The 116,362-nt window shown below is 48.6% G+C and overlaps 7 protein-coding genes and 6 long non-coding RNA genes across 15 annotated transcripts; 9 read left to right on the plus strand and 4 right to left on the minus strand.

The window, feature by feature from the left end:
• Positions 1-2,967: 2,967 nt before the first annotated feature.
• On the plus strand, positions 2,968-4,453 carry LOC309876565. The gene is made up of 4 exons (XR_014317198.1): positions 2,968-3,098; positions 3,268-3,358; positions 3,672-3,783; positions 4,310-4,453. It is a non-coding gene; the product is annotated as an uncharacterized lncRNA (long non-coding RNA).
• Positions 4,454-9,255: 4,802 nt separating this feature from the next.
• Positions 9,256-10,913, plus strand: LOC309876566. The gene is made up of 4 exons (XR_014317199.1): positions 9,256-9,386; positions 9,556-9,646; positions 10,236-10,344; positions 10,666-10,913. It is a non-coding gene; the product is annotated as an uncharacterized lncRNA (long non-coding RNA).
• A 1,976-nt stretch (positions 10,914-12,889) lies between these two features.
• On the plus strand, positions 12,890-14,260 carry LOC309876567. Its single transcript, XR_014317200.1, has 4 exons — positions 12,890-12,934; positions 13,107-13,194; positions 13,511-13,619; positions 14,138-14,260. It is a non-coding gene; the product is annotated as an uncharacterized lncRNA (long non-coding RNA).
• A 7,802-nt stretch (positions 14,261-22,062) lies between these two features.
• LOC309876570 lies at positions 22,063-23,431 on the plus strand. Its single transcript, XR_014317203.1, has 4 exons — positions 22,063-22,105; positions 22,275-22,365; positions 22,675-22,783; positions 23,310-23,431. It is a non-coding gene; the product is annotated as an uncharacterized lncRNA (long non-coding RNA).
• Positions 23,432-25,197: 1,766 nt separating this feature from the next.
• Positions 25,198-26,838, plus strand: LOC309876568. Its single transcript, XR_014317201.1, has 4 exons — positions 25,198-25,237; positions 25,407-25,497; positions 26,079-26,187; positions 26,711-26,838. It is a non-coding gene; the product is annotated as an uncharacterized lncRNA (long non-coding RNA).
• Positions 26,839-37,550: 10,712 nt separating this feature from the next.
• Positions 37,551-41,032, minus strand: LOC309876559 (antimicrobial peptide THP2-like). The gene is made up of 4 exons (XM_082757008.1): positions 40,983-41,032; positions 39,714-39,792; positions 38,775-38,895; positions 37,551-38,074 (listed from the first exon to the last, which is right to left on the minus strand). The coding sequence occupies exons 2-4, from the start codon at positions 39,769-39,771 to the stop codon at positions 38,059-38,061; spliced, it is 195 nt and encodes a 64-aa protein (XP_082613134.1). The 5' UTR covers positions 39,772-39,792; positions 40,983-41,032; the 3' UTR covers positions 37,551-38,058.
• A 3,947-nt stretch (positions 41,033-44,979) lies between these two features.
• Positions 44,980-49,547, minus strand: LOC309876563 (gallinacin-7-like). The gene is made up of 4 exons (XM_082757012.1): positions 49,374-49,547; positions 45,888-45,973; positions 45,390-45,516; positions 44,980-45,116 (listed from the first exon to the last, which is right to left on the minus strand). The coding sequence occupies exons 2-4, from the start codon at positions 45,943-45,945 to the stop codon at positions 45,101-45,103; spliced, it is 201 nt and encodes a 66-aa protein (XP_082613138.1). The 5' UTR covers positions 45,946-45,973; positions 49,374-49,547; the 3' UTR covers positions 44,980-45,100.
• On the plus strand, positions 48,178-53,136 carry LOC309876564. Of its 3 annotated transcripts, XR_014317196.1 has the most exons (5): positions 48,210-48,284; positions 49,573-49,729; positions 51,021-51,108; positions 51,390-51,523; positions 52,549-53,136. It is a non-coding gene; the product is annotated as an uncharacterized lncRNA (long non-coding RNA). The 3 variants fall into 3 exon arrangements; XR_014317195.1 differs by lacking the exon at positions 49,573-49,729 and having other exon boundaries at positions 48,178-48,284; XR_014317197.1 differs by lacking the exon at positions 49,573-49,729 and having other exon boundaries at positions 48,218-48,284; positions 51,018-51,108.
• A 3,048-nt stretch (positions 53,137-56,184) lies between these two features.
• LOC309876560 (gallinacin-9) lies at positions 56,185-57,992 on the minus strand (the record flags this gene model as incomplete). The annotated part of the gene is made up of 2 exons (XM_082757009.1): positions 57,833-57,992; positions 56,185-56,318 (listed from the first exon to the last, which is right to left on the minus strand). The coding sequence occupies exons 1-2, from the start codon at positions 57,888-57,890 to the stop codon at positions 56,185-56,187; spliced, it is 192 nt and encodes a 63-aa protein (XP_082613135.1). The 5' UTR covers positions 57,891-57,992.
• A 2,986-nt stretch (positions 57,993-60,978) lies between these two features.
• Positions 60,979-97,301, plus strand: LOC309876556 (gallinacin-12-like). Its single transcript, XM_082757004.1, has 5 exons — positions 60,979-61,025; positions 93,408-93,527; positions 94,718-94,834; positions 94,920-95,053; positions 95,539-97,301. The coding sequence occupies exons 3-5, from the start codon at positions 94,749-94,751 to the stop codon at positions 95,685-95,687; spliced, it is 369 nt and encodes a 122-aa protein (XP_082613130.1). The 5' UTR covers positions 60,979-61,025; positions 93,408-93,527; positions 94,718-94,748; the 3' UTR covers positions 95,688-97,301.
• LOC309876558 (gallinacin-10-like) lies at positions 63,796-66,456 on the minus strand. Its single transcript, XM_082757007.1, has 3 exons — positions 66,300-66,456; positions 65,935-66,067; positions 63,796-64,178 (listed from the first exon to the last, which is right to left on the minus strand). Exons 1-3 carry the CDS (start codon positions 66,355-66,357, stop codon positions 64,163-64,165), a joined length of 207 nt encoding a protein of 68 aa, XP_082613133.1. The 5' UTR covers positions 66,358-66,456; the 3' UTR covers positions 63,796-64,162.
• LOC309876562 (gallinacin-11-like) lies at positions 86,398-90,589 on the plus strand. The gene is made up of 3 exons (XM_082757011.1): positions 86,398-87,002; positions 87,942-88,070; positions 88,829-90,589. The coding sequence occupies exons 1-3, from the start codon at positions 86,945-86,947 to the stop codon at positions 88,954-88,956; spliced, it is 315 nt and encodes a 104-aa protein (XP_082613137.1). The 5' UTR covers positions 86,398-86,944; the 3' UTR covers positions 88,957-90,589.
• A 3,287-nt stretch (positions 97,302-100,588) lies between the features above and the next one.
• On the plus strand, positions 100,589-102,635 carry DEFB125 (defensin beta 125). Its single transcript, XM_082757010.1, has 2 exons — positions 100,589-100,714; positions 101,751-102,635. The coding sequence occupies exons 1-2, from the start codon at positions 100,654-100,656 to the stop codon at positions 101,870-101,872; spliced, it is 183 nt and encodes a 60-aa protein (XP_082613136.1). The 5' UTR covers positions 100,589-100,653; the 3' UTR covers positions 101,873-102,635.
• Positions 102,636-116,362: the final 13,727 nt, after the last annotated feature.

Below are 116,362 nucleotides of genomic sequence, written 5' to 3' on the forward strand. Positions count from 1 at the left end.
GCGCGGCCTCTTCCCAGGCAATTTTCAAGCGAAGCATGGCGAGAGCACGCTTCACTTGAGGAGGGGAACACAGAGCTCCTTTGTGTTGGGAAAGCACATCGCTTGCCAGGGCCTAACAAACAGGGACGCAGTGTGTGTGTGTGTGTGTGTGTGTGTCCCAAGACGTGTCCAGCAAACCACAGCAGCCAACGCCTCTTTCACAAGGTGGGATGACACAAGCCCCGAGGCTGAAGGCCTGGGAATCCTCCTCAGAGCTGTCAGAGGCGGAAAACGATTTCTTGTCCTCTCTGGCAGGGGGAGAAGAGGAAAAAAAAATGCTTCTTGGCTGGGCAGCCTGAGGTGTCAGCAGTCCCAGGGGACGCTGCTTGCGTGGCAGAAGCTTTGCTGGGGAGGCTGAGGAAGCCGCTGGCCTTTGCCACGTGGTGGGACCAGCTGGGATCAAACTGCTGGAAGCAGAGAGGTGAGGAGGCTCCCCCAGCCAGCACCCAGCAGCATCTCCTCCCGGGTGGGCTGCCCCTGATCCTCGATCCTGTCCCTTTGCAGGTGCTGTGTGACCCACGGGGCAGGGGCTCTCCTTTTCCCTCTCTGCCCTGCTTCCTCTTCTCACAGGTCCGTGACCCTCGGGGCATCTCCCAGCCATGCGGATCCTGCCTCTCCTCCTCGCCGTCCTCCTCCTGATGCTCCAGGCAGCAGCAGGTAAGATACGCATGAAAAGGGACGGGGAGGATTTGTCCTTTGTAAGTATTTTGTGGGGAAAACGGAGAATTTGATGATCACGAATCGTGTGTCTTCTCCTGTTGCTGCAGAACCCCGCTGGGGTCCCTCACACCCCAGATCTTTAAGGGGAGGCTCCTGTGGCAGGTTCTGAAGCAGGGACCTTGCAACAAAGCTCTCACACCCCTGGGATGATTCTGCCACCTTCTCCGCACCCCCAGGGCACAGCAGCACTCCTGGAGAGGAGAAGAAAGGAAGCAGCTCCTGCTTCTCCCCGTGATGCCCTCCCTCGTGCCAGGAGGGAGCCAGCTCACGTGTTGGAGACCCTCTCCCCGAGGCTGCTGTGGGATGGTGGCAAGCGTCTCCCATCCAAATTCCAGAAACATCGCCCCATTTCCTTCTGCCTGGGTCTTCAGGGCAGGAGAGAGATGTGGTGGGCAAACGTTGGACACGCAGGGAGCAGGACTGTGCTGAGACGCTCTCTTCCTGCTCCCTGTAGGGCTGTCCTTTCCTCGAGGATCCCCCCAGGACTGTGAGCGGCGTGGGGGCTTCTGCTCCCACAGGTCGTGTCCTCCAGGGATCGGTCGCATTGGCCTCTGCTCCAAGGAGGACTTCTGCTGCCGGAGGTGAGGTCAGGGCTGCCCGTTGGTAGTTGGGGTTAGAGGTGATGCTGATGGAGAAAGGGGAGGATACACAGCCCAAGGGCATGGGTCCCCAAGCCTGGGAGATGCTGCTGGGGCTGCAGAGACCTGGTGTCCTCCAGCACTTCCCACCAGCACAGCCTGGCCACCACCCACGGAGTCTGCGGGGGCCCTTCCCTTGCTGCCGCCAGCCCTAGGATCACCGTTCAGCAATAACCCCAAAGGCAGACGGGCATTTCCCTTGAGAAATCCCCACAGAGTTGGGATTCTCACTGCCAGGCTTTTCCTCCTGCAGGCGATGGTATCCCTGATGGCCCTTGGGGCTCCCCACGCTCATCTCCACGCGGCACTTCGAAGCCACCTTGTGCCTTCGCAGCGCACCGGAGGCACCGGTGACCCTCGACAGCCAGACCATGGCCCCACGAGCACTTCTCTGCCCCCAATAAAAGGTGGTAGTCTGTAATCCCACTGCTGAGGAGTCTGTGTGTCCCGGGGAGCGGTGTGCTGCTGTGTCTCTTTTCTCCATCTCATTCCTCCCTGGGTGCACAACGCCACTGCATCGGAGCTGCTCACCCCCAGGGCATCTGAAGCCCCAAAAAGAATGAGTGGGGGGAAAAGGATAGCGGGGGACCTGCCCTTCTTCCTCGTGGCTGTTTTGCGTTGTTCTTGTGAAGCTGTTTCAAGGGACACGCCACTCTGGGGGCTGAGGTGGCCTTGGGTCCGTCCCTGGCTGTGGAGCCTGGATTTGTGCCACCAAGGCTGTGGGGGGTAGGGGGAAATCATCCTGCCCCAGAGGAAATAAGGACTGGTGGCCAGGCCAGAGGGTCACTCAGGAGATTGGGGCCAGGCTGTGGGGCAGCACAGTGGGCAAGCCTTGGGGCAGACCCATAGGGTTCATCTCAAGGGGGGCATGGGGGTGGCAACTGAACTGCCTTGGGGCTGTCCCTGTGGGAGCTGGTGGGGCAGAGGATAACCCTGTCCTGGGCCAGGGAGCAGGGCAGGGCAGGACGAGGCTGGGAACCAACCTCGAAACCCTTCATCTCTTCAGGATGAAAGTCCCAAAGCATTTGTACATCAGAGCACTGGGACAGCCCTCTTGGAACATGGAACTCAGCTCCATGGGAGAGCTGTGGACTCACCCATTGCTGTTCCTCTACTCACAACCTGTTAATCACAGCAGCCATCAGACAGATAGAGTCCTATTTGTCACACCCTGGCCTGGCAAACACAAAACTGTTCCTGTAAGGTTAACAATAGAGAAAAGAAAAATAAAATGCATGATTCAGTATGTCACTCACAAGTTGATTACTAAATAAAGTGAGACGAGAGGGAGAAAAAAAGATTTTATCCTTCTAAGGGATGCTTTGCTGCTGGGATCTCCCCCAGCCCATCTGCTGTGCCCATGGCGGGTGGTTCCTGCCCAGGCAGTGCAGGCTGCGTGCCTGCTGTGCCCCCGGGTGTCACAAGCTGTGTTGCGTGAGGATAACGGTGACGATTGCAACAGCCCCAGCAGGCACCTCAGCAGCCAGGAGGGACGAGGAGCAACCCCACCATGCCCATGGGTCACTGGCTGATTGGCCAAGGGCAGAGGCGGCAGCAGGAGGAAGCCCAGCTCCCACCCACCAGCAGCGGGATAAAACCCTCACGTTTAGGGCAAAGCAGCACTCTCTGGCCGCAGGGGCACGTGGACACGAGGGATTCCTCTTGGCTCTCTTTGTGCCTGAGCACCAGGACCTGCATCAGGTAGGTGCACACCTCAGAACTCTTCTGAAGAAAAATGCTGGGAAAATATCTTTTTCTTGAAGGCACAAGTAGCCACTACTGGGGTTCCCCAAAGCTGTGCCCAGGCTGCTGCAGCACCACCTGCGGCTGACCCCCAGGTCCTTGTCACCTTGGTTTGTCTTCTCTGCAGCAGCCCCGTGAAGACCTGCTCCGGGCACCAGTCATGAAGATCCTGTTCCTGCTCCTGTCCTTCTTCCTCCTCTTTCTCCAGGGTGATGCAGGTGAGAGGGGAAGGAGGGAGATGGGCTGAGGTGTGGACAGCAGCGTCCTTCAGAGGGACCTTTTGTCCTGTGCAGGGATGGGAGAGAGCCCAAGGAGGATGTTGGCTTGGTGCAGTGGCTGACACACAAAGTGGTTTTGTTTTGAACCCCAGCACAGTTTCCCAAAGCCTCCTTGTCTCAAGCCTTTCCATGTGACTTTCAAAGATCTCTAAGCAGGCTGACTCCAGAACCTCTCTAGAAAGCTGTGCCAGTGCTCTGACCCCTGTTGCAATCACCTTTACAATGGCTTGCCGTGCATGTCTTTCTATTGCAGCTGGAAATTCTTGGCTCTGCGTAAGAAGAGGGGGAACTTGTCGTTTTGGGAGGTGCCAGTTCGCTGAAAGACAGATTGGGAGATGCTCATCTTTCCAACCCTGCTGCAGCAGGTAAGGTCCATGGTTGACGAAACGGATTCCTCCTTTGTCCTTCGAAATAATTGTTACAGAACCCTTCCTACGCTACACCTAACCACCAGCATGTGCAGAATGTACTGTACAGGAGAAGCCAGGAAACGAAGGGGATTGTGGGTTTGGATGTGTGGGTTCAGCCCTGCATGGGGCTGAAGGACCCTAAGCTTAGCCAGCACCTCCCCATTCTGCTCAGCCCCCAAGGCTTGCCCAGCCTTTGCAGAGGACTCGCCCATGCTGGCAGAGGGTTAAGGTTGCCCCTTGGAGATGGTGAAGGACACAGTCCTGTTCTTGATGCTTCTGCAAAGACTCAGAGTCAGGGCTACCAGCACTAAGGAGGGCACAGTTCGAAGCCATCAGCAGTAAGGCCATGAGTTCGCCTCTGGGCATTTGACTCCTGAGTCTCAAGACTTGTTTGTCCTTGGAGAGGAGGTGAGAGAGAGTGGGAGAGAGACAAAAGTGAGAGGTTTCAAGCTGGTGCCATCCTTCTGCTTTCTCTGTACAGGACATGGGGTTGATGCCCTGAATGCTGTGAGCAGGATGTCTCCCTCGCTTCTCGCTCCTGGAAACAGCTCCTGACATCCTGTTCCATGGGCCTGCTGTGGTTTGGCCAGAGGCTGCTTTTCCCTGCTCAAATAAAGGCGTGCAGTTTGGCATTGCAGCTGGTGGGAAGCGTGAGCGTGTCCTTGTGCCAGAGGGTGCCCAGGGCTGCTGTTCCCCCCAAGCGCCGTGGCGAAGCCGGGGCTGGCAGTCCCTGTGGGGCCAGGCTGTTTGCTGCGGGTGAGGAAGGTGCTGTGTATCCCGGGCAGCCATGGGCGCCAGCACAAAGGTAGAAAGGCATCCACAAGGACCAATGAGTCCAAATCCTGGCTCCATAGAGCAGCACCCAAAACCAATCCCAATGTATGAGAGCATTGTACAAACGGTTCTTCAACTCCAGCACCTTGGTGCCCTGATCACTGCCCTGGGGAGCCTGTGCCAGTGCCCGACCACCTCTGGGTGCAGAAATTTTCCCTCACCCCCTGACCCTGCCCTGTCCCAGCTCCATGCCGTCCCCTCGGGTCCTGTCGCTGTCCCCAGAGAGCAGAGCTCAGCGCCTGCCCCTCCGCTCCCCTCCTGAGGGAGCTGCAGGCCGCCATGAGGCCTCCCCTCGGCCTGCTCTGCTCTGGGCTGAACAAACCAAGGAACCTCAGCTGCTCCTCACATGCCTTCCCCTTCAGACTCTTTGCCACGTTCATAGCACTCCTTTGGGCACTCCTCATTAGATTTATGCCCTTCTGACACAGAGGAGCCCCAAACTGTCTCCAGTGCCCGAGGTGAGGCAGCAGCAGGCAGAGCAGAGCAGGACAGTCCCTTCCCTCGACTGGCATGCAGTGCCGGGCCTCATGTTCCCTCATGGCATTTGCAAAACAGTTCCTGGTTGGAACGGCTGAGGGCACTGGGGGTGTTTGGGCTGGGGAAGAGTAAGCTCAGGGCAGACCTTATTGCTGTCTGCAACTGCCTGAAAGGAAGGGGTGGGGAGCTGGGGGTCAGCCTCTTTTCACAGGGAACCAGTGATAGCACCAGAGGGAATGGCCTCAAGTTGTGCCAGGGGAGGTTCAGGTTGGAAATGAGGAGACATTTCTGCTCAGAAAGGGCAGTCAGGCGTTGGGACGGGTTGCCCAGGGAGGTGGTGGAGTCACTGTCCCTGGGGGTGTTCAAGGAGAGGTTGGACGTGCTGCTTGGGGACATGGTTCAGTGGTGATAATGGTGGTAATGGGATGGTTGGACCAGGTGATCTTGGAGGGCTTTTCCAACCTTAATGATTCTGTCATTCTATAGTTTAATGGTGGATTTGGCAGTTATCATTTCTGGGTTGGACTTGATGATATCCGAGGTCTTTTCCAACAGAGGTCTTTTCCAACCCAAATGATTCAACGATTCCCTGTCATGACGGAGGCACAACCAGTGTCGCTCATTAGCTCAGCTCTAGCCACCAGCAGGTCCCTTTTGGAGTTGGCTGGAGCTGGCTTTTGACTGAATTGGGGCAGCTGCGGGGCTCTTCTCTCAGAGCCCAGTCCTGCATCCCCCCACTTCCAAGCCCTTGCCACAGGACACCAACATGTCATATCACCAAGAATATGTGAGGACGCCTGAGGGAAGCCTTCTGTGCTGTGCCCCCGGGTGTCACAAGCTGTGTTGCGTGAGGATAACGGTGACGATTGCAACAGCCCCAGCAGGCACCTCAGCAGCCAGGAGGGACGAGGAGCAACCCCACCATGCCCGTGGGTCACTGGCTGATTGGCCAAGGGCAGAGGCGGCAGCAGGAGGAAGCCCAGCTCCCACCCACCAGCAGCGGGATAAAACCCTCACGTTTAGGGCAAAGCAGCACTCTCTGGCCGCAGGGGCACGTGGACACGAGGGATTCCTCTTGGCTCTCTTTGTGCCTGAGCACCAGGACCTGCATCAGGTAGGTGCACACCTCAGAACTCTTCCAAAGAAAAAGACTGAGAAAATATTTTTTTCTTGTAGGCGCAGGTAGCCCCTAATGGGGTTCCCCAAAGTTGTGCCCAGGCTGCTGCAGCACCACCTGCGGCTGACCCCCAGGTCCTTGTCACCTTGGTTTGTCTTCTCTGCAGCAGCCCCGTGAAGACCTGCTCCGGGCACCAGTCATGAAGATCCTGTTCCTGCTCCTCTCCTTCTTCCTCCTCTTTCTCCAGGGCACTGCAGGTGAGAGGGGAAGGAGGGAGATGGGCTGAGGTGTGGACAGCAGCGTCCTTCAGAGGGACCTTTTGTCCTGTGCAGGGATAGGAGAGAGCCCAAGGAGGATGTTGGCTTGGTGCAGTGGCTGACACACAAAGTGGTTTTGTTTTGAACCCCAGCACAGTTTCCCAAAGCCTCCTTGTCTCAAGCCTTTCCATGTGACTTTCAAAGATCTCTAAGCAGGCTGACTCCAGAACCTCTCTAGAAAGCTGTGCCAGTGCTCTGACCCCTGTTGCAATCACCTTTACAATGGCTTGCCGTGCATGTCTTTCTATTGCAGCTGGAAATTCTTGGCTCTGCGTAAGAAGACGGGGAACTTGTCGTTTTGGGAGGTGCCAGTTCGGTCAAAGACAGATTGGGAGATGCTCATCTGTCCAACCCTGCTGCAGCAGGTAAGGTCCATGGTTGACGGAACGGATCCCTCCTTTGTCCTTTGAAATAATTGTTACAGAACCCTTCCTACGCTACACCTAACCACCAGCATGTGCAGAATGTACTGTACAGGAGAAGCCAGGAAACGAAGGGGATTGTGGGTTTGGATGTGTGGGTGCAGCCCTGTGTGGGGCTGAAGGACCCTAAGCTTAGCCAGCACCTCCCCATTCTGCTCAGCCCCACAAGGCTTGCCCAGCCTTTGCAGAGGACTCTCCCATGCTGGTAAAGGGTTATGGTTCCCCATGGAGATGGTGAAGGACACGGTCCTGTTCTTGATGCTTCTGCAAAGACTCAGAGTCAGGGCTACCAGCACTAAGGAGGGCACAGTTCGAAGCCATCAGCAGTAAGGCCATGAGTTCGCCTCTGGGCATTTGACTCTTTTGTGTCTCAAGACTCGTTTGTCCTTGGAGGGGAGGTGGGAAAGAGACAAAAGTGAGAGGTTTCAAGCAGGTGCCATGCTTGACTGCTTTCTCTGTACAGGACATGGGGTTGATGCCCTGAATGCTGTGAGCAGGATGTCTCCCTCGCTTCTCGCTCCTGGAAACAGCTCCTGACATCCTGTTCCATGGGCCTGCTGTGGTTTGGCCAGAGGCTGCTTTTCCCTGCTCAAATAAAGGCGTGCAGTTTGGCATTGCAGCTGGTGGGAAGCGTGAGCGTGTCCTTGTGCCAGAGGGTGCCCAGGGCTGCTGTTCCCCACAAGCGCCGTGGCGAAGCCGGGGCTGGCAGTCCCTGCGGGGCCAGGCTGTTTGCTGCGGGTGAGGCAGGTGCTGTGTATCCCGGGCAGCCATGGGCGCCAGCACAAAGGTAGAAAGGCATCCACAAGGACCAATGAGTCCAAATCCTGGCTCCATAGAGCAGCACCCAAAACCAATCCCAATGTATGAGAGCATTGTACAAACGGTTCTTCAACTCCAGCACCTTGGTGCCCTGATCACTGCCCTGGGGAGCCTGTGCCAGTGCCCGACCACCTCTGGGTGCAGAAATTTTCCCTCACCCCCTGACCCTGCCCTGTCCCAGCTCCATGCCGTCCCCTCGGGTCCTGTCGCTGTCCCCAGAGAGCAGAGCTCAGCGCCTGCCCCTCCGCTCCCCTCCTGAGGGAGCTGCAGGCCGCCATGAGGCCTCCCCTCAGCCTGCTCTGCTCTGGGCTGAACAAACCAAGGAACCTCAGCTGCTCCTCACACGCCTTCCCCTCCAGACTCTTTGCCACGTTCATAGAACTCCTTTGGGCACTCCTCATTAGAATTATGCCCTTCTGACACAGAGGAGCCCCAAACTGCCTCCAGTGCCCGAGGTGAGGCAGCAGCAGGCAGAGCAGAGCAGGACAGTCCCTTCCCTCGACTGGCATGCAGTGCCGGGCCTCACGTTCCCTCATGGCATTTGCAAAACAGTTCCTGGTTGGAACGGCTGAGGGCACTGGGGGTGTTTGGGCTGGGGAAGAGTAAGCTCAGGGCAGACCTTATTGCTGTCTGCAACTGCCTGAAAGGAAGGGGTGGGGAGCTGGGGGTCAGCCTCTTTTCACAGGGAACCAGTGATAGCACCAGAGGGAATGGCCTCAAGTTGTGCCAGGGGAGGTTCAGGTTGGAAATGAGGAGACATTTCTGCTCAGAAAGGGCAGTCAGGCGTTGGGACGGGTTGCCCAGGGAGGTGGTGGAGTCACCGTCCCTGGGGGTGTTCAAGGAGAGCTTGAACGTGGTGCTTAGGGACAGGGTTCAGTGGTGATAATGGTGGTAAGGGGATGGTTGGACCAGATGATCTTGGAGGGCTTTTCCAACCTTAATGATTCTGTCATTCTATGGTTTAATGGTGGATTTGGCAGTGCTCATTTCTGGGTTGGACTTGATGATATCAGAGGTCTTTTCCAACCCAAATGATTCAATGATTCCCTGTTATGATGGAGGCACAACCAGTGTCGCTCATTTCCTCAGCTCTGGCCACCAGCAGGTCCCTTTTGGAGTCGGCTGGAGTTGGCTCTTGGCCGACATGGGGCAGCTGCGGGGCTCTTCTCTCAGAGCCCAGCCCTGCATCCCCCCACTTCCAAGCCCTTGCCACAGGACACCAACATGTCATATCACCAACAATATGTGAGGACGCCTGAGGGAAGCGTTCTGTGCTTTGCCCCCGGGTGTCACAAGCTGTGTTGCGTGAGGATAACGGTGACGATTGCAACAGCCCCAGCAGGCACCTCAGCAGCCAGGAGGGACGAGGAGCAACCCCACCATGCCCGTGGGTCACTGGCTGATTGGCCAAGGGCAGAGGCGGCAGCAGGAGGAAGCCCAGCTCCCACCCACCAGCAGCGGGATAAAACCCTCACGTTTAGGGCAAAGCAGCACTCTCTGGCCGCAGGGGCACGTGGACACGAGGGATTCCTCTTGGCTCTCTTTGTGCCTGAGCACCAGGACCTGCATCAGGTAGGTGCACACCTCAGAACTCTTCTGAAGAAAAATGCTGAGAAAATATCTTTTTCCTGTAGCTGGATGTAGTTCCTATTTGGTTTCCCTAAAGTTGTGCCCAGGCTGCTGCAGCACCACCTGGGCTTCTCCCCCAGGTCCTTGTCACCTTGGTTTGTCTTCTCTGCAGCAGCCCCGTGAAGACCTGCTCTGGGCATCAGCCATGAAGATCCTGTTCCTGCTCTTCCCCTTCTTCCTCCTCTTTCTCCAGGGCGCTGCAGGTGAGAGGGGAAGGAGGGAGATGGGCTGAGGTGTGGACAGCAGCGTCCTTCAGAGGGACCTTTTGTCCTGTGCAGGGATGGGAAAGAGCCCAAGGGGGATGTTGGCTTGGTGCAATGGCGGGCACACAAAGTGGTTTTGTTTTGACCCCCAGTACAGTTTCCCTAAGCCCCCTTCTTTCGAGCCATGACACCTTTGAGGACTGGGTAAGGACTTTCCATCTGAGGTCCCTCAAGCTCATGGAGCAGCAGGGATTGGGCTGTGGGCTGTGATGAGTGCCCCACTTGCCAGATCCAGTGGTCCAGGCAGAGCTGGACATGCAGCTGGGCAGCCAGCACGCCTCTCCCTTGGTCTTCTTGCTGGTCCTCCTCCCTCTCTGCTCTTGTGTGCACCTGTAGGGGTGTGAAAGAGCCCTTCTGGGTGAGACACCTTGTGTTGGAAGACCTACATACGCCAAGCTTAAAGATGATGAGCCCAGATGCTGGCCTGGAGTGCATGGAGAGTGTCAGTGCACACACTCTGCAAGCACTCACAACTCACCCAAATCATCACCTCAACTGTTTTTGTGTCTGTGATTCTCCCTGGCTCCAGGAAGCCACCAAGCATGCAGACGAAGAGGGGGAATCTGTACCTTTGGGAGATGCCGCTTCCCCACGAGACCTGTTGGGAGATGTTCAACTCTAGCTCCCTGCTGCAGGAGGTAAGGTCTGGGTTCCTGGCTGAGGAAAGGAATTCCTCCTTTTTCCATTGAAATGGTTGTTATAGAACTCTTTCTAGTCAATACCTGGTAAAAACTCTGCTGCATTTATGCTCTGTGGGAGAGTCCCAGGAAGGGAGGGAAGAGTTCTCATATATTTTAAACTATCTTTTTGGGGGTTGAAAAAGTTCCAGCTCCCAAGACCGATGTGTCATTCTTTTGCACCATGCATTTAGCTTTCATAACAGAGGAGGTGGGAGCAACTGGGAGCACGGGAGAAGGAAATTGCAAACCAGTGTCATGCTTTCTGCTTCCTTCTTACAGTACATGGGGTTGATGCCCTGAATGCTGTGAGCAGGATGTCCCCCTCGCCTCTCGCTCCTGGAAACGGCTCCTGATGTCCTCTTCCCATTCCCATCCCCACAGTCTCCCCGTGCAGTGCCTGTGAGAGTCACAGCACTGCTCCTGCTGGCTGCAATGGCACCCGTGTGCTGGAGACATCCTGCCCCAGGCCTGCTGTGGTTTGGCCAGAGGCTGCTTTTCCCCGCTCAAATAAAGACGTGCAGTTTGGCATTGCAGCTGCTGGGAAGCGTGAGCGTGTCCTTGTGCCAGAGGGTGCCCAGGGCTGCTGTTCCCCACCAGCGCAGTGGGGACGCCGGGGCTGGCAGTCCCTGCAGGGCCAGGCTGTTTGCTGGGGGTGAGGAACAGGAGGGCGAGCGGGAGCCCTGAGCTGGTGCTGCTGGGCACAGAAGTTGCTTGTCCCGGGCAGTCATGGGTGACAGCAGTGCTGGCTATGTGCAGAGGGCTGTGCCTTGTTGAGCATGGCCAGGGCTGCCCACCCAACCTGTTCTGGTGGCCCCGTGTTCCTCCTTATCCTGCCACAGCACCCTGGAGCCCTGCCTGCTAGGGGCTGTGCTGGGAGCTGGGCTGTGCTCTCCCAGTGCTGTGAGTTAGAGCTCTTCTGACACTGTAGAAATGAGAAAGAAAATGATGAATATTGACCATGATCACAGAATCCCTGAATATCCTGAGTAAAAAGGGACCAACAAGGACCATTGAGTCCAAATACTGGCTACACAGAGCAACACCCAAAACCAATCCCAATGTATGAGAGCATTGTCCCAAGACTTCTTGGACTCTATTAGGCTTGGCAACCGCAGGATCCTGTGCCAGTGTCGAAACACCTCTGGGTGCAGAACCTTTCCCTCTACCCCAGCCTGACCCTGCCCTGTCCCAGCTCCATGCCGTCCCCTCGGGTCCTGTCGCTGTCCCCAGAGAGCAGAGCTCAGCGCCTGCCCCTCCGCTCCCCTCCTGAGGGAGCTGCAGGCCGCCATGAGGCCTCCCCTCGGCCTGCTCTGCTCTGGGCTGAACAAACCAAGGGGCCTCAGCTGCTCCTCACATGCCTTCCCCTCCAGACTCTTTGCCACGTTCATAGCACTCCTTTGGGCACTCTCCAATAGATTTATGCCCTTCTGACACAGAGGAGCCCCAAACAGCCCCCAGTGCCCAAGGTGGGGTGGCAGCAGGCAGAGCAGAGCAGGACAATCCCTTCCCTCGACTGGCTACAGTGCCGGGCCTCACGTTCCCTCATGGCATCTGCAACAAAAGTCCTGTGAAGAGCGGCCGAGGGCATAGGGCTGTTTGGTCTGGGGAAGAGGAGGCTCAGGGCAGACCTTATTGCTCTCTGCAACTGCCTGAAAGGAAGGGGTGGGGAGCTGGGGTTCGGCCTCTTCTCACAGGTAACCAGAGATAGGACCGGAGGGAATGGCCTCAAGTTGTGCCAGGGGAGGTTCAGGTTGGAAATGAGGAGACATTTCTGCTCAGAAAGAGCAGTCAGGCGTTGGGACGGGTTGCGCAGGGTTGTGGCGGAGTCACCGTCCCTGGGGGTGTTCAAGGAGAGCTTGGATGTGGTGCTTGGGGACATGGTTCAGTGAGTGACATTGGTGGTTGGGGACATGGTTGGACCAGATGATCTTGAAGGGTTTTTCCAACCTAAATGATTCAACAATTCCATGTCATAATGGAGGCACAACCAGTGTCACTCATTACCTCAGCTCTGGCCACCAGCAGGTCCCTTTTGGAATCGGCTGGAGCCGGCTCTTGGTTGACATGGGGCAGCTCTGGGAATCGTCTCTCAGAGCCCAGTCCTGCATCCCCATCCCCCCCAGCCCTTGCCACAGGATCTGAAGAAGTCGTATCACCAGGAATATCAGAGAACGCCTGAGGGAAGCCCTCTTCTCCTTGCAAGGTGCCCGTGCTGCCATTGCCCTCCGGACACCGCAGGCTGCATGCCTGCTCTGCCCCCGGGTGTCACAAGCTGTGTTGCGTGAGGATAACGTTAACAATTGCAACAGCCCCAGCAGGCACCCCAACAGCCAGGAGGGACGAGGAGCAACCCCACCATGCCCATGGGTCACTGGCTGATTGGCCAAGGGCAGAGGCGGCAGCAGGAGGAAGCCCAGCTCCCACCCACCAGCAGCAGGATAAAACCCTCATGCTTAGGGCAAAGAAGCACTTTCTGGCCACAGGGGCACGTGGACACGAGGGATTCCTCTTGGCTCTCTTTGTGCCTGAGCACCAGGACCTGCATCAGGTAGGTGCACACCTCAGAACTCTTCTGAAGAAAAATGCTGAGAAAACATCTTTTTCCTGTAGCTGGATGTAGTTCCTCTTTGTTTTCCCCAAAGTTGTGCCCAGGCTGCTGCAGCACCACCTGGGCTTCTCCCCCAGGTCCTTGTCACCTTGGTTTGTCTTCTCTGCTGCAGCCCCGTGAAGACCTGCTCCGGGCACCAGCCATGAAGATCCTGTTCCTGCTCTTCCCCTTCTTCCTCCTCTTTCTCCAGGGCACTGCAGGTGAGAGGGGAAGGAGGGAGATGGGCTGAGGTGTGGACAGCAGCGTCCTTCAGAGGGACCTTTTGTCCTGTGCAGGGATGGGAGAGAGCCCAAGGGGGATGTTGGCTTGGTGCAATGGCTGGCACACAAAGTGGTTTTGTTTTGAACCCCCCCACAGTTTCCCAAAGCCTCCTTGTCTCGAGCCTTTCCATGTGACTTTTGAAGATCTCTAAGCAGGCTGACTCCAGAACCTCTCTGGGAAGCTGTGCCAGTGCTCTGACCCCTGTTGGAATCATCTTTACAATGGCTTGCCGTGCATGTCTTTCTATTGGAACAGGAAATTCTCTCATCTGCAGAACAAGAGGGGGAATTTGTCGTTTTAGAAGGTGCCAGTTCGGTGAAAGACATATTGGGAGATGCTCATCTTTCCAAGCCTGCTGCAGCAGGTAAGGTCCATGGTTGACGGAACGGATTCCTCCTTTGTCCTTTGAAATAACTGTTACAGAACCCTTCCTACTCTACACCTAACCATCAGCATGTGCAGAATGTACTGTGCAGGAGAAGCCAGGAAACGAAGGGGATTGTGGGTTTGGATGTGTGGGTGCAGCCCTGTGTGTGGCTGAAGGACCCTAAGCTTAGCCAGCACCTCCCCATTCTGCTCAGACCCACAAGGCTTGCCCAGACTTTGCAGAGGACTCTTCCATGCTGGCAAAGGGTTAAGGTTGCCCCTTGGAGATGGTGAAGGACACGGTCCTGTTCTTGATGCTTCTGCAAAGACTCAGAGTCAGGGCTACCAGCACTAAGGAGGGCACAGTTCGAAGCCATCAGCAGTAAGGCCATGAGTTCGCCTCTGGGCATTTGACTCTCGAGTCTCAAGACTCGTTTGTCCTTGGAGGGGAGGTGGGAAAAAGACACAAGGGAGAAGTTTCAAGGAGGTGATAAGCTTTCTGCTTTCTCTGTACAGGATATTTGGTTGATGCCCTGAATGCTGTGAGCAGGATGTCTCCCTCGCTTTTCGCTCCTGGAAACAGCTCCTGACATCCTGTTCCATGGGCCTGCTGTGGTTTGGCCAGAGGCTGCTTTTCCCCGCTCGAATAAAGACGTGCAGTTTGGCATAGTAGCTGGTGGAAAGCGTGAGCATGTCCTTGTGCCAGACGGTGCCCAGGGCTGCTGTTCCCCACCAGCGCCGTGGGGAAGCCAGGGCTGGCAGTCCCTGTGGGGCCAGGCTGTTTGCTGCGGGTGAGGAAGGGGAGGGTGAGCGGGAGCCCTGTGCTGGTGCTGCTGGGCACTGGTGTCCCTTGTCCCAGGCAGCCATGGGTGACAGCACAAAGGTAGAAAGGCACCTGCAAGGACCATTGAGTCCAAATACTGGCTACACAGACCAACACCCAAAACCAATCCCGATGTCTGAGAGTATTGTCCCAAGACAATGGACTCTATTCTTGGAATCTAGTAGGCTTGGCAACCGCGGGATCCTGTGCCAGTGTCGAACCAACTCTGGGTGCAGATCCTTTCCCTCACCCCCTGCCTGACCCTGCCCTGTCCCAGCTCCATGCCGTCCCCTCGGGTCCTGTCGCTGTCCCCAGAGAGCAGAGCTCAGCGCCTGGCCCTCCGCTCCCCTCCTGAGGGAGCTGCAAGCGGCCATGAGGCCTCCCCTCGGCCTGCTCTGCTCTGGGCTGAACAAACCAAGGGGCCTCAGCTGATCCTCAAACGCCTTCCCCTCCAGACCCTTCACCACCTTCATGGCTCTCGTTTGGACACTCTCCAATAGGTTTGTGCCCTTCTGAGCCTGATACACCCCAAACTGCCCCCAGTGCTCGAGATGTAACAGCCACAGAAAGAGTAGCGCAGGACAATCCCTTCCGTCGACCGACTGCAGTGCTGTGCCTCATGTACCCCAAGTTATTTGGAACACAATTCCTGTGAGGAGTGGCTGAGGGCACTGGGGGTGTTTGGTCTGGGGAAGAGGAGGCTCAGGGCAGACCTTATTGCTCTCTGCAACTGCCTGAAAGGAAGGGGTGGGGAGTTGGGGGTTGGCCTCTTCTCACAAGTAACCAGTGATAGGACCAGAGGGAATGGCCACCAGCAGGTCCCTTTTGGCGTCGGCTGGAGCTGGCTCCTGGCTGACATGGGGCAGCTGAGTGGCTCTTCTCTCAGAGCCCAGCCCTGCATCCTCCTACTTCCAAATACTTACCACAGAATCCTACGACGTCCTCTTTACCAAGAATATGCGAGGACGCCTGAGGGAAGCCTTCTGTGCTGTGCCCCCGGGTGTCACAAGCTGTGTTGCGTGAGGATAATGGTGACGATTGCAACAGCCCCAGGAGGCACCTCAGCAGCCAGGAGGGATGAGGAGCAACCCCACCATGCCCATGGGTCACTGGCTGATTGGCCAAGGGCAGAGGCGGCAGCAGGAGGAAGCCCAGCTCCCACCCACCAGCAGCGGGATAAAACCCTCATGCTTAGGGCAAAGCAGCACTCTCTGGCCGCAGGGGCACGTGGACACGAGGGATTCCTCTTGGCTCTCTTTGTGCCTGAGCACCAGGACCTGCATCAGGTAGGTGCACACCTCAGAACTCTTCCAAAGAAAAAGACTGAGAAAATATTTTTTTCTTGTAGGCGCAGGTAGCCCCTAATGGGGTTCCCCAAAGTTGTGCCCAGGCTGCTGCAGCACCACCTGGGCTTCTCCCCGAGGTCCTTGTCACCTTGGTTTGTCTTCTCTGCAGCAGCCCCGTGAAGACCTGCTCTGGGCATCAGCCATGAAGATCCTGTTCCTGCTCCTGTCCTTCTTCCTCCTCTTTCTCCAGGGCACTGCAGGTGAGAGGGGAAGGAGGGAGATGGGCTGAGGTGTAGACCTGTGTCAATGTGGTCTTCCATGTCCGGGGGAGCAATGCCTTTTGTTGGAGTGATGCGAAGGTTAGCAGGGACTGATGAAAATAAGCCTTCTGAGTGTCTCTGCAAGAGGACATGGAAGTGGGGTGCAGAAAGATCTGAGGAAGAAAGGCCTGGCTTATTGTGTGGTCAGGAAGGGGTTTGGGTGCAGGTTGCAAGCCTGTGTCCATCTGCTCCTCTGATCTTGTCACTGCAAGAGCTCTCACCAGCACGGCTGAGCTTGGCACAGGCGCGTCTTTCAGAGGGATCTTCTGGCCTTTGGGAGAAAGCCCAAGGGGGATGTTGGCTTGGTGGAATGGCTGGTCCTGAAGGTGGTTTCATATTTGATCACAGCACAGTGTCCCAAAGACTCCTTGTCTAGAGCCTCTCCGTGTGCCTTTTGATGTTCTCTAAGCCTGTTGACTCCAGAACCCCTCTTGACAAGCCATCCCAGTGCTTTGAACTTTCTTGCAATTATCTCTAGAATGGCTTCTCTTTGCATGTCTTTCTATTGCAACAGGAAATGATATCCGATGCAGAATAGAAGGGGGACGTTGTCGTTATGGGGGCTGCCAGTTCGCTGAAAAACAGATTGGGAAATGTTTTCGTATCGTACCCTGTTGCAGCAGGTAAAGTCCATGGTTGACGAAACAAATTCCTGCTTTGTCCTTTGAAATAACTGTTACAGAACTCTTCCTACTCTACACCTAACCATCAGCATGTGCAGAATGTACTGTACAGGAGAAGCTAGGAAAGGAAGGGGATTGTGGGTTTGGATGTGTGGGTGCAGCCCTGTGTGGGGCTGAAGGACCCTAAGCTTAGCCAGCACCTCCCCATTCTGCTCAGCCCCACAAGGCTTGCCCAGACTTTGCAGAGGACTCTCCCATGCTGGCAAAGGGTTAAGGTTGCCCCTTGGAGATGGTGAAGGACACCGTCCTGTTCCTCATTCTTCTGCAAAGACTCAGAGTCAGGGCTACCAGCACTAAGGAGGGCACAGTTTGAAGCCATCAGCAGTAAGGCCATGAGTTCGCCTCTGGGCATTTGACTCTTGAGTCTCAAGACTTGTTTGTCCTTGGAGAGGAGGTGGGAGAGAGTGGGAGAGGGACAAAAGGGAGAAGTTTCAAGGAGGTGATAAGCTTTCTGTTTTCTCTGTACAGGATATGGGGTTGATGCCCTGAATGCTGTGAGCAGGATGTCCCCCTTGCTTCTCCCTCCTGGAAACAGCTCCTGATGTCCTGTTCCATGGGCCTGCTGTGGTTTGGCCAGAGGCTGCTTTTCCCTGCTCGAATAAAGGCGTGCAGTTTGGCATTGCAGCTGGTGGGAAGCGTGAGCGTGTCCTTGTGCCAGAGGGTGCCCAGGGCTGCTGTTCCCCACCAGCGCCGTGGGGACGCCGGGGCTGGCAGTCCCTGTGGGGCCAGGCTGTTTGCTGCGGGTTTGGATGGTGCTTTGTTTCCTGGGCAGCCATGGTCGCCAGCACAAAGGTAGAAAGGCATCCACAGAATCACAGAATTTCTAGGTTGGAAGAGACCTCAAGGTCATCGAGTCCAACCTCCAACCTAACGCTAACAGCCCTCCACTAAACCATATCCCTAAGCTCTACATCTAAACGTCTTTTAAAGACTTCCAGGGATGGTGACTCCACCACTTCCCTGGGCAGCCTGTTCCAGTGCCTCACAACCCTTTCAGTGAAGAAGTTCTTCCTAACATCTAACCTAAAACTCCCCTGGCTCAACTTAAGCCCATTCCCCCTCGTCCTGTCACCAGGCACGTGGGAGAACAGGCCAACCCCCACCTCGCTACAGCCTCCCTTGAGGTACCTATAGAGAGCGATAAGGTCGCCCCTGAGCCTCCTCTTCTCCAGGCTGAACAAGCCCAGCTCCCTCAGCCGCTCCTCGTAGGACTTCTTCTCCAGGCCCCTCACCAGCTTCGTCGCCCTTCTCTGAACCCGCTCAAGCACCTCGATGTCCTTCTTGTAGCGAGGGGCCCAAAACTGAACACAGTACTCGAGGTGCGGCCTCACCAGAGCTGAGTACAGGGGGACGATCACCTCCCTAGCCCTGCTGGTCACGCTGTTCCTGATACAAGCCAGGATGCCGTTGGCCTTCTTGGCCACCTGAGCACACTGCTGGCTCATATTCAGCCGACTATCAACCATCACTCCCAGGTCCTTCTCTGCCTGGCAGCTTTCCAACCATTCCTCTCCCAGCCTGTAGCTCTGCTTGGGGTTATTGCGCCCCAGGTGGAGGACCCAGCACTTGGCCTTGTTGAACTTCATGCAGTTGACCTCAGCCCATCAGTGCAGCCTATCCAGATCCTCCTGCAGAGCTTTCCTACCCTCAAGCAGATCGACACACGCACCTAACTTGGTGTCATCTGCGAACTTACTGAGGGTGCACTCGATGCCCTCGTCCAGATCATCGATGAAGATATTAAAGAGGACCGGCCCCAGCACCGAGCCCTGGGGGACGCCACTAGTGACTGGCCTCCAACTGGACTTGGCTCCATTCACCACGACTCTTTGGGCCCGGCTATCCAGCCAGTTTCTAACCCAACGAAGCGTGCGCCAGTCCAAGCCAAGAGCAGCCAGTTTCTTGAGGAGAATGCTGTGGGAGACGGTGTCAAAAGCCTTGCTGAAGTCAAGGTAGACCACATCCACAGCCTTTCCCTCATCCACCCAGCGCGTCACTCTGTCATAGAAGGAGATCAGGTTCGTCAGGCATGACCTGCCTTTCATAAAGCCATGCTGACTGGGCCTGATCGCCTGCTTCCCCTGCAAGTGCTGCATGATGGCTCTCAGGAGGATCTGCTCCATGAGCTTTCCTGGCACTGAGGTCAAACTGACAGGCCTGTAGTTTCCCGGGTCTGCCCTCCGGCCCTTCTTGTAGATGGGCGTCACGTTTGCTAGCCACCAGTCGATTGGGACCTCCCCTGATAGCCAGGACTGTTGATAAATGATGGATAGTGGCTTGGCCAGCTCCTCTGCCAGTTCCCTCAGTACCCTTGGGTGGATCCCATCCGGCCCCATCGACTTGTGCACATCTAAGTGCCGTAGCAGGTCACCAACCAGTTCTTCATGGATAATGAGGGCCACATCCTGCTCCCCATCCCCTTCCACCAGCTCAGGGTACTGAGTATCCAGAGAACAACCGGTATTGCCGCTAAAGACTGAGGCAAAGAAGGCATTGAGCACCTCCGCCTTTTCCTCATCTCTTGTAACTAAGTTTCCCCCCGCATCCAGTAAAGGATGGAGATTCTCCTTAGTCCTCCTTTTTGTGTTGATGTATTTATAGAAACGTTTTTTGTTATCTTTAACGGCAGTAGCCAGATTGAGCTCCAGATGAGCTTTGGCCTTCCTAATTTTGTCCCTGCACAGCCTCGCTACTTCTTTAAAGTCCTCCTTAGTGGCCTGCCCACTTTTCCAAAGCTTATAAACCCTCTTTTTCCTCCTAAGATCAAGCCACAATTCTCTGTTGAGCCAGGCCGGTCTTCTTCCCCGCCAGCTCGTCTTTGGGCACGTGGGGACAGACCGTTCCTGCGCCATTAAGACTTCCCTCTTGAAGAGCGCCCAGCCTTCCTGGACCCCTCTGCCCTTCAGAACCACCTCCCAAGGGACTCCACCAATTAGTGTCCTGAGCAGCTCAAAGTCAGCCCTTCGAAAGTCCAATACAGCGGTTTTACTGGTCCCCTTCCTGGCCTCGCCAAGAATAGTGAACTCCACCATTGCGTGGTCACTCTGCCCAAGACAGCTCCCGACGATCACGTCCTCCACCAGTCCTTCTCTGTTTGTGAAGAGAAGGTCTAGCGGGGCACCACCCCTGGTAGGTTCACTAACCAGCTGCGTCAGGAAGCTATCTTCCACGCTCTCCAGAAACCTCCTAGACTGCTTTCTCAGGGCTGTGTTGTGCTTCCAGGATATGTCAGGGAAGTTGAAGTCCCCCACGAGTACAAGAGCTGATGATTTTGCAACCTCTGTCAGCTGCCTGTAGAATTCCTCATCCGTCTTCTCATCCTGGTTCGGCGGTCTATAGCAGACCCCGACCAGGACACTAGCCTTGTTGTCCCTGCCGATCCTAACCCAAAGGGACTCGACCTTGTCATTCCCAACCTCGAGTTCTACAACCTCGAAAGACTCTCTAATATAGAGAGCCACACCACCACCCCTTCTATGCTGCCTGTCCCTTCTATAGAGCTTATAGCCAGGCATTGCAGCACTCCAGTCATGAGACTGGTCCCACCACGTCTCCGTGATGGCAACCAAGTCGTAGCCTGCCTGCCGCACGATGGCTTCCAGCTCCTCCTGTTTGTTACCCATGCTGCGTGCATTGGTGTAGATGCACTTCAGCTGGGCCATTGCCTTATCCTCCGGCCTTGCCATTGTTCCCCCTGGCACAGCCCCAACAATCCTAGCCTCAGCCCCATCCCCCTTCCTACCTAGTTTAAAGCCCTCTCAATGAGCCCTGCCAGTTCCTGGCCCAGGATCCTTTTTCCCCTAAAAGATAGGGACCCCTAAAAGATAGGACCATTGAGTCCAAATACTGGCTACACAGAGCAACACCCAAAACCAATCCCAATGTATGACAGCATTGTCCCAAGACTTCTTGGACTCTATTAGGCTTGGCAACCGTGGGATCCTGTGCCAGTGTCGAACCACCTCTGGGTGCAGAACCTTTCTCTCACCCCCAGCCTGACCCTGCCCTGTCCCAGCTCCATGCCGTCCCCTCGGGTCCTGTCGCTGTCCCCAGAGAGCAGAGCTCAGCGCCTGCCCCTCCGCTCCCCTCCTGAGGGAGCTGCAGGCCGCCATGAGGCCTCCCCTCGGCCTGCTCTGCTCTGGGCTGAACAAACCAAGGGGCCTCAGCTGCTCCTCACATGCCTTCCCCTCCAGACTCTTTGCCACGTTCATAGCACTCCTTTGGGCACTCTCCAATAGATTTATGCCCTTCTGACACAGAGGATCCACAAAATGTCTCCAGTGCCCAAGGTGAGGCAGCAGCAGGAAGAGCAGAGCAGGACAATCCCTTCCCTCAACTGGCATGCAGTGCCGGGCCTCACGTTCCCTCATGGCATTTGCAAAACAGTTCCTGGTTGGAACGGCTGAGGGCACTGGGGGTATTTGGGCTGGGGAAGAGTAAGCTCAGGGCAGACCTTATTGCTCTGTGCAACTGCCTGAAAGGAAGGTGCAGGGAGCTGGGGTTCGGCCTTTTCTCACAGGTAACCAGTGATAGCACCAGAGGGAATGGCCTCAAGTTGTGCCAGGGGAGGTTCAGGTTGGAAATGAGGAGACATTTCTGCTCAGAAAGAGCAGTCAGGCGTTGGGACGGGTTGCCCAGGGAGGTGGTGGATTCACCGTCCCTGGGGGTGTTCAAGAAGAGCTTGGACGTGGTGCTTGGGGACAGGGTTCAGTGAGTGACATTGGTGGTACAGGATGGATGGACCAGGTGATCTTGAAGGTCTTTTCCAACCCAAATGATTCAGTGATTCCCTGTTATGATGGAGGCACAACCAGTGTTGCTCGTCACCTCAGCTCTGGCCACCAGCAGGTCCCTTTTGGAGTCGGCTGGAGCTGGCTCTTGGCTGATGTGGGGCAGCTCTGGGAATCATCTCTCAGAGCCCAGCCGTTGCATCCCCATCCTTCCAAGCCCTTGCCACAGGATCTGAAGAAGTCGTATCACCAGGAATATCAGAGGACACCTGAGGGAAGCCCTCTTCTCCTTGCAGGGTGCCCATGCTGCTATTGCCCTCCAGACACGGCAGGCTGCATGCCTGCTCTGCCCCCGGGTGTCACAAGCTGTGTTGCGTGAGGATAACGGTGACGATTGCAACAGCCCCAGCAGGCACCCCAACAGCCAGGAGGGACGAGGAGCAACCCCACCATGCCCATGGGTCACTGGCTGATTGGCCAAGGGCAGAGGCGGCAGCAGGAGGAAGCCCAGCTCCCACCCACCAGCAGCGGGATAAAACCCTCACGTGTAGGGCAAAACAGCACTCTCTGGCTGCAGGGGCATGTGGACACGAGGGATTCCTCTTGGCTCTCATTGTGCCTGAGCACCAGGACCTGCATCAGGTAGGTGCAAACCTCAGAACTCTTCTGAAGGAAAACACTGAGAAAATATCTTTTTCCTGTAGCTGGATGTAGTTCCTCTTTGGTTTCCCCAGAGTTGTGCCCAGGCTTCTGCAGCACCACCTGGGGCACTCCCCCAGGTCCTTGTCACCTTGGTTTGTCTTCTCTGCAGCAGCCCCGTGAAGACCTGCTCTGGGCATCAGCCATGAAGATCCTGTTCCTGCTCTTCCCCTTCTTCCTCCTCTTTCTCCAAGGCACTGCAGGTGAGAGGGGAAGGAGGGAGATGGGCTGAGGTGTGGACATGTCGTCCTTCAGAGGGACCTTTTGTCCTGTGCAGGGATGGGAGAGAGCCCAAGGGGGATGTTGGCTTTATGGAATGGCTCGCACAGAAATTGTTTTGATACCCAGCACAGTGTCCCAAAGTCACCTTGTTTGAAGACTCTGCATGTGACTTTCAAAGATCTCTAAGCAGGCTGATTCTAGAACCTGTCTGGGAAGCTGTGCCAGTTCTCTGACCTGTGCTGCAATCATCTTTACAATGGCTTACCATGCATGTCTTTCTATTGGAAAAGGAAATTCTGTCCTCTGCAGAATAAGAGGGGGAAGGTGTCATGTGGGGAGCTGCCACTTCCCTGAAAGACATATTGGGAGATGTTCGGGTTTCCAAGCCTGCTGCATCAGGTAAGGTACCAGCTGAGGAAAGGGATTCCTCCTTCGTCCACTCAAAAGATTGTTACAGAACTCTTCCTAGGCCACACCTAACCATCAGCATCTGCCTAATGTAATGTGCAGGAGAGGCCCAGAAAGGATGGGCATTGTGGGTTTGGATGTGTGGGTGCAGCCCTGTGTGGGGCTGAAGGACCCTAAGCTTAGCCAGCACCGCCCCATTCTGCTCAGCCCCACAAGGCTTGCCCAGCCTTTGCAGAGGACTCTTCCATGCTGGCAAAGGGTTAAGGTTGCCCCTTGGACATGGTGAAGGACACAGTCCTGTTCTTGATGCTTCTGCAAAGACTCAGAGTCAGGGCTACCAGCACTAAGGAGGGCACAGTTCGAAGCCATCAGCAGTAAGGCCATGAGTTCGCCTCTGGGCATTTGACTCCCAAGTCTCAAGACTCATTTGTCCTTGGAGGGGAGGTGAGAGAGAGTGGGAGAGAGACAAAAGGCAGAAGTTTCAAGCTGGTGCCATTCTTCTGCTTTCTCTGTACAGGACATGGGGTTGATGCCCTGAATGCTGTGAGCAGGATGTCCCCCTCGCTTCTCGCTCCTGGAAACAGCTCCTGACATCCTGTTCCATGGGCCTGCTGTGGTTTGGCCAGAGGCTGCTTTTCCCTGCTCAAATAAAGGCGTGCAGTTTGGCATTGCAACTGGTGGGAAGCGTGAGCGTGTCCTTGTGCCAGAGGGTGCCCAGGGCTGCTGTTCCCCACAAGCGCAGTGGGGACGCCAGGACTGGCAGTCCCTGTGGGGCCAGGCTGTTTGCTGCGGGTGAGGAAGGTGCTGTGTATCCCGGGCAGCCATGGGCGCCAGCACAAAGGTAGAAAGGCATCCACAAGGACCACTGAGTCCAAATCCTGGCTCCATAGAGCAGCACCCAAAACGAATCCCTATGTCTGCGAGCATTGTACAAACGGTTCTTCAACTACAGCAGCTTGGAGCTGTGACCACTGCCCTGGGGAGCCTGTTCCAGCATCCGATCACCTATGGGTGCAGAAACTTTCTCTCACCCCCAGCCTCACCCTGCTCTGTCCCAGCTCCATGCCATCCCCTCGGGTCCTGTCGCTGTCCCCAGAGAGCAGAGCTCAGCGCCTGCCCCTCTGCTCCCCTCGTGAGGGAGCTGCAGGCTGCCATGAGGCCTCCCCTCGGCCTGCTCTGCTCTGGGCTGAACAAACCAAGGGGCCTCAGCTGCTCCTCACACGCCTTCCCCTCCAGACCCTTCACCACCGTCATAGCCCTCCTTTGGACACTCTCCAATAGGTTTGTGCCCTTCTGAGCCTGATACACCCCAAACTGCCGCCAGTGCTATAGATGTAACAGCCACAGGTAGAGCAGCGCAGGACAATCCCTTCCCTCGACCGGCTGCCGTGCCGGGCCTCATGTACCCCAAGTTATTTGGAGCACAAGTCCTGTGAGGAGTGGCCGAGGGCACTGGGAGTGTTTCCTCTCAAGAAGGGGAGGCTCAGGGCAGACCTTATTGCTCTCTGAACTGCCTGAAAGGAAGGGGTGGGGAGCTGGGGGTCGGCCTCTTCTCACAGGTAACCAGAGATAGGACCAGAGGGAATGGCCTCAAGTTGTGCCAGGGGAGGTTCACGTTGGAAATGAGGAGACATTTCTGCTCAGAAAGAGCAGTCAGGTGTTGGGACGGGTTGCCCAGGGAGGTGGTGGAGTCACTGTCCCTGGGGGTGTTCAAGCAAAGGTTTGATGTTTTGCTTGGGGACATGGTTCAGTGGTGATGATGGTGGTAGGGGGATAGTTGGACCAGATGATCTTGGAGGGCTTTTCCAACCTTAATGATTCTGTCATTCTATGGTTTAATGGTGGATTTGGCAGTGCTCATTTCTGGGTTGCACTTGATGATATCAGAGGTCTTTTCCAACCCAAATGATTCAACGATTCCCTGTTATGACGGAGGCACAACCAGTGTCGCTCATTTCCTCAGCTCTGGCCACCAGCAGGTCCCTTTTGGAGTCGGCTGGAGCTGGCTCTTGGCCGACATGGGGCAGCTGAGGGGCTCTTCTCTCAGAGCCCAGCCCTGCATCCCCCCACTTCCAAGCCCTTGCCACAGGACACCAACATGTCATATCACCAACAATATGTGAGGACGCCTGAGGGAAGCCTTCTGTGCTGTGCCCCCGGGTGTCACAAGCTGTGTTGCGTGAGGATAACGGTGATGATTGCAACAGCCCCAGCAGGCACCCCAACAGCCAGGAGGGACGAGGAGCAACCCCACCATGCCCATGGGTCACTGGCTGATTGGCCAAGGGCAGAGGCAGCAGCAGGAGGAAGGCAAGCTCCCACCCACCAGCAGCGGATAAAACCCTCACGTGTAGGGCAAAGCAGCACTCTCTGGCCGCATGGGCACGTGGACACGAGGGATTCCCCTTGGCTCTCATTGTGCCTGAGCACCAGGACCTGCATCAGGTAGGTGCACACCTCAGAACTCTTCTGAAGAAAAACAGTGAGAAAACATCTTTTTCCTGTAGCTGGATGTAGTTCCTATTTGGTTTCCCCAGAGTTGTGCCCAGGCTGCTGCAGCACCACCTGGGCTTCTCCCCCAGGTCCTTGTCACCTTGGTTTGTCTTCTCTGCAGCAGCCCTGTGAAGACCTGCTCCGGGCATCAGCCATGAAGATCCTGTTCCTGCTCTTCCCCTTCTTCCTCCTCTTTCTCCAGGGCACTGCAGGTGAGAGGGGAAGGAGGGAGATGGGCTGAGGTGTTGACCTGTGGCAGTGTGGTCCTCTGTGTCCAGGGAAGCAATGCCACTTGTTGGAGTGATGCAAAGGTTAGGAGGGACTTTTGAAAGGAAGCTTTCTGAGTGTCTTTGCAAGAGGACATGGAAGTGGGGTGCAGAAAGAGCTGAGGAAGAAAGGCCCGGCTTATTGTGTGGTCAGGATGGGGTTTGGATGCAGGCTCCAAGCCTGTGTCCAGCTGCTGCTCTGCGCTTGTCTCTGGAAGAGCTCCCATCAACAAGGCAGAGGTTAGCACGGCTCTGCCCTTCAAAGGGATCTTTTTGCCTTTGGAGAGAGCCAAAGGGGGATGTTGGCTTGGTGGAATGGTTGGCACAGAAAATGGTCCCTTGTTGAAGCCTGGTGTCTCAGCTTTATTTCCCAAAACCTCCTTGTGTCGAGTCTCTCCAAGTGGCTTTTGAAGTTTTTCAAGCAGGTTGACTCCAGAACCACTTGGGGCAAGGTGTGCCAGTGCTCTGCTCTGTGTTGCAATTACCTTTACAATAGCTTCTCTGTGCACGTCTTTCTATTGCAACAGGGAATTCTGCCCTCTGCAGCATCAGAGGTGGGGTCTGTCGTCCAGGGGGCTGCCGCTTCCCTGAAAGACGTAATGGGAGATGTTCACTTATCGTTCCTTGCTGCAGCAGGTAAGGATCTGGCTGTAGAAATGGATTCCTCCTTTGTCTGTTTAAATGATTCTTATGGTACTTTTCCTGTTCCACACATACCCATTAGCATCAGAATGTGCTCCGCAGGAGAGGCCCAGAAAGGATGGGCATTGTGGATTTGGATGTGTGGGTGCAGCCCTGTGTGGGGCTGAAGGACCCTAAGCTTAGCCAGCACCGCCCCATTCTGCTCAGCCCCACAAGGCTTGCCCAGCCTTTGCAGAGGACTCTCCCATGCTGGTAAAGGGTTATGGTTGCCCCTTGGAGATGGTGAAGGACACAGTCCTGTTCCTCATGCTTCTGCAAAGACTCAGAGTCAGGGCTACCAGCACTAAGGAGGGCACAGTTTGAAGCCATCAGCAGTAAGGCCATGAGTTCGCCTCTGGGCATTTGACTCCTGAGTCTCAAGACTCGTTTGTCCTTGGAGAGGAGGTGAGAGAGAGTGGGAGAGAGACAAAAGGGAGAAGTTTCAAGCTGGTGCCATCCTTCTGCTTTCTCTGTACAGGACATGGGGTTGATGCCCTGAATGCTGTGAGCAGGATGTCTCCCTCACTTCTTGCTCCTGGAAACAGCTCCTGACGTCCTGTTCCATGGGCCTGCTGTGGTTTGGCCAGAGGCTGCTTTTCCCTGCTCAAATAAAGGCGTGCAGTTTGGCATTGCAGCTGGTGGGAAGCGTGAGCGTGTCCTTGTGCCAGAGGGTGCCCAGGGCTGCTGTTCCCCACCAGCGCCGTGAGGACGCCAGGGCTGGCAGTCCCTGTGGGTCCAGGCTGTTTGCTGCGGGTGAGGAAGGGGAAGGTGAGCAGGAGCCCTGTGCTGGTACTGCTGAACATGGGTGTCCCTTGTCCCAGGCAGCCACGGGCACCAACAGTACTGGCTGCAAGCAGAATTGGGCAGTGTACTTCCACCTCAGTCCCTTTCTGTGGTGGGCAGTAGTTTCTTCATTGGATGAGTGCTCAACCCATGTTTCCACGAGTGCCAAGGACTCACAGTCCTGCTGCTTGGTGCTAAAGTGATCTTGTATGCTATGGTGGTGCTGTCTCTGCCCAAGGGGATGTGGACTGTGCTCCAAGAGGATGGATCTGACTGCACATTCGTGTTTGCCCATGTATGTGTGAGCTCTGAAAATTCACCCTCAACCTTATTGGTGCTGATTTGGAGGCTTCCACCCCCCTTTCAGTGGCCTGGGTGTTCCCATGCCCTGGGGCTGCCTGTCCTCCCCTTTCTTCAATAGCCAAGGGAAATTTTCCAATGGGAATCTGGGGGCAATGTTCATGGCACCTGGCTGGGAGATACTCACCACCATCCCACAGCAGCCTGCGGGAGAGGCTGCTAGCACCTCAGGATGTCTGGCCAAGGAGTACTTTTTTCTCCCCCTGCCAGAGAGGACAAGGAATCGCTTTCCTCCTCTGACAGCTTTGAGGAGGATTCCCAGGCCTTCAGCCCTGGGGCTTGTGTCATCCCACCTTGTGAAAGAGGCTGCTGTGGTTTGCTGGACACATCTTTGGACACACACACTGCGTCCTTTGTCTTTGGAAACTGGCACCAAACTGCTGCCATACCACAAAAAGGAACTTAATCTACTATTTAGGAAGCTGTCCTAGCAAAACTGTGTCTTCTGGGTCTTCTGATGGACATGGCCCCTCTGCCCATCCAGAACCTGCCTAGACCCCTAATCTGCTTCACGGGTAATCTACTCACCCGCTTATGCCAGGACCCTGCTGGCTCTAGCAGCTGGCACCAAAGTAACCTCAGGGCCTGCACGAGCAGCCTGACTCCAGCAGCCAGCTCTAAGTTCACTTATGCACACCCTCTAGGTCTCAGACTGTCGTGGTTCCGCTCGAGTGGGCAGCCGAGCTCCACCACAGCCGCTCTCTCACTCCCCCTCCTCAAAGAGGAATGGGGAGAAAATATGTGAAAAGGGCTCAAGGATTGAGATAAGGACGAGAAAATCACGCAATAATTATTGTAACGGGCAAAACAGACTCGGCATAAGGAGATAGTAAGATTTATTGCCTACAACTAACAAGTGAGAGAAGTGAGAAAACAAAGGAAAAAAAAAACAAAAGCACCTTCCCCCCCCCATCCACCCTCTTCCACCTCCTCCCCCCGAGCGGCGCAGGGGAACGGGGAATGGGGGTTATGGTCAGTCTACAGCACTTCTTCTCTGCCGCTCCTTCTCGGTCACTCTCGTCCCCTGTACTGTGGGGTCCCACCCACGGGATGCAGTCCTTGATGAACTGATCCGGCATGGGCTTCCCACAGGCAGCAGCTCTTCCAGAACTGCTCCAGATATGGGTCCGTACCACGGGGTCCATCCCTCAGGAGAAAACTGCTCCAACCTGGCTCCCCTACGGGCAGCAGCTCCTGCCAGATCACCTGCTCCTGCGTGGGCTCCTCTCCACGGGCTACAGGTCCGGCCCGGAATCTGCTCCGGCAGGGGTCTTCCACAGGCGGCAGCCTCCGTCGGTGCAGGGCCACCTGCTCCACCGTGGTCTCCTCCACGGGCTGCAGCGTGGAACCCTGCTCCACCGTGGTACTCCATGGGCTGCAGGGGGACATCCTGCTTCACCATGGTCCTCACCACAGGCCGCAGGGGACTTCTGCTCCGGCGCCTGGAGCACCTCTCCCCCTCCTTCTACACTGACCTTGGTGCAAGGCTGTTCTCTCACTCCCTTGACTCTCCCGGCTGCTGTGTGGCGCAGCGTTTTTTCCCTGTCTTAAATATGCTCTCACAGAGGCGCAAAACAACATCGCTTATTGGCTCGGATCTGGAAAACAATGGGGCCCTTCCCAAACATGGGGCAGCTTCTAGATCTTTCTCACAGAAACCACCCCTATGGCTCCCTGCTACCAAAACCTTGCCACGTAAACCCACTACACAGACGTAGCTCCTCACGCAGTCCTTCAGCACACACACACACATGGGAGAGGCAGTGCAAATAAGCAGACAGTTAATAAAAGATTTAATGAGGAAATATAAGATTGGACAGAGTGTGGTTATCAGGAGCAGGGTTAGGCCAGACAAGCGCATTGACCGGACCCATTTTACACATAACCGGCCCTTTTACATGTATACCCTTTTCTCCATATCCTCCCTTTGTTCCTCCTGCTCCCCCTTCCCTTGCACACCCCATGGCTTTGCAGAGCTCTGTGGTTTCTGCACTGGAGGTCCTGGAACTTTTGAGGCCCTGGAGCATGTCCATAGCAGGGCTATGGAGCTGGGGAAGGGCCTGGAGCACAAGTCCTGTGAGGAGCAGATCAGGGCACTGGGGGTGTTTGGGCTGGAGAAGAGGAGGCTCAGGGCAGACCTTATTGCTCTCTGCAACTGCCTGAAAGGAAGGGGTGGGGAGCTGGGGGTCGGCCTCTTCTCACAGGTAACCAGTGACAGGACCAGAGGGAATGGCCTCAAGTTGTGCCAGGGGAGGTTCAGGTTGGAAATGAGGAGACATTTCTGCTGAGAAAGAGCAGTCAGGCGTTGGGACAGGTTGCCCAGGGAGGTGGTGGAGTCACTGTCCCTGGGGGTGTTCAAGGAGAGGTTGGACGTGGTGCTTGGGGAAATGGGTTAGTGGTGACATTGGTGGTAGGGGGACATTTCACAGAATCACAGAATCACAGAATCACAGAATCACAGAATTTCTAGGTTGGAAGAGACCTCAAGATCTTCGAGTCCAACCTCTGACCTAACACTAACAGTCCCCACTAAACCATATCCCTAAGCTCTACATCTAAACGTCTTTTAAAGACTTCCAGGGATGGTGACTCCACCACTTCCCTGGGCAGCCTGTTCCAATGTCTAACAACCCTTTCAGTAAAGAAGTTCTTCCTAACATCTAACCTAAAACTCCCCTGGTGCAACTTAAGCACCATTTCCCCTCGTCCTGTCACCAGGCACATGGGAGAACAGTCCAACCCCCACCTCGCTACAGCCTCCTTTAAGGTATCTGTAGAGAGCGATAAGGTCGCCCCTGAGCCTCCTTTTCTCCAGGCTGAACAAGCCCAGCTCCCTCAGCCGCTCCTCGTAGGACTTGTTCTCCAGGCCCCTCACCAGCTTCGTCGCCCTTCTCTGGTCCTGCTCAAGCACCTCGATGTCCTTCTTGTAGCGAGGGTCCCAAAACTGAACACAGTACTCGAGGTGCGGCCTCACCAGAGCCGAGTACAGGAGGATGATCACCTCCCTAGCCCTGCTGGTCACACTGTTTCTTATGCAAGCCAGGATGCTGTTGGCCTTCTTGGCCACCTGAGCACACTGCTGGCTCATATTCAGCCGACTATCAACCATCACTCCCAGGTCCTTCTCTGCCTGGCAGCTCTCCAACCACTCATCTCCCAGCCTGTAGCTCTGCTTGGGGTTATTGCACCCCAGGTGGAGGACCCGGCACTTGGCCTTGTTGAACTTCATGCAGTTGACCTCAGCCCATCGGTGCAGCCTATCCAGATCCTTCTGCAGAGCCTTCCTACCCTCAAGCAGATCGACACACGCACATAGCTTGGTGTCATCTGCGAACTTACTGAGGGTGCACTCGATGCCCTCGTCCAGATCATCGATGAAAATATTTAAGAGGACCGGCCCCAGCACCAAGCCCTTTGGAGCAGATGATCTTGGAGGTCTCTTCCAACCTTAATGATTCTGTGATTCTACACTCTCCCTTGCCCAGGGACCCTTGGCTCACACCTTATCAGCAATAAGGTTCAGCCTTTCTGGAAGTGGTGCCTGTAGCTCATTAGCCCACCAATTAGTGTGGCTGGGAGGGTTGTTTCTGGTGATTGCCCCTCAGCTTAGAAGTCCTCCATCAGATAACTCCGCTGGAATGAATGTTCCCACATTCTCAGCACCAGAGAGACCTAGGAATAACAAAGCATGTTCAATGGACGACCACCAAGTTGCTGCCATGCCCAGAGGCCCCGTGCTGTGAGGAGAGGCTGCGAGAGCTGGGGCTGCTGGGCCTGGAGCAGAGGAGGCTCCGGGGGAGCTCCCCCATGGCCGTCAGTACCCGCAGGGAGGTGCGGAGAGGCCGGAGCCGGGCTCTGCTCAGCGGTGCCCACGGCCAGGCCCAGAGGCCCCGGGCCCAGCCTGGCGCCCCGGTGGCTCCCCCTGCCCCTCAGGCAGCACTGCTGGGCCCAGGGGTGCCGGAGCCCTGGCACAGGCTGTCCCATAAGGGGCCAGGGGCTGCTCCTGGGAGAGCTCCCGGAGCCCAGAGCTGTGGGGCTGGGCACCCTGTTTAGGGGGAGGGCTGCTGTAGCAGAAAGGAACCTCCAGAGGTTTCTCCCAACCTCAACCGCAACTGTAACCAACTGCCTCCCTTTCTTATTATCCCTTGTTGCATTGGAAAAGGCCTCGATGATTACCCATGGAGGAACTGACACTCCCCTCTGTACACCCTTACAGTTATTCTGCCTCTATGACTTGGCATCTCTGTGGTGTGCAAAGAGAAAAGACCCAGAGACCAACCTCTCCCACCAAAACTCCCAACAGGTATACCCTTGGACTCAGGAGACCAGAAAAGCTCTTCCAAACACCTTGAGAGGCAATCACTGAGTTGAACATGCAGCACAGCTCCCTCCTTCCGTGCAAGGACTGCCACTTGTCCCATGGTGTGGCTGCAGAAGCCATGGCTATATCAGTGGTTTATTCACCAGGAATGGGCTAGGAACAGATGCAGATGGATGGGGTTGATCAGTTTACTGACCTTATCACATATCCTGGTGTAACTCTCTATTTGAATAGTAACTAGACAGAAAGTTTGGCACGTCAGGTGCACAGACATCTTGTCACAGATGAAAGTGTTCTTGCAATGCCTGCAGGTGAGAGGATTTTCAATAGTCTGCATGTTCTTGCACATCACATACAAGCTGATGTGTTTAAGCAGATGGAAGGAGGCAAAGAAGGATTTTTTTCTTCTGGGATCAGACTGCTGCTTGCTGTCTGCACCAACCAATTGCTTTGTACATCCTGAAAAAAAATCAACAAACCACTACAGCCCATGTGTCTGCTGTGCACCGGAGTGTCACAAGAGGTGTTGCATGAGGATAACGGTGAAGATTGCTGTTGCAATGTTGATTGCCCCCAGCAGGCACCTTAGCAGTAGGGAGGGATGAGGAACGATCCCACCATGCCCACGGTTTAACTGGCTGATTGGCCAAGGACAGAGGCAGCAGCAGAAAAAAGCCCAACTCCCATCTGGTATAAAACCAGGGGGTCTGGGACAAAGCAGTACTCCTTGGATGCATGTAATTCCTGGTGAACCAAACCCATCATCAGGTAAGTAATTCCAGGGCCTCTTTCAGGAAAGATGCCATTCAGCCTCTCTGTGCAAATCCATCTTCCTGGAAGCATCTAAATTGCAAACTGTTGGAAGAATCTGTGAATATAAATGAGAACTGGTGGAGGCTGGGAAGGAAAATAAACAGTCATATGAGTATTGGAGCCCAGAGCATGTGGAAGCTGGAGCTGGGGTTTCCTAACTGAAAGGGAGACTGGTAAGGTGCCTTGATGCTGGAGGAGACACCCAACACCTTCTGTTCTGGAGCAGGGACTTTACTGGAAAAAGTTCAGGTAGCAAAATATATTTTCCATCCTTTCAGGCTTCAGTCAGCTCAAAAGATTGAATGGTGTTACTGTGTCGGTCATCAAGAATTTCCTGCCTTCTTGCTCCTCCCTGGGGCTCGGCTGCAGAGAGCAATAGCAGTAAATATGAGGCTGGGGAGTCTTCTTATTGCTGAGAAACCTGGGAATGAACATGAGTTGAAGTTTTGCAGTCCCTAACTGAGCTGGGATGATCTTCCTGAGCCTGGGGAAGCAGAGGTGATAGGGCAGGGTGGTTTCAGTGGCCAGCTTTGGACTGCTTGAGGTGTATAGCACCAACTAGCCCTTCATATAGCGTGGCATCTCCAGGTGCAAACTTTTCTCTGAGTTCCAGAGCCTGGATTTTTTATTGACCCAACTACAGGAATTGCATTGACAATTGACACAAGCATCTCCTGATGTGCAAACCATCTTTGCTTTGGCATTTGTTTAAGAAGAGACAGAAGTGAGAGAAGAAATGCACTAGTGGTACTTCTGACCTGCTGACTGTGCTAGAAAGTGTATTTCATGTCACACTTTGATTCTGTACTGCAGGAAAATTGTTTAATTCTGCTCAGGAGACAAACATGCCCTGTGAAAGTCCTGAGGGACTATAGATATTAAAAGTAATTTTTCTTTCCTTATAATCTGAGTTTCAGTAGATGCTGTTTTGAATAAAATATCATCAATTAAACATAAGTCTTCTAGTCTGTGTTTTGGGGAAGACACCAGGAAGAACTGTGAGGAATCGTAGAATCACAGAATGGGTTGGAAGGGACCTTAAAGATCTTCTAATTCCAAGCCCCCTTCTCCATGCCCTTTCTTAGTTGCCTTGGTGTCTCCCCTCTGCAGCTCTGTGAAGACCTGGGACAGGCACAAACCATGCGGATCCTGTACCTGCTCTGACCTTTAATCCTCCTCTTGGTCCAAGGTGCTGCAGGTGAGAAGAGGGCAGTTGGGGTGAGGTGTGAACTCGCATGAATGGGGTTCTCTGTGTCCTTGGGAAGTGATTTGCCAGAGATGGGTAAAGATTAGGAGGGGATGGTTCTGATGAATGGCTGGGATTTGGGGTTTGGTGCTTTGTGCACATGGTTGGCTGAGATCCATGGGCAGTATCAGCCCCTCTAGAGCCACACACAATTTTTATAGGTATCTCATGCTCATTTTCTTTAACTTTTGCTCTGTGCAGGATCCTCCTTGGCTCCACGAAACAAGGAGCAATGTCATCGAGAAAAGGGCTTCTGTGGATTTCTGAAGTGCTCTTTCCCCTTTATTATCTCAGGAAAATGTTCAAGATTTTTCTTTTGCTGCAAAAAGTAAGCTTTGGGATTGGAGATGAAGTTGGGCTGCAACTGTGATAGCAGAAATAGCTGCTGTTGTGTTTAAGCCCCAAGCCTCGCTACTGGCTTTGTGCTATACACACTCCAGGGCAGAAGCCAGGGGAGGTGGAAGGATCTAGGAAAGGAGAAGGTGCCCTGTGAGGAGCAGGAGGAACCATAGGTCAGACAGCACCTTCCCCATTCCCCTCAGCTCCATGGGGCTGCCTGACTTGGGGGCTTTCAGAAAGAAATGAAAGAAAAGAATGAAGGCTGTCCAATTGGTAGCATGATGCACAGGACCTGATGTCTCTGCAAATCCTTGTAAACAAGGTTGCAAACGAGCCATCTGCCATACAAACTGATTATCTCCATTGGGATTAGTCTTGAAACGTCATTGTCATTGTTATCCAGAAGTGATACGCACTGGGAGATTAAAAAAAAAAGACGGGAAACAAAAAAGCAGATGACTTCAAAGTGTGTTTTCTTTCTGCAGACTGTTCGGTTGAACAGCTGGACTTTCAAAGCAGGATGTCCCCCTTGCTTCTCACTCCTGGAAACAGCTCCTGATGTCCTCTCCCCTTCCCATCCCTGCAGTCTGTGTGAGGCTGAAGGACCCTAAGCTTAGCCAGCACCTCCCCATTCTGCTCAGCCCCACAAGGCTTGCCCAGCCTTTGCAGAGGACTCTTCCATGCTGGTAAAGGGTTAAGGTTGCCCCTTGGGGATGGTGAAGGACACGGTCCAGTTCTTGATGCTTCTGCAAAGACTCAGAGTCAGGGCTACCAGCACTAAGGAGGGCACAGTTCGAAGCCATCAGCAGTAAGGCCATGAGTTCGCCTCTGGGCATTTGACTCCTGAGTCTCAAGACTTGTTTGTCCTTGGAGAGAAGGTGGGAGAGAGTGGGAGAGAGACAAAAGGGAAAAGTTTCAAGGAGGTGATAAGCTTTCTGCTTTCTCTGTACAGGATATGGGGTTGATGCCCTGAATGCTGTGAGCAGGATGTCTCCCTCGCTTCTCGCTCCTGGAAACAGCTCCTGACATCCTGTTCCATGGGCCTGCTGTGGTTTGGCCAGAGGCTGCTTTTCCGCGCTCGAATAAAGGCGTGCAGTTTGGCATTGCAGCTGGTGGGAAGCGTGAGCGTGTCCTTGTGCCAGAGGGTGCCCAGGGCTGCTGTTCCCCACCAGCGCCGTGGGGACGCCGGGGCTGGCAGTCCCTGTGGGGCCAGGCTGTTTGCTGCGAGTGAGGAAGGGGAAGGTGAGCGGGAGCCCTGTGCTGGTGCTGCTGGGCACGGGTGTCCCCATGCTTCTCTCAACCCATCCTTCTCTCAACCCCACATCCCTTCCGGAGAGGTCTGATCCTCCAGGCAGCCCACAAGGTGTCCTTTATTGTTCTTGGAGGGAATATCATACAATCATAGAATCTTAGAATGGCTGGGGTTGAAAGGGACCTTAAAGATCAGCCAGATCCAACCCCCTGCCATAGACAGGGACACCACACACTCAATCAGGTTGCTCACAGCCTCACCTAACCTGGCCTCAAACACCTCCAGGGATGGGGCATCCACAACCTCTCTGGGCAACCTGTGCCAGTGCCTCACCACCCCCTGAGTGAAGGATTTCCTCCTCACCCTTAATGTAAATCTCCTGTCAAGCAAGGGACGAAGCAAAGGGCTCAAGCTTAAAAGAATTTCTCCAGTGGTGTTTGAGACGGTCCTGCTTATCACAGCTGCTTCTCATGCAGCAGTGTGATTCAATGCCAGGTAGCAGCTCCATGTGAATCCTGGCTTTGAAAACAGACAGCTGAACCTCATAAAGGGTTGAGATCATTACCTGCATTTTTCCTGAGATGGCAATCCTGCACTTGGGGGCACTAGGGTTTGGGACTTTCCCTAGGAGGGACTTTCGGTCTCGTCAGGACGGGAAACAACTGCATCTATATGTTGTTCTTAATGATATGTCTGCATTCCTACCACACTCAAAAAGCAGACTTGTGTCAAGGTGGAGGTTGAGGCTTGAAAAGTCACCAAAAAGAAGTTTCTGCTTGAATTGAACTTAAGGGAAACCTTGACAGCTAGTGCCTGGCTGCCCACCAACTTCTCCTGTGTTGTGAAATAACCACAATTCTTGTCCTTCATGTTCATGGTGTGTGCTTCGTCCACAGACCTAACCACAGAAGGTTACCTTGTGGAGTGGTGCTGCTCGAGGGAATGTAAGCATTTAAATAAGCATTATTCTGCTTATCTGCTGGTTAAATAGTAAAAACCGTTTTTTGTTTGTTTGTTTTTAGTTAGATAATTCTTTTCCACTCTTGCATTTCCCAGCAAAACTTATGAGTTATCCTGAAATCACCCTGATACTTTTAGACACAGTTTCATGGCTTTCTCTCTGTTCCGGCATCTTTTCGCTATGTTAATTCAGAGTGCTGGGCTTGCTTTCAACCCCAGGGCTGCTATATTTTACTCTTTTCTCTTAATTATGTCATGAGCTGGCACCGTGTGCTCACAGCACACCACACCACCCACCCCTGGGCTGCAGCAGTGTGGCCAGCAGGGCGACGGAGGGGATTCTCCCCCTCTGCTCTGCTCTCGTGGAATATTTTATTTTATTTTATTTTATTTTATTTTATTTTATTTTATTTTATTTTATTTTATGATATTTTATTTTATTTTATGATATTTTATGATATTTTTTGAGGGGTGTTGCTTCTTTTCACTTCCCATACTTGCTTCCTAGCATGTGTCACAAGGCCAATGGGGAAAAAGGAGAAAGGAATCCTTGTCCTATTTAAGAGTTGCCCTAGTCACCATGCTACCCGAATTTGGCATGACAGCCCCAGCCTTTGGCTACAATACAGAAATGATGGGGAAAAAATCCAAACAGGATATGAGTTTTTATATCACTACATAAGAAATTATACCACAGAGGATTAGAAGTCGGATGGGACGCCTGAGGATATGATTGTTCCCACCTAAGAAGTGCAAAGAAACTCATGGGACATATAAGTGCTGTGATTTTGGCACACAAACAAAATCATCTCCCAAGCAGCGTGTCAGAAATGTGTGTATCCCAACTGAGAACTGGAGGCAGTGTGTCATGGGGTGGCAGAGGAAATAATGAAGAGAGACAGGAAAAAGCTATAACTTTCCAGCTATTGGCTTTTATGCATCTTCTCAGAGGGACAGGTGAAAAATAAAAGGCAAAACTTACACCTTTTGCTGTGAAAATGCAAGACAAACAACTTCTGGAGAGCAAAGAAGTGTCTGAACCTGTTGTATTATTAAATAAAAAATAAAAAAATAGCCCTACATCTTTCTAGGGATGCTCACAGGCAGCTTCCAGCAGCCACAGCACTGAGTCCCATGTGCTGACGTTTTAATACATGATGGATGTCTCTTGTTGTTTTTTTTTTAGTTATTTCTATTCCTCTTTCCCAAAAGAAAAGAAAGGGTTTCTGCATGTTTTTGTTGGTTTTGTTTTGCTTTATTTTGTTTGTTTTGAAGAATTTTGGCTTCTGAGTACCTTCCCACAAAGGGAAGCTGAGTTCTTCCAGCCAGTTTCTCTCTCTACTTAAGCCTAAAGAATTCAGTCTGTCCGTCTGGCCCTTGACAGCTACATTCCTCAGAAAAAAATACAAAAAATAATAATAAAAAAAATAAGGAGCAGTTGGCATACTGTAAATTGCTAACCTTTGGGGTTTGTGTATCAAAAACCAGGTACAGTTGTCACCCTCAGCGCATGCAACAGACACCCACTTTTCAGCAATGTGAATGCTACGCAATGGCAATTTATTCAAAAGGAGGCAAGGCAATGCAGAATACCTTTGGATTTGCTCTATATCATAAAGCTTTTTGCATTAAAAACAAGAAGTGCTCGAGACTTTGTTGTAGCAGGATCCACTGGTTGTAGCAGGAAGGGGATTCAGAGAAAGTTCCTGGAAGAAATTTTCATAGCTCTTGAATGAACAGTCCACAAAGTTTCTATACATCCCATGGCCTGCACAAAGAGAGAAAAAAAAATGTATTTGCATTCCTTCCTTACTTAATCGCAGTCCGTGCATATTTTCCTCCTGGGTATATACATTCCCAAATACCTAATGCCAGGTGCAAGTCAGGCTGGGGCAGCCTTGTGCTCTCACACCTGTGAGTGGGAGCGGTGCTTTCCTATTGCTCCAGGAAAAGCAGGGAATTAAATTGCTGTCCCTTGATATTGGGGTGAACGCGTTCATTCCCGAGTGAAAAAAGAATATATCTTTTGTCTGAGATTTTCTTTTTATGACATAGTTGCATTTTTTTCTGCACACATCTGATAACACTCAGATCTCTGTTCACCCTGCAGTAAAACTGAATTCCTATTTGTTCCCCAAGCACCACAACAACCCAGCTCTGAAAATATTAAACCCTGATATTTTGCTCCATCATAGGAGCTATAAAGGGGTCAAAGCAAGCTGGGGCAGCACGTGGTTGACATCTCTGACTATACTTTGCCCTTCTTGCTGAGGCACATCATGGAGCACATCTCAGGAGAAAGAGCACCACAGAGCTCTGTTAGAAACCTACTTCAAGACCAGACGGTCCTCATGACATATTATTTTTTTTCTTATGTCCAAACTGAACATTCAATGGCACTTTGGGTTTAAAGACATGGGCAACATGTTTGTCTGCTTTGGATGAACCTCACTGGACGTCAAACTCACGATTTGCAGCAGGAGCGGAACCCAAAGCAGCTTCCAACTCTGGTCAGGTGGAAGGGACATCTTCCGAAGTGGCAGGAGCCTTTCCTACACAGAAACATGTCCCGCTGGGGCAAAGACAATCCTGCAACAACAAGAACAAAGTTACTTCCCTCCAATTCTGCAGGGCAGGGCGAATGCAGTCTTGGTGCCAGCAGGACTTCCCATTCTTTGAGCTGCTTTCACCAATAACTGCCCTTAAGGACAGATGCCCAGATTTGGCTGTGTGGAAAGGACAGGTAAGAGCTCTCAAAGCAGATTTACAAATCCTTCCCCATGTCCTTCCATGTGTCCATTTTTACATGGACTCTTCTGCATTCCAGTGACAGCATTTTAAGGAAGGAGGTCATACTGACAAATGCCTATGTGGCATTGCTGAACACTCAGGGGTAGGTCTCCCACAGTCCCAGCCCTGTATCTTGGTCATGGAGGCAGATATTCCAGCATTAAAGCACAGGCTGGGAAAGACACAGACCTCCTGGCTCCTTGTCCTTTGCCTTAGGGAACAGAGACATGCCTCAGAGGCTTCACTACCGATTCCTATCCAAAAATAGATGGCCAGTCTTCATTTTTGCCCACATATGCACCACTTTGTTGTTCAAAAACCATGGCCAGCACAGAATATCAAGTGTCTAACTCCAGAACATTTAGCACAAACATTTTAGGAAGACACCAGCAAGAAGGAATTGTTATTGTTGTTTTTGTCAGCAATCATCATTTCTCAAACCTGGAAAGAGTTTTCAGAGGGGATGTGGACAGCACAGGCACGAAGCTGAGTATTTGATTAACTCCTGTTGGGTTTCTAGTAATTTTAACTAATAGTGCTTAAAATGCACCAGGGAGCTTGCTTCAGGTGCACAAAAATCCCTTCCTAGCATCCTTTTTTTTCCTTTTTCATCTTACCTGGAGAAACCTGGAGCACCAGGAAAAGGAGAGAGAAGAGCAGGTAAAGGATCCTCATGGCTGCAGATCTGCTGAGCCACTATAAGGAAGAGGACCGAGAAAGGTGTGACAGACAGCCCTCAAACCTACTGTCCTCTGAACTGCACAAACATTGTATTAATCAAAATGGCACTTATATTACTTTTTCTTCAAACTTTCAAACATACCCAGTAATATCTATGTGGCCTCAAGTCTCCTGTGTGAGCATTTCTGGGAAAAGGAAAGATGTGTGGGGCAACATGCTTTTGGGATATGTGATTATTTAATTATTATAATTCAGATTTCCTCTCAAATTTTGCAAATAGTCCTTAGCCAAAATGCAGACGTGACCTTAGGTTTGGTTAAATGTTTTATCTAATAAATAAACAACGCTGAGCAGAAAGAGGTGATCCTACAGACAAGCTTAAAAATTACAAGAAGAAACATTCATTTTGCAACTTTAAAACTTATCAAGAAATAGCAGCTAAAAGCTATTTGCTCAAAATCACCAGTTTTATTCTAGAATGACTGAAACTTTAAAAAAACAAACATGCAAAGATTTCATTAAAACAGTCAATGATTAATGTAACCAATATTTGTAAAATGGGATAAGTTAGCCTAGAAGGGGCTTCTGGATAGGAAGGAGGTATTTAATCATATATCTTGGCATTCTGATCCAGCACAAATTATTTTCTCTTAAGCAAGGCAGGGAAATGAGGTTGTGATGGAATATTGTATTTCTGCAAACAGAATGGCAGAGAGTAGCCCACAGGGGATTTGCAATTAGTATCAGAAGTCCACTCCAAATTCTGAATATTTGAAAATATCAGGAGAAATAAATAAAGTTAACTTAATTCTGAAAATGAAATAAAGTTCTTAAAATAGATACTGAATATATTCTGGTTTATGCCTAAGCGGTCAGCAACTTCTCTGGCCCACAGAACTCTTTAAAACAACTTGACCTAGACCCATTTTTTCCTAGAAGTTAATAAGCAGAGTATCTTTATTAAAGCCTAGTAGATATTAGCTCACATTTGAACTGCTTACTCAACCTGTGTAACTGTGTAGATTAACATTTTTAGTAACTTAAAAATTTAGGTTAATAAATTTAGGTTAATAAAGCAGAGTTTTGTTTGTAAAAATGAACAAACAAACAAACAAAACCAAAAACAAACACAACAACAAAGCAAAAAAAAAACACATAACAACAGAAGATATTAAAAGAAAGACTGAAAAGAACTGAGAACTTACCAGGTACTAGATGACCCCAAAGGCCAAACAAAAGCTCTTCTTGGTCCCTTCCCTCCACGGGGCTTTAGTTGGGGGATGAAAGCCTCTTTTATAACATATCTGCTATAGGTAGTGACGATTGCTTCTTCTTTCCACCAAGTGTACATCGAGCCAATCAAAATGGGACTCATCTTTTTGGTGACTTCTAATCCAACCAGAAACGAGTTGCTTCTCGCTTCCCAGTCAAAAAGCAGGGTTTGCATCTGAGCCTGCTGACGATTTGCTCCTGGAAAATCCCAGGTTCTGCATGCAACACTTCTTGTGACACTCCGGTTTGTGTAAGATGCGTTAAACCACAGTGGTATGTGTCAAACATCTTGGGACATATGTCGAACCATTCCTGGTTGGGAGCAACAGAAGGCACTGCAATACAGAGCATCTGTGTGCTCTCCCCGTTAGTTTATTTTCTGTTCCACAAATACAGAATATAAGAACATAGAGCCTTTGGGAATAGTCTAGCTACAATCACATACAATAACCAAAATATATCTTGGATTTGTATAGTGCTTAATTGTGTTTATTCCTTTGTTTCCACATCTTCATTTATATATATATATTTTTAAGTTCCTAACATCTGTCTTGCTTGTTTATTCACAGGTGAACACTGACATTCCTAGAGAAGCAGCCACAGTGAAGTTTTCATTTGCATTAGTATAGTTTTGAAGTAATACCCTGATGGTCCTCTGTGATATTATACTGGGTCAGGTTGCACAGTGGTTTTCATGCAAGCAAATTATATTCCCTAGGAGGAAAGTGAACAAGATGTTTTACTTTAAAGGTACTCCAAAGGTACTCTAAAGGTACTGCAGTGCCTAGTGTGGGCTACACCACCACCAGGTTGCATCCAATATTTCTTTCTCTTTTAAACCTGGAAAATTTGTACTGGGGGATCAGCACTATGAGGAGAGGCTGAGGGACCCATCTGTGTTCAGCTTGGAGAAAAAGTTAAAGGGGAATCTAATTTTTTTCATAACTACCTAATGGTAGCTATGGAGAAGATGGAGCCACACTCTTATCTGAGGTTCACAGTGAGGAGAGGTAACAGACACAAATTGTATCTGGGGAAATTCCAGTTAGATGTAAAGTTAAAAACCTGTCAAAATGAGGATTGTCAAATACTTGAATGCGGTCCCAGCAAATTTATAGTATCGTGTTACCTGTGGATATTCAAACTCAATTAGGCAAGGCCATAAGTAATCCTATCAATCTTTGAAATTGGCCCTGTTCTGAAAGTGCAGCTGGGCCTCCAAGCACCCATTCAAATTTACTTTCATTTATTGTTCTATTCAAAAGCAAAATCCAATCCAAACTCAATCTGTCAATCCATACAACAGACTTGAGGAGCATCAGCCATTTCTAAGGTGTGTGGATCGTTTCCTATTTACTAATCTTCCACCACACCAAGTCACTTGTTGACTTTGGCGTACCCAGCAGCTATCTAAAGACACCAATACTAAATATTTTTTCATATCATATTTCAATTTGCACCTCCATTCAGTCAACAAAACATTGTTTATGTATCATTTTAATATGACACCTGCATTATATCATAATAGGTTATGATACATTTGCTATTTTGAATGACAGGTATATCTAATAGACCAAAATCCATCTGCAAATGGCACTATGGATGATAGATCCTTTATTCTCAAAACTGAAATATTTAACTTATTATTGAGTCCTCAGTTTAGTTATGAATATGGTCATTTTTTCAATACTTTGATATCTATTTTTTAAGTGTACATAAATACACATATGTGCATAGAGATACACATGAAAATATGCCTACAAATGATTTCCCTGAAATTCATATCCTGATATGAATGAGGTAGCTTTTTATTTTCTACATATTTTTGAAAATGAACTGTTTTTTTTTGTTTTGTTTTGTTTTGTTTTGTTTTGTTTTTCAGCATAAAAAAACGATAGTTCAATTCCCGGTGTGTCTATGAGCTTCTGACCATAAAGCAAGAAAATGGAGGGAAAGAAAATGGCATAACATGTAGTTGCTTCACAACTTGCCAAGACTTTGTGGTTAGCTTGCCTACCAACCGTAACTGTTACTCAACCTGAAGCAGTTAGGAGTAAAATGAAGGGATAATTCCAAACTTGGCTCCTAATAGTTTTCTGGTGAAAAAAAAAAAAAAAAAAAAAAAAGTAGAAAATATTAAGGAGGCTTTTTATAGCATCAATTTTAATTAATTTACTTAATGAAATCATTAATAAATTATTTAATGAAATATTATTATTATTAAAAATATTAAAATATTTTATAAACCTCATTTCAAACGCTGCTACACCAATACCTGACTGCTGTTCCACCCCTCACCTCCAGAGGACAGTTTGTGCATTGCAATGAAGGCTCCAGGCATCTTGAGGTCATTGTATTCAGGTACAGGCAAAGCAATATTCCTCAGTTGTGTGGTGATGGCATCCCTTAACCTCCTTCATGTGTGTTGAACTGGATTCTTGCCATAAGGCATAACCATTGCATAGGAGGGGAATGCATTTTGATGCAATTGTGGAGTGTACCTTAAAGAAATTCAGATTCCTCTAGATTAGCTGAAAAAGCTGTTACCAGCTGTTGTACTACCAAAGGAGATCCACCCAGTGGAGGATAGCCAGTATTTAGGTGGTGTTTTGTATTTATAAGTGCATCTGTAATGGGTGTACTGCATTATAGCTAACAGATAAAGCTTTGAGACAAGTTTAGATCATCTCAGCAACAATTATGTATGTGGTTATAAGGTTTGATCAGTGCACTAAAACTATCTAACCAAGACAATGAATTTAATGATCCTGTAGTTATCTTGATTAACCAGGGAGAAATCATAATATGAGGTTAAAATCTCCATGGACAGATCCCACTCCATCTTCTCTTTGATTTGACAGCTAAAGGTATCAAGCTAGGAGCAGAGTCCAGCCCTTTGGTGCTACTGTGCCAGCAGTAAGGACCACACAGTGGGAATGTGTTTGCTAGTGTCCTTGTCCCCTCTTTGTACCTCTTTTCTAATTTGTGTCCTGTCAGGGGTCTGATGTCATCCAAAATGTTGCTGGATTTCACTTCCATGAGGTCTCCTCAGGAACAAAATGTCTCAAATGCCTCCAGGCTCAGTGAAGAAAGTAGCTGGAGATACCTTGGCATTTTCTACAGTGGTAGGCAACGATGACAGAGAAAAACAGACAGAAAGAACGAAACATGTTTCTGACAGGTTTCTGTCCAAAATAGTAAAATGCCTTGAAAAAGCAGCTTTGAAACTACTGGAATGTGTACTTATTGTACACTAGCACCCAGCACAGAGAGAAATTAGGTTTCTTTCCTGACCATGGTCACTGCAGGAGTCTTCTAGGGATGTGGCCACTGGGGGGCAGAGGATAAAATGTCCTCACTTTTCCCCCAGGTGTGGAAGGACATAAGTGTTAGATCATAGAATCATTAAGGCTGGAAAACACCCTAAAGATCTTTAAGTCCAACCATCACCCACCACCACCAGGTCCACCACTAACGCATGTTCCTAAACACTACATCCCCATGTCTCCTAAATGCCTCCAGGGATGGGGGCATCTCCACTTCCCTGGGCAGCCTGTTCCAGTGCCTAAACCCTCCTTCTGTGAAGAAATTCTTCCTGATATCTAATCCAAACCTCCCCTGACACAATTTGAAGCTGATTTCCTCATGCCCTTGTCACCGACCTCACTACAGCCTCCTTTCATGTAGTCGTAGAGAGTGATGTTTCACCTCAGCCTCTTTTCCGCAGACTCTACAAGCCACCAGCCCACCTGTGTGTTACTGCTTGTAGCCCACGCGTTCCTAGGAAAAATCCCCTCCTTTCCCACCAAACACAGCCAAAGTTCAACCATATGAATGCCATCAGAAGTAATTTTATTAAAGGGAGGAAAGAAACGGTTTCAGTGGTGAGGCCTGGTCCAACTTTATGTTTTCGCAGATGCTGTTGTTTGCTTCAGTGCAAAGGAAAGTTGTGGGAGCAAGATCTGGTGCCACTAGGAGTGATGGGGTCAGTGTGATTGAGAGGCCACTAGGTAGATGCGGAAAGGATTTCCAAGGAGAATCCAGGTGGTCATCAGTGCCTCCATCCCCTGCATGGAGAAAAAGAGACAGTCTCAGGTTACCCACCAGGAGGTTTTCTGCAATGTTATTTTAGGAGGATCTCTCTGCTTTATGTCACTGCACCACAAGATCAGCTGCCATGGCATGTGAATGCCCCCCGAGGACCCTCTGTGCCAGCAAAGCTGGTGTCAGAGAAGTGAGAGAAGATGGTGTCAGCAGCTGTGCCTCTCAGATGTCACTCAGGAGAAAATACCAGGAGGATCTCAGTCACTGCTGAGGGGATGCCTTGCACTTTCACGTACTTCACACAGCAGGAACCTCCATTACTGCACGTTCCAATCCAGTAATATGGCCGCCGACATATCCCCGGGAAGCAGAGTCCATTTTGGAGTACACAAGGGTCGGTTGGCCTAGGGAAGAAGTGCTGACCTGCACGGCAAAAAAAAAGAATAGTTGCTTACCTCACAGGTGAGCAGAAGTGGATGCACTTTCCTCTCTAATTCCTCTTCACATCTCAGAATTACAGAATTGCAGCATGGCTGGGGCTGGGGGCACCCTTGGGTGCCCCGGTTCCCCCCTTCCCCAGCAGGGTGCCCAGCCCCATGTCCTTGGGCTCGGGGAGATCTCCAAGGAGTCTCCCCAGGTCCATTTCTGCAGAGCTACTTTGGGCTGGGTGCCCTTGGCTTGTCCTGGTGCTGGGCCTGTTCCTCCTCAAGGGACAGGACTTTGGGCTTCTCCTTGGTGGACCTCTTGGCACTCCTGTAGGCCCAGCTCTCCAGCCTGCCAAGGTCACAGCTTACCTGCCACCCCTTGCAGCACCATGAAGAGGACAGCCAGGAGCTGGTAAAGGATCCTCATGGCCGCTGCTGAGCTGTGAAGTCCTTATCTGCAAGGAACAGAGACCACAAGACCAAAATTCACCACATGGCCTGCTCCCTCCTGACTGGGGGAGTTCTTAAAACATGCCATGCATGACAAAACCCAGAGGCTTATAAAATACAGTGAAGTTGAATGAAGAATGCAGTGGAAACTGCATCCGTGGAGACATATAAAACCTTCCTAAATGGACCTCTAACCCAACCTAACCACATCTTCTTTGAGCAGGGATTCAGACAAGAAGTCCCCACAGTCCCTTTCAACTTAAATTGTCCTGGTATTCTGTCTTTGTTAGAGGTATTGGTCTTCTTGCACTGATAAGTGATACTCCAGATCTGTACGGCACAGGACAGATTACTCTGAAACAATCACAGACCCATGAATTATTCACTTTCAACCCTGCTGTAGTTCACAAAGTGTTCAGAGACTGGATCTACTACCATCATCCTTCTGAAAGTCAGAAAAGGACTTATTTATCTCTTGAACTCAGCCCAAAAGGGACTGAAAATTGGGCAAGATATGTAGCTCAAGAGGCAATGCCTACAGTGGATGTTTCTGGGTCTCTCTCCACTCCCTTTGGAGGTCAGCAAAGACAGGTACCTCCTGCAATCCCTGCAAGCCACCCATGGTCCTGCAGGACACACACACATTGCCACACTCACTGCAGTAATGAGATGGGAGGGCTTAATGAGTGCTGAATACTCATTAGATTGAAGAGGAATGAAAGCAAAATAAGTGGAAAAGGAGAAGGAGGTGATGGTGCCTGTCTAGGACAAGGCACAGGAGGAGGTACCAGCAGAGGAGGTGCAGGATCACTCACCACTGCCTTCTGTCTCTCTTCTCCAGCAGATGCCCTAGACCCAAACATGCCTCTTTATATAAAATTTGGGGTTGCTGCCAGAGCAGGCACGGGCCAATGAACCAAGCCTTTCCCAGCTGGCTTTGTTCTGCACTTCGGTGTCTTCCAATGAGACAGGAGGCACTGCTTTGGAACTGCTTTGACCACAAATCCCCTGATCTTGGTGCAATCCATCTTAGAGCATTTCACTTTTTGTAAGAGACGTTAAGCCACAGGGTTATGTGAAATACCTGGGAACACGCAATGACTGCTGCCTAGGTCCTGCAGGGTCTTTGTTCTGCCTTCAGCGTGCAACTTAATTGTCTAGCTTGCAACAGCAGCATGGCCATCGTGTGCCTCCGTAATACTTTGTCCTTTTCATCTTTCCTGGTTGTCTTTTGTCCATGTCAATAAAAGAATGAGCACTGCTTTCTTTTCGGCTTCTTAGTTGTATAGTTAACAGTTTATTGCATAGTAGTATATGAAATTTTAACTTAAATGCATACAACCTTTCATACACCATCATAATGGATCACATTTCCATTTCTACTGATGCTTCTTAGCTGTTTCAGTGTCCTTCCTGATACAAACGTTCACTTAATCTTTCTCAGGTTGTCCAGACTCTGGCAGGATAACCAGCATGCCTGCCAGCCTCGTATTTATTTCTCAGGTTATCTGGTCCTTGTTTCTTTGGGAACCTTCCCAGTCCCTCATGCTACCCCATCTCCTCTGGATGTGCCCTTGCTTATCCTACTCTCTGCTCTAGAAGTTCCCACCCCTAAAAAAATGACAAACAAATCATTGTACGTGAGCCAGCAACTTAAAAAAAATCAAGCCATGCTTGATAACTTTCAGACTTGATAGCCCATGCCTTGAGAAGTTTGTTTCTGTAGTTCAAGGATGGTGGGAAGACCCAGATGCATGCAGCAGCTGTCAGCTTGGCAGTCAGACTGTGCTGTGCTGTGTCCCACCAGGCAAGAGGTCTGATCCTTGCCAGCTATAAAGCTATCAGATTTAGAGTTGCTTGAGTTGACCAAAAGGAAAGGCAGCTCAGATGCCCACCTTCAGGTTATTTAATCTATGTTTTGGCCCCATCTCCATGGGTAAAATCTTGGTGAAGCCTGGCCTTGTAATAAAACCTGAAGCACAGACAAATATTAGTGCTGCTCATGCAGTGCTGTGGCAGAATACACCAGGCAGCAGAGGTGATTTCCAGGCAGCTTTTGGCCAAGTCAGGTCTGGGCAGGTTTCCACGGTGCCGGCCAAGGCCACCGAACAGGCAGCAGGACATTTCCCCAGCTGGATTTCATGATATTCTTGCTAATTGTGGACGTGCCGTAAGGACAAGCGTTGGGCAATCGTACCAAAGGTCTGTTATCCCTTCCTGTCATTTGCACAGAGCACACGGGGAGAAGAGGATGGCAAAGAGAGGGTGGAAGATCCTTTTGGCCTGAAGCTGTCTGAGGACTCCTCAACATCAGAGGTAAGCCACAGCAGGATAGAAATGATAAATAGACACAAGGGGCTTAATTCAGTGGCCTTCACTCTAACACCCAGAGGAATTTGCAGTTCTCTACGTGAGATGGGGCTCGCAGACAAAGTTCAGGAGAGAGAAGACCAAGCCTTGGTGGAGCAGCCTGGCTGGCCAGGAGGGACACAAGGACATCCCAAGTGGCACTTGCCTAAGAGTGAGCAAACGAATCGATCCCTGAATGTTCACAGAGCACAGGAGTCTGTAGCATTTTGGTGATACAAAGATCTGCTTTAAGCCAGCTGGGATTTAGAAGAATATTATGTATATATAGCATTTATATCTAAAACTTTGTTAGCATGACCATGTGGAAGGACTCTTCTTCTAAATACCAGCTGGCTTAAAGCACACACACACACACATATACATACATATTAGTGTGAATGTCCTAGGAGGACTGTAGAGAAATGAGAGGGTAAGAAATACCATCATTATAAGAATATGTGTAATTTTAAACAAGGAATTACTTAGTATCCTGGCTGTTATTGACTAAATCATAGATTGGGATATCTGAATTTTTTTTTTCTATTTGTATGTTATTTAGCTAAGATAAAATATAAAGCAGGTTAGAAAAATCAGTCTTTATTTGCTAGAATACGTATATATTATGAAATAAATATACTCAGACTTTATATATATAATATAATAACAATGCTATGATTTTATGGTTCTATAATTTTATGGTTCTCTGATATATATGTGCCTGCATGTGGTCATTAAAAGAAGAACACAATTTAAATGCTGCAATATCCCTTGAAGCATCACAGAGAGAGAAAAGTAAATTAGAAATACAACTGTCAAGGTATATCTGGTATACAATATTAATGCTTGGATTATGTATATTTAATTACTAAGGTACAGGTTGGGCTTAATTAGTAAGATATAGGTTAAATACTGATACTTTTTATGATCCTGAGTAGCCAAACTGATATTTAAAGTCAATAACAATATACAGGAGTTAAAATAGCAGATAGTTTAATCACTATATTTAAGAAATTTAAAGTAAATTTGCCAACAAGTATAACAACAGATACAGGTTACCCAGGGAGGTTTTGGAGTCTCCCTCCTTGGAGATTTTCAAAAGCCACCTGGACATAGCCCATGCTGGACATGGCCTCCAACCTCAGCCACTCCACGATTCTGTGTGCTTCTGTGAATTCATGAGCTGAAGGTTTTGTCCCAGTGTTGGCAGCACAGGGGAACACTTTGGCCTAAACATATTTGGCTTGTTGGCTTCTAGGAAGTGATGTTTCAGCTGCTGGGAAATGCCATGAGAAGCCCAAGTCATTGGCTGGCCAGTCTGTGGCAGCTTTGTCATCAGCAGGAATATATAAACCCCGTTGTTTTGGGGCAAGGCATCACCCTGTGAAGCTGAGCACCCCACTAAGAAGAACCAGGTAGGACAGACCAGCCAGAGTGCCCCCTCTCCACATGTTACCTACTGATGTGCCTCAAGTCCTCTAGGATGAGCTGAAGACAATTGATAAAGAGAAAAAATACATATATATATATTTTTAAATATCCTTTGCTTATTAACATGAAATTTGTCATTCCAAGGTGTCTGCTTCTGCAGCTTAATTATAAGCTTATGGACAATGAAAAGTATGATACTTGGTATTTGATCAATGCATTTGAATTATTATTGTAGTCAATAATGGTGATTCTGTATGATTATAGTGGTTTGTATCATTTGCAAAATTTAATTAGAGCCTGCAGGAAGGACTGATGCTGGGGAGATGCTTTGAGGCTTTCAGCTGGCGTATGTTATAGAGGTGTTACGGAGAGAAGGGATAGATATCAGCTTTTTCTGTTAAAATATTTTCAAGGACTTGCTACTGCTTTGTAAGCTACAAAAATTATTATTATTTCTACAATTAAAGTTTATGAGTGTTCATTATCCAGAGAAATTAGAATGGTTTAAGTCATTATCTACACATCCCTGAATGAAAATTTGTGATAGTTAAATAAAACGGGCACTTTTGTCATTAATCATCTTGCCACAAGCATGCAGCACCATACCATATAGGCTCTCATGTAGAAAGTTAATTCTGTCCCAGCCAGACCCAAAACAGTTGCTCAAAAAGAAGGAAAAAAAAAAAAAAAAAAAAAGAGAGAGAATAAAACTGTAAATAGAAGTATTGATGCTTTTGTTTATGTGGCAATGTTATATATAAGTTATAAAAGACACCTAGAAAAAATTGCTTAATAAGACTTGGAAGATTTTTATTTTATTTTATTTTATTTTATTTTATTTTATTTTATTTTATTTTATTTTATTTTATTTTATTTTATTTTATTTTATTTTATATCTTATGTAAGTTATAACATTCAGGATCTATGAAATACGAATGTAGGAGGCAGTGATGTTGGCTGTCTTTGCATGCAATGGAGAGAAAATCACTATATTCATTTTATTCTTTTAAGTTTTAAGAGAGTAAAATATATTTCCTTCATCTTATGAACTGAACTTTAAAAGTATATCTTTAAAATATATTTAACTTTAAACTTTAAAATGAACTTTAAAATATATCTTTCTTCAGAAAGTGGTATTTCAATAGATTGATTCTAGAACACTTACTCAATTGCATAAATGTCAACTTTTATTTACAAATTGTGGCTTATATGTCATACATAATATTGGGGTCAAGTAATGGCCAACACACCTTTTCCTGTGCTTTTTCCTAGTAGCTGTTGTACCTTGTGCCACTGCATTCGGACATGAAGATCATTTACCTTTTCTTTGCTGTGCTCCTCCTAGTGCTCCAGAGCTCTTTAGGTAAGAGATCCATAAAGGCAGAGGAAACCCTGAGGGGATTTGGTGAGTACGGAAAGGGTAAAGTAGAAATAGAAATAAAATGGGTTTAAATCTTGGGATACTTCTGTAGTAGTCAAACACTCCATGTGTGATTGTTGACCCTCTTTTGGACATGAAGAGAATTTAACGGTGTGAACGTGGCCAGACCACAGGCAGACTGGAATATTATTGTCATGATACAGCCCTGACTTGTACTTAGTCTTCTTTGGGAAGGAAAATCAAGACTCAGCTTCTTTTCACAGGTTTCATGCGAGCACCTAACAACGCCGTGCAATGCAAGCAGGCTGGGGGTACCTGTTCCACAGACCACTGCCCCCCACCCAATACAAGAGCCTTTGGACGGTGCCAGCAAGGGATCCCTTGCTGTCGGACTGTGGTGAGTGGAGGATTTGATGAAGACTGGGTGTTTCATGGGGGAATGGGTTCATTACTCACTTTAACACATCCAGTCTGCCCTTGGATGTGAAAGCTCCCAAGGGAGCAGAGACTCTCTACATTCAGAGGATTTCCTAAAGTTTTACTCGCTTGCTCCCTGTGTAACACACAGGGTCAATAACAATGCAGCTCAAGTGCCTTGTAGGAAAGATAATTCACAGTCAAAACTCTTTGGAAGAGATAAATAATTAGCAGAAAATTAACTCATCTCTGCAGTTCCTATTACCTGGTCCAGATGCCTCGTGACATACAATATTGGCTTTGGAGGACATATTTCTCTATAGGATGTGCATGTTGTCTGGAGTCCTGGAATGTTTGGATCAGGTTCATAGGAAACCTGCATGTTTTATATAGTAAAGTCTACCAGGACTTGCTCATGTTCAGAATAAAAATCTGAAAGTCATGTTGTCTATAATTGTCCCCTTGCTAGAGAAAAAAAAAATCTAATTCCTTACCAGAATTTCCAAGTTGTCCGGCATATTTATTCCAATACAAAACAGAAAAAAATGCAAATGTACACTCTGCTTCTACTGTTTCTAATACTTAATTTTCTGCTTCTTCCTGCTGCAAGATGATGTAGCTAGTCGTGGTTTTGAACACTCACTTAAACTTTGTTCAATAGTAATGGCAGAGACATTAAAAATAAAGAGGGAGCAGCAGATTTATATAGAGAAATTCCATATCTCCATATCAGAGACTTCAAGATGCAAAAGAAGCTTCAGGTAAAGAAGCTTCCTTGCATTTCATTATTAAGTAAAATAGAAAGGTTTTCTATTACGTTATTAAAAACATGGTTACAATTTAGCAGCAGAAAGACTTTAGAGATCCTGCTAAGAATTCCTGAGTTATCCAGGAACATTTTTGCTCTCAGTGCTTGGTGCTGTCAGTTCCTTTTTTTTTTTTTTTTTTTTTTTTTAATTATTACTATTTATAACATAATCTGAAAGTTTCTTTTCTCTTTTGCAGTATGACTAGTGTTTTCCAGTATCTTAGACCAGCTAAGCAGATCTTCTGGCAATGAGAGATATCATCCCTTTAGAAAATCTGGAATTTGGGGCTGAAAATATGGTTTTCACACACACACACACACACACACACACACACACACACACACACACAAGCAAACACACACAAACCCCAAAACACAAACAACAGAAGAATGACAACAAACACCTCAGCAAACAAACTGAATGGCCTGAAGAGACTCTGAAAGTGATCCTTGGACCACCCAGAAAAGACTCTTTTTTTTTTTTTTCTAAAATAAAATAGTTTCTTAACAAAACTGCACTGCATCCAGAGCACAGATTATCGGCATGCAGAAGTCTGTCCCCATGAGAGGACACAGAACAGGTTCTCACCTTGGCCTTCAGAACAGATGCTTGTGTTTTTTCTTTTATATTTAAAAGTAGCAATAATGGGATCGGCACTGAAAGATAAAGTCTCTGGGAGAGACTGAATGCACAGCTGAGGTTTTCAAATTTCATGGTCTACATATCTCTACAAATTTTAATAAACTTGCTCCAGAAGACTTGCATCTGGTCCTTATACCTGCAAGGAATTGTCTTGGTTTGTGCTTTTTCTGGAAGATCTGGCTCCCATCTCAGCCAGGATTAGTGTGATATGGGGTAAAGTTCTCCAGGAAACCAAACCCATATACAGACAGGAGCATGGCCTCTTCCTTATCAGAATAACTAGCAACAGTCAGGGATAATTTCCCCAAACACACTGGGATTAGGCTAGTAAAATGCTGGAACAAAAGGTCCATGTTCGGGGCACATGGGAGTCCAAAATATAAATATATTAAAATATAAAATTTTATAATAATTTTAAAATTTTAAAATAATAAAATTTTATATTATATATAAAATATTTTATATATTATATATATTATATAATATATATAAAATATATTTATATAAATTTTTATATATTTATATATATTTATATATAAATATATAAAATATTTTATATTACATATAAAATGCTCATAGCAGCTGATGGGATGGAAAGCACGGATTCCTTTAGCCCTCCCTCATCTCAAATCCTTTTGCCCTCTGTTCAAGGATGCTGGGGATGGGAAGGGGAAGCAAGGCACACTTCTATACCTCATAACAGCAAGTGGTGAGGCTCAGGATGACGGACATGCATCCAGACAGCACAGCACTGTGGTAAATAGTTTGGCTTTTTAGGATCCCACTAATGTGATGCTTGTCTAGACCAAATAAACGTAACAGGAGCAGAATCATAGAATCATAGAATATCCTGAGTTGGAAGGGACCCTTAAGGATCATCAAGTCCAACTCTTGACATCGCACAGGTCTACCCAAAAGTTCAGACCATGTGACTAAGTGCACAGTCCAATCTCTTCTTAAATTCAGACAGGCTGTGGCGAGGCAGTTTTAAGACCTAAAGAAGCTGGCCTTCTGCCATGCTAGGGTTTCTCTGCATTGCTGTTTCCAGCTCTTCTCGCTGGGTTGGCAGGTGATGGAGAACTGGATAACTTCTGAACCCCACCTTGGTTTATGATTTACTGACATATGTGTTGCCACACACAGACTGCTGCAACCCAGACACTCTGCAGGATGATTTAACAGGACTCAATGACACATGCACTTGAATTAACTTAATTTAGTTAAATAAGTTTCATTTACAAGTTGATTTTTTTTATAGACAATAGCAACAACAAAAACCACCCTGACATACACGAGCAAATGTCAGCAATGTGGTTTCACAGTGTCTTGCTTTTATTAGAATTGAAGCTGCAAATCTCTATCATGGCTACAAGAACTCCTCCTCAGATCTTCTCGTGCTCCCAGGAGTCTTCACCCCATGGGAAAGGCTCCTCGGGTTTGCACCAAGGCTGGGATCCATTGATATCAGAAGACTGGAGATGTCTCAGGTTCCCAGAGCTCTTGTCTGCCTGGTCAGTGAGGTGTCAGTTTTAGGAACTGGGTGTCCTGCAAAAAGAAATGAAGTGCTTCGCTATTCTGCCTGTCTCTGTCCAAACAAGTAAATAATAATTTCCCCTCTCAGGTTGGTGTAGAAATGTGGTAACATGTGTGGTTAGACAACAGGAGATCCTTGGGATCTGGAACTCTGCTCTGTGCTCACAGAATCACAGTGTGGCTGAGCCTGGGTGCACCCCTGGGTGCTCCTGTCCCCTCTCGGGGCACCCCTGGGCCCAGCAGTGCTGCCTGAGGGGCAGGGGCAGCCGCCGGGGCTCCAGGCTGGGCCCGGGGCCTCTGGGCCTGGCCCTGGGCACCGCTGAGCAGAGCCCGGCTCCGGCCTCTCTGCACCTCCCTGCGGGTACTGATGGCCATGGGGGAGCTCCCCCGGAGCCTCCTCTGCTCCAGGCCCAGCAACCCCAGCTCTCACAGCCTCTTCTCACAGCATGGGGGCTCTGAGCACGGCAGCACCCTGGGGGTACCCCACTGGGCCCAGGTCTCTTGGTGCTGGGGGCCCAGGACTGGTCCCAGCACTCCAGGTGCTGCCTCCCCAGAGCTGAGTAGAAGGGCCGTAAGGACAACCAGATAAAATGGAGGGTGTGGATGTTCCCACTCAGCACACACCACAGTTTGCTGGCTGCAGCTGCTGCTGACCCAAAATGCCTGACATATGTCTTAAGAATAAAACTAAGTTAGGAATAAAGAGAGGTTGATCCTCTCCCTTTCTTCCATGACCTCAGAAGGGTGACAAGGCCTCTCACTTCTGTTGTATCCTTCAACAAGATGTTTCACAGAAAGCCAATTCAATTAAATATAAAGGCAAATAATTAAAAATAAACTTAATTAAACAAAGCAAAAACTACAGCAATGGCAGTTTTATAATATCCAGAAGCTCCTTTGATATGAAATGCCACCAACTGCAGAGTTGGACCATGACTTATTACAGCATCGTTCCATATGGCACAGCTCCTATAGGTGCAGAAGCTTTCTAAAGGTGCAGAGGAAAAAATATTGTACTTCTACAGGGTGGAAGATCTCCTACAGTCTAATTTCATCTAATACCTGGCCCTTTGACCCAATAAAGCAAAAAACTCAGGGAGAAAACAGCCCTCTTGCTGCAAAGACAGCCAGCTCTGGCAAACTCCAGCTCCTTCCCTGCTCATCACCAAATTCTCCCTGTGGCTTTTTCGGAGAAAGCAGACTGGTATTTTTCTTTGCTGCTTCTCTAGCTACCTACAGGAAATGTAACATTCACTTTGGTTATGTTTTATTTCATCTCTGAAACATGAAGCCGTTTGGTGCACCAGAGACCGAATAATATAGAATGCCCAGTGGCTTCAAAGATGAAGGAGGCAGGACAGGACATTCCTTTGAAACTAAATTTCCTAAGGGTTGAGAAAGGCTAATTCAGTATCAGCTCCACGGATCTATGTGCTGCCTGAACAGCAAATATTCTGTTTAATTCCACAAAGCTCCATTTTTCTGTTATCAGCCAAAAGCCCAGCAATTAGAGTTGTTTTTTGTTTGTTTGTTTGTTTGTTTTTAACTTTTTTTGGAGGACATAAGAAGCAGGAGAAGGTGTCCTGCATGCCAAAGAGAATGAAAGCCCAGTAAATCTATTTGTACTTGCATGAGCATTGCACTGGAGGAATTCATCTTACCATTTGCAGCATTTCAGCTTCCCACCACGGCAGGTTCCAATGTCAACCAGAGGACCAGAGCATGCAATAAAAGAGCAGGAGCCACGGTTTTGCCGGCATGCTACGGTGTCTTCAGCTTCTTGGCTGTAAGCTGAAAAAAAATCAAGGGAAAATTGATGTTCATTTGTCAAGTCTCAGGATAAGGAGAGTTGCAGCATCAAATTAACCAGGCATAGTATGTGATATCATGACATAGCGCTTGGCATGCAGGTTTGTGATTGGAGTAACTGAGGTCTTTACATCCATATAAAATGCAAACTAGCTAGAACAGTGGGCTGTAATGTCTGGAGAGACAGTCTACTTGATTAGCAATGACAGATAACTTCTAGCTTCCTTAGCATTTCTCCTGGAGACATGTGCTTGTCTTTCCAGTTACACACAGGAATACTACAGTATGTGAAAAAAACATAGGAAACACAGAAAGAAAATAAAAACAAAAACAAAACAAACAAAAAAACAACCTTGAAATGAATCTCATATTACCCCCAAAATGTGATGTTATTCAAATTAAAATGTCTTAACTTGACCTTTTCAGACTTTTTCAGCAAATGCAAAGCATATTTATGATTCATTATCATTATCTGCTGCTTTCAATAGCTTTCTGCATGCTCACAGGAAAGCTGTGCACTGTGTTGCCAAGTAAGATATGGTAAGACTAAAACAGTTGGCAAAAAAAAAGTCATAAAAGGTAAATCTTAATCACAGCCAAACCAGTGGGACTAGAATTCCCAACTAGATTTTTTGATACTGCTCTGTATGTAATATAAACTAAAGCCAGTGACTATTGTCACTAGTGTTGTGTATGGTTTTAGCTAGGTGTTATGCTGATTTTACCATGCTCGATATGTTCAGAACTGAAGAACCAAATGCCCAGGTAATGCCAAACTCTTCAGCTCCATCTTCATCTGGTCAACTGCCTGGGCTTATCCCAGATAAAGTGCTAGCCCCAAGTGTGAGTTCAGAGAGTTTTCAGGTTAAACATTACTTGTTCCAGATTGGATGTTCAGGCAGAAATTCAGTTTCTGTTCTTTTTATATTCTTTAAACAGATCTCCTACAAGTGCCTGCTCTTGGTCTAAGCAATTCTACATCCCTTCACTGAGTAGACTGGCACTTGCTGGTCTAGGAAAGTAAGCACAAATTTGAGTCTACTGTAAACAGTGGGGAAAGATTAAATTTCTCTGAAGATCCCATAACAGTCTGAAATGATGCATATGCTCCAAACCCATTTAATGCACATGGACAATAGAGTTCAGGCAAAACCCCACAGTCTCAACTTTTTTTTTTTTTTTTTTTTTTTTTTTTTTTTTTCCAAAAGTACAGGGCTGCTAATCTAGAACACATACTGAGAAGGAGCAGGTGTGAATGTGAGAAGAGAAAACTCTCACATTACAGTGTGAGACACATTGCTGGGTCTTAAGCTCTACAGAGCTGCCTGAATACACAAGAGGAACATCTTTTTGCTATCATGCCATCAGACAGCTGGACACGGGATAGATAGGGCTAGAAAGAGAACACCAGCAAGTTAAAGATTAGAGCTACAACTGGGGAAGTGGACTCTGCAAGTCCACTCAGAGCCCAAGAGCAGAGCTTTTTTGTCTCTTACCTGGAGCAGCCTGGAAGATGAAGAAGAGAAGAGCGACAAGGAAGAAAAGGATTCTCATGATTGCCAGCTGGGGATAGTCTTTGCAGGCGTGAAGATACCTGAGGATGGACGGAAGCTGATGAATGAGGCAGAAGATGGTTACTGCCCGTACTTATAAAGGCTCTGGGATTGAGCAGCGCAGACAATTAGGGGGTGGCGGAGTGGTTGTCCGTAGAACAGAGAGTTCATTGCCCTATCACTATAGAGATTGGTGATGTATGAAGATGTTGCAACCCGACACATTCGAAGATGCCTGACCTGAACGATGACCAAACCATGTTAGCTGACCTGAGGAGCCAAAACACCCTGTGCTTGCCTGGCTGGTGCCAGCTGGTGGGCTGCACCCGGGCAGGACACAGGATTGGAGGAGGAGAGAGGTGGGTTTCCGTGACCCACAACACTGTAAACCATGCAGATTTGCTGATGCCCTGTGGCTCTTGGCCATGGTGTTGTGACAGACTGTCCTCTCCCCAGCCCCAAGGCACTGCTAGCGTAGCAAGGCTGCACGGAACTGGGAGGCAATGGACCCTCCTCTTTTTATGGAGGAGTGGGTCAGAGCTTCTGTCCTCACTGGAATGGGAATTGTAGGGCTGCAACTGGAGAAACTGGGATTGAAAGGATTGTGGACATTCCCCCTCGCTGCCCATAAAATCTGCAGCACGGTAATACCTCTGTCCTCCCAGATTTTCTCCTTGCATGGTTCAAAGCTCAATTATTATCTACATCTTATAATTCAGACCTTTGCCATGAATTTTTAAAAAGCCTGGAAGATGAAGTCACTAGATGGAACTAGAAGGAAGACCACTGTGCATTGTGCCACCTTATTATGGGAGACTGCATCCCAAATCCCTTTCAGCACCCAACTGTGTCTTGAAAACAGTGAGGTTGTGTGCTCACTGCTGCTACCAGCACTGAATTCCTGAACCCCACTGATGGTTTCAGCTTTCTTCCAGTGCCTCTATGGAGACCTCAGACCTACTCATTCTCTGCCCCAAATGACTTCATTTTAATAACATTTTCATTTGCAGTTAGTCACCTTCCTGATGTGGTTATAAACAGAATCACATCTCCCTGTTTTAAGATTCAGCATATCAGGTCTGCTTGTGTCTAATTGTGTGTGATGTCTTCACATCTCTTATCACTTCGTAACATTTTTCTATATCTGAAAATAAATAAATCTCATCTTTTTTTTTTTTCTTCTTTTTTTTTTTTTTTTTTTCTTTTTTTTCTCATGCACGTGGTGGACCAGTCATCTATAGGATGGACCAGAGGAAGTTTCACCAGAGCTTTGTACAGCACTCTTAATATTTGTGCTTGTCTCCCAGAATTGCCACTCCTGAGGCATATGAGAACTGCACGTGTGGGTTTTTTTTTTGCAAACAACATAAGCCAAGAATCATTAATGAAATCAAGTCAGGAGGGTGCTTAATTTTTTACTGCTTCTGTGCGAGCAGCAAGCTGAAACAATGGGGAATAAGCAGCAGGAATTCAGCGATGTCTGAGCACAGAGGGCATGGACTTCTGTGTCTGGCAAACCAGCTGCCAGAAATTGGCTGTCAGGCATGCAGTGCGTGCTTCAGCTTGTGAAAAAAACGCATTGGTTTGCTATGTCAGGAGTGGGATTTTAGAAACAAGCAAAGCTCTTCTTTACAGTGGAAGGCAGATGAGGAGATTGAGGAGAAAAACAAAGAGGCAAGTGGCAAAGTGGACAAATTCCCTTCATTGCTTCACGAGCTGTTGTTCCTGCCCAAGAGACTGGGAAATTATGTAATGCTGGTGGGACAGGTAGGACTGACAGCACTGCCATGACCCCGTGAGGTCCAAGGGAAGGAAAGGGAGTCTCAAATCTTCCTGTCTCATGTACTGGGCAAAGCATCAAGAAGATGCTTGGGCTATCAAGCCTACATTTCCTTCCCTTCACATCCCCTGGACATACAGTGGTGGGTTGACCCAATATGTTGCTGTAGTGATGTTTTTGGGAAACACGATGAGAAAACAGAGTTCCAGACCTCTTCCAGGGAGCTCTGAGAATTGGGGTGGGCAGTGGTGGTCTATGGAAAGGGCACGTATGTCTGCACACACTGCCCAGAGCTGTGGCTGAGGCAGAGGCACAGGTTCCTAAATAGGCTGCAGCCTTCACAGCTGGTTCTTCACAGTCCCATCCATGGAGATGAGAGGTACATAAGGTGAAATTATGCCCCTACCCCTCTGCATTGCCTCCTTTTTTTTTTTTTTTTTTTTTTTTTTTGATTCAGGAAGGAAATCAGGAAGGAATCCTCTGTTATTTCTCCACTGTTTTCCTCCAAGTTGGTCTTTTACGTTAAAACACTCACACGCTATGTCTTGAAATAGTTTTTTTTTTAAGCAAGCACTGACCAGCCCTCTGATATCTGCTCTGTGAGCTAGGGTATGAATGCAGCCCCACAAAACAAAATACTCTGTGCACCTGCTTAAAGTTTCACACACACACACAGCTTCATCTCTGATAGCAGAGCATCAGACAGAGGGAAAGAAAGGGGCAGTCCGTGTTCATAGAACACGGCATGCAAAAAACAAGACCCCAAGGGTGAAGGTGCTTGCCATCACGTTGCAAAAACACGAGGCTTAATGGAGAAGGAAAATGCACTTGTGTTCTCCTTGAATAAATTTTCTCCTACCTTTTCCAGGGGTGTTGGTTTTGGGGGAGTGAGACTGCTGAGCAAACCCTGATGGGGTCGGCATGTTAGACGCTATTCAATGCTTTTTGGACCCAAAAAAACAACACATCAGGAGAGGGAAGGAAAGGGGGAACAGCTCCATCTTCCTCACCACTGGCTCCTCCACTGGGAGGTAGGTACACCAGGGCCATAACAGCCCCCCAAAAAGTGGCTTGGGACAGGGAAAGGGATTTTGGGTGAGGTGCCTCGCTTCTTCCTTCTCCTTGGCACCAGGGGAAGCTGCTGGCAAGCAGCCCCCAGCACAAAGGGAAGGCAGTGGGGCTGCTACTGATGGGAAGCCGTCGTTCCCGAGGTGTGCATTAGGGTTAATATTTGACCTGGTAGTGAAGGAGCAGGCGGGGGAGTATACACAGGACCTGCCCTTGTGAAAAAAGGCAAAATCATCACCCAGAAAAAGTAACCTCATCCTTTCGACTCACCATTCCTTCAGGAACTTGGTAGGTTTGTTGTTTTTATTTTTATCTTGGGAATTTTCCACTTTTAGTCTGTTTTCTGAGAGGTAGGACAAGGGAGTGCAAATGTCTCCAGACCTGAAATAGCCTCTGCTTTTAATCACAACTGATGGGCAACTAATCTACCAGAGCAGACGGGCAAAATCAGTTTAGACAAAATCCTTTGCAGCCTAGGAGTAAATAAAAAGCAGTCAGCAAGCTGAGTTTCCCCATCCCAAAGCAAGGGGCAAGGAAGAAATGTCAGCAGGAGGCACGGACACAGGCAGGCACAGAGGAGGTGGCCGTGGGCAGAAGGTACAGGGTGTTCGTTCCCCTTCATGGAGCACTCAGTAGAGGCTGCTCATGCATGAAACCAGGTCTCAGTGGGGGTATCCAGGCCACTGCCCCAAGTGCCTGCCCAAGATCAGCCACGGGAGCATCTCCGACCATGGAAGAGAGCTGTGAGTGGGAGAAGTCACTCATCAGCAGATTTTGGGGAAGTCCCTATGACAATCATTATTTTGAAAACCAGTCCTTCATTCAGGTGGTCAAACAAAAGGTTTTCTGAGGTCCTGTGTAGCAGCTCAGAAGACTTTGTAATTTCTTTATACAATCTTATCTAAAAATAGAGATGAGTCTGTTCTGGGGAAAAATAATAATAATAAAGTTGTCTGAAGATTGTTTGGATATTCTGTAAGGTTATTCCAACCAGAAAAAGTACTTGAGGTGAATTCAAACATGGGATACTGCTATGTTCTTAAGCTTTTTCTGTTTGATAAACCATAGAAATAGGTGGAATATGTAGCCCTGTGGTGTCATTTAGCACTGACAGAGCACAGTCCTGTTGCTGATGTTAATTCAGAAGGGGTCTAACCTCATGTGACATATCCAGAGCGGGGGAAATCAAGAGGTTGTTTTTATTTCAATTATTTGTTTATTTTCCTGAATAAGAAGTCTCATACAGTATCTTTGCAAAGTAATGGGGAAAAGTTGGACGTCCTGTCCTCTTCAGGCTAACAAGACAGGATTGTTTGATGGGGAAGTTAAGACAAGAGGAAGGAAATACACAGCCACACAGCCTCCGTGTTAATTTGACCTCTTCTGATTTCTGCATTTCCTTTGTGTTTCTGATTGGGGTTCTTTTTAAAGTGATTATATCCTCCCCTACCCACCCACCCACCCACCATCAACCCACCTCAACCCCCCAAAAAAGGCTACAGCTGTGGGTAAAGAACAATCTCTTTAGCTAACTAATGACCCAGATTCAGAGATCAAGTAAATTGCCTAAAAGTAGGCTCCAGTGCCTGGAAAATCCTATTTATTTTATTTTTTTCTAATGCGCCTGGGTGAAATCAGCCTTGTCTTGCCCCATCCTCCTTTAAGGACATAAGAAATTGACTCCAAAATAATTGACTTCTTGCTTCCATGACTAGACGTGGGGGGAGAAAAGAAGTTTATTGTGAGTCTGTAACTGTAGGAGGATGCAATGAAAAAAAAAACTAGGGTTTGTACTCTAGCACTGTAGATCTTGTGGTTAAATCTGCATTTTCCAAAACACAGAGAAACCATATCCAAAATATCTACTGGGGATAGTCTGACATATCCTTGAATTATGTATGGGAATTGCTGCTGGGGACTGTGCTAAAAAAAAAAAAAAAAAAAAAAAAAAAAAAAAAAACCATCAGTTTTGCATGCACAAAGCCTTTTGCAGTGATTCTCTTTTTGTGTGTATGTGTGTGTTGGGGGGACAGAGCTCCTTGTGAGTATTTCTTTAAAGTCTCTCCTACATTTTATACCTCCTTCTCCCTGTGTGGGAAAAGGCATGGGACAACTCTCCACTTGTAACATTCTCCAAGCCACATTTCTTCTTCCAGAAGAGTCTTTTTTAGAAGAAGGAATCTTTCCTGCCATGTTATCTGTCAGAGATTTGCTTTTCTGACTGATGGGGTGCTTTATCACTTTTTACTCTGTTTAATCATGTTTCCTACAGGATACAATCACAGGATGGTTTGGGCTGGCAGGGACCTTAAAGCCCAAGGCAGGATTTCTTCCCAATGTCTGATCTAAACCTCCCCTCTTTTATTTTGAAGCCATTCCCCCATATCCTACCACTATCAGTCTGTGTAAACACTATTCTCCATCTTTTTTACAAGTCCCCTGTAAGTACTGAAAGGCTGCAGTGAGGTCTGGCTAGACCTAATGCAAACTATATTAGATGGAGAAACCTGATTTTCATGAAAATCATCATTTATTGATACACCATGTGTTTATACATGGCATCATTATAATAAGTGATTTTATTCCTATTACTCTTCTTAGAGTAATTTTCCTTTAATATCCTTTAATTTTCTTTTATGACCACTAATGAATACAGGTCTGATGTTTTTGAAAATAATTTATATATCATCCAAAACCTCATTTCTGTGTAGAGATAGTTCAGACCCCATCACTGTGTTTGTGCAGTCATATTTCATGTTTGCAACAGTGTAAGACCTTCTTGATTGTCATTTTGTCATCCACCCACTATCAAGAGATGCCTGTACAGTTCTTCACACTCAGCTTTCAGTCTTGTCCTCCCAACAACTTTGGTCCCATTATCAAAGCTGACTTCTGTTTTAGCTCTCACCTTTTCCAATCCACTTCAGAATATGTGAAAGTTCATAGGCTGATCTGTTTAAAGACATTGCTAGACTCTACAAGCCTTGATTAAAAGAAAAACAAAACAAAACAAAACAAAACAAAAAAAGTTGCTGCTAGCAACAATAAGAGATCATAGTTATTGGTTTAAGAAGACATTTATTTTTGTGTGTGAATAAAATAATAATATATTTTTTGCTTCACATGCTCCAAGAGCTGCAGGAACCTGAACAGATTGAACAACCAAACATCCCTGTGAGGTAGGCTGGAATAGGTGGCCAAGGTGCCAAAGTGGCTTGTGTATTAATTAAAAGCAAAAAAAAGGGAGTGACTTCAGCAAAGAAACACCTGGATCTCCAGAAGCAGTGTGCTAACAGGACGTGCCCTCTGGAAGCTTCTTGGAATGCTCATTTGCAGGTTTAGATGGAGGAGGAATCCATCAAAATCACCTCCTCAAGGCAGTGGAGACGTTGCTGGTACGAGGGTGCTGACCCAGCCCTCTCTTCTTACTCTGCCAAAATCCTGTAAGGGTACAAAGGCTCTTGTTGTTTTGCTGAAGTGGAATCGAAGCATAATCTCTAAAAGACTCTAAAGTTGCTAATTACAATTACCTTTCAGAATAAATGTATTGGGTGGGTTCGGTCATGTGCTATATCAGCCAGACCTATAAATGTGCTTTAAATACTCCAGGGCATCTCAAATGCCATTAAACACCACAATTTAGTCTACTGAGTCAAACCTGTATTTCAAATATTTGTTTTTAAGTAGGTTCAACCCTCAGCTAGAAAAAAAATAATGATGTTGTATATCAGAATATCCTGTTGGCCACTGTAGTGAATCAACCCAACTGTAAATCTAACAGCATGATAGATCTTTAATAGATATTAAAGACATTAATTAATATTAAGATATTTAATCCTGAACATTAGCATCCATTGATATCACAGATGGGATGTTCTTCCCAGAAAGAGAATTTCTGCAGAAAAATTACAGCTGAAACCAAACTCAGAAGGTCTTGTTCCTTTCCCAGCCCCAATTCTCCTTGGAGCAGGCCTAACAGATGTTCTTACAGATATTCAGGGTTGGAAATCCCCCATCTGCTCTTAGAAGTCTGTTTGATATCAGTAGAAAATGTTTCCTAAAGGGAACAAGCTTTCATGGAGACAAGAGGAATCAAATCATTCCTTTGTAAAACCAACTACTAGTTGGTTGCATCTGCACCATTTATTCTCCCAAATTCCTAAGTGAATTCCTTCCTTATCACTGATGTCACGGCAGCGAACACATCCTAATATTGGTGTGACTTGGGTTCCTTGAAACCACTGAGCCTGTCATCTGAGCAGGCTTGTGCTAACCTAACAACTGAGGACCTCCATCTGCTGGGCAAATACTATGAAGCTCTTCCCTGGAGCCATCTCATCGCACTCTCCTCAGTTGCTGGGAACATTTAAACCCTGACAAGTCTGTAAATAACAGAATAAGGAACCCTGGAAATCTCAGGAAAATAAGGATCTGAGTCCCTAACTGTTTATTTTCTCAAAAGACACGGGAACCTTTCCTAATTTGCCACCGAATTCAGTCTGTGGGATAATTGCTGCAGTGGACAATGATCATCACATGGCAATGAATTAAACAAAACTGCTGTAAGAACTAAAATGCCCAAGGAGTATGTTTTATCCTAAGCTAAACTGCACTCCCCAAATGCATATTTAAAAGGATTTAAATCAGGGAAGCTCCAGACATTATTAGAAACTGGTCTCCAAAGTAAGAAGTGAAATATCCATGCAATTTTTCTCCACCTACCCACAAATTCACTGATCTTCACCTAAGAGGTGCAAAATTATGGGAAGAAGGAGAGATGGTTTTCTTATTTCAAATTAAATTTCTAGGTCTTTTTGTATATGAAAAGAACAGAGGGATGGAGGACACATTTTTCCCTCTGATAAGTGGAAGTACTGTGAGATATTTTCCTAATAAGCTCCTTTAAAAAGTATTTTTTTCCCATTAAAATTCAAAATAAAAGAATGAATAAAAATAAAGTAAAAAATACTGAGTTATGGGAAATATTGGCTCTCCTGCACTTTTACCCTCATAAATATTTTCCATTAAAATTAACTATCTCCTTAAACACACATATATGTGGCCCCCCTAACTCCAAATTTCTCTCAAACAACTGCCCTGCAAGACCCACAGAAACTCGCATCCTGCTCAAGGAAACAGGAGGAGAAATGGCAGGAGGAAAATGCCCCCCGACACCCCTCAGCCCTGCAGCACATACTTGGAACAGCATTTCAGCAGCCCCCCGTGGCATGATCCCGAGGCAGCGAATGTGGGTGGGCATGCCCCGGCACGGCAGAAATTCCCCTGGCTCCTGCATGCCGCCGTGTCCGCAAAAGGTGCATCAGCAGAACCTGTGAGAAGAGGAGGATGTTAAGATCTCAGGTTTTTGTTTAAAACGTTAAGGATAAATACGCAATAAATCATTCATTTTAAGGAGGAGAGCTCTGATGAGCACAGATGTTCTTGGGATGCTGGGCACCAGCCCAACAGCATCACATTTTGCCCATCGTTGCTTTTTCTTCTACGCACACTTTTCTGCTTGCATCCCCTTTCATTCTTGGTGGGATTTAGCTTGCATCTCACCTGGAGCAGCCTGGAAGAGGAGGAAGAGAACAGCAAAGAGCAGGTAAAGGATCCTCATGGCTCGGCTGTGGATTGCGTGCCCGTGCGAAGCTCCTCAAAGACCGACAAGGGATGAAGTTTGTCTGAGGAAGAGGCGAGGGAATGCAGCCGGTATTTATAGGGCCCGTGAAGAGGCTGTGAAATGTTGATGGCTGAGCCCTTCGTCAATCAGTAACTTCGCCCAGCCTCCTGGCAAGCAGTTTGGCTATCCCCCTTATCGCAGGCTGCAGTGAAATGTGCAGCAAAAATGTCGCAACCTGCAGCAGTGAATTTCCACTGCCCGTGTTGGCCGCTTGTGTAATGGGACCACCAACCAAGCCCCAGCAGGCTGCACCAATTCACTCGGCTTTTGCAAACCTGTTTGCACCAAGGGCACGGGGATGAGTCGTGCAGTGTCTTGGGAGCCAGGCACTGCCAGAGCCCAGCCCCAGCACTGGCTCTGGGTCTGTCATTTGCTGGCTAGTCACAGAGCATTTTGTCTCCCCAACCCTGTAACTGGAAGAAAGCACAGGGAAATATTTGAGTTTTGATGTGGTTTTGCTTTTTTACAAGTTCCAAGGTGTCTGCAGAGAGCTGACACAAAGGTCTCTACCTCCTCTAGTTCCCACTCATATCCCACCTTGAGTGCCTTGCATTTTTACCAGATTTTGATGTCCTTTTTTGTTTCCCCTCTAATTGCCCCAAAATGTTGGGAGAATGGGCTGGATTCATAAGAGCTTCATGGCTGATACAGATGGGCTGGCTCTCCTTGGACTGAAGGGAAGGTGATTTCCAGATTCAAAGAGAAAAGGTAGCAGCAGATGGAGCCAGTGACTGATTCTGAGTTCCTGGAGGGCCTTTCAGGGTCTACCTTTAGCCCTGGCAAAGCTGAGTTTGCCGTATGAGAGGTGCAGATCTGACACTGACTTTTAAAATGCTGAGTTTTGGTGAAATGGGCAGACAGAAAACTCAGACGTGAAAGATCTTGGGCTTCACTTCAGAGCCTGATCCCAGGGGCTGTGAATTTTTTGAGAAACATCATTTAGGGGATCAAAGCACTGAAGCTTCTTCATGAAATCCTGGGTTTGTAGATGCCAAACTACTGCAGCAGCTTTGCAGCCACAGCCCCTACCCTTTGTCCATACACTGCCATGCATGAATAGATTAATCCCCATCAACGCCCAGGCGTTCCTTCAGTTCCTACTTCTGGCATTCTGCTTCAGTGGTTTGCTTCCTTATTGCTTCATTTATTAGATTTAAGTGGAAGTTAATGGCACATTTGTTCTAAGAAGGATCAGCATGTTGAATACATTACTGATGCCTACGTTTAACCTACGTGCTAACTAGCAAGCTAAGAAGGTAGCAGCAAGGTGAGTTACCTGCAAACACAGAGAAGAACAATAAGATAAACACTGATTTTGCTCTTTCAGCCATCAAATCTAATCACCAGGAACTGCCAAATACCCCAGAATGTTCTTTTTGCATACCACTGCCTTGGATATTAGCCCTTTTTGGCCAGCAACCCTCCAGCTTTCCACGTTTCTACTGGAGAGGAGAGCAGGGGTCTGAGCTTTGCCACTCCTGTCTTTTCTCTTCCAGCGAGCTGTCAGTGGGTGAAGGACACCCTGTGATAACAGCTGAGAGGCAGACACCTTGCCTGCAACATAAACACGAAGAAACCAGCAAAATCCCACCCCCACTTTTATTTTTATTTATTTATATATATATTTTTAATGGGGAAGACCTGTTGAAATGTGGGTTTTCCCCCGTCTGTCTTGCATTTGGAGGGGCTGACAGCGTTGTGAGGTTTATGTTAGGGATGGGGGTTCATGTTAGGGATGAGTCAAGTTCCCCACAGACAAAATCAGAACGTGGCAGTGGGGAAGGTGGTGACAACTCTGCTGCCATGTGCAGCATTTGAACACGCTCCTCTTGCTTTCAGGGCTGCACCATTTCCCACCTGTGGAACAAGCTAAATCTATTACAGAGTCAAATGCTTAAAATCTCAGGGGTGCAAATTGCCAGAGTATTCATGGAGCTAGCCGAAAATCCTTATTTCTTGCAGAAGGAAAGCAGCACTCCAGGAAAGCGAGCACCATTTTAAGCCTCGCCAGCACAGGCACAGCCTGCGAATGTCATTCAGGAGGAAAATTCCACCACTTTTGGCACCTAGCAAAAACAAAGACAGGTGCAAGCTGGTTGCTTAAAACCAGGCCAAACCTGTATAAAACGCCCGAAGAGCAGAACCATTTGTGCAGCAGGGACCTGGGGCTGGGACACGATGCTGTGAGAGCAGAGCTATGCCCTGAGGCAGTCAGGGCCAGGAAGGAGCCCCACAGAGATCTCTGTTGAACTTTAACTTCCCAACAGGAGCTGGGAACTCCAGGAGGTGCCTGCCCCAGAGGAATCAGCCTAGGCAAATAGTTCAAAGGGACTTCACTTAAAATCTTACAAAGGAATAATGCAATGCAAGTAGGACATGAAGAATTTGATGAAAATATTGGTAGCTAATGAGAGACAGGGAAGAAATGCAATACTCTAAAGACATTTAGTTTTGCCTTTGAGATCAGCAAAATGGTCAGATTAACCCAGCAGAAGTTCCTTCACCTCTGCTCCAGCAGTTAAGTGAAAAGGACTTGGTGCATCCTCAGATGGAGATCTCTGGATGCTCATTAAGGGAGCAATATCTCAGAAGGGTGCTCTCTCTATTTTGCTCCATTTACATATAGGTTTAAGTTTGTAAATCCATAAGGTATGGATGGATATTTAGGTTCAATCCAATTTTGTTGAATTTTGCCCTGGCAGCACAGCTTTTCAGAGACATCATTGCAAGTAAAATCGGAATTGTTGGGTGGGAACAGCCCTTGCAAACACCATCTTGTCCTGATAAAGGCTCGCACAGAGTGACTGAGTAGATTTTCCCCCCTTCTGCAAGGCAGGTATTTTTCTCCTCTTCTTCCTTCCTTGGTTGACAAACTACCTCCAGCTAAACGTCATTCATAACAAGCACTGTATACAGCGTTGGTTGCTTTTTTCATCAACGTTTCCTCTCAAGCACAGCTTAGAAGCTAATGACTAGTAAAATGTTGGGATGGGGGTTTTTTAGGGTCTAAGAACCATTGTGCTTTTGGGAGAGGTTATTGATAAAGAGGTACCTGTATTTGGGCAATGATAAGTCTTGATTTTGCCAATTTAACTATGAGTATGTATTTAAAACCACGCAGGCATGTGATTATTTAGAAAAGCATATATTTGCGTCCCACTAACACCAAGCTTATGCTAACACACACTTCAGTATTCTCCTTACATTCCTAATTACAGCACAAACCCTTACAGTACATGCAGAGTGATTTACGTTTGTAGTGCTTCATAGTCCATTGGTCAAAAGTGAAGTAAATTAATGCATTTTGATAATGCTTTGTTCTTTTTGACCTTTGAAGCTTCCAAGACTTAGAAAAAATGATAAAAGAACATCGACTGAGATCCTGTGTTCCTCTCATCACCATTGCTATGTGCACATAGGGCAATTTCAACCAACACACCAAGTTTTCCCTACTTCTATAGCTGATTGTTCTACTTTTACAGTTTTCCGTTTCTACTTTTACAGTTTTTCAGGACGTTATTGTCAATCAAATTGACAGCTCTCTTCCTGGCAGTGTAGGTGACCTCAGGTGCAGGGTGGTGAGAGATTTTCACTCTGCATCTCTACCTGGATCCCTTTACAGGGATCTAAATCCCTTCACACGTAGGCATATAACACATAGATAGGGGAAGGAGTAGCTCACACCGACCAGCCTGCAAATCCATGTATCATTATGACCACTGCCATGTCCATTTATTAACTTCCCATCCCGTGAGGTGCCTTCTGGGACCATCTTGCTAAGGGAATGATGAGAATGAGGACATGAGGTCTGGTGTAGCTTCATCCATATTAGTATAAACACTCTGCTCGATACACTTTGCTCTTGAGCAAAATACTCCCACATATAACTTATCAGTAGAGTATTTTATGCCACTTCACGTGGATAGATGGGTGCATATTCCTCATCCCCATCCCTGGCAGTGCCCAAGGCCAGGCTGGATGGGGCTGGGGGCAGCCTGGGCTGGGGGCAGGGGTCGTGCCCATGGCAGGGGACTGGAACAAGGTAGGGTTTAAGGTCCCTGCCAGCCCAAATCATTCTATGATTTTATAATTCTGTAAGGCTCAGAGCAAAGACCCTGGGAATGGTCCTCTGTTAGAGAAATTCCTTAAACTTTCTAGAGGAAGAAAAGCATAGCGAAGAGAAAATAAAGAATCCTGATGGGTGAGAGACTTCCTAGCATCATCAAAAAGGCACAGATCTGAGGTGGGCAGAAGAGGCTGGAAGCCACCTGTGCATGTAAGGTTCAAGGACGCTGATGTGCTGAGGTCTGGGAACCTGGTCAATTATTATCTATTAGCAGCCTGGCTGCCCTTGTTTGCTTTGATCCCCGTTGCATACATCCTCATGTTGCAACTCCTACAGTGAGTCAGTCAAATAGACATGTACACGTTGGTGCTGAAAATTGGCATGGTGAATGCAGTGTCCTCTGCGCTTCTAAAGTCTGTGCAAAAGGGAGATTCCTGGAGGCGCTAAGGATCCTGTGTGGATGGTATCTTAAGAAGTAGCCCAAAAATATGAATGTTAAGAATTAGTGTGCATTTGACTAGAAAATGAAACACCAGAAGCATTTTCATTAGGCAGTGAGTGGTGTCTAAATTCTTCTCTCCATGCAGCACCACAGGACTGCTCCCCTGGTCTACCAGGAGGATTTCTGCTCATTTTTGCACCATTGTCATCAAAAAGAAAATCCATAGGATCTCTAGTTAGGGAGGAAGCTGCTAATGCTGTAGCCACAAGAATCAGAGTCACGTATATCAGATAGGTCAGCATGGCATCGACCTTCACCTGTACGTGTGGTTATTTTGGTGGGTAATAGACAAGCCTGTTGTGTCTGCCATGTCCAAAACCTCATTATAATCTGCTGAGGTGTGGCTAATACAGTCAGTGGAGCCTGGACAGTGATTCAGCTGACCTGTCTGTGTCTGCACTATCAGATTAAATAGTGTCAGGACATGAGCACTGAAACCTGATCATCCGTAATATTAAATTATTGGAACAGCCCTGACAGTTTTGACCTCTGCTAGCTCTCTGCCAAAAATTCCTGGGCTGTTTCAGTGATAGGTCTGGGCTAGGAGCCGTTCCAGCAGGCAGTCTGATGTGGTAACCTTGTTTTGGCAGCTAAGGCAGGTGCACGATACTATGGCCACACCACACCATAGGATCTCAGGACCTAGAAAAAGGTTCTGCTTACCTGTATAAGTAGTTTTCCAATCTGTATGTGCTACTAATTATATTTTGTGCTACTAATTATATTGACTCTTTATTTATATATATATATATTATCTACCAGTTGCAGAGTTTTAACAAGCTGCTCCAGCAGCCACTTCCCTTCTACCTACCCATAGCTCAGCTGTCTGCAACACCTCTTCGTTTAGCTGCTAGAAGTCTTCCCTGTGCTTTATTTGGGATTAATTAACTATCTTTCACGCAGATTGGCATCCTGATTAAATTATGCAGTTGCGCACCCTCTCCGTGCCTGTCTCTGCTTGGGTGCCACTGTCATGAAAGAAAAAAAAAAAAAAAAAAGCACCTGATGAGGTGCTTGTGAGAGGCATCTAAATCCCATGCTGGAAGTCAAGTGTCTCAGGTCTCTGCCTCCCTTCTTTGGCACTGTGAAGGATCATTACCAATCTAACAGACAACAAATCCATGGATTTAGAAAAGCTGCCTTGAAGTATTATCCTTCAAGGAACAACGAAAACAAGCCACATGAAGGACTTCCTTAGATGAAGTATCTATGCACTTCACTTTACCTGGTTACTTCATTTCTAGCCCCCTGGAAAGCAGCTCCCATCTCCTGAGGTCAATGTCAGAGGCAAACCGTGGTTATGCAACCCATGACGTGATCAGGTGCATAATCAATGTCCAATTAACAAATCAGTGCATTGCACAAGGTGCACGGGGGCTGGATGCAGCGTTAGCTTTCCCCTCTCCAGGGGCCTGCATCTGCTGGGGACAGGAACAGAAAGGGGAACACCTGCCTGGAGACCAAGCCCTCCATCCTTGTGCCTTCATCACCAAAACGTGTGCTTCTCAAATGCTGTCTTAAGATCTTTCTGTGCAAAGCGGTAGCCCAGGTGAAGCAAAGAGGGATTTTACCCCTGCTGCTGGTTGCATTATGCCTCTACGTGCTCTGGAAGTGCAGAGATGGACACATGGTGATGGCTGTGGTCAGGGGATAAGCAGCGAGTGCTGACTTGGGGAGGGTTTTCTGGCACTGCAGCTAGTTTCAGTCACTTTCTTGCTGGAAATGTACACTTTGTGGGTTGAAAATAGCTCAGTACAGGACTATGCTATTTCTTAGAGGTTGGGAACAGGACCCTAACCATTTCCTTGATATCTGCTGTCTCTGTCCCTTACATATCTCCTGGAGATAGACACAGATCAGCATCTATCAGCCTCTGGGAGTGCCATGGAAATCTGCTCTCTGCCTCCTTCCTTCCTTCATCTCCCCATCCACGGATGCTGCTTCCCCACCACTTTGCCCTTTCTTTTTCTCCCTGCTCCTGCTTCCTCCCATAGGCCAAACCAACCTGACTTTCATCTCCTGAAGTTGGCAAAATACTCGAGACCATTTGCAGGGACTCAGCCCCATCACCAGGGTAGCTAAGAGGGGCACTTCCAGCCACATAAAGGTCTCTGCAGAGCCACCCAAAGCCCTGAGCATGACACACTCCCCTGAGCATGACTTTGCTGAGAAACCAAGCCTTCAGCAGCACCTCAACCCCCCGCCTAGGACGGGATTCCTCCTGGGTAATGAGCCCAGACGCCAGCAGGCGATGGATGACCTTTGGAAGGCCAGGGTTTGCTAGCAGCAGGCAGGGCTGCATTGCTCAAGAGCCCCCCTGTGCAGTTTGCACGCCCACATCTTTGCTAGGGGTGTACGGCACGGTTTCACCCACCCTCATCTCTGCCCCTTCAGAGGGGCACTGCACACAGCTTCGTGGGCGTTGGTACAAAGAGCACGCGTAGGTGTTTGGCTCTGGTATGGAATTACAGGAAAATTAATGCAAAAAAACCCTGTCTCTTACAGAAAAAAAAAATAAAATGCAATGCCTCTTCACAGCCCCATGGATCACTGCTCCTCAGGTAGGACCTGCAAGGCAAAGTCCTCTGAGCTGCCTTTGCTCTCACTCAGATCTGGATCTACCATGTGCATCATCTTTCCTCCTGTTTACTTTAATGCTTCACTGATGATGGCTCTGATATCGTCTGTTCCCTACCGAGTACACTGGCAAAGGTGGTAAGGAAGTATCTGGATAGTCTTCTGCTTTCCTTCACACATTGGTGAGGTCCATGGACATCTCCATCGTGCCAGCTGAATGAAGGCTGCTTGCTCCTGAGCTGGTAATTCTGAATTTGTTTTCTGAATGCCTCTTAAAGGTGAGCATAATAATGCAAGAAAGAGCACCTGAGAAAATAATAAATAGAAAGCTTCTGAAATTAAAAAGAATTGCTTTGTCATTTTGGCTGGTCATTTTGGAAATCCACGGAAAACAAGGCAGGTATTTCTGAGCAGCTAGAGCTGCAAAATCATCACGAATCCAGAAATTCAGCTGAATGCAGCATCCCTATGACCAGTGGTGGTTGGGTGAATGTTATGTTGAATGCTTTGGGCTGTGGCTCTTCCAATAACTCATCGTGGAAACAGGAGTCCTTGTGAATATGCCTGTTATCAAATGGGCAGAGAAACTTGGAAATCTTGGGGCACTGTGAGCAGGGGACAAACAAAAACATACAGGAAAGGATTATTTGGAACATCTTCATCCCCAGAGCTGAATGTGGCAACCAGCTCTTCCCCTTTGCAACTGAGCTTACTGTAAAGCATGAGACTTAAACCAGTATTTTATTTGGCCTGTTCAGGGAAAACAAGAGACCCAAAGCCTGGGATTTGGATCACTCCTCCATTGCTTCTCCATCAGTATTCAGATGCTAAGGAAAGAAGAGGCTTTAGAAGCTTTTAGTGACACTGTTCCCAGAAGTTGGCCTCCATCCAAAATCAGGAGGATCTTTGTCCTTGAAGAGGTCCAGCACAACAAAATTGACCAGACCTTGACCACTAACAGGGAGATTTGACCTTGCCCTCAACTCAAACGTGTGTCTTCAGTCAACAGAGCAGAGGGAAATGAAAATGAAACTTCAGCTTCCAGTGCAGTTATGGGGTCGTGATGGAAGTGAGCATAGCCCCGTGACAAAAAAGTGGCACAGATACTTATACAGGTGTAAAAAATCCTTGCTGCCTGACAATATATTTCAAGTTTCTACGCTATCATTTTCGCCAGACAAAGAAAATCCAGAGCTGAACCCAATCTAGTACTGGGAGCAGGGGTCCCAAGTCAGGAAAGTTGGACTCAGGCTTCACATACAACTCCAGCCAAGCTCGTTGAATATCAATATTTAAAGCAAACTGTTTTGTAATAGCAGACTTCAGTAGGAATGATCATGACTTTCTGAGAACTGGATTTGCATTGGAAAATGAAGATTTAACCTGAAACAGCATTTGGTATAAGGGTTTACATTTTTATAGAATATTTGTAAGCTTTTTCACCTCGCACCTTCCCATCAAATACTACCTCAAAGATTTCCTTGTTCATGCAAGCCGGAGAGCTTTAGCTAGAAAAATTCAAAGAGCCTTAATATTATTTAATAATTAAGTTATTAAGTAACCAATAATTCCTTTTCTTGCATGGGATACCTCAAGTTCTACTGCCTGATAAACTATCCCCTTGATTAAGCCTCATCACCAACCAACTCTTGCCTAAATAGTGACTCAGATCACTTTTATTTTTTAAACAAAGACTTTAAAAAGTCTTAAAAGCAGCCAGAATGTACAGGGTTTTGCATGTACAGGTTCCAGCTCTGCCACTCTCTCTATGGCATAGCTATATGCAGACCATCCACAGCTAGGTGCCATCTCCGCAGCCTTTGTGTGTTTTCCTTGCTCATTTGTTGTTGGAAGACCCAAGGTCATAAACAGCAGTGAGGTAGCGACATCTGGAGGACAGCCACTGAGGAATTCTCACCCAACCCATCAGTGATGCATCGATAGCTTTGGGACATGGAGCAGGGGCCTTCAGGTCCAGGTTCATAAGAAAAATGAGAATGGGAGTCACAGGAGGGTGCATACTCCAGATTTTTGGCACAGGAATAGGAACAGTGAGACACTCAGAAGGAGTTTGCCATCCTTGTTTCATCAGATTCATGTGTCTTTTGCCTGTGGATGGGATTCCCAAATAATGTCAGTGCAGCCCCAGGGCTCTCTAGAGCTGTGATGCTGAGATGTGGGGTGGTCTAAGCCATAGGACTTTCTATTTTCCCTTCTGCCTCCATCCCCCAAGTCACCAAACAGAGTTTGCACAGCCCCAAAGCCTCACATTGTCCCCCTCTAAGAATAGATCTGGTGTTCACAAGAGGTTGGGAGGGGACACAACCAGGTAGAGGACCGAAACTAACCAAAGAGGCTTTCCATGCCATATAACATCATGCTCAGCAATAAAATTGGAAAAGATGGGCCTTAGGGGATAGCCATCTTTTACTCAGGAACTAGCTGGGCATCAGTCTACAGCAATGAGTGATTGTCTTGCTTCATTCCATTGTCTTTCTCTCTTCTTCCACTCTTTATTCAATTATTAAACATTTTTTGTCTCAATCCACATTTTTTCTTGTTTTTACTCTTTCTTTCCTCTTCTTCCACCCTTTGGGGGCAGTAGGGAAGTGAGTGAGTGGCTGTGCAGTGCTGCACTGCCTACCAGGGCTAACTCTTAATGCCTTTTTGGGACACCCCATCTGCCAGATTGCCTTGGATGGTCTTTCTCCCTGACTAAAAGGCATTTTGGTGTCTACACAAACTTTTGAAGATGTTAGTCCAGTATTACGTTCTGTCCAAAACACCAGGAACATTCCTGAGTTCATTAGGGATGTGAGCTCAAGACTGCTTTGTTAGGTGAATCCTACACTTGTGCTGTTCCCAGAGACCTTGGGGTCAATGTTCTTCTCTGTGTGCAGGACACAAAACTGTCAGACTTCGCTTCCTGCTATATGCCTGATCCTGGCACAGACAGAGCAGCCTGGACCTGCTGTGGATGCTGGGGAAATTACTGTTTTCATTTTCTCTCTACCCTTTGTTTTCTGTCTCAGGGCTCCTTTGTTTCTTTTCTTTGTGTTCCCTGTTTATGCCTTTAAAAGTTCACTTTTAATGAGCCATTAAAAGACTTCAGCTGTTTTTAATGAATTATAACTATGGGCGTGTTTTCCAACAGCTTCATGTCTTCTTTTTTTCCAGCCCTCTATCCAGGGCTTTTTTTCCAGCCCTTTGTCCACCTCATCAAGAAGTGCATGGGGGACCAGGAGGAGAGTAAGCAGAGATTTGCCCTTCCTGATGACTAGTCCCAAATAGCTAGGTTTTGTTTCTTCACAGCCAAATGTTTCAACAGAGTCAACAGAAAGACACAATCAGAAGAAAAACACAGTGGAGCAAGTCCAGTGACAGCCACCAAGGTGGTGGGGGACTTGGACACCTTACATACAGGGTGAAACAGGGAGAGTTGGGTTTGTTCACTGAAAAGATGGGAGGCAAAAAATACAAATTGCAGCCACAAGTCAGATTCCCATAAGGTGTCAAGGCCACAAATGCCAGTGCTGCAATGTTAACATGTCCTGCTAAGGATCAGGAGTCTGCATGCTGGGCTTGGGGGTGTTCAAGGAAAGGTTGGATGTGGTGCTTAGGGACATGGTTTAGTGGGTGACATTCGTGGTATGGGATGGTTGGACCAGGTGATCTTGGAGGGCTTTTCCAACCTTAATGATTCTGTGATTTTGTAATTCTTTTTGTAAATGCCCTCATCTGGAGGCAAATGCACTTGTCCTTGTGGAGGGTTATCAGGGCCAGGAGAAGCAGTGCCAAGACACGGCACCATGGCTGGGATGTCCAACAAATATAGGGCGAGGGAAGGCTGAAGCTACCCAAATACTTCCTAACACCTGGCCAGCAAGGACAGACTTCTGCCACAGCTCATTTGCTGCCCTCCACCAGGGCTGTGGGATATGGACCAGGAGGGCAAAACAAGCTGTCTGTGGGATGCCCAACCCAAATCACCACCCCACCGTGGTGGGACAGGCTGACCCCGGTGTGATTTGAACACACAGCCTTCTGATCTGGAGTCAGACGCGCTACCATTGCGCCACGAGGTCAGGGATGAGGGGTGTCCCCCTCAAACCTCATCCCATGCCTCTGGTTTTGTGGCCAAAGGATGCTCCTTTAGGGAAGGGGATTTTTGATCTGATGAAGGAGTGGGAGCATCATTGTCAGCTGATCTGTTAAACCTGGAAGGAGGGCTTTAAATGAGAAAGGAGATGAGAATATGACACGATCACTGCCCAGAGCATCCCTGTAGGGCCTCTCCCAGGAGAAATGTGGTGTCTCCTGCAGACCCAGTGGGGTAGCTCTGCTGCCGCCCCAATAAAGGCTGTCCCAGACCAACTGATCAGCAAGACAGGATCTTGTAACACCAACTTCTCTTCTCGCATACACCAAATAGGGTGAATGATGGCATCAAAGCCAGGTGACCCTGGACTCAGCCTACCCCGCAGCTCCTGGGAGCTCTGTATACAGCCACCCAGCTCAGAGCCCTCACTTTTATTCCCATGCAAACTTCCTCCAGCAATTGGGGTTTCTCAGGACAGTGCAAGACCTATCAGAGAGGTAGGGGCAGCTTTTCAGAGGGATGTACGGGCACCCTGCCCATGGTCACCTCAGGGAGGACACCGGCACCACCCCAACCTCATGATGAGCCAGGGAGCCCCAGCCCAGCACCCTGACCTCGTGGCGCAAGGGCAGCGCGTCTGACTCCAGATCAGAAGGTTGTGTGTTCGAATCACATCGGGGTCAGCCCTGGGCAATGCTCCTCACCCTCTCTATTGCCTCCGCTTTTAGGGATTCCTGCTTGGCCCGGGGGACGTCTCCCCTAACTCCTGGGCAACCCATGCTGGCCTGGCAGAGCAGCGTGGGGCAGCACTGACAGGGCCGGGCACTTCTGAGGGGCTGAGGGCACTGTCCACAAGGAGGGCAGTGGGGAGAAGTGGTTTTATCCCAGTGCCTCCTCTTCACCAGGATTAAGGGGGAGGATGTGGGGACCTCTAGGCTTTACCTCAGAGACTCCATGAACAGCGTGGGGTCCCAAAAACTGTGTCCACACGCAGTAAGGGTGTAAAGACAGCTACAAAGAGTCCACAAGAATTTCCCAAGGGCAGATCTATCCTGGACAACGTGGCAGGTTTCTTTGAGAGGTGACTTCTGCAGCAGACAGGAGGGGACAGGGGAACCTCGATTCTCTTCACCTCGCACAGGATGGCCCCACAACGGCACAGCCTTGAAGCAGAACCATGAGGTGTCCAGACAGGGTCATGGACAGCAGCTGGGAGGCCAGCAGACATTCTTCCCTGCTTGGGATGATGCTGAGGGACTTGGTGATGGGCACTGAGGGGGTTTTACACCATGAGGGACACTGGTGGCCCAGAGGGGGCACAGGGCTGGCAAAGGGCTGGGGCCAGTGGCGCAATGGACAACGCGCCTGACTACGGATCAGGAGACTGCAGGTTCGACTCCTGCCTGGCTCGGCACTTTTACTCTGCTCGTGGTCCCCCTGCTCCATCCATCAGGGTCTTCCTCCTGCTGCCTCTCCTCCAGCCTCATAGGCTTCTTCTCTGCAGGGTATTGTTAATCCCTGTGATAGGGGCTTCGAAAAGCAGTTGTTAGGGGAAAGTTCAAAGAGGTGCAGAAAAATAGAGGAATGCATGAAGCTAGACTTGATCTCTGTTGTCTGTGCCTTGGACTGTGGAGGCTGGTGTTGGATGCAATGCCCCAGAATGGTCTCAGAACTGCTGGAAGGGATCAATAACACCTCATCTTGAGCTGGGGGCACTGCCCCATCTTAACTGCCCAACCCAGCATGGATTTGCCCTTCAGAGATGAAGGGACACGCTGCTGGCTCCTGTCCAAGTGGTTCTTCACCAGGACCCCGCATGTCCAGGGTTTTCGGACAGTCACCCAGCCTGCAGTACTGCATGGCATTGTCCCATCCCAGGTTCAGGACATCACATTTGCCTTTGTTGAACTCCTTCTCCCTGTCCAGGTCACTGTGAATGACAGTCGTCCCTGTTGGTGTCAGTCATGAGATCATCCCACCCCATTCCTGAGTATGTCAGTGAAGATGTTCAGCGGCATCAGTGTCAGCATCCCACACTCCCAGAAAGTCACCTTTCCAGGCCTGAAGTGCCCTGAGGAGTGGTGGCTCTTGAAGCAGGTCACACACTCGCAGCTTTGACACGATAAGTTACAAGATGATGCTCCCATGGTACCGATGCCAGAGAGATGGGCAAAAAGCCTGAAGGACCTCAGGAGCAGAGCTGCCCCATTGCACCTCCAGGACAGCCAGGCCTTCTCAGGGCGAGCCAGGCAGGAGTCGAACCTGCAGTCTCCTGATCCGTAGTCAGGCGCGTTGTCCATTGCGCCACTGGCCCTTGCCCCCAGCCCAAATTGGACCCCCACCGTGCTTTCTGCACCACCTGGGTGTGTTGGTGGTGGGTGGAGGGAATTGGGGTCACTGCTCTTAACATCCCATTCCAGCATGGAGTTGGCCTTCAGAGGTGAAAGGACACACTGCTGGCTCCTGTCCAAGTTGTTCTCCAGGGCCCTGTATGTCTGGGGATTTCAGTCACCCAGCCTGCAGTACTGCATGGCATTGTCCCATCTCAGTCCCTGACCATAACCCCTCAAACACAATGTCTCACCCTGTTTTCCAGACTCCTCTTGCCCACAGTTACTCATCAGCCTTCAGCTAGCTTTCACTCAGCAGTGCTCCATAGGGGCCAACTGGCTCTCCCTGAGCCCCATCCCTTCCCCAGCCCTCTGCAGATCCCCTGCAGGAATGGGGGTCCCAGGACCCCAGGAGGACCAGGGCCAGTGGCGCAATGGATAACGCGCCTGACTACGGATCAGGAGACTGCAGGTTCGACTCCTGCCTGGCTCGGCATTTTCCTTTTCTCTGTATCCTGGCCGTGATGATGGTGGCACGCACTGCTTTCTCCTTTGTGGTCTGCCTTCTCCTGGCTTTTCTCTCTTTTCTCTGGGCTTCTCCCCCACCACAAGAACAAGGGTAGAAAATGCAATGAAAATAAAAGGTTCGTGGGTTGAGATAAATAGAGGGAGATCACTTACCGATTACCATCCCAGGCAAAACAGATTCAGCACAAGGGAGATTAATGTAATTTAGTACTTACTGCTAACAGACTGGAGCAGTGAGAACTAAAAGCAAACTTTTAGGAGGACTCAGCACAGACACCACAACAGGATGGATGCTGCCCTCACCCTCAGAGGTGGGTAAGGCAAGGCCGTCGTGAGTGGGGATGGAAGTAGCCAGGAGGTGAGGTCTTCCCAATTCCCTCCACCCACCAACAGGCGGTGCAGAAAACGCGGTGGGGGTCCAATTTGGGCTGGCAAAGGGCCAGTGGCGCAATGGACAACGCGCCTGACTACGGATCAGGAGACTGCAGGTTCGACTCCTGCCTGGCTCGCCCTGAGAAGGCCTGGCTGTCCTGGAGGTGCAAGGGGGCAGCTCTGCTCCTGAGATCCTTCAGGCTTTTTGCCCATCTCTCTGGTGTTGGTACCATGGGAGCATCATCTTGTAACTTATCATGTCAAAGCTGTAAGTGCCATGTGCTTCAAGAGCCACCACTCCTCGGGGCGCTTTAGGCCTGGCAAAGTGATTTGCTGGTACTGTGGGCTGACAGAGTTTCTGCTGAGGTCTCTGAGGCTCTGTTTTCATCATGAGCTCCACTTTCCCACTGAGCACTGCTGAGCAAAAACTAGCTGAAGGCTAACGAGTAACTGTGGGCAAGGGATGAGGGCTCTGATATGCTTGGGTGCTTGCATCCAGACCTGGTGGTGCAAGGGCAGCACACTGGCACCCAGGTGAGGCTGGTGGCTAAGTCACACCAGGGTTGGACTTGGGGTGTCCCTGTGGGCAGGTGGCCTCCCCGTGCTCCCTGCGGGTCCCATCTGTGCTGCAGGCAGGACTTGGCAAGGCGCTGACAAATGCAGCAAGCTCGAGGTGAGCCAGAAAGGCAGATGGGGCCTGGAGCATGTCATCTACCAGAACAAAGTGTGTGCTGTGTCAGTTCAGCCTGAAGGGGAAGAGTTAAGGAGGGATCTTCATTTTACTGTGGGATTTGTTGTGGTGTCCCTTGGGCCCAGCCCTTTTGGGATGCCCAGCTCTGCCATAAGGGCCTGCAGGGCAGAAGGCTACCATGTATCTCTTACCCTGCAGAGAAGAAGCCTATGAGGCTGGAGGAGAGGCAGCAGGAGGAAGACCCTGATGGATGGAGCAGGGGGACCACGAGCAGAGTAAAAGTGCCGAGCCAGGCAGGAGTCGAACCTGCAGTCTCCTGATCCGTAGTCAGGCGCGTTGTCCATTGCGCCACTGGCCCCAGCCCTTTGCCAGCCCTGTGCCCCCTCTGGGCCACCAGTGTCCCTCATGGTGTAAAACCCCCTCAGTGCCCATCACCAAGTCCCTCAGCATCATCCCAAGCAGGGAAGAATGTCTGCTGGGCACCCAGCTGCTGTCCATGACCCTGTCTGGACACCTCATGGTTCTGCTTCAAGGCTGTGCCGTTGTGGGGCCATCCTGTGCGAGGTGAAGAGAATCGAGGTTCTCCTGTCCCCCCCTGTCTGCTGCAGAAATCACCTCTCAAAGAAACCTGCCACGTTGTCCAGGATGGGTCTGCCCTTGGGAGATCCTTGTGGACTCTTCGTAGCTGTCTTTACACCCTTACTGCGTGTGGACACAGTTTTTGGGACCCCACGCTGTTCATGGAGTCTCTGAGGTAAAGCCTAGAGGTCCCCACATCCTCCCCCTTAATCCTGGTGAAGAGGAAGCACTGGGATAAAACCACTTCTCCCCACTGCCCTGATCCTCCTTGTGGACAGTGCCCTCAGGCCCTCAGAAGTGCCCGGCCCTGCTGGTGCTGCCCCACGTTGCTCTGCCAGGCCAGCACGGGTTGCCCAGGAGTTAGGGGCCAAGCAGGTGTCCCTAAAAGCGGAGGCAATAGAGAGGGTGAGGAGCATTGCCCAGGGCTGACCCCGATGTGATTCGAACACACAACCTTCTGATCTGGAGTCAGACGCGCTGCCCTTGCGCCACGAGGTCAGGGTGCTGGGCTGGGGCTCCCTGGCTCATCATGAGGTCGGGGTGGTGCCAGTGTCCTTCCTGAGGTGACCATGGGCAGAGTGATCTGGTGGTGCCATGGACAACACCTGGCTGGGATCAGGAGACTGCAAGGCTGACTCTTGCCTGTTTCGACTTAATATTGTGCCCACAACCTTGCCATGGTGGAAATGGTGGGGATCCAGCTGTCCTGGTGTTCCTCTGGAAGTGGTGGGGAACCCAAACTGGACTCTACCTCACTCCCTTTCTTTGTCATGCCTTCTGCCAACAATATGACCTTTTTCTATCAGAAAGCCATCAGGCATTTTTCTCAAAAATAGCAAGTGCAACATCCTTTTCACATGTCCTGTTTAATCTGAACCTCCTTCGGGACTGGATAGAGGCAGGGCAGCAGCACCTCTGTCTTTCCCAGCCCTGTACCTTTCCTCTTTCAAAGTGTGGTGTTTCCTGTTCAACCCATCTTTGTTTTGCACCACTTTCACCATTTCCCATCACTCTGCCTTCAGCCTAATGTCACAAATTCTGACATGTTTGCAGTCAGTTCTTACTTTCCAAGAACTCATGCTAACACCATTCAAACGAAATCTCTGACACAGCTACTAGTATTTATTTTTCTTTCTAAAGAAAATAAACCATTTGAGTGTAAAAGTTTTGATGCACTGCAGTATTTATCAGAGCTATTAAGAATGACCCATTTCAGTAAATCCTTGGTGAATGAGGATAAAATAATGAGAGAAAGGTCATAAAAGCAAATAAAAATGAATCCCAAATTTACTGGAATGTTATAAGTGATAGTTTAATAGACACATAAATTTTCTGCAATGGATATAGTTCTCTAACTATGCTTAAAGCAGTTTGCTTGACTTATACAGTCCATGAGCTTCTTGTCCACAGTGTGTATGTACTGTGTATAAATGCAGTAGACAAAGAATATTATTTTGGGGGAAAAGACCACTGTTGAATTTTATTGTATTTCTATTAGCAAGTAATCGTGGGGGAACAAATCCTAGCATTCTCATCTGGGCTAATCCTAGAATAATTAGGGTTGGAAAAGACCTCCAAGATCTAGTCCAAATGGTAGGGTACAAGTCTACATGGAAATGCTCTTATATAAAAAAATAAATAAATCTGAGCAAAACGCTGTCTGAAACCCTTCCTATCCAAGTTTTTGAAAATGAGATTTGTTTTTAAATGAAGTAACTGGCATCATGTGGTGACCATTTCCAACTGTGAAAGGTGTCATTGATTGGCAAGGCACAAAGTGCTAGGGGAACATCTGCTGGGGTGGGATTCTGCCTTAGACACCTGAATGTGCCTGCAAGGAAGGTGTCTACCTGTGCACTGAGCAGCATATCTCCCATTATTACTGTAGTTACATGGTTTTATGAAATTGTATGCTATATAAAGTTATATAAAGCTATAACGAGTTCAGATTCTAGTTGTATATTTGTCCTGAACGTGGGGAACTCACTCCATCAAGCTCGGTGTTTGAAACCAAACCTCTTCCCTGCTCTCCAGACCTATTATCAGATGTTTCCTCTAAATTAGCAACGCAGAAGGCAGAGAAAGGAGGCGTGGAGCTGCCCGTCAGCCTGAGCAAGCACTACCCAGGACCTTTTCCATCCCTTCCCACTCAAGCCTCCCACAAGAGGGAGCCATGAGCTAGCTCATGGACTGCACTAGCCACAGAGCCAGGCAGGAGATGCTTTTTGCTCAGTGAACGAGCATCCTTCCCCAGGCCAGGCTGGAAATTCAGCTTATTTTTCCAAATATTTTACCAAAATTAATTTAGTAACAAATCCAAAGAGGATTTTTTTTTTTTTTCCCCCAGGATAAAAATTATGGTCATAATTTGAAGGGGATCATGATTGTACAAAAGCTTATAGCCTGAGAGTGAGCACATTCACATGCAATGGGTAGATGTGATAGGGAAGGATTTTGAATGTTAGAAAAGCACTCCTCTTCCAGCAGGTGATTAACACACTTGAGGTATTGTATCTCTCCTTCATGTCCCATGGGAAAAAAATAAAGTAAAACAATAATAAAATAAAATAAAATAAAATAAAATAAAATAAAATAAAATAAAATAAAATAAAATAAAATAAAATAAAATAAAATAAAATAAAATAAAATAAAGGTAAATGCTTCTATTCCTTAATTAAGCAGAACATTGACTTTTTTTTTTTTTTTTTTTTTCCAATTTAAAAAAAAATTTGCAAACTGGAAGTCTGTATTCCAGTTCCAGCCTGATGAAATACAATGTTGGATCTTGTCTGAGAGCTGAGATGTTCCCTTCCACTAGAATCCAAGACAGCTGACATTTCCCCATCAGTGCCTTGTTTCATCCATTTCTCTCTGCAAGGGACCCAGACAGACCTCCTGCCACATGGCTGCCCGGGAGACCCAATGGCGCCTGCAAATCGGAACTGAAAAGCTAAGAAAGAAGCCAGAAAGGCAGAGAACAATGCATGTTAACGGAGGGGAAGGCTGCTATTGTTGACATCGAGGCTGCTGGGTCAGAACAACATCCATAAATATCACGTACAGGCTCAAGTAGGTGGCACTGTTTTATAAAATAAACCAAACTAAACCAAACCAAACCAAAATAAAACAAAACAAAACAAAACACACATTTCATTTGTCAACAGAAAAAAGACAAAGCATTTCCTCAGGGCACCTTAGAGCAGTCAGTGGGCAAACAGCCTGGCATATGGGCATCCCTAAAACACTAGGTGCTGGGGAAGGGACCAGCACAAGCATGCTGGGTTGAACAGCTTCAGCAATAGCTACAGCATCCTGTGGTGCTGACCACTTCCAACACATCAAGATTTTGCTTTGGACTTGAGGAAGCAATGCCTGAGAGAACAGTGGTACACGCTGACTCCTCCCTGGGAAGACTTTTTGCCATTTTCTGCATGATTTCACCTAAATGCATCATAAAACCAAACGGGCTTTGCCGAGAAAGGCTGCTGCATTCTGACTGACACGTTTTCCATATGATGCTCAACACTTCCAGGTTGAATCCAAGTGTAAACCCCCGAACCTTAACTAATCTGCAGCTTTCCTTACCGACCTGCTGCTCTACCTCTGAGGTGTAAGTTCTTCTCAGTTCTTCTACATTCTGCTGGAGTTTAAGTGCCTGCTCCAAGTGAAATAAGAGTGGAGATGGAAAATGCCCTGTGATGTGTGCTAGCTTGACCTGGATAGGTTAACTCACCATCTGGGTGTTTTGCAAGGTGTCTGAGAGCAAAACGAGCAAGCACCGGATCCAGGAGACATCATTATCTGTCAAGATCTTCACTTTCTTGTGCATTTCACCATTTTTCACATCTTCAGATTGCTCTGCTCATCTTGATTTTCCAGGATTTCCAAGATAAACCAGGGAGGGTGCAAGGCAACCACTGTTGTTTCAAGGAAAGGGTCCAAGATGTCCTGAATGAGTTAGGAGCCTAGGAGAAGCTTATTATTAAATAATGCTTACTCAACTCTATGTAGGTGCTTATATCTCGGTGTCTGAATCTATCAGGCATTTGGCCACACAAATCTTAGGCAGTATGAATGGCATCCAGTTGCCCCATAGTCATATGTAGACTGTCCCAGAGGTTCTGTGTCTTAGCTGGTAGTCCCATGAGAAGTCTTGAAACCCTAGAGCAGCCCAAAGGAGCTAGGCCTATGCATCTGGGCAAGGGAATTGAGTCCAGATTGTCAAGCCAACTAATATTTTCAGCAAGAAAATTGGTTATTTAGTTGGTTCAAATTTTAATTACAGGCTAGGCTAATTACATACAAAATTAGTTATTGATGAAAGGGGACTGCAAACACTGCAGCAGCATCTTGGGTCCTCTCCTATAGCCAATATCATCATTAATCTCCTGTTATTCCCGGGTGTGTCCTCTCACACCAAAACGATGAGGTGTTTTCTCCAGGTGGTCCATTCCCAACCACCTTGATCTTTGAGGTTAACAAATAATGAACGTCCCTGAGCGGGCTGATATTGAGAAGCAGCCTTCTTGGTGGCTTGGTAAGGAGGTGTAGCTACTTCTCAGTTTGCTTTTGTGCCCCTCTGCCATTGTTCGGGTTTAGCAGCGTGCAGCGGTCAAGCTGTACTTGTGGCTCCGTGGCCCGCCTTCTACCCTCACCACTGCCAAGGTCCCTGGACAGCCAGCTCTGTTCCCACAGCCCTATAAAGCAGGAGTGCTCCCTCCTGCCCTGCTCCACATTTCTGGTGCTGTGGTCCTGTCCCCTGCAGCTGGGACCTTCTACCATGAAGCTCTTCTCCTGCCTCGTGGCTGTTCTCCTCTTCCTCTTCCAGGCTGCTCCAGGTAAGGGGCAAGACTCAGGTGGGGTTTGCATTTACGAGGTCAGAGTCTTGTTGCTGCTCCTTTTAGAGATGTTCCCTATTTCTTAGTCCTGGAACTGAAGGGAAAGATGAAGCCAAAGTGACCAGATACCAAACCAGAATTTTCTGATGGAAGGCACGGGTTAAACCACAACGGGGTTGCTGGCTTTTCAAAACTTCTTGAAGTTTCTTTATGGCGTTTGGTGGAACAGCTGAAAGAAGGCATCATGGAAATGATCTGTCTCTTCATAACCCAGGGTCACAAGTCCTCTCCTTTATGTACCGTAGGAAAGGGATAGAAGCATTATCTTGTATTACTCAGGTTGAACTACACCAGAGAAGTTTGTGTTGGCTCTGTGAATATGCTGGCTCCCCTTCCTCAGCCCTTCTGTTGCACCAATTCATTTACTGATTGTGCTTTTAGCCTAACTTCTTCTCATATTGAAGGAAATTCCCCCTTCTTGGGGTAAAGCTTTCAAAAAAAAAAGGAAGGAACTGGGCAAATCTGCTGTCCCTTGTAACTGGACCAGATCCCAACACTGGGTGTTGTGTAAGGTGTAGGTACATCTCAGGGCATACAAGCACCTTGCTGTCCCTTCCATGATCAACCTGCAGCACTGCAGTCCCAGAACTAAGGGGCATCTGAAGGCTGAGCTGTCCCTACTCACTACAGGGATAGGATATGATCAAGGTCAGGATATGATCAGAAACGACAGCTATCTTTTTCTCTGGTTGTACAAAGGCCTTCCTTGGAGTCCTGTGAGGTCCACGAGGCTTCTCAGAAATTTTAGAGAATCTGTCTTGTGTTTTTGGGGTATTTGTATCAGACCCCTAATAGGGGTCCATGGGGTTTCAGCAGGAGGAAGACCATGGGAAATGGCCTGATCCTGCAGCACAACCGGGAATGCCGTTCTTCCCGTAGGTCTCGGCTTGCCCAAAGACACCTTACGTTGTGTTCGCTACCATGGTTTCTGCTTCCAACCAAAAGCCTGCCCACCGCCGTTTGCTGCATTTGGAACTTGCTCTCAACGTCAGAAAACCTGCTGCATAGGTAGGTGTGGAAACCCTGCCTGGGCAGGCAGCATTTGGAGAGGAAATTAGCTGGGGGCCATCTGACTGCATCCACACAGCTGGGTTTAACAGGCCCCAGCTGACCTCTTCTGTGTAATTTTCTCTAATCCTTTCTGGACTTGCTTATTTTGGAGCCCCTCGTTAGTCAATGAATATCATTACGTCTATACATGCTTTATATCCAGCTGTGCTGGTCTGACCTAAAGTTCATCCAGCATCCTGTATCTGACCATGGCCAGAGGTGGATGCTCCTCTACAGTTAGTTTGTGTGGCTGCAAAATGAGAATAATGAGCACCACAAGGGTATAATTACACTTTCCCATTCTTTCTCCTGTCTTTTGTGAATTTGCAGCTCAGGACTTTTAGATCTAGGCACCCTCATGTTTAGAAGTCCTTACTGGATTTCTTCTCTTAAATTACAAATTTCTTCTGTATGTTCTAAAACCTCTTCCTTCCTGATTTTATTCTGTACCACAAATGGAACAAATAGTCATTCTGCAGCCATCTTCTTCATAAGTTTTTAATATCCCTCCTTCAGTTGTTTCTATTCCCAGTTGGTAGATCACAGATTCCTCTTCTTTCAGACGTGCTCTGATTAACCCCATAGTCCTTTGTGTCTTTACGTTTGAAGACACAGGAACGAGAACCTCGTGATTCTCTCCATATATGAGTGTGCCAGTTGTTCACATAGTGATGCAATTATGTTTTCTGTTTTGACTTAAATCCTTTTCATTCCAGACACTACATCAAACCTCCATACTTGTCAAGAAGAAGGGGGCCATTGCGTACCTCCGAAAATCAAATGTCTGCGAGGGCAACTGGGACTTTGCCCTCGCAAAGGATGGAAGTGCTGCAAAGAGATGTAATAAAGACCTCACAGAACTGCAGAAAACCACAGAAATGCATGGACAAGAAAACAAACAAGCTTTCTTCCTGGTGTTATAGAAAAGCTGTCTGGCTTTCTCAACATATGAAGTGTATAATTACTTACAGGCAACGTGTTTTTTTAATCTATATAACGAAGGCAATAAATATTAAACAAAGAGTGTAACAGTCACATAAATGCTCAGAAAGAGGCAGAACATCTCTGCCTTACACCCACGCAGAGAAATCCACAGAAGCATAGCCGTTATGCCCTTGGAAACCACATCCCCTCGTAATCTAGTTTCGACCTCCCTCCTTTTTCTGTCCTGCCCTGCAGCTTGCAGCGCGGCACTTGGGCTCCCTGCCTGCTTGGACTTCGCAGCTTTCTGGAAGGCATCTGCCATCATTCTGCCTGCAAAGCCCCTGGCACGTTGAGGTTTCCTGAGGCTGCTGTTCTGAGTTTCAGCACCGAGGGTGATCCCTGCTCAGTAGCTCCAGGGATCCCAGGCTAGGCATTGTCTCTGGAGCGGGCTGTGGTGGGAAAACCCAGCTCTGTTGTGGTTGGAAGCCTTTGGTTGGCCTCTTCCTCCAAGATGCACTCTTTGGTCTCATTCCTTGGATGCAGTTAGACAGTTCTTGGGAAATACTGAATGTGCTCAGCTCTTTTCCAGCCTTTTGTTGGGAAAGAGGGTTTTTGGGAGCTCAGCACCTCTCAGGATGCAACCTATGTCTGCAGAGCAAAAAGCCCACACGTTCTGGGTCATTACAGTCATTTGTGCAGAACTGTGCTGGCAGATGCAAACTTGATTTAATTGGCCTTTTTTAGAGAGCTATTCTTCAGAAAATGTTATAGGATCATCCCGTCTTTGCTCCAGACAAAGCCTCCTTGCATAATTCTGTATCAGGAATAAGACAACCATTTGTGACGATGAAATCTTTTCCTTCTGTTAAAGAAGTAGGAACAGTGACTTTTCTGTGACTGCCTCACACTGGTGTTGCTATTGCAATAACTACTTTTTTTTTTTTTTTTTTTTTTTTGGCTCTGTAGTTTGATTTAGGGGCCTAAACCTCTTTGCACAGGGCTTAATGGAAATATATAATCTGTGTAAAAAGGAAACCGTGTAAGTTTGCCTAAACAGACATAGGAATACCACACATAGAGGCTTGGTAGAAGAGAACTGTGATTTTGTTGAATGCTGTCCATTTTCTACTTAATACAGATATATTTTGTGGGTTGCTTCACCTGCTGGGAATATTTCAAATCCATTCCATACTGTTCATATGGTACGCCCTTCCTGATTACCTGAGAGCTCAAGTATTTGTGGTTTATTGTCAAATAAAAATGTATTTTTGAAGAAATCTTTGAACAAACACTCTTGAAATTCATGCCGTGTGAATGCTTCTGAAACTCAGTCACAGCAATATTTCTTACAAGGAAGTACTGAAAAGAAAACTGTGTATGCACTGATTACAAATGTAGAAATTAATACAATGTTCTTTATTCTTATAAGTTTTTTTTCTTTTTTTTTTTTTTTTTTTTCACTGTGCTTTATCCCTATATACGAAAACTCCTGCTTCTCTGCCAAAAAAATGCCACTTGATTGTGCTTGTGTATTGGTCCCAAATGTTAATATGACTGGTATTTCTTTCCTGCCAAAGCTTTCTGAAGACATAGACAGACAGGTAAGTGAGGAAGATGTAAATCAAGATAAATTTTAAGTCTCATGGGTGCATACAGATGCCAGTCTCCAAAGCTGAATCAGTCCAGTGAGCTGGACACAAGCCATATGCATATATCTCCTCTCCAAGAAGTGTCCCACAGGTAATATGCCCTTATATGTAATAATAAATTGGAAATTTATGGCCTTTCTCAGCCCAAATCAGTGTCTCATTACTATCCAGAGACCCATGGCATCCTCCTAAAAACATGGTGTCCCATGTGTCCACCCTACAAACACCCTTCTTGCATTGGTGCCCAGAGAAAGCTTCCAGCTGGTGTAAGGGTTTAATCAATTCAAATTAAATCAATTTAATTGATTTTCTCATTTAATTGTTTTCCTCAAGGAATTCTTTTCACTCTTTTAATACCTCTGAGGGTGTTTTCTGCCAAGTCTATTGCTGGCAGCTCAAGATGTGTTTTATATTATATTATATATTATATATATATATTCCCCGAGATTGTGCCATGAATCAGGCAGATGTGTGTGTATTGCAGCTGGAAAGAGTGGAACCTTTCCCAAAGCCACAATTTTTTTAATCTAGGATGGATTAGTAACGGGGAAGAAAGATTTAGAAATTATTCAGCATTTTTTTAAGGAGTTGGGCTGCCCTTTTTATTTTTGGCTAAACAAGGAGAGCAATTAATACAGCTACACAGAGAGGAAAAAAAATCCCTCAAGAGAAAAAAAAAAAAAGCCACAAATATATAAGTATTATGTAGGAGACGTCAGAACAAGCTTATGTTCTGCCTGCACCAGTTGATTTGAGTTATATTAGGAGCTTTAAATGTCAGCAGCTCTTCCTGGAGGAGTCTTGGAAGAAGAAGAAGCAAGAGCAAGAAGCAAGGCTGCAGATGGCTTGTCTGCTTCAGAAGTGGGCAGGAGGAGCCTCTTTTCTTTCAGTTCACAAGAAACTGAGGTTTTTGAGGAAAGTGTGTCAGTGAGTACGTCTGAGGCACTGTCGGAAGCTGCTGTCCCTGGCTGCCTGCCTCTCACCAGGCAGTGTCTCTAAAACCCCGTGCAAGCTGAGAAAACCCTTTGCTGACAGATACTTGATGGTCTGTGGAAACCAGGCAGTTCTGTGAGCCAGGAACCTCCTCTCTACTGACTCAGACAATCAGATAACCACCAGAGCCATGAATTTTAGCTCTCAGGCCCAGCTTTGGAAGGTGTTTTTTGCCTTTCCCCTAAGACTGGGAGGTGGTGTGATGAAGTATTTCCTTTTTTTTTTTTTTTTATTTTTTTTATTTTTTTTTTTTTATTTTGGACTGCAACCAATTGTTTGTACACGTTTACACTTGTGCCTGGTTTGGACTGTTGCCTGGTTCTGCCTGCTTAGATACGTCCCTCATCACACAACACACCAGCCACAAACACTGCCAACTTATTAGTTACTTATTAGAGTTACATGACTTTTCTAAGGCAGGAGGATTAAAGCAATGCTGAATCAATCAATAGTAGTGGCTCTGAGAGCCCTGCTGAGCTGTTTGCAGGCCACAACACCAAGCAGGAGAGCAGGTCCAGAATCTTGATGGGTCACCTGTTGGAAAGTCATCCTGAGACATTGGTTTGGGTTTGAGAAACCATTGCAGTTCTGCTTTCACTGAAGAAAAAAAAATCCTGCTAGAAGGGTTTTGGGACATTGAGCTCCTTCTGCTTTGTGCCTCTGATCCCTTTCTCATTTCTTCTCCTTAGTTCCACTGTTGGAAGCATGCACATCCCAGCATGGTGCAGGTGTATGGAGACAGGATGGGGTCACCAAGGTCCCCACCATGTCCCACCACCCATGGTTAGTAAGAACATGGCTGAGACACCAAACGAGGTCCACAAAAGCACTGAGGGATGAGAACACCCAGCTCTTCTCCAGGGGAATCAGCTGTCCTACAAGGACTTTGGCTTGTGGGTTGAGGTGTTGTTCTTTCCACGTACATTATGGAGCATGGTGTGGAGGGAAATCCCACTGCTAGTTTGGGATTTGGGGCAGTGTATCCACAATGACAGGGAATGGGTGGCCTAGGGACACAAGTTAATGAGTCCAGAGGGATTCCTTGCATGGAAGAGGTGGGCACACTGTCAGGACTGTGCAGCTGGGGTGTTATTGGTGAAGTTTCTGTGCCATGCTCCAGTGTTTTTCATCTATGATCCTTCCTTTCTGGGGAGGGTGCTCTGGAGGGGAGGGGATTGATGAATGTGTTTTGTGTCAAACTGGAGATGGAAAGGAAGATAGTGGGGAGATCATTTGCAAATCAAACCCTGAAGCACAAATAACCAGAGGATAGAAGTACCTTTGGGCAAACAGTTGTGCCCTGCTTCAGCAAAGCTTTTGAGCACGCATGGAGCATGGAGCACGCATGGAGTTCCTGTGTTTTCCTGATGACTTGAGAGCCCTAGAGGTTAAAAGAAAAGAAGTGCGGGAGTTATTTTTGAGAAGGCTGCAATTTTTCTTTCCCCTTCCATGTCAACCCTTGGCCCGACATTCAGCCACAAGAGATGCTCAGATGTGTACCCTCTTCTCCTGCACATGGATAAAGAAAATGAGGGGTGTTCTAGCACTTGACTGTCTTGTATCAGCCTTTGAACAAGGTGTTTTAACCCATTTGACCTTAGAAGATTCGATAAAATTTGTCTTTTGTCCTTCTTGGCTTTTGTTGCCCCCACCTAGGCACTGGTGCCACTTGAATTGTCCCAGGCCATCATGCTGGGCTTTCAGTGTCCTGTCTGCCACTGCCTTGCAGAAATCCCCGGAATTTGGGCATCTCCAGTGACATAAATCAGGCTCCTTGTGGCTACCAATCCAGGACAGCACGCTTGGACTCTTCTGAGTGCATCTGAACTACATTTTTTTGATGGAAAAGGTAATTTTTAACCTGGATCCTTCAGCTCTCTGTTTTAGGATGCATTCACAGGAACAATTACATGAACAAAGCTGAAGGAACAGTACAGGCACAGGGTAACTGGAGTATTGCATGCTGATTTTACAGCCAGAGCTACATATCTGTCACATAATTCCCATCAAGTGGAGCACTGATGAGCTAACTGGCCACCACCTCACCTCCACCAGCGCTGTGTGGTCAACACACTCAGGAACAAAGCCTCCCAAATTCCTCGGAAGCCAGAGCTGGGGTGGCCTTTTTGGCAGGAAAATCATGGCCAGGTTTCAGTTAGAGAAAATATTCACATGGGCTCAGATCAAAAGGAATCGCTCCTAGGCTCTCCTCCCTGCAGCTCCTCAGCAGCCTGTCCCAGGAGGCTGCTGCCACCCAGCCCAGCACCTCCCCGGGCACTTCACTGGCTGCTGGCAAAGGACAGAAGAAACCCTGCATATTTTTTTAATATATTTTATGGTATTTTATTTTATTGCATTTTGTTTTGTTTATTTTTATTTAGTTAGTTAGTTTAGTTTAGTTATTTTTCTTCTCTCTTCTCTTCTCTTCTCTTCTCTTCTCTTCTCTTCTCTTCTCTTCTCTTCTCTTCTCTTCTCTTCTCTTCTCTTCTCTTCTCTTCTCTTCTCTTCTCTTCTCTTCTCTTCTCTTCTCTTCTCTTCTCTTCTCTTCTCTTCTCTTCTCTTCTCTTCTCTTCTCTTCTCTTCTCTTCTCTTCTCTTCTCTTCTCTTCTCTTCTCTTCTCTTCTCTTCTCTTCTCTTCTCTTCTCTTCTCTTCTCTTCTCTTCTCTTCTCTTCTCTTCTCTTCTCTTCTCTTCTCTTCTCTTCTCTTCTCTTCTCTTCTCTTCTCTTCTCTTCTCTTCTCTTCTCTCCTCTCCTCTCCTCTCCTCTCCTCTCCTCTCCTCTCCTCTCCTCTCCTCTCCTCTCCTCTCCTCTCCTCTCCTCTCCTCTCCTCTCCTCTCCTCTCCTCTCCTCTCCTCTCCTCTCCTCTCCTCTCCTCTCCTCTCCTCTCCTTCTCCTTCTTTTTCTTTTTCTTTTTCTTTTTCTTTTTCTTTTTCTTTTTCTTTTTCTTTTTCTTTTTCTTTTTCTTTTTCTTTTTCTTTTTCTTTTTCTTTTTCTTTTTCTTTTTCTTTTTCACAATTACTTTTTTTTTTTTTCACATAGCTGTCTACAGCTGGCAGCTTCCCAGCCCCACATGCCAGCTGCCAGGCAGGGGAAACGGGGAAGCCGACCGCCGGTGAGCACGAAGCAAGGCAGCATTGTTTGGAGACGCAGCACCAGGTCAGAGCGACACGGAGGGTTGCTGAGCAGGGAATGTCACGGGGCTATAATTAACTCCTGCCTGCTCCCTCCCTCCTTCCTCCAGGATGCCATCCCGCTTGCCTACAGCACGTAGAGGCTTCTGCAAAATCCCCTGCTCAGCCCTGCTGCTCTCCAGCAGAACCCAAGCGATGGGGATCCTCGGGCTCGTTTTAATCTTCATCTCCCTGATCGCTCACGGTAAGACCAGGCAGGCTGAGGGTGGTAAGCAGAGGTAGCTGGGAAGAGGAAAAAAAGCTTTCCTTGCTGTGTGATCAAACCAAAACGAGAGAGGTATTGAGGGGGGAAGGTATCCTCAGGCTTCTGGATGATATAGGGTGTAAAAGGGTAAAATGTGAAATTTAATCCCCTGGGGTAATGCAAATATGGGACAATGCATTGCCTCTTTGGGAGCAGACCAGCCAGGGAATCCTCAGAAATGCCTTCTGCTCTGGGCTCAATTTTTGGATGCTCCAGGAGAATGTTTCTTCCCTTCCTGAGGTTGCAGTTGATGTTGGGATGGGGATCCTGGCAGCGCTCACTGCAGTCATGCATGCCCGGCTCCGTGCACACTCCCGGCGTTGGCTTGGCCAGGCACACGGTGCCCTGGGAAGCTCCACCAACTTTTATTTTCCCACCTTGCCAGCTCAGGCATTTTCCCACCACCTTTCTGCTTCTTTCCACAGGGCACACACACGGACCGGACAGCTGTAACCACGAAGGGGGCTTGTGCCGCGTGGGGAACTGCATCCCTGGTGAATACCTGGCCAAGTACTGCTTTGAGCCCATCATTCTCTGCTGTAAAAGTCTATCACCAACCACTGCAAAGAGCTGAAGGTGGCCAAAAGAGCAAGCTGCAGCACGTGGAGAGCTGCAGGCTCTGCTGACAAGGAACAGGCTGCAGTTGGGGAGGAAATGCTGTGCCTTTCTACGACTGTGGTTTCCCTGCTCCAGCTCCCTGAGGCTGTGCATTCTCTCGTGGACTTCTCAACACATCATTTTTCCCTTTTGCTGTGAGTTTTTAAAGCCGCCCAGGTAATATATCCTCCCTCTTTGGCGTCTGGTTGTTACCTGTCATGCCCAGGTGAGGAATTGCCTTTCTCTTTACTCCAAAACAATAAACCTGAGGTTTAGCAGAATGAGTGCCTGTCTGTGACTGCGGCTGGCACCCAGCACAGCTGCTGCTGGGGACATGCTCTGCCACTCTCCAGGAGGGGACAAATCCTTCTTCTCCATCACTTTCAGTGCAACAGCTATGGTAGGGGTGTCCTAGGTTCATCCTCCTTCCACAAAACAGCAAGAGAAGGAAGACCCCAGGCTTGCTTGTTTGAAGTGGAGGAAGGGATATGAAAGCAATGCAGTGTTGCCCTTGGCTGCTCTCCTCACCTGTAGGCTGCATTTCTGGTGCTCCTCCTTTTCTCTGTAGTCACCCAGCAACATCTCAAAGCAATTAGAATGTTTGTACCTGATGCAATCATTTAAAAAAAAAAAAAAAAAAAAAAAGGTTTTATGCAGCTTTCTGCATGTAAGCTGCATCAGCCAAAATGCATTAGCTCTCCAGATCCACTCTTGGCCCTTCTGTGTTTTTGTGGTGTGAAATTTTGATCCCCCCATCTGCCAGATTGCTTTTGGTCTCTCCTTCCAGGTAAAATCACTTCCCTCTGGGTCGATCAGTTCTGTGAAAGCAAGCAAACAATGATGTAATGAGGGAGCTATGCCAGTTAGCTGAGGCATTGGCCAGAGCCAGGGAAAAGTCCTCCCTGGGAGATGAAATTCTTGCTGGGATGAATCAAACAGGAAAATTCCCATTGACTTCACCAGGGTCAGGACCCATCACTAGAGGTCCAACGATGAATTCATCCGACTTGAGGATGAATTCACGAGCAGCCCGGATCCTCTCCTGGAGTCATCCCAGCGCAGGCAGAGCACGGTCCGGGACGCTGAGGAGACGCCAGAGCTCCCCCGGTGCTCCCAGTGGCTGGACAGACGGACAGGAGTGCCGGCTGTTGGCTTGGGAACCGCCACTTAAAACAGATGGGGCTGAGCCCGGAGCCAAATTCCTCCCCAGATCCGACCGACTCCAGCCTGGCTCGCCAGCACGCGCTGCTGTGTGGACACGGCACAGGCAGGGGTGTTTAAATCGAGGCGCCCTTCCAAATCAAACAGCTCCTTTCTCAGCTTCGTCCACAAAGTCTGTGGTTCGCGCCTCTTATCTGGGGACCGCTAGCCACCATATTTATAGCCTGTTTTCCTAAGAAAGTGCAGCAGCCGAGCTCATGCAGCTCATCCTGTGAATCTCCCTGCCAGACGCTAGGCTGCCTGCACCCAGTAGGTTTTGAAGCAATCAGACAGACAAATTTTGATTAATGTAAGGTGGAAGTATTCAGGCAGCTTATAGGCAGCGTTATACCTCTGGCAGTAACATGACAGTAAATGCAAGCTGCTACTAAAGGGCACTATCCCACTCTCCCCCAGTTGTGTGCTCCTTTGCTCACTGTTCTGGCCAGAGATGATCCAAAATAAATAAATAAATAAATAAATAAATAAATAAATAAATAAATAAATAAATAAATAAATAAATTGTTGTCATTTCTGCATGATAAATAAGATGAATGGACAGGCAGACAGGAGAGAAGAAGGACCAAGGACAGAGATGGAGTGTGGAGAACAGCACAACCCAGTCACCAGCCCATGAGGAGCTGCTTAAGCAGCAGTATAAGATGCTTTGGTGTGAGTGTAGGGGATGTTGCTCCAACTGATTACCCTCAGGATGTAACCCTGTAACCCAAAGGAAGAAAAAGGCACCTGCAGCCACGTGGACAGCCAGGGTAGAGCCCTACCCTCATGCCTGGTGTGTTGACCAGCACGAGCCTCCTGAATAACTGGAGATGTTAGCTCCCAGCATGTGGCCTGAAAGTCCCACTCACTGGAATTTGTTTGCTGTTCCCAGGCAACACGGCAGTGTTTGTTTGGCAGAGAAAAGAAATCCTGCTCTTAAAATGCCATTGTTAAACAGAGCTGTGTAATCAGCACCAGGACGATGGTCAAACAGAGTTCTGTGTGGGCAAGGTGAGCTTCATACTTGTGGGCAAGCTCCTCACGTCCTGGGGACACAGGTCTGGCACCACACCTACAAGCCCAGTACAGATGTCTCAGGTGCCCCAGAGCATCCCAAATGGTAATAGGTGTCTGTGTTTAGGCAACTGGAATAAATGCTAGATCTCCACTAACTTCACTGAGTGCTTAGACGTCTCATGGACTTGAAGACCTACACGTTCTGGATGTAGGTAGTGGATGCTCCATCCCATGAGGTGCTCAAGACCAGGCTGGATGAGGCCCTGGGCAACCTGAACTGGTGGGTGGCATCCCTGCACAAGGCAAGCAGTTAGGACTAGATGGTCTTTAAGGTCTCTCCCAACCCAGACCATTGTGTGATTCTACGTTTTGTGTGACTATGTGTCTGTAGGCCTGAGCATGCATAGGATTTTGGCATTATCCCCCCAAAATCTCCAGCAGGCTCATGGTGGACAGGAGGCACGACAGCCCTCTGGGCAGAGGTTCACACCAGAAGCATCTCTTGCAAAGTAGGACTGGCATTGGGTGGTTTAGGGGAAATCTAGAGGATCAGAAAAGTCTCCTGAAACGTGCTGAGGCCTTACTGCTCAAGGCCTAGTCATGAGCAATACCTATGGGGAAACCAGGGGAAGCCAAATTTAGCAATTGATTTCATGACAGTGTGATAATTTACCATATAAAACTTCTCTCCCAAGAGAAGAAAAGTCTGAGAGTGGAAGAAAAGCTCAGATAAAGGTCACAGATTTATTGTTCTTTCTGTACTGAGGCCTTCCCTCGTGGTTGTTGTTATAGAGGTGGATGGCCCCTTGGGTTGGTGAGGACGGCCGTCATTGTGGTCTGTAATGAAAACCTGCACATGGCCATGGAGAGTTTGTGGGACAGATCTGAACCCAAACTGAGCTTATGATCACTTCTTCTGAGGTGCTGTACCTGTGCCTTTTCTCAGGGTTTGGTGAAAAAGGGGGATGGGGAGGCATCATAAGATGGTTTTGGGCTCCAGGAGACCTTCCAATTGCTGAACCATTTGGTCCTGCAGATTCACTGCTGTGGTCATCTGCACTGCTGTAAATATACCCCAGGCTGAATTTTAAAGCCCAGGCTCTCCAGGTCCTGACAGTGGAGACTCCCCTCCCATATGGGGCCCTGGAGAGGATGGGGATTGACCTGACTCCTCCCCAGCCCTGAAACCCCTGAGGCACCCAGGAGCAATGTTATGTCACTGAGCACAAACCTTCTTTTGTGCGCTTTGGGCTCTGAAAAGAACCATCTGGTGGCAGGTTTGGGAGCAAGGAAGGGTGGGAGAGGCTCAGCACAAGCTGAGGCCAGCACGGCGTGAGGACCACGCAGGAGGGAGCAAGCCCAGCTGCTGTCACAGCCATCTCCTGGGGGATAGAGACTTCCTGCCCCTGGTTTCTGGGGGAAATCTGCTTTTTTTTGGTATTGGCTGGGTTTGGCTCCTTTTCCCAAAGCACACTCGCTGCAGCTGCAGGCACCAAGCAGTGCCACCAGACGTGCAACGCACCCCAAGACTTCCAGGGCCCTCTTCTCTTTTCCCAAATCTCGCTCCAGGTTGCACGTGGCCAGTTTGCATGGCACGCTGTTTAAATGCTCGGTGTCCCATCACTCAAAGTCCATCTGGCAAAGAGCCCCTTACTGCACTGTTTGGTGAAGGTGATCCTAGTTCCATTAAAGCAGCCCAAGTTTTACAATTTGCACCCAGCCTGCAAATAAAAGGCCATCAAAGTGACTTGCAAAGGTGTTAGTGATGCCCTCTGCTGCTTCACTGCTGTAAAAAGAATCTTTGATAAGGTTTTTATTCCCTCTTCCACTTTTTTTTTTTTTTTTTTTTCCTTTTTCTTTTCTGTTTATGGGAGATTTCTGCTTGCTGTTTGCTTTGTGTTGTTTGCTGAAGTTGAAATTCAGGTCCCACGTCTACTAATTTCCTGGAATTGACCTGGAGAACTAAAACAAACCAAGGGTGAGCTGTGATACACAAGCTTTTCCTAAAGCTCCTGCTCCTGTTCGTTGCAGAGACAGGCTCCAGCTTTCCTATTTAATGAATCCAGAAAGGAATATGTGGAATTGCTATTTTTCTTGACAGCTGTAAACAAAAGCTTTGCCAATGATCACTTTGCAGCCCAGAAGTTGGGAAATGCAAACAGACCTTTGATTTTTAAGGATCTCATGCTTTTCAAGCCAACCTTGTGCTGTCAGGGAGTGCTAGGGAGGAGACTCTGGATTTTTTCACGCTTGATTTTGTCCGTGCTAAGCACAGAGACTGGGAGCTGGAAATTAAAATAAAATAAATAAATAAATAAAAAGGCAGAATACTTTGATCCTGCACATGCTTGGACGGCTTTTCAACATCTCATGCTCGAGCCTACAAACACAAGAAGAGCCAGACTTGGTCAGCCCCAACATCCTGGCTCCAGCAGCAACCAGAAGCAGCCTCCCCAGTGCTCGGTGCAGTTTGCTGACAAAATTCTGCTTTTTTTTTTTTTTTTTCCTTCTTCTTCCCCCCCTGTAAAATGATGTGTCCAGGAGTGGGCACATCCCAGTGCCACTGTTTGCTGTCGTGTTGAAATGCACATGAGATTGACAAAGTTCCCTCCTGTCCAGCAGCGTTACACAACCCCCCGGCCCTATAAATCCAGGATTTTCCCTCTTCTTTATCTCTTTACGGCCCTTCACTCCTCCCCGCAGGGAACACCCACCCACGCTCAGCCATGCGGATCCTCCAGCTGCTCTTTGCAATCATTGTCATTCTCCTCCTCCAGGATGTTCCCGGTAAGGATGAAATATTTTCAGGGGTTTCTGCAGGATGGAGAGGAGAGGAAAGGCAGCTCCCTACCCCCAGGTAGAAAAATACAGGATAGAGTCCTCAAATCTAACCAAATCAAAGCTGACCTGACTCTTGCTTCCCAGGAACAAATTTCTTCTGAAATTATCTCCATGAAGTTCCTGGATGCAGGTGTCCCAGGCTCATGGGCTGTATGTCTTCTCCTCTCCATCCTCTCACAACCTTCCCCAAAATGCTGAGCCTAAGCCAGGAGCCTGAGCTCTGCTCCTGACCAGGGCACAAGCCTGATCCCCTACAAAACAAGGAGAACCCCATGACACCAAAAGGCATCTTTCTGGGGAAGGGAAGTGGGGGGAAAATCTGAAAGTTCTTTTTTTTTTTTTTTTTTTTTTTTTTTTTTCTCTTTTCTTATGGGATTCTGTTTGAATAGAGAAGCTTTGGCTGGGCTTTAAGGTCACTGTGGTATCACTAGGACTATGATGGTGTAGCTGCTGTGGAAACCAACCCTGATAACCAAGGAGATTTCCTTTCTCTGTGTATTTACACTCTCATTTAATTAACTTAAGTCCTAGGGATAAAAGAAGGAGACAGAAGGGATTGCGTACCCATCGGTGCATCCCTCCAGAAACCCCAAACTTGGTATTCCTGCTATGTGTAAAGAAAAGCAGCATACACCTTCTTTATCAAAACAGGGAATCTTATAATAATAATAATAATAATAATAGTAATAATAATAATTATAATAATAATAATAATAAATAATCCAATGGATAAAACACCTTCTCCAAAAGCCACATCTCTGACTGTTGGTGTTGCCCAAGGGATCTGCCTCCCCTGACTCTCCTAGGCTGGCCGTAAGGAGACTTGTTGGGCTTGGTGTAAGGAGCTGTTGCTTCATGCCCTTCACCACTGAAGCTCCTGGTTCCAGCCTGAAGCTCTGGTTGCACATCCAGTGACACCGCGAGGGGCTCCGGGTGGGTTCCCAGATCCCCTAATGTGTCTCCATCCCCTTTCCCCCTGCAGCACGAGGCCTTTCGGACAGCCAGCAGTGCAGGCACAACCACGGGCACTGCCGGAGGCTCTGCTTCCACATGGAGCGCTGGGCTGGGAGCTGCAGCAATGGCCGCCTGCGCTGCTGCAGGTGAGGGCGACCACACTGGGACAAATCCTGCACCCTGGGCACCAAAACCGTCCCTAGGAGCTGCTCTCAGACACTGCCATCCACATCCACAGCTGGGTTGGTCCATCACCAATAAACCTCTTGGTTTTCTATATCCTCCTGAGTCTGGAGTGCGGCTGCGTTCCCCCCTGAGATGGATTGTCCTGCCTCATGCTTGGGGTTTGGTTCCTTTGCCCACACGGAGGCACGGAGGGAGGATGGGGTGCACCGGGGTGGCCAAAGCATCTGCAGATGTGGCAGAGCACCACAGGGAGGTCGGTGTCCTTCCAGCTCTCTCCTGGCCTGTGTCACTGCTTGTCACAGCCTTTATCCATCACTGTCCCTGCTCTATCCATGATTTTGGGATTCCACGATTCTGTTTCTGCATGGAGCAGCTCTCACGTGAGATCTTGCTTGCACAGGGGGAGGTTTACATCAAAAGAGAAACTCCCTGTGAGGCTGATGACAAAACCAAAAGGAGATTTTTGCCTTCATTTGCTGGCAGAAGACATTCCAGGCTGAGCCTGGTTGTGCGCACAGGGGGCAGAAGAAGAGGACCAAAGCCACCAGCAAGGCTTTGGATGGGCTCTGGATGCTGACATTTACAAAGAACTCGTTTTGCGGGGTAATTAAATAGCTGAAGAAATGCTGTTTGCTCAGAAGGAAAAAAAAAATAATTAAAAAAGAAAAGGAGAAAACTCATCCCAGAGGAGAAATGATGGATATGCTTGTAAAGGAGGAGAAGGAGACCTTGGGGCCAGCAAACCACAACCTCAGCCAGGGAGCGTTAGGACAGGCTTGGGGACAGCAGGTGGCAGCCCCAGCCTGCTCCTTTGCTTCTGCAGCAGGAAAGGAAGGAAAAAGGAGACTAAACTTTCCCTTTTCCACCCTGAAACATGATGTCTGTGTGGAAACTGCCTGGTGGAGGAGCTTTGGGTCCACGCTGTGGCAGGGTTGTGTCTGTAGGAGGGACAGAGGTTGGACTCGATGATCTTGAGATCTCTTCCAACCTAGAAAATTCTGTGATTCTGTGACATCTGGCACAGGTTGGAAGCATGGGCAGAGTTTTACCTACCTCTCATCTATGCAGGGAGTTTTAGGAGGTGAAAAATAACATTATTTTTTTTTTGTATTTCAGACCATATCCTAACACCACGAGGAGCTGCCTCTTCTCCTGCATATGCTGAGCTGGTGGGTGGAAGTATGACTGGGAATGGGTCACAGCCAGGTCCCTTTATATCAGGGAGTAAATGTGGGCAACGATGGTGCTAAGAAGGATGGGAGGATGGGGAACTGCCCTCCACGATGTGCTCTGGAGCAGGACTCCCAGGAGCAGGGCATCATCTAGGAGAGGTGACACAGGGTGAGCAAGACCAGAAATGTCTTGGAGGTGTGAGGAGAGAGGGCACCAAGGGATAAAAAGTCTCCTTGAGAGAGAAGCTGGAAGGTTCATCTCCTGGAAACACCACGTGTGGTATCTGGGGGTGGCCAAAATTCCACCCCAATGCTTCCTGGGGCTGCGAGACCCCCAGCTACCCACAGCAGAGGCCCAGAGTGGCCAACACACTCTGCTATCTGCCCGAGGGACCAGTCCTGTCCTGGAGGAAACAGAGGGAAACCAGTGAAACCAGTGACTGGGCTGCACTGGTTGACACCTGAGGAGATCTGCCCTACCTTCCCCTCTGTCTAAACTCTGTGCTTGAAGCTCTGGAGCTGAGTTCCTCCTACCATCGCAAATTAAATCAAGGAGGGACGGGGTGCCCATGAGCTCCAGGGCTGGCAGTATCCCCAGCCTGGCTCCTCTCACCCCACGAGCTGCACAACCCGTGCCTTCACGTGGTCCCATCTCCTGGATTCCTCTGCTCTCCTCTGAGTGACGGTGCAGCTCCCCGGGGACCTCGGAAAGCTCAGCCAGAGGTTAGCAGCCGCCCCGGCTGGCTCGAGCCATCAGCCCCATCAAGCAGATAAGGCTCCCCCCGATAAGGGGACCTGCCGGCAGCGAGCCTCCAGTTTTCCACCTTTTTGAAGTCTGGCCGGTGAGGTTTTGCAGAACTCTGTCCGCTTGCCAAAGTAACCAACTTCCAGCTCCAGCCTTCTTCTTTCCCCCCCTTCTTCCTCCTCGCTCCTCCATGCGCTCGCCTCTCCGTGGGGCTGATAGGGATGCTGGGGACACACACACACACACACACACGAGGGGCTGATGTCATTTGTTTTTGGCTCGGAGGAGGAGAAGGAGCTGCAGGAGGAGGTGAGGGTTGGACGCGTCTGTCTCTACCCAGCCTGGCGCCGGGAGCAACTGGGAGCCTTCCTTTCGCAGCCGCCTCCGCGCCTTATCAGGGGCAGGATGAGATCTCGGGGAGCGCGCCGATTGCCGGGGCTGCGAGGGGAAGGAGGTGGGGAGAGCCTGAATGTGAGCCTTGTGAGAAGCACGCCCGGATGGACGCGTGTGAGTGTGTGTGAGTGTATGTGAGTGTGTGTGCTCGCTGCTGGAAGCAGCTCCTGGCAGGAGCCATGCCGGGAAATTGCTCCCAGCAGGATGGAGCCAGCTATCAGCCCAGGAGAAAGCGCCTCTGTGCCCTGTCGCCCTGCTCCTGCTGGGTTTAACCTCTCCTGTTCCAGGCAGGCAACCTGGAAAATCCTATGGGACTGTCTGTGAAGGGTTGAGGAGGATCCCTTGACAGCAAAGGAGGAGGCCAAGCCCTGCGGGTGGAGGGAGGGAGGGAGGTGGTGGCATCCGTCCCCTGCCCAAACTGTGGCTGGAGGTGCTCTCAGGCAGGGCAGGGCTGGCTGCAGATTTACCATGGAAATGGTTTTGAGATGGAGCATCGGGTCCTTCTCCGAAGGATTTTGGCAATTTTTTTCCATCTTGGGACAGAAAACTTTCATTCTTCATAAAAGAGCAATAAACCCTAACGCCACTCATTCTTCTTCTTTCCCCCATAACTGGGGTTTGATCACAAAATAAATAAATATTTGTAGATAAACCCAAAATCAGACTATGCTGCCTCTCTCCTGCTGTGGGGAGGGAATGGCCTTTGGGACATGGGAGCTGCAGCTTTAGGAGAGAGAAAGCCCCACAGAGCCATAATCTCCAAATGTTTTTGACTGTGCACCCCATCGGTAAAATATTTTTGAGCATGAACCTCCAATATACATATTTTCCTGTATTTATGAAATTATCTACATATAATACTCATATAATACTGCGCTACTATATTGTATACATTGTCAAACACATGAAAATAGAATTTTTTTTAAAAAAAAAGGATGAGATGAAATAAGCATTAAGTTTATTATAGTATCTTATTTATTGATGGTGTGAAAATATTTTCCTCCTGCACCCCAACGGGTTGTCTTGTGCATGACCCACTTTGGAGACCCCACTCCAGAGGAAAAAGGGGATTTGGGATGACAGCGCTGAAGGTGTAGGGCATAAATGTAAACATTGAAGCGTTCTCTTTCCAGATGGAAATATATAAAAAAAAAATGTTTTTTCCACTTGGAAAAAAAGGAACAGCATTTTGAGTAAAAATCAAATAGAGATTGAAAAACCAGGAACGTTTTAAAATCTGGGTCACCTTCAGGGGCTCCTCCACACCTGGCTGCTGTTTTGGTAGAGCCTTTCCCATTCCCATCCAAATACCTACAGCACAAAGCTCTTCGCTTCCTCTGGCCTCCCTGGCTCCCCTGAGAGCTAAAGGAACGGGCTCTGCGCACCGAGAATCACGTCTTACAAAGGTTTTCTTATCTCTGCAGAAGGAGAAGGGAGCCAGGCACCAGGGAGACCCTTGTGCCTGTTAAACGAACCCGGTGTTTCTGCCAGCAATGCCCTGGCACCATGAATAAATGGATGTCCTATTTGGATGCCCCTGTGGGAAAGGGTACGGCCACGGAGGCTGCTCCGTGCTGACCTCTCCCCGTCCACGTCAGAGCAGAAGCGTGTCAGTTGGTCGGCGCTGATGTACCGAAACGCATTGTCCGGGCGTAAATAAATGACTTCATCCCCTTGGCAAGGCGCTCGGGGCTCTTTCGGGAGCGCCACGTGGAGGAACAACAGTGTGGGGGCCACGCAGCTCAGCTCTCTGCAGGGATGGAGCCGGTGGAGGGCTCCAAGACAAACACTAACAAAAGCTTGTGGCTCTTGGCCTGGAGAAATCCTGGGAGGAAATTCAGGGCTGAATTTGGGGAAAGCCCCCTGAGGAGGGGTGCTGGGTGAGCCAGTTCTCCTCTCCATCCTCATTTCCCTGTGGAAATGGGCCGTCAGGCTCCGCCAAGCATCATTTCTCCAACCCAACACGTTCAGCGCGTGGAGCAGGACCCTTCCCCAGGCCTGGGAGGGATGCGGGAGCTGTCAGGAGGCGTTATTGTCCAGATCTTGGGGCCGCTATCAGCGACTCCCACGCGCTGGAAGTGAGATATGCGTGACAACATTTTTTCCACATGCCGGCTTATCGGGGCCGAGAAGAGGGGAAGGGGCTGGGGAAGGTGATGGGGAGGAGAGGGGGGGATGGAGGGGAGGTGTGTGGGTATCAAAGCCCAACCACCCTGTCCTTTGCCCGCCCCGTGCCCTATGAAAAGAGAGAAAAATATATTTTTTTTGGAGGAATGCGTTCACAACGGGGCTGTGTTGGGTCTGCAGCCTGCTGGCCCACTGGGGACCATCCTAAATTCTTTGGGTAAGATCCTAAAACCTGCTTCCTGAAAACATCTCTCTCGATTCATACGGGTGTATACGTATAAATGGAAAGACCTTCTGCAAGGATATTGGCTGGGCTAGCAAGACCCCATGGGGCACGATCCCAGTTGTCAACTGCATCTCGTTGTGTTTTTGCAGTGATGAGTTTTGTCAAGCCCTGGAAAGGCAGGGTTTTGGCCCACAACCCTGTTTTGCAGAGCAGAGCCTGAAACTTGGCTTTCTTGGTGTTTGGAGAAGACAGAGGCAGCAGAAATCCAGCATAGCCCTTCAGTGCATCACCAGCCTCCGATCACGGTCAGTACCACCAGAGTCACGTAGTGAAAACCACCAAAATGCCTTCCAAGGCCAGGCAGAGACATCCCACCAGCCACTGCCGGCCCCCAGGCCACCAGTTGGGCCACCCCAAGACAAAACCAAACCCAAAAACGTGTGGGGACACATCCCCTGCCTCAAGTGTGGGAGAGGTGAGTGGGTTTTGCATGGACGAGCCTGCGACAGCAATGCTCTCATGAGGGCAGTGGTCATCCTTTGCTCAATAAATAAGGTTTGTAAAGGAAAGAGGTGTTATAAAACCAATAAATACTCCTGGTAGGGTCAGTGACTCGTTTTTCTGGAAATTCTGTCCTTTCTGTACATAAGGACATGTATTGGGGTAAGGGCCACGGACTGGGTAACATAAAGGAACAGGACAGAGATATATGGGCCCAGTGTCAGAGGACAAACCGCCACACGTCATCGGGAACAGAAAGAAGGCAGCTCTCACAGGGAGCAAAAAAGCAATCCTTTTTCCTTGAAAAGCCAATATTTTTCAACCTGCTGTGCACGTGGGTCTGTGTGAGCAGCAAGCTGTCCCCAGGGGTCATGTCACCAAGCTGGCAGCCCTGCTCCCTGTTCCTGGGACTGTCCTTTGCATTCACGAGGTTAAACACCGGGGAGCTGAGCACGTATTGCCTTCCTCCGTTCCTTTTCTTTCTTCCCCTCTCAGTGATCACCTCTAGAAATCACTTGTATGAGGACAGGAGGCTTCCCCTAGTGGCTCATCCTCCTTGAGAAATCCTGGGACTTTGGACTCCTTTAGCCACAAAACCAACAATCACACGGAGCAAAACAATTACTGGTAACATCTAACTTTCATGGTGCATCCGATGCTGATGGCAAAACATCCCCGGTGCTTATGCATCCTCCAGGCAGCGACACAACTGCTGAATCAAAAATTTGGGTTTTGTCCCGGGCTGAGCCTGCCCGAGCCCATGCCGTGGCAAACAGGAGGTCAATAAAGGCTCGCCGTGGGAAATAATCTTATTTTAGGTTTTGGCGCTTGTTCAGCTGTGGGGTAGAGCTGTTCCTACAGCATGTGATCCGTCACGTGGAGGGCTGGCCTCCGTTCCTCTGAACGGCTCTGCAAGCTTATCTGCCTCAGTTTACCCGTCTGCAAGATTAAGGCAAAGATAAAGCAGCGTCCCAAAACTGAACGCTCATGAAGAGATGGAGGAATTGAGGCTGGATGGGACCTTAGGGTGTCTCTGATCTTCCACCTGCTCCCAGGATAATCTGAAGAAGGTGCCCCGGAGTGTCAAATGCCATTTATTAGATTTATAAGAAATCTCTTAAAATATTATCTTTATAATATCTTTGCAATAGTAAAGGCTATCTTGCGATGTGGACCGTTAGAGACATCTCTACCAAAGAAAGTGATTTTTGACATGATTAAACCTCCCACAGAAACATCCCGTGACCCTGATGTACTTTTTTTTTTTTCCCTTGAGTAAATTGAAAAGAGGAAGCAGTCAGCATGAAAATCCCTTCATATACCATTCAGAAAAGGAAAAAAATATATCTAAAAAAAGCGATTTTCACCTCTTACCATGCAACTTTCCTTCTCTGGGGGGGGGATGTGAACCCATTTCCCTCCCAATCGCCGTCCCTAGAGAAGACGGATCGGGGAGGGGGTCACCCTGTCACCCTGAGCCTCCCCCTCCACCGGTCCCCAGGGTGCCCGGCCGTGCCTGCAGAGGCCGTGGGAGTTTGGCTACTGTTATCCGGCCCTTATCAGCCCTAATGTGCAGCCTGTCACCGATCCCACTTAGCTCAACGACCCCGGGGCGAGCCCCGTCTCCAGAGGACCCCGCTATCTCCGGACCGGCGCAGACCTTGGCTGGAGCCGGCGTCTTCTGACGACAGAGGAGCTGCCCCAGCTCCCCACCCTCTCCCGTTGCTTCTCTCCCGGGTCTGGCACGGGCTCGCCTGCTTCTTGCTGACCGAAATAGCAGCAGAGATAACAGCCCCAGGCGGGGAGGCAGCGGTAAAATTTCCATTCACAAAACTAACCTCCTCGGCGCCCTGAGGACAGCCTGGCCACCACCGTCCCTTCCTCCCCGTCTTCTCTTCTTTCTCCATCTCTCGTGTCTTCAACTTCAGGGTCTCCAGCCTTGCAGGTAGGGAAACGGGGGTGTGGAGATGTCCGTGGTGGAGCTGGTAGCCGCTGGGTTCCTGAGCTCTGTCCCAGACCCGCAGTGTCTCTGTTAAGGCAGGCTGGAGGCCTGTTTTCATGTGTGGAGTTACTCCGATTTTCTTTTCGGAGGTATTTTACCACCTAGGAGGCCACAGGGGAGTTTGTCCTTTCCCATCCCAGGCACCTCCACCTCATCTCCACTTTCCATGTCATGCCCATGTTGTGGTCTCATGTCCACCTGCAGACCCATCAGATGAGGACACAAAGTACCATCCCTAGAGCTTGCTTGGAGACACCCAGATGGATGTTGAGGGATCACACAGCCCCTGGGGTTCCATGATTGCCTTCTCCACATGGTTTGACTGGGCTCACCAACTGGGCTCACCACCACGTGTCTATGGTCCAACCCACTCTGCTGATACCAACTGGAGAGCTGTGGCCAACCTCTTCTCTCATCCCCTCTTCTCAAGGCTGTCCAAGCCATGCCTGGAGATGTAGTTTGGCTACCATCACCCAGATGTTGTCACCACATGATGTCCCTTCCTGCTCCAGAGAGATGGGACCCAGATCATCCCTCCCTACCAAGGAGGGATCATCTACAAGTGATCTACAACTACAAGCATCTTTGTCCACACTCTTTAAGGACTAGGCCCTTGCTTTCAACCCCAACCAAGGAGCACTGAGCCAAACAAACCTTGGGCACAGTTTGTCCATCAGTACATGCCAGAGACCATTCCCAACAAGCTCTCCTGGAGTGAAGAGGTCTTAGACCTAACACACTCCCAAAAGTCCATGAGACTTTTGAGCAAGAAAAAAGACTTTTTTTGCTCTGCCTTTGTCTTGGTGGCTTCCTTTCTGTCTGCAGTAAGAGAATTTTCATTTCCATCTTTCCCTCCATTATTCCCCTATATTCCTCTTCCAGCTTCTTCTCCTTATCTCCCACCACTTTCCTGTTTTGCTTCCTCGCCCAGCACCCTCCAGCCGCCCCGGCTCCTGGACCATTGGCTTCCTCCTCCGGCCGGTGTCCTCCTGGAGATAGCCCCAGGCCTCCCCGGGGACCACGGGCGACCCACGGGGCCCCCATCAGGAGAGGGTGGTGGTGCTGACCCCGTGCTGGAGGAAATGGTGCTCGGAGGAAACAACAGCAGCGGGCTCCCAGAATATCTCCTCAGAGGGCTACCCCAGGGATGCGGAGATAAGCAAAAATAAGCCGCCTTCGGGGCGGAAGGAGGAGGAGGAGGTCAGGGCTGTTCGCCTGAGATGTTTGTACATAAATACCATTCCTGGCTTTCCTTTTCGGAGCAGGGATAATTTTTATTCAGGCTCTGCTCACCTTTGGACGTGTCGCTTGACATCCCAGCAGGGAGGAAGATGCTCCAAGCCATGGGGGTGACATTAGGAGGGCCAGGCCCTGATGTAGCCATTCCCAGAAGAAGATCCCCACTTTTTTGGTGTTTGTTCCTTGGGTGGGTGTCGGTTCAGGGTTAGGACCTCACTTGATGCTGGAAAGACTCAGGCCTGTGAAATATGGCTACCACTTGCCCCTCAGGTGAGGCCTACAGGCTCTTGGAGGACACTTGGGGCCAAGGTGCCACAGGCACTGTCCACCATGTACCTCCAGTGGCCTACAGCTAACAACCCATTTCAATCTAGCTGAATTGCTGCCTAATCATCTAGGAAACACCCCAGTTTATGACTTTCCTCCTCAAAAAAACAAGACTTCTCCAAAACCCCAGTCCAGAGTCATTCTACCCTGAAGCCCCGCTTTAAACACGTGCATCTCATTCTACTGCAATTAGCACAAAACACGTTCACCCTCTCCATCTGCTCTTCCCAAGCCGAACCTGCTGCCCTCCTCCTGCTGAATTTATCAGATATTTGGCTGGGAAGCGCTTTGGAAAGCAGTGGGGATAGTGAGACCTTGGGGATGAACCCACAGCTGCCTGCTTCCCCCGTGCCACTGCGGCTGTCACGAGATGCTCTCCTGGCTCCCCCAGCTAATCCCACCGTAAAGCTGCTCCTCATTAGCTCCTGCTCTGCCTATCTTTTCTTTTCAGCACCTTTGTGTGCACAGCCAGCTGGGCTCATCGTGCATGAGGCCTCCCAAACCTTCACCGTCCTTGTTTCCAGCCGGAGGTTTTCAGGATCAGTCGGAGATGGGCTGGAGCAAGGGTTCAGTCCTCCTGCCATGGAGATTTTATGGTGCTCAGCTTCCTATTCACTCCTGATGCACATGTCCCTGGCATTTTTATATTTTTATTTATTTATTTATTTATTTATTTATTTATTTATTTCTGGTGTGTTTTATTTATTTTTTTCTCCTTTCTGTGCTGTACTGAAGCAGGGCTCCTTGCTTAGCAGCCAGCGGGCACTGGAGATGCTCCCACCAATTTCTTCTGGGGTCAATCCTTGCTAGAAGCCATGACACCAACAGGGCTGGGATTTGGTCCGATCCCTCCTGGAGACCCAGAGAAGGATCCTGCGGCTCCATCCCATCCAGGAGATGGGATGAGAAGCAGCTGACTGTCCCACCTCCCTAGGGGAGCCATTCCCAAGCATCCCTGGTTTGGGATGACAGCAATCATCCCCCAGCAATGAGACCTGTCCCAAGATGAGCCCTTTTGTGATGCCCTCCAGCATTTTTTTTTCTGTAGTTTTCTGCACAAATTCCTCTTGCACTTTATAAAACCTTCCCGGACCACGAGGTGGCACCAAAACCCAGCCCAGCCTCCAGCAGTTTGCTTTCCCTTCGGGTCTGGCCTCATCCTGCAAACCCTGAGGTCCTCAGCGAGATGCTGCTGGGATGGATGTTCCCGCAGAGCCTTCCTTCCACCCTTGGCAACATCCCCATCAGCATCTGCACATTTTTTTTTCTAAATAAATTAAAATTAAAATTTCCTTAGATGCCTTCTAAGTTCCCTTCCAACCCAAACCATTCTGCAATTCTATGATTCTGTGATAGGAACAAGCCCATCGGCCAGGTGCTCACCTAGCTCAGGGTCTTGTCTTGGTTGTGGCCAACCTCTGAGCCTGCAGAAAGAGGCAAAATTATTAAAATTATTAAATTTTAGTTCCCCCAAAGGAAGAGGGGGAACAGGCAAAGCTGCTCTCGGCGGAGGACACCGGAGTGCCGGTGCTGCAGGAGAGCAAAGGACATGGGAGGGGGTTTTGCTTTATCCATCCCAATGTTCGTGTCTGAAGCACCCACAGCAAAATGCTCCGCATGCAAATTGTCACAGCGCGTGTCAGTGCCTCAGCTGCTCTCTCACTTCTTCTCTGCAGCTGATTTCCTCCTCTGGGGCCAGCTGGAGGTTTCTGTCAGGCACGAGAGCAGCCCCTTCCCTGGTGCCTCTTGTGCAAGCCCACCAGCTGAGCAGGGGCTGACCGCAGGAGGATGAGGAGGGGAAGCTGGCTCTCGCTTCCCATCACAAGCTGGGACAGACGGGCAGAGATTGCATCCGTCACCAGCCGGGACAGACGGACGGAGATTTCAAAGCGCAAGCTCAGCAAGTGCTGGAGGGAGGAGGTCAGGAAGAGGCGCATGGGGAAAGCAGCTGACATCTGGCTCACACTAAAACCACCTCTACTGGGTTTTCTGGGGATCGGGGTAGGGTGTGAGTAAGAAAAAAGGCAGGCAGGTCCCACAAAGGGAAATGAAAGCACAGTGTCTGCCCCAAAGGGTTTCAGCCCTCCTGACCCGTGGGTGGAGAGCACATAGGAAAGGTGCCCCAGGGGGCAGGTGTCAAGAGGGACATCGTGGTCGACCTGGGATCCTATCACCTGCTGAAGCCCCAGCCCACAGGAACGAAGAGAGTGCTTTTTCCCCAAAAAACTAGGGCAGCAGCCCCCCAGAAAAGAGGAAAGCAGTTCCCATGGATTTAAAACTCACCCCAAAATCCATCTGGGACTGCTAAGCACAAAGGCTCGCTGATGGTTGTGCTTGCTTAAAGTCAAAGGAGGGGAGATGCCAAAGGGAGATGATGAAGCAAAGGAATATTTTCCATATTTTACATACAAAATAAAAAAATAAAAAAAATAAAAAAATAATTAAAAAAGCTATTAATGTTTAATTTAGATGACCCTTGCCAAGGACTAAGTGTGCCCAAATCAAAGTCCTGGCAGCAGCTGGAAAGCACCGGGAGCAGAGGCCTGGAGTGGTTTCTGCCTTCATCCTTCCCTCTGCCCATAGCCAGAGCTGTGCATAGGGACACAGAAACACAGAATCACACAATCATTAAGGTTGGAAAAGCCCTCCAAGATCACCTGGTCCAACCATCCCCTACCACCAATGTCACCCACTAAACCATGTCTGCAAGCACCACGTCCAACCTCTCCTTGAACACCCCCAGGGACGGTGACTCCACCACCTCCCTGGGCAACCCGTCCCAACGCCTGACTGCTCTTTCTGGGCAGAAATGTCTCATCATTTCCAACGTGAACCTCCCTGGCACAACTTGAGGCCATTCCTCATGATCCTGCCAGGAGCAAATGATATTCCTGGCATTGGCTCCCTGTGGGGCTCTGCCCTCACCAGCTCTCTGCTCACCCAGAGCTGGATTTGCTGCTTCCCAGCCACGGAGGGAAGAAGCTTTTTGCTTTTTGCTTATGTCATCCTGCAAAGTCACTTGATTCCTCGTGAGCTCACTGAATCACCAGGGCTTGCACAACCGGAGTTCCCTGTTTGTGAGGATCTGCTGGGAGAAGTGGGGAGGATGCTGCAGGACGAGTCCCGAGCAAGAAATAACCCCAGCAGGGACCTTCAACTTTGTGGGGAGCTGTAAAGCAGAAAGGGCTCAGAGGGGGATTAAGGTCCCAGCCCCCAGCTGCTGCTGGGCAAGCCAAAATCCAGCAGAATTATCTGACAACCAGCATCTTTGCTGAGTTTTTTTAAGCCACATACTTCGAGAGGGTGGGCTTGAGCTCAGGCATTCCAGCTCCCACGCCGAGGTGAGAGCTGCATCCGTGTCCAGCCCCTACAGCCAGCACTTCTCAGGCAGGGTCAGGGCTTCCCTGTCCTTTTAGAGATGAAAAACACAGATCCGTTGTCTAAAATGGCACAGGGGACCAATGTAGGCTGGCTAATTCTCAATTGAAAGTGATAAAGCCTGGCACAAAGGCAAAAACACATTTCTATTTCATTACTGTTGAAGCAGCAAAGGCCTGGGGTTGGGTAATCTGCAACATTTTTAGACTGGGTGCTTCATCGCCCCGTGATGGGAAGAGGAAAGCTGGTGCTCAGCTGGGCAACGTCAGCTTTGGAGGGTGAACCGGCAGCAGAAGATGCTCGAAGAGGGCTGCAGTGATGCAAAGTCAAGGAGAGCAATGTGAGGGAACGAGATGAGGGCAGGAATATTAAAGATCTTACAAGAAAATACTATAGTGCTGTTTCAGAAGTCAAATGTTAGTGATTAAAAGTGGCTATTAGGGTGAATTAAGAAAAAATGTGGGTGCACACACCCAGAAGGATCCCTCATGGAGAAGCACACTTTGCTCTTATTCCAAGCCAAGGTTTTTGCTTAACAAAATCTGAATTCCATCCCCTGGTCCTGTGTGATAATGGTTTGAAACCCTAGAAATGCCAAAAAAAAATATGCCTACATTCTTTCTTTCTTTTTCTTTCTTTCTTTCTTTCTTTCTTTCTTTCTTTCTTTCTTTCTTTCTTTCTTTCTTTCTTTCTTTCTTTCTTTCTTTCTTTCTTTCTTTCTTTCTTTCTTTCTTTCTTTCTTTCTTTCTTTCTTTCTCTTTCTTTCTTTCTTTCTTTCTTTCTTTCTTTCTTTCTTTCTTTCTTTCTTTCTTTCTTTCTTTCTTTCTTTCTCTCTCTCTCTCTCTCTCTCTCTCTCTCTCTCTCTCTCTCTCTCTTTCTCTCTTTCTTCCCCTCTCTCTTTCTTTCTTTCCTTTTCTTTTGATTTCTTTTATTTTCTTTTTTCATTTTCTTTCTTTCTTTTCTTTTCTTTTTTCTTTTCTTTCTCCTCTTTCAGTGAAACTCTCCCTGAATTTAGCCCTGTGGATCCTGAGGCAGCTCCTTAGCAGCTCGCTGCCGCGTGATGTTGAGGCAGGTGATCTGAGAGATAAGAGCAGGTTGCCCAAGACCTCCTGCTGATTTCCTTATCTCGCTCCTGCAGTGGTGGATTTTGCTCTGAAGGCTGGAGCTTGCCACAACCAGAGCAAACATCTTTTTCTTTGATATTCTAAAAAGCCCTGCAAGAGCAAAAAATAAGTTTAATAATAATAATAATAATAATAATAGTTTTCTTCCCTGCCTGATTTGGGCACATGAAGGATTTATAGGCTCCTTGGAAAGCATTTCTAATGGAGAACCTTTCTGGGCTGGATTCAGTTTCGTTTACCAAAAGAACCCACCTCAAAAATGGACATTTCTCCTGCCCAAATTGACTGAAAAAAAGGAACGGCGACTTCATCACTTCCTCAGAGAAGAGAGAGGCCAGCTCCCCATGCAAAGCCCTACTTTGCGCTTTCAGTTCTTGAAAAAGACAACGAAACATTTGCCAAAAAACAAGTGGCTGCTCTGGGAGGATCAAAAAGGAGAGCCCAAAGGCCCCAGAGCAAGGCAAAATAAATAAGCCAGGAAATATCTGCAAAAGCAACCAAGGACTGGCACCATGAGGGATCGCTGTGTTAGGCAGAGTCTGAGTGTGGGCAGGCCACGAAGGATTTATTTGCTTTTTGGCGATGATTTTCACTTCCAAAGCACGGAGAAAAACACGGCCAAGGCTGTCTTTGCTGGTTAAAGATTATATTGAAAGGAAGCTGCTGGTCCAAGGGCCTTTGCCCACAGTGTATTGAAGCATAAACACACTTAAGGACATGCCCCAGTGTTTGTGCAGTGTTTATTGGAGAAGTTGTTGGTGTATTTCAGTTTAATAAATGCAATTGCTCTGTGGTTTTGCTTTTTTTTTCTTGCCTTGCCTAAGCTCTGCAGGACGAAGCTGGGAAGAAGAGGATGAAATTATTTGGTTTGATTTATCTGGTGCTGCTTGGCACCTCCTCGTGCCCTGCAAGCTCCTACAAGGCCCACGTCGCATCCAAACCCAGCCAAGCTCGTGGCATCCCTCCCGCGGTGTGTGCAGGGCTGAGCATCTGCTCCCTGCTCCTGCTCGCGGGGAATTTGTTGTATCCCCACTTTCTCCCAGAGAGGGCTGAGAAAAATGTATATATGTGGGTTTTATACGTGGAGATAGGATGGAGGTGGGATGGAGGTGATATGGAGGTGGGATGGAGGTGGGATGGAGGAGGGAAGCAAAAGGGATGGAGGCAGGAGAAGAGGTCGCAGGCAGGCTGCAGAAGGGAATTGGGAAGGTTGGAGGAAG

Source organism: Aythya marila (genome assembly GCF_965140915.1).
Source record: "Aythya marila genome assembly, chromosome: 3".
Classification (NCBI taxonomy): Eukaryota; Metazoa; Chordata; class Aves; order Anseriformes; family Anatidae; genus Aythya; species Aythya marila.

What these genes read in the sequence shown, in the direction of transcription:
- LOC309876559 (XM_082757008.1), bottom strand. Translation starts at nt 39,771, where the DNA reads ATGAGGATCCTTTACCTGCTCTTCTCTCTCCTTTTCCTGGTGCTCCAG. An exon ending in GGTGCTCCAGGTTTCTCCAG is followed by an intron (nt 38,896 to 39,713) that starts GTAAGATGAAAA and finishes TTGTTGTTGCAG; the next exon opens with GATTGTCTTTGCCCCAGCGG.
- LOC309876563 (XM_082757012.1), bottom strand. Translation starts at nt 45,945, where the DNA reads ATGAGGATCCTTTACCAGCTCCTGGCTGTCCTCTTCATGGTGCTGCAA. An exon ending in GGTGCTGCAAGGGGTGGCAG is followed by an intron (nt 45,517 to 45,887) that starts GTAAGCTGTGAC and finishes TTTGCCGTGCAG; the next exon opens with GTCAGCACTTCTTCCCTAGG.
- LOC309876558 (XM_082757007.1), bottom strand. Translation starts at nt 66,357, where the DNA reads ATGAGGATCCTTTACCTGCTCTTTGCTGTTCTCTTCCTCCTCTTCCAG. An exon ending in CCTCTTCCAGGCTGCTCCAG is followed by an intron (nt 66,068 to 66,299) that starts GTGAGATGCAAG and finishes CTCTTCTCACAG; the next exon opens with GTTCTGCTGATGCACCTTTT.
- LOC309876562 (XM_082757011.1), top strand. Translation starts at nt 86,945, where the DNA reads ATGAAGCTCTTCTCCTGCCTCGTGGCTGTTCTCCTCTTCCTCTTCCAG. An exon ending in CCTCTTCCAGGCTGCTCCAG is followed by an intron (nt 87,003 to 87,941) that starts GTAAGGGGCAAG and finishes TTCTTCCCGTAG; the next exon opens with GTCTCGGCTTGCCCAAAGAC. An exon ending in TCAGAAAACCTGCTGCATAG is followed by an intron (nt 88,071 to 88,828) that starts GTAGGTGTGGAA and finishes TTTTCATTCCAG; the next exon opens with ACACTACATCAAACCTCCAT.
- LOC309876556 (XM_082757004.1), top strand. Translation starts at nt 94,749, where the DNA reads ATGCCAGCTGCCAGGCAGGGGAAACGGGGAAGCCGACCGCCGGTGAGC. An exon ending in GTTTGGAGACGCAGCACCAG is followed by an intron (nt 94,835 to 94,919) that starts GTCAGAGCGACA and finishes TCCTTCCTCCAG; the next exon opens with GATGCCATCCCGCTTGCCTA. An exon ending in CATCTCCCTGATCGCTCACG is followed by an intron (nt 95,054 to 95,538) that starts GTAAGACCAGGC and finishes TTCTTTCCACAG; the next exon opens with GGCACACACACGGACCGGAC.
- DEFB125 (XM_082757010.1), top strand. Translation starts at nt 100,654, where the DNA reads ATGCGGATCCTCCAGCTGCTCTTTGCAATCATTGTCATTCTCCTCCTC. An exon ending in CCTCCTCCAGGATGTTCCCG is followed by an intron (nt 100,715 to 101,750) that starts GTAAGGATGAAA and finishes TTCCCCCTGCAG; the next exon opens with CACGAGGCCTTTCGGACAGC.